Below are 139,316 nucleotides of genomic sequence, written 5' to 3' on the forward strand. Positions count from 1 at the left end.
ATAAATGAATAAAGTAGGTAGGTATGATATTCTCAAGGTTTATAAATACTTGGTAAAAAATCTAAAATCATCTATAAACCTTGTGATGTTCTAACAACAATAATTGTTTCATATTATTAAAAATTTTAATAATTTTGGACTGTATATACTATGTAGGTAGGACAGGTACTACTGTACTGTCTGTACTAGCACAGTAGTACAGAATATTTATTTATTCTGTACTACTAGCGAGGTTTTTACTGATTAGTAGTTAGGTACCTACTACCTAGCTATTAATTTCTACACAAGGGATAACACTGATAATAGTATAAAATAGGCAATAGGCGATAAATAACAAACGGAAATTTAATAATTTTAACTTAAAAAAATAGCCACACTTTTAGACAGGAAAATAATATTGTTTTTTTTTTCAAATATTATCGTTCCTTTATCAAATTCGTAATTATATATTTATATATATTTGGATTGATATCAATCCACCTTGGTGATAACACAGAATAGATTAAAGATAACGTTAATATCGATAGACTGATAAGAGAAAATATTTTTTTTTCAAATTTCAAATTCGTAATTCACTTCTTTAAACACTTGTTACTTATTATTATATTTTTACGTTATTGCTTAGTTTAATGATTTTACATCATGTCATTATTTCCAGCATATCTAGATAGCACAACAAAATCTAGTTCAACTGCAAATTTGGAAGGTAAGGTTTATTTTACTGATTTATAAATTAATGCACCCATTTATTTTCAAATCATTTGCAATATTAGTGTAGGTGTCTAACATGAAAAATGGACTTTTTGACCCCATCATAAAATTAAATTTACAGACGTTTCATCCCCTTCAAATTTTAAAGTAGGACATTTGGTTCCCGGTGTACTTTTACTAAAGACCAGGATGGAACAATTAGTTCCTAACTGTTATTAATCGATCCGATTTCTTTTGGATAATTCAAGTTGATTAAAAAATTATACATTTATTTTAATAATGAATTTAATGTTTACATTATAATACATATTACATATATATAATTTAAAAAATGTTATAACATTGATTTTATGTTTAAATAGTGAGTATAAAATATTTTATCGATTCAATTTACCTGAATATCTTTTGATGTACCATATTATAGTTATTTGAAAACTTCAACACTTAACATATTAGTATAAATTAATAATTGAAATTCAGTTCACTTATGTGTATGGCTATTTAGCTATTACACATCAAATCTTTATTATCAACCTACCTATGTATTAGTTAATTTTTAAATACTTTTTTCTTAATTGTGTAATTATATTATTTTCATTTAAACATTTAATTGCCCATTAAAAATTAATATATTAATTGTTAATGAAATAATGAACTTATGAATTTAATAAAATTGATTCAAATAATGATTTAAAAACACGAGATAGAACTAATTATTATTGTTCTACAGTAATATACAAGAAATCAAACATCCTATCTTAATATCTATCGGGATGAAACCTTCTAAAATAATTTAAATTTTGTTTTATATTAACTTATAAGTAGATGATGTAATCAATTTTATATTGATTGCTTTTAGTAGTTTAAAAAACATTGTAATTCATTCCTTTTAAGATAGTTTGTTTGCATTAGCCATCAAGTTTATTTTAGTTTTAAATTTATTTAAGTTAATTTTTAGTTTAAGTTGAATATTTTAATAATGTAATTAATAATTCAAGAAGTTCCATCGCTGGATGGATTCTTCGCTCAAGTCATCAGTCCTTTTTATTTTATTTTATTTTATTTTATTTTTGTTCTATTTCTATCTTATCAACACTTATGCTCATTGTAAAAATAATATATTTACAGATTGTATAATAAAACAAATTAAAAACAAAAAAAAAAAAAAAATTAATAATTATAATCATTTATTATTATAATTTAATTAATTAATCTATTACTAAACTTATGTTTTTATAGCAAATGAAGAACAAAAGGTACAATCAGAATGGCTTAAAAATTCTAGTTTTGAGCCTGAAGCTTCAAAACTTATTAATGATATTATCAAAGAAGATAAAAAACAAGAGCATGTAATAAATGTTAAAAATTCTTATAAGTTGTATAAAAAATTACATGGGAAAAAGAAGAAGAAAAAGGATAAAAAACATGTTAAAAAAATTAAACGACCAAAGTAAATTATAATTTAGTACCTAAGTCTTTTTGTTTTAAATCATTTTTATTAAATATCTAAGTTATTTATTGCTTATTAAACTTATCCAGATTACATGTTGACCAAATTTTAAAAGATTGCGATTTTGTTACAATCGATTGTAAAAGAGAATTGGGAAATTTAAAAGTTGAAAAACTATATAGACCTGCTGCTCCTATGTAAGTTAAATATTAACATAATATCTGTATATCTAGTTATATTTTATTGAGATACTAAAATATTATTTTGTTTTTTTTTTTGTTCTGTTTTATCTTAAGGTTTCGTGTTAGTAATAAGTACCGTGTTCTAGATAAACAAGGATGGATTTATAATTCTTTTAAGCAAAAACAAATTAAACGTTATTATACTTTAAAAGAAAAAGATTGTGGTGATAGAAGTATTGATATAAATATAGAAGAAGATTGTTTAACTCAAAATAAATTGTTAATAAATATTCCTAAAAAAGTTAAAGATGATGATGATGATATTGAAAAAGTTGAGTTGAATTCAATAAAATGTGAGAACTATTTAACTGAGTTGACTGCTGAGTTTAATAAACATTTAACAGAGCAGCCAAATGATATTGATTTATGGATTAAATTTGTAAATCATCAAGTAAGATTTTATTTTAAATGTATTATAATTTTGAAAAGTATTTCATTTTCTTCTTTTTACTTTCCTTCAGCCTCAACTATTTGAGGTCAGTTATCTTGTTCTTCACTCCTGTAAGTCTTGGCTCCCGAGTTTCCTCTTATAGTATGAATAAACAATTTCAACCAATTTTATTTTATTTTATCTACAATTAATGCCACTCCTAAGCTATTCTTAATATATTAATTTCTTATTAATATTCTATTATAATAACTTTAGATTCATCTAAGAATTCTCATCTTTGCTGTACTTAACCTTTGTTCTATTTTATTATCCTCAATATTCTAATCTATACATATCTGGCTTTAAACTGCTTAGTGGAAAATATTTTAAATTAACTTTGAAAAACTATTATTAAACAGGAAGCCTTATATTCTTTAAACCGTGGATATGGTTATAAATGTAAATTAAATAAAAAGGTTATCTTAGAGAAGCAAATTTCTATATTAGACAAAGCACTATCGTTCAATTTTGAAAATGATCAACTTCTTGATAAAAAATGGACACTTGCTGAAGAATATTTTACACCAGAAGAAGTAATGTCTCATAACTTATTTAAAAATAGTTTTTAACAATTTAAATTTTGTATATTAGCTTAATAAAGAGTTGCTGAAAGAATTGGAAAAATATAGTTCATCCAAATCCCCTCAAGCTTTATTGTGGTGTCACTATATAAATGTAAATCAAAACTCTTTATCTGATTGTACAACCTCTAGTGTTCTTAAAAGGTATTCAGATGCTATGTTCGCCTTAAGTAAAATTAAACGAGGATTACCATTGAATGAACAATTAGATATACAACAAAATATTATAGGTTTGTAAAATATATTAATTCTAATTCAAACTCATTAATAACAAATTTATTTTGTTATACTTCCTCTAATTATTATATATGATATTAATTAAATGATTTAAATGTATTTTATATGTATACACATGTTATAGAGCTATTTGTGAAGTGTGGTTTATTTCTAAGGCAGGCTGGACATTATGAACAGTTGTTAACATTAATAAACATGTATTTTTCAATCAGCATTACCCATTTTGATAATGATCTAATTGAAAAGTTTTATATTGAATCATCTGATGACATAAGTAAAATAAATTAGTAATAATATTAATCCATATCCATACATTATATTTTTTATGGTATAAATTTAATGATCATGTAATATATTACAGTTTTTGATAATGAATTAAAAACTATGCCTCTGAACAAAGCATGGTATCAAGTAGAATCATTACGATCACGCGATCGTTGGTTACCTCTTCCTAAACATATGGCAGATGATGCAGAAGATCCTCAAAGAGTTGTTTTACCTGAAGAAATGGCAGAATTAGTTCAACCATTAGCCATTCATAAGTCGGTGATAGAAAATCTAGTGACTGCCTGCTTTATTTTACTAAAAATGCCCATTTTGCCTTTTCGTCATTTTGTCGCACACCAATTAGGCATTCATAAATGTCATTACTACTTAGATAGTCTTGAAATTGTTCTCAGCAGCCTCTTTATGGCTCATCATTTTGAAGATTGTAAGTTAATGTTTACATTATATGTGTTCAATCACTATAATCATTATATAATAATATAATATTTCCATTTTTTGCAGCAAACTTTGGTGAAAAGAAAGCAAGTAATGCATTGTTGGTAATGCTCAATACAGCAATGCCACCTAACTATTATGATGAATCAATTTCCAGCCAAACATATTCTCGTTTTTTAACTTCTATTTTAAGACATATAACTGATTGCTTGTATGCTATGGATTATATTGATGAGGCTAATATGTTTTTAGTGTGGTGGTTAAGATTTGAACGATACTGTATGATTGTAAATTTAAGCTCTGATAACAGTCGTTTGGTATCTGAAGTTAAGTCGTTACTTGGAAAACCTCATTACAGGTAATATGTCATTCAAATAAAGTAACTTTATGTTGTAAAAAGTTATTTTTATGTTACAGAAATAATATTCCTCTGTTCATTGAATTTGCATTACTCAAAAATCAAGTAGGCAAAAAAGATGACGCTTTAAAAATTTTACAGAAACTAATAGATGGTCAGTCTGTTTTGTTGGATAATAAACCAGTTTATTTAAACAATACTTATCGAGCACCATACACAGCTATTTATAAGAATATTGTTGAAATATTGATTCAATCTGAATGCAAGTAAGTAATATCTTTTCTAGATCTTTATAAATCAAAATAAATTTATGTCATTAATTTGTTTTGGATTTAGTGAAAAAGCTTTACAAACACTTATAGCTCTTGCAACTGGTGCATTACCAAAACACGCGAGCTTAAATTTAACAGAAGAAGCAATGCTTGTATTTGATAATGTCACAGAGAGCATTCTAAATGATAAAGAACAATTTTCATACTGTGATCTAAAGTATAATTATTTACCACAATTTCTTATTGAATGGGTTATTTGCCGTGCTTGGTTTTTGTATTTGACTCAGAATGTACAAACTTCTGTGTCTATGCTAAAAGATGTAATTGGAAAAATTAAAAATATTATAACTGCAGAAAACTATAAAAAAAACCAGTAAGACAATTTTAATATATTATATTTAAGTTTACATGTTTAGTAATACATTTAAAATTGTTACAGTGCTGCTGAAGAAATCTTAACTGAAACCATGATTGTCATATTAAATTATCATTGTAATAAATCAAAAACTTATCATAAAGAATTAAAAATATGTTTACGAAGTGCTATATCAAAGTACTCTCATAATATGCAATTTTTATTTTCAATGGTCTGGAATGAGGTAAAAAAAAGTATTTATATTATAAAATTGTAAAAAAATATATTCTTTGTTCATTGTTAAATGAATGCTGTAGATTTAAGATTTTTATAATCATTTGTGTGATAAATAATAATGACTCCCCTCGTAGTATTAAAAATTAAGTAATACTTAATACTAAGTATTAAGATCAATATGAAAATGTGTTAAAAAGTATAATACTAAATTATTTATTGTATTATTGTTAAAAAAATTTCATTTCAATTTGTATGACACCCTTAAGTTTTAAAAATTCTATATTTATTTTATTCTACATTGACAGTAAAATTTATTTATTTATGTTTTATAGACTAAATATGGAGGTTTTGGAACACCACTATGGCAAATTGAAAATGTTTACGTTGATAATATTGTTGCTGAAAACATGGAAACTGTTAGATTAATGTTGATTCTTGTAGGCAGAGAACGATTGAGAATAGCAAGTGACGAAGCAAGAAAACATTTGAAAGATAATAAAAGTTCCATGAGTATATATGGTAAAATGTTTTAATTTACTTTATGTCTAACTGATGTTTTTCCCTTTATGTACTTGAGGTTCATTGGTTTTTAATTCAATGTTATATGATTATTAATTTTATCTGTAATGTGCGAGTTTTGTGGTTATTATAGCTTTTTTCATAGTGCCATTAGTTTCATTTTTTAAAAACTGAAATAAATGAAACCTAGACCTAACCTATAAAATATAGATCAAGAACAATTCTTTTGGTATATTGACTAATATTAGATCGCATATTGGACTGTTACCTAATATCCTATGAACTGAAATTAAATGATCATTTATTTATGATACTTATAGCAAAGTATTTTTATGTTTTAAAAAAGTAACAAGAGCTCACAATATTTTTATAAAAAATAAAAATAGGTACTATGAATGTATTCATAATTTTTAAATGTTTTTGTATATTTTCAATTGAAAGATTCATTAAATTACAATATTTTACTATTTACTATATTTTAATATTCATATTTTAAAAACCAGCCGAAATATAATTATACTAATTGTTATATTTTAATTGCTATTTAAAACTATTTTTATAGGAGGTGGAAATATTTTAGATGTATGTAAAAACATGCGTAATTTGTTTGACTATTTTATAAGAAATCTTAGCAATATCACAGGAATGAAAAAATGCCCAATGTTTTGGCGACTTTATTTACACTATATTTCTGAAACCTCACCATCGGATTATAAAAAATGTTATTACGAAGCTGTTGAAAACTGTCCATGGCACAAGGTATATTACATTTTAAATTTTAAATTATATTAAATTTTAAAAGTGTATACTGTATATTGTTAAATGTCAATTAATAAATGTGTGTTAACAGTTTTTATATATGGAGGCTGCATTTTACCTTCTAGAAGAGCTGCCTAACATCTGTGATATATTAGTCGAAAAAGAGTTACGAATACACATAACACATGAAGAGTTGTTAGTGTTGAGAGAAGACTAAATTAAAATAATTTAATTTAATACCAAGTGAAAATAATTTATTAATACTAAGAAAAATCATTAAAATGTATTATATAATTATTTATTAATTGGAGAATTCAATAATTCTTTTCTGTAAATAATATGTTAATGTATCTTATAATATATTCAAAACTTATTTTTGGAATGTATAAAATATGATATTTTTTTTTTTAATGAGACTGAACTTTTTGTATAACATTAGTTTATAAATAAATATTTCAATTGCAGAATTATTTAAGATGCTCATATTTCCATGAAAAATTTGGTATTTAAAATAATAAATCATATATTGTTTAATGAACAGAATTTTTAGTACACATTTAACTGTAAAATTAGTAAACATATTTTAAACATTGTGGATTTTTTGTAGCAGTAAATTAAGTCTAATTAGTACTTTGAGGGGATTAATAGTAAAAAAATCATGGTACTTTCAAAATAATTCGAAAAATAAAAATTTTATATAGCAACAGTTATTGATGAAACCAGCTACATTTTTTATTGTAATTCAAAAATTAATAACTAAAAATTTGAACATTTTACCAAATATTCTATTATCTATTCTGTGGTAATAGGTATTCATTCCAGGCAGAATTACATCCTTCATAAACATGAGTATTGACATAATATGTCTAATTATGTCTTTCATGAAGCAGTATAATATATTTATATAATATGTAGGTAGGTATATGAAGTCTGTGAGCAAACAGATAATATTTTTCTTCCATGATAGTGATTTAAATCGATTTTTTACATGGGCCATGTATAAAAGATAAACCTTATACAGTAAAAGGCTATGGATTTTTTATGTTTTTATCACATTTACATTGTTTTGTTATCCATGAAGTCAGTGTTCGTAGTTCATGGTTTTATCATTTTGAATATAACGGAAAGTAAACAACATTATTATATTGAAAATTTAAAAAATATCGTAGTGATTAGAAAATAGAGATTGAAATGATTGAATAATAAACACAAATTTAAACATTAATTATTATTTAATATTTAATTATTCCATAAATCAAGAAGTAATTAAGCAATAATAAGTATTCATTCAATCATTTATTTTACAAAAAGTATTAATTCTCGAACAATTCGTTCTTTTGACATTTAAACAAATATCTATATTTTTTATAACTTAAATATTCTATTGTTATCACTAATATTCATTAATTTTAGCTAATTTGAATTTAAATGTATCTAAAGTTACTAGAAAATTATAACGGACTATAATCTATTACAATTTTGAATTTTTTTCAAATTACTCATGAAGTAAGAATTTGTTATTTGTATGTTTCTTTGATTATTTTCATTAATATTTTGTGGTAAAATAAATCATGGTTTTTGTTTTAGATCTAAATTACATATTTTTTAGGTAAAAAGTTAATATCTTTCAAGTATGGACCATTTAATATCACCATCATTTCATAACCATTTGAAGAATTTTATTATAGCTTCTAAACAATATTTATATTGCCACGATGAATCATCTTTAAATGGAGTTCTATGTTCTTTACAAGTATGTATTTAAAATTAAATCTATATACAGAGTAACATGAACAAAAGTTTTGTTTATGTGCCTATATTTTGTATGCTAATTGTTAAGATTTAACTAGCATATAATTTAAATGTATGATAATTTAAAAAAAAATGTACTCATATATTTTATAATTGTTATTAGTATGATTTACTTTTTATCATCTATTATCGATTCATTAAACTATTGTTAGTTAAAATAATGTCTACATCTTATAATGTTTCTAAGTATTTCCAAAACAAATACAGTAAATTGTGTTGTTCTAACAATAGCTATTACTAAACTTAAATATTAGTAGTATATAGGTACTATTTAATTGATAATTATTAAATGTATTAATATAATTTATTATTTACTATAATATGTTTAAGTTAAATATTAATTATTAATTATTGTTTGCATATTATTTTTTAGATCCTTGGACAATTATCTAACGAATGTATTTTTAATTCTCAAGACACATTAAGGCATGAGTTTTATATCAACTTATATGAACTGATGAGAAATACTAATGATGATTCTGAGATTATGTGGGCAGCTGTTAATTTTTTGCAGTCTATTGTAAAACAAGGACTTTTTCATAACACAATACTAAATAATGATGAATTAACACTAATTTTAACAAAATTACTAAAAGATGAATTAACATTAGATAAAAAAATCAAAATACTCAAGCTTCTTCTGGTAAATTATAGTTGATTAAATTAAATATTTTAACTTATAAGCAGAGCTCAGGAGTATATTGCATATTCTTTTTATAATTTTAAAACATTCCTAAGTATAATATTTTTTTCATTTTTCCTAAAAGCCTTATACAAATGTTTGTATATTTATGGTTTTTTGTTTTGCTTTTTTAGAATTGTACATACTATTTTTGGAAATATTTTTATACATAAATGAATCAAATTGAGTTCAGTTTTCTTTCATTCACTCATCAAGAAAGTTTGACATTAGCATTGAAATTATTGAAAAATTTAGAATTAAGATGCTTATTTATTGAAATGATATTCAATAATTATTCTCTACATCTATCAAAGTAAAGATAAATTTAAAAAAAATTGAAATATTCTTGTTTACATATTTTGCTTATTTAATAAATTTGTTATGTGTTACAAAAGTACATTTAAATTACTAAACTATAACTTTTAATACTATAACTACTGAGCCCTACTTATAAGTATAATAAACTTGTGCAAAAATAAAATTATTATGAATTTAATTTATAGGAATTGACATATAGAAAGAAACTACAATGGCAGGAAAGCCATTCATTTGAACTAATTAGCCTATTGATAAAATGGATATCAACTGAAGACAAAGATCTTATATCATTCAGCCTTGGAGTTTTAGTAAATGTGTGTTCTAAAAACAAATTTGCCATGTTTACTCTTGTGAAATGTACAAATTCTAAATCCTTCATGCGTCTTCTTTTAAAACTACAATCTAATGATGTATTTATCAAAGTTCAAGTGTATAAATTATTGTTAATATTAGAACATGCATCTGGTCAGATACCGCATGTTGATGTTAACAATTTAATTGATGTAACATTTGTTGTTTTGGAAGAAGGACTTAAACAAAAAAATGTGTTTGTTTTACGTCATGCAGTTGATTTTTTTATTGATATTAGTGAACATTCATGTTGGAAAAATTCTGTTTTAGAATATGAGGGGTATGTTTATTTTATATTATAATGTATATTCAATTTTCTAACTTAAATGTATTAATTTTTAGATATAAAAAAAATTTGATTAAAATATTAGAATCCGTGAATAACTTTAAAAATATTGAGAAAACTCATGACAATTATCACATAATATTACAAAATGTGGACTTAGTTTTACAATTTGTCCATCATATTATTCAATTCAAAAATGAAGATTTAATCATATTGTATCCTAAAATAATTATATACATTCTACATTGGACTCAATTTTCAAATCTTCATGAACAATCAATGTCAATCTTACAAACAATAATTATTAATGTACGAAGTTATAGTGCTTATATGGATCAAACCCTTCAATGTGATATTTATGAAAATCTAGAAAAGAGTTTATATGTAAGTTAATTGTTTATATATGTAATAAAAACATTTAATTTTAATTTCAACAAAAAACTATTAAAAATAAATTATAACTTATTATATTTCTATCTAACTAATGTTATGTAAATTAAAAGTTGCAAACATTTTTATTGAATTATTGTAGTTAAATTAATAAGACTGATTAAAACAGTAGATTAACTATTGAATTGACTTTTAATTTAATTTTATTATTATATCTTTCAGGTGTTGCTAATGATTTTATTTGAACCTAATAAAAATGTAGAAAATGATGATTTTAATTTGTGTACATGGAATAAATATGCAATATGCTTAAGACTTCTTCAAGAAATGTTAAAGATGCAAAATCTATATGAAATAATTGAAGAAAAACTTAATATTTCTGTAAGAAATATTTTTATAACATTTTATTGAATAACTTATTACTAACTTTTATTTTACAGTCTCTTCAGTCTTTATTTCATTCTTTGATATTGATTGATATTAACAATTTAAATAACCTACAAAATATCACATTTGTATATATTGAAGCACTGTGTTTTTTATCTGAATTAGTAGCTAAGAATCCTACTTGGATGTCTTTGTATTCTGAAATATTGAATCAGAAACATGTTTATCGTGTACTTGCATTCATAATTTATAAAGGTTCAAAAATTATGAAACAAAAAGTATTAGATCTCATTACTAAATTTTCACAACAGAGGTAACATGATTCAACATGAACCCAACATAATATTTATTTTAATTTAATTTATATTTATATTTAGTACTTTGATGTTATCTGATTGTTTGGAAGAAATTGAACAATTATCTTTAACTAAAGTGAAAAATATAAAAACTACAAATTCAGAAGAGACTGAAATAAAGCCTATATGTACATTTGCTCAAGAAGAACAAATACAAGCATTTATTGATAAATTAGAAAATATATTCAATTCTAATGAAGTAAACAAAATAATTATTATTTTTATTTTATCATTATTTTGTGGTTCTATTATTTTCAGTATTAATCAAATTAAATCAATTTTTTTAGATACCTAGTATAAAAACAAGTAATGTTATTTCATTATATCAGCACAAAATGAATACATTAAAACAAACTGAAGTGTGGTTAAAACAAAGTCTTGATAATGCCTCTGAGGAAGTAACACGGTTAAATTATAGAATAGTTTGTTTAAATAGTGAATCAATGCAACTAAATCAAATGTTATTAAATAATCATAAAGAAATTGAAGAATTAACAATAGAAAATGAAAATTTAAAAAAAAAATTAAATGATACTACAGAACAATTTACTACAACTAGTAATAACTTTGCAAAGGTAACTAACTCATTTTGTCTAAATTAAAATAATTAATAAGTATATTTAATAATAAGATTGTATTGTATTATATTAGCTATCTCGAAATTATGAATCAAAACGTCAAATTATTCAAGAGCAGAGTTCTTCAATTAAGAACCTTGAAAAACAATTAGAAGAGCTACGTTTAGAAAGCGATGAAATTAAAGCTAATTTATTAGACCAACTAAAAAATGAAAAAGCTGGTAAAAATTAAATTTATACTATAAATATATAAATCCATAAATTTTGGTATTTGTTTATGTTTAAGCTTTAAATGTTTAATAGTATATTTTTAATTATTTTAAACTTTTTTTCTAGAAAATAAAATTCAAGTTTCAAAATTGGAACAACAATTAACGGAAAAACAAAGTATCATCAATGAAAAAACAGAGGTACGTTTTAATAAACCGTGGTATCTACTAATTAGTTATTCATTAAAATATTAAAATAAAATCAATATTTTAGCTTACATATTTAATATTTTTATTGATTGACCATATTTTATATTGTAATATACCTAATAGGAAATCAACAACAAAATATCCTTCATTAAAAATCTAGAAAATATTGGTTTAGAAAAAGATAAAGATATTACTGATTTACGTAAACAACTACAAGAACAACATAGAGTTCGTGAAATGATTAGTCAAATGTTAGCTGCTACATCCAGTAAACCCTAATTATCTGATATATAATGTTGACTTGCTCAATTTGTGTTCCTAAGTTAATTCTGATATCTAAATACTTAGAAAAAATGTTGTTATAACCATTATAAGTTAATTAATTTTTACTAAGTTAATGTAACAATATGTTTTAAATCATAGTTTTTACTTATTTTGTAAGTATAATGTTCTTATGACTAAAATTTTATCTTAAATTCTCATGTAATTATGTATTGATTATTTAAAGAAATGCATTACTTTAAAGATTTTATATATAAAAAATAGATTTTAATATTGAATTTATTCGAAATATATTTTTTAAACCAAAAACATTAAAAAAAGTATGTTTTACTTAATCATTATTTAACATTATATAATATATATTAAATATAGTAAATACTTTTTATAATTATATCAATAGTTTACTATTAATAATATATATCACCAACCACTAATAAAAACCCATATTATAGATAATAATATTTATATAACTACACAAATTATTACAAATCATAGTTTATATTATTATAGAACATAATATCACAAACAATCTGGTCTTTGTTCATAATGTATTGTTTAACTAACAGTTTTTGGTATAGTAAATTATAATAAACTAGAAAAATGTGTTTAAATTTATCTTCATTGAATTTAAAAACAGTAAAGTAATTTTAAGTAAATTTAAAAATATATTAGTTGTTTAACCTGTTTATAAATTTTTGTTTAATTTTATTTATAAATTATAAGTTGGTAAGTTACTATAAATGTCAATGTACATTTTTTTCATTGACTTATTGTATTATTGAAGTGATTTATTTTTAGTTATATTTATTATTGTATACTTTTAAAGTTTAATCTTTATTATTTACTATATTATTTACATTTTTCATCTCTATTTAGTAACATAATTATACATTAATTTTATTTTATGACAATGACGTCAGTGATTATACTATTTTTGCCATATTATTTTTTGTATTTTTTCACTTGTTGGTTGTTGACACATGTTACACTGTTATAATTATTCTTATTTACATACCTATTTATACAGTATTTAAAACAGATAGAAAATTATAAAAGAAAAAAGAAAAATAAATAACACAGGGCATCTAGTTATTAATAAAATTAAAAACTTGGAAGTCTCATTTTTCTTTTTTCTATAAATACTTCAATTTGATACCCTGAATAAAAAGGAAAAATATCCAATACGGAATTTTTCTATGCCCTAATGGTTCCGACATATTCCTATAGTTTTATAAAAAGTATACACGCTGAACCTCAACAAAACGGAACCTTCATAACGCTGAAACGGAGCGATTTTGTAAGTCCCGTGCCAGTAAAAACCTTGCATAACCCGGAAAAATGACTCGCGCGTAAAAATAAGGTTTAAAATATAGATAAGCATACCTATGTACAATGTAGTTATGTCGTTAAATAATGATAGATAAAGAAGATAAAATTGTTCTATACATATTCGTACAATGTTTGTACATACAACGCATATTATCGCATAAACAATACGAACTTTCTAAAAACTCTTGATCATTTTTGGAAATTCTAAATGTTTATACGTCATATTTAATTGGCTTAGTATGTAATATGTAATAAAAAACCAATATTTTAGTGTAAATGTAATTAATTATAAAACCTATAATATTATAGCACAGAATAGAACAATTATAGTTTAATTTTAATGAATTATATTATTTAAAAATAATTTGAAAAATATTCTTTGGTATTTATTTTTTATTTGAATTGAATAATTTGGAATTTTTCCGTTTTATTGAATAAAGCGGAAAACTGCTAAAGCAGAATTTTTTGTTAGTCCCAACAGTCCCATGCGGTTCCGCTTTAGACAGTTTTTACTGTACTTACTATATAAGATATTACGCATCAGTTTCGAACTTACGAACCACTAATGGTTAAAAATAACACTGTTCGATATTTTTAGACATTTATATCAAAAGGATAAGACAGTAAAAATTAAAAGTAATTATAGAAATTATCTACGTTCATGAATGATGCGTGTCGACTGTCGATAATTAATGACATAATTGTTAAACAGTCAACCAATTGATTAACCGATTGACACTAATATGAGCTCTTTTTTTATTAACGTATTTTTGTGATTCAGGATCGGGGATAATAATAATGTAGGTACAATTGTACAAACTACAAGCATAATAATTAATAATAAATAATATTTATACAAAATATAAAATTAAATTATATCAAATTTTCCGAGTTCTTTCAAACATTCATAATAATAAATAATAATACAAATTTGAATTAGTTTCCGTGCTTTCGTGTGTTTTTCCACGTACCATCATGTGGTTTTTCGCGGAGTACCACCAGTGATGTGCCATATGCGTACCATAGTTTGGGAACGTTTGATTTAAAGCATAATGCAAATATACAATTATCTTATTCTATATCTTAATGTTTAAAACATAATTATTAGATATTTAAATGTTAGAAAACGGGATTTACTATTTAGTTTTTAACTTGTATGACTTATGTAAGATATAAATATAACTTCTAGATACAAGTCAAAAAAAGTATTAAAATACACTACACAAAATATTTAATATACCTATTGTATGTTGTACCTCAGATCGTCTGATATTATGTAAAGAACTTTTATTATTTTGTTTATAAATTCCGTCGGATACTCCGCACATGCCTTTCTGTAACTGCAGTATAGTTGCACTACAATAATCAGAGTTGGTACCTATGTGTTTTAAACATTTAAACAAGTGATATATATTAACGTTAAAAAAAAAAAAAAATGAAATTGTATTGCATTATTTTATTAAGTATAACAACATTTTGTTTGTACCTAAATTATAAAATCACGATAATTTTGATTTAACCTAGTTTTTTCGTTTAATATGCGGGATATAGGTAGTATAGGTACCTACCCACTACAAGGGCGTCTCTGGCCCTATTTTCAAGGGGGGGCGACTTATTGATACAATTTAAAAAAAAAAACCGTAAAAGGCCGTATTATAATGTATATGTTAACCTATTTAAACAACTAGGAGTGCTATTCTAAAATGTTTAATTATTTTACTTTATTCGGTGTACACTTTTTGTATCATAATTACATATAATTACGAAAATATTAAAGTAGGTACTATTAAATAGAAATAAAAACAGAGGCTCTGGGGGGGGCGATCGCCCCATCGCCCCCCCCAGAAATACGCCCTTGACCCACTATGGTTTATGATGTAAATAATATGAGAATGATGTAACTTTATTATGTACCGGTGTAATACACATTTACACTTGAAACAAAGAATTGTTATAATTTTATATATATATATAAATTACTTAAACATAAAAAAAAAACAAAAAACGTTTTAAACAAATAAAATGTTTGTTTTTTATTATTTAAAAATACTTTATTTAACACCTTGGCACGCATACTGCTTGGCACTATGAATGTGTGTTACCCTTAGTCCTTAAATCAGTTATTGGCTGTTCATACAGTAGTAGGTATAGGTATATAATACCTGTGATAATACATGCAGTTTAGTGTACGATCATTGACGTTTATTCATGTCATTAAAAAAAACAGGCAATTATAGTTATAAAATAAGGACGATTTGAAATGTGTCAATTAGGGGACGATTTGGAGAGTACAGCGGACTAAAAAAAGAGTCAGTTCGGAAATATTAATATTATTGACCCGCACTCATAGGTTCGTTGTTTCATCCTGGATAGTCCACAACTGTCTAAATAAATTACATATATACTTATATCCGAAGTCTGTAGCGTAAATATCAGCATTGCTAATTATAGTAAGATTAACTAATTATTTGTGTAAATGCAATTTTTTTTTATTGACTCAATAATCGTTTTTAAAACGTTCAACGTTGATTTACCAGCGGGCTGCGGATTACTAAAAAATAAAAATAAAATAAGTTGCAACGTATTATTCTCTGTGGTGGTGTTGTGGCTAGGTATATAACAAACTGCGCAATTTTTCCTCATTGCCAAATCACATATTCGGCGGCAACACTGTCAGCATCTGTTTATTATTTGCAACGCCATTATCAATGCGTTGTAATCAATTAACCCCGAGTCCATACTACAACAGTACAACTTGCAATATTAGATCAAATAATATATTCTGTAGTTTGTACTCTAGTATTACTAGTATTAAAGTATTGTAACTTCTATAGTTGTAAATTTTTGTATTTCTATGGCTACTAGCAAAGTGCTTAGTAGTTCTTAAAAAGCAATTTTAATGTTTTACACGTTTTAATTAGTTTTTATATGTATCAATAATGTACATAATATAATATTATGTTTTACAATGTTGAATACCTATGTGTCATCAATGGCTATTATACTCGTATAAATTTTAATTAGATTTTCTTTAATTGTTATTTGGACTTAAATTATTTGACAATATTCACACTAAATGGCTCAAGAAGTAGTGTACGGGACTCAAGACGACACCCATGTCGTTATGTCTGAAAAAGTACAATCACTAGCTGGTAGTATTTATCAGGAATTTGAAAAAATGATATCCAAATATGACGAAGAAGTTGTGAAAAACCTGATGCCATTGGTTGTTAACGTGCTGGAATGCTTAGATCTTTCTCATACAGAAAATCAAGAACATGAGGTAGAAGTTGAGCTATTACGAGAAGACAATGAACAATTAGTTACTCAGTATGAAAGAGAAAAACAATTACGGAAATCTGCAGAACAGGTATGGGTTCAATTATTTTTAGAATATTATTTAAATTCCTAAATATGATTATATTTCATTCGATTTTTATTTAGGGTTAAGATGATTTGAGAGTAAAACTTCACTCTTATAATTTATTTTATTAATTAATTATATAATGCAAATATAGTTTAGCTCAAGTTTGAATTCATCTTTAGCTACAGAGTTAAATTAACATTGTTTAAGATAATGGTAATATAATATGACCTTTTTGAAGGATAGCGAAGTATTTACCTTTTAGTCTACAAATAAATAGGCTATTTGACATTGACAAGTGTAAAGTTGCCATTTTTTTTTTTATACATATTTATATATAGACACTTATATATATAAAATATAGTCAAATATAGATATTCCTAAATTATTAATATTGGTTCTTTATTATATACTTGTTATTAAGTTTTTTTGTATGATAATTTTCATTTGTTTTAGCTTGCTTTGTCTATTATTAACGAGATTATTAATATAATTTATGTTTTTCTTGAAAAATTCCTACTAGGTATCTTAAATTAAAACAGTTATTAAAATTTTTTAAATTCCTCTTAAACTTGATGCTTTCTATCTCATCTAAAGTTCTTCATGTATTCATGGTTTTTATGACTCAGTTGAGTCTTATATATCTAAATATTTGTACATCCCTTCTTTTCTATTATAATTTTGAATAAGTAACATCTTAAGTGTGTAACTAACTTTGCACACATTGAAATTTTTAAAACTGATTTTGGTATAATAAATATAGTGTAACAACAAAAAATGGGTTAGTTGGGATTAATATAAATCTTTTACCCTCTAAACAGTCTAAACTAATATTTTTAGATACACCTGGTATCTGTAAAGTAAATTATTAATTGTTATCCCTTTTTTTAGAAACTTCTGGAAATGGAAGATTATATTGAAGATGAGAAAAAAGATTATCAAAGTAAAATAGAGAGTTTAGAATCAATTGTTAGGATGTTAGAATTAAAATCAAAAAATTCTTCAGATCATGGTAAGTATTTAACATAAATAATTTATTTCATTTTTAATTAGTGATAATTAATAAATATACATTAACATTTAAACCGTTATCTACAATTTGTAATTGGAGTTATAGACTGTGTTTCTATAATAATATGCAAGACTAATAAAGCTTCATAAGTTTACCTAAGTTTAAAAGTTAAACTATTTTATTTTTCATGGCTTTACACATAAGCAAAATATTGTACTCAACTTTAGGAGGCGAGAGAATGTATTTGATAGTATTGGTTATATTTATCTTTATAATTTGTGTATATTTGTTATGCACTATAGGTCTATAGATTTGAATGATTTTATAGTAAAATATCTGATATCTTGGTATTAACATATTTTATCAGATATTAATGAAAACTACCAAATTATCAGGCTACTGTCATAAACCTCCTAATACAAGAATACATTTTTTAAATTAAAATATTCTATTGTTTACAATAACCATCAGTAAATAACACAAATTTCATAGTTTACTGAACCGACACAAGATAATTCATAAATTACTTGATATTTTTGTTTTAATTGTGAGAAACAGATTTATATTGAAAAATAAGTGCTTTTTATAATTAAAATGACTGTGGTGGTTAGTAAATGTTGACAAAGTGGAACTAGTATTTTATGTTACTTTTAAGTTATAGATGAAATACTGAAAGTAATATAATTAATTTTATATTTTAATATTAGTATATAGACTTGAAGAAAAAGAACAAGATATGAAACAAGAATACACAAAATTGCATGAGCGATATACAGAATTATTTAAAACTCATATGGATCACATTGAACGTACAAAAATTTTAATGGGTTCTGGTGATAGAATGGATAATCCTAGAAGTATGCGTATGCCTTTTATGAGCATGGCCCATATGAATCGGTAAAAAAAACCTTTATAAATAATATTTAATTTACAATACCTAATGTTATTATTTTGTTATTTAGATCTTCTGGACCAGTTTCATTTGGGTTTAGTTCCCTTGAAAGTCCATCTACAATGAAGTCTATTGATGGATCCAATGACTATCCATTAGTTATATCTAATTCTCCTCCAGGCAGTATGCATTCCAATTCTAGTCTGAAAAATGAATTACAAACTCAAGTAAATAATAATACATACTTTTTGTAATTATTTTTTCAATTAGTTTCAACTAATATAGTTTATAAGTTGAATGATAAATACATTTTGGTTATAAATATTAAATATATTGTATTGTAGTCAATGAAAATTATAATTTTTTTCAGCTGTCACAAAATTTATTTTACTGTTAACGCCTAAGATATAGACCAGATAATAGGGTGCATATATGTTATAGAGACTGTTAGTTGTTCTAGTTAGTATTTATTACCATATTGTTACTATACATATTATTCCATACTGTTAATTGCCTTAAGTGATTGTACAACTGATTTAGAACCATATATCAATAAATAGCTGAGAGTTAGTACACTAGGTTAATGTATGCCATTGGTTGGTGGTGCATAGATAATCAATGCCATAGAAGCTTTAGCTTATACTTTGCAGTAACTTATATTATATGTCAGACAGTATAATATTTAAAGTAGGGACAATGTTCCTCTATATTTAAATTAGCTGTAGGATTAGTGAAAAGGAAAGCTTATACTTAAATTGGTTCAAGGGAATTAATATTTGTTTGAACTATTGTAATTAACTAAATCACAAAATTTTTAATAATTTACAACTTCACTTTTCAGGATCTTGAAACTTCTGAGGCAGAATCACGTTTACGTGTTGATCAAGTATCTGAACGAGGCTGGTCTGAAACATTAAATTCTATTAGCAAAGCTGATGACAGTAGCCCAGATGAAGTCCCAGAAATAGTAGAAGAAATAGAAGCAACTCCTAAGAATTCTGTCATGTCACTTAGTGGACGTAGTCATACTCAAAGGTAAAATAAAGTAACATTAAATAAAAATATTTTACCAATAATTAAACATTTATTTTGTAGAGAACAAAGACCTGCTACTAATGTTTTATATCAAGAATTCAGTTTTCAAGACAATGAAGTGCAAATAGAATTAGAAGAAGGACCAGAAATTACTGGTAATTATTATATTATTTTAGTTTTTAGTCTTTAGTTTAGTTTAATTTTTTCATTGTAATCTATTAATTTTTTTATTTTCAGTACATTTTATAATTTTTTATATTTAAGTTTACTATGTGTTTCAGGTAATTGGGTACATCCTGGAGATTATGCTTCATCTGGTATGAAATATTATGATTATTGTTCTATGCTTTAATTAAATGAAAAATCTTATTTTTATAGCCTTTTTAGTTCTGCTTTTTTTAAATTATATTTTGTTTAAAACGCACAGCATTTATTGTTCTTGTTTTTTTGCATGTTCTTTTTTACATATTTTTTCATCGACAGTTAGCAGTGAGAATGAACCAGAAACTCCACTCTCGATAGGTATGGCATCTCTTCTAGTTTCTTTTTACTTAACTTTTATATCGCCTACTAAATATTCTTGCATATGTCAAAAACTAAAAAAAATTAAAAATAGTTGATTTAAAAAAATTAATCAATTTTGGTCAACTCAAACTACTGTATCAAACAATTTCTATCATTTTACAATAGAAAATTTGATGGGTCCTACTATATATAATATATATAACCTATTATGTTTTTTATATTTGGTTAATTTAGTCATACAGGTACCATGACATTATTCCATTCTTATTTGTAGTATGAAAATATGAAAGTATAAAAAAATTATTGTTCAATGTTATATTTGATTTGATAGGAAAAAACTTTATTTAATTCCTTATGATATTTTTCTTATGATCATTGATCAAAATGAAATAATTCAGAATTCAGTATTTTTTTATACAAAAATGATTAAACTTAAAATGCAAATAAATTTAATAAGCTAAGTATGTATGTTCTATTTCATTTATTTCTATGCATTTTGTAAAAATAATTTAGAAACTTTTAATTTGAATAGTAATGAGTAACCTCTATGTTTTTTTTTTTTAATTCAAATTTATTAAATAAAAATCATATTTTGTTTCAGAAATAAATATACAAATTATTGATGTTTAGTTACTTAATAAAATATTTTAAAACTAATAGACATAATGTATATTTTTATAAATTGCAATATTGATACCCTATCTTTATGTGTATTAAAACTTTTGAATGCTTATAATTATTGAAAAATATAAAAATATTCAATAGTGTTATATGAAAAATTTAGAACATATTATTTAAGTTTTAAAAACAAAAATTTGGGATACTGGTACATACTATTATTATTTTTTTAAAGCACCTATTTTATAATAAATTTATTAAAATGTCTAGCTTTGGAATACAGCTTAAAAATCGTCTTATTTGCACAATTGTTTTACTTCAGATAATTGCACTTTATTATTAAGCTTTCTTGCATGTATTAAATTAAACATTTTATACTTATTAAGGGACAAAAAAATAAACTAATGCATTAAAAGCTGTTCCTTAATAATTAAACTGCAATATAAGCATTTTTATTATGTGCAATAAATATTTTAAAAGTTCTTTGTACAACTTTTATTTAAAATAACAAATTATATTTAACTAAATATAACTTGTTTCGTATGTTTTTGCTGCTGTAACTCAAACAATATGCTCTTGTGTCCGTCTGAAACCATAAAACAGTTAATGATAACTTTTTCGGTAAGACTAACATCTAACTAACAATTTTTTAAAGTTATATTTTAATATGTATTAACTATTTTTTTTTTACTTTAACAATTCAAAGGTATGGGAAAGGAAGTTGAAAATCTCATTAAAGAAAATACTGAACTATTGGCTACAAAAAATGCTCTCAACATTGTTAAAGATGATTTAATTATTAAAGTTGATGAACTTACAAGGTATTTATTTTTATTTAACATTATTTGAAAAGTAATTCACACTGTTATTCACAATTTTGAGGTTACATAAATATTTTCATCTGAGGAACGTAAATAAATAAAACATTAAGAAACTGTATTTTCCTTTTATTTATTAAATGTATTTTCTAGTTTGACCTTTATCTAATAGCGCATTATTTTTAAAAATAGATATGGACTATACATTTTTTATATCTTTGTTTTTCATTTTTATTCAGAGAAATTGTCCCATCTATATACATTTTAGCACAATAAGCTTAAGAGATTATAAATATACAGTTGGTTATTGATGTGGGGGAAGAACCATCCAGTGATGGTACTTCAATATGGGTTTGTTTTTACTTCAATTTATTAAGTCACAAGGCCATTATCACTTAAGCCTCCTGCAAAGATTTCCTGTTTAGGAAATAAATGGTAAATTTTGAACCTGGGAATTAGGATGATTTTGCAGGTAATTTCTAAATTTAGAATAATGAAATTTGACTATTTCCGGAACCGATGAAGTATAGAGGTTAGTGTGGATGAAGGCGAATTGATATGTATGGAGCTATATTAATAATAAATTTTAAGATATTTGATTGACAGAATATAGCCCATTCAGCTCCTATTTTACAAAAAGGTCAATTTCCAAACGACTCCCATTAATAAAGGTTTTACGGACCAGTACATTTCCAAATAGCTCCGGTTTTGTACAACACAAATTCATTTTCATTTCATACAAACTTAAAAGTGTCTCAAAAGAGGCGTGGTTAAAAATGTGTTGGTGTAAATTAATTAATTTATAAAAATTATATAGAATAATCATATATTATTGTAAATTTTTTTATTCAAATAAATTTCATTTTGGTGTTAAAAAATGAAAAATAAATGCATATACAATAGAAATATAAAAAAAAATCATACATTGGGTAATTTTTTTATACAATAGGTGTTTTTATGAATTTAGGTGTATTGGTATGACTGAGCTTTAATTTATTTTAAAATTTTTTCTATGAAAACCGTTTTGCAATTTACCTGTTTTGACGGGAGCCGTTTGGGATCTGCCAGATTGGAAGATATCTTTTTTTCTTGTATGTTGGTTTTTTTTGTAGAACCCCAGAGCTGAGTACCATAAGAAAAACTTATATTAAGCTCAAATTTTGAATAATTTACATTGTATTTGTGAAAAATTACACTGTCTATTAAAGAAATAAGAACTATACGTCTATACAGGACCAAAAATCAAAATTTTAAATATACAATATACATGTCCTTCAAATTGTACTTGACCAATGGCTCATAGTAATCATTATTTAGTTAAATATAAATTAAAATATCTATTTGTGGATAAATATATTTATTGTACAATGTTTTATAATCATCAATATAAAATATAATAAATATATAATTTATATTTAATCAGTTTTAGATTTGATTTTTGTTAGTTTATATGATTTAGTTGGACCCTGTAACGGCTGTAACCAATATTCAATAATTTATAGTTAATTTGATTCAATTGTTATATAATTAGCTATTAATGTCTACCGATTTCCATTTTTTAAAAAAAAACAGTGTTAGATACTTTTTGGATAACTCTTGTAATAATATTATCATATAAATTGATGTTAATATATTTAAATTTTCACAATTGTTGTTTTATTTAACTTGAATTCAATTAGTGAGCAACACATTTTACGTGAGGAGTTAAAAGCTTTACAAACACTAAATGTTCGTTTGGCTCAGAAATCATCTGAAGTCGAAGAAGAATTAAAAAAAACAAAGCAAGAATTAGAACAGCTCAAATTGAACAAATCTGATTCTGATGTAACTATTACATTTTATTAATCATTCATTAATTATATTACAAATTAATTTTTGTAATTAATAATAAAAACATAAATTAATATTTATTGATTTATTATTAAATAATAATATTGATAAATATTATTTTGTAATAAGATATTTGAATAAAATTTCAGGAAGAAAAGTCATATGCAGAACGTAAAAGATTTACCCGTGTTGAAATGGCTAGAGTTATTTTAGAACGAAATAAATTTAAAGAACAACTAATGGATTTAGAAGAATCACTTCGTTGGCAAGAAACTGTACGGGCCATTCGATTGGAGCCAAATGAGAAAAAAAAACAGGGTGTGTGGAGACTGTAAGTGATTAATTATTTGGTTTCTGAATGGTGTAAAGAAAGTGCTTCATTATCTATCGCACAAAAACCAAATCAATCGAAATATGAATATGCACAAATAACTTTTGATTTTGGTATAATCCAGTAGCTTTGTATATTATATTATTTAATTTTTATTTTATCACTTTATCAAAATATGATATCTCTTATAGTTTTAGCAACTTATTTGGAAGCAGTGTCAAACCAAACGACACTGGACTTGGAAGTGGAGATAGCGGAGGAGGCGTAGTTGCGCGTCCAAGATCAATTCATTATGATCCATCATCTCATCAAGTTGGCCCCTCTAGCATAATGAAAAGACGTAGTATGATAGAAGGAGGAAGATATAGTAGATATGAAGATGACATGTGAGTATTTTGTTATTTATTTTATATTTCTCCAGGACTAATCTTTTGCATGGCTAATGGGTTTACTAACAAAACATAAAATATATTATTATATCGAGCTAAAAATAATGTTGCTCATTGCTGAGAATTAAAACACTTTTAAATTATTTATGTATTTATTTTCCTTTAAAATTTTCGGGATAGTTATTTTAATTTTATTTATTCAATAATATTGGTTAATATTCGGTTACAGATTGGAATATTATTTTTATAATTCTAGTCAAACGATATCTCGGCATAAACATTTGAACTTTATCATATAATATTTGTAAAAATATCCACACATTCAAAAAGAAATTTGATTAGGTTAGTCCTAGAGAAATTTTATGTATAACTTTCTATTATTTTAATGAACTTTGTTTAATTAAATTTAGCTTTAGTGACAAATCTAAGCGTTCTGATCGACGCGTGCATTTTGGCAGAATACGGACTCATATTCCTAGAGAAGAAAGCTGGTTACAAGCTTATGGTTGGAGTATGCCAGCTGATCCTTCAAATGGAAGACCTCTTTTAAGTATGCCACATCAATCTAATAGTCCAAGTACAAATTATCCAGTACCAGTTCTAGTAAATTGTTGCTCACCGCTTGCTGACACTGAACCTGGAATGAAAGTAAATATTATTTAATCTATACTTCAAATTTTATTTTCTGAATAAAATTTTTATTATTATTATTTATTGTACTAATATTTTTATCTTATTTTTTTAAACAAACCCTAGCCATGTCCGTCCTAGTTTCTGAATTTTACAACACTTTATAATTAGTATTATTATTATTCTAACTTTTATTAACGTGTTTACTTTTATAAATAATTAAAGTATGAATTGTATTTTTATTTTGAACATTTAATTGTATATTTTTGTTTATTTCAGATGTGGTGCGCTACAGGAGTTAATCTTAGTGGAGGTGTTACCAAAGATGGTGGTGAAATTGTTGGGGCCAGTGTATTTTACAATAATAATAATAATGATATGGAAGAATCCATTAGTAAAAACTCAGAACTTCAAACTTCAATTGATGAAAGCTTAGAAATGAAAAAATTAGATGAAGAATTAAAAGTAATATTTTGTTTCATTTTTTTATAACTAATATGTATTTATAATAACTTATTAATTTAATTCTTATAGGAAAATAGTAGATCAAATGTTGAATCAGAATTAGTGCTATCGTCACTTATTTGGATATGTACTACAACTAATAATAATACTAAAGTAGTCATTATTGATGCCAACAAACCTGATATTGTGTTAGAGACATTTCATATTTCCTGTCAAGCTCATATTGGTTGTATTGCTTCAGTACCAGGTAAATATAATCTATACTCTGTCCAGCAAGAAACACATTGTGACCTAATAAAAATCAGTACTTCTATGCATCTCCACATGACATCCTGCCATCAAAACCAGTTTAATTACAGTGGGTTGTCACATGGAGATGCATAGAATTGCTAGACAGGGTATATATTGTATATGTTTTAAAAGTTTAAAAAAAGTTTTATTTTATATTTATCCTGTATGAGTATATAACTGACTATATTCCTGTCTAAACCTTGTGAACACAACTTAATATGATTATAAAATTCACTCTAAATGTGTTTTACAATTTTTTATAGGGGCTTTAGAAAATGATTATACAGACAATGATGTTATAAATTGTGAGCCTGAGCAAACAGAAGAAGTTACTGAAGAAGACAAGCAATTACCAAAAGATAAAAAATCAGATGTTGAAATCGGCAAAATTGTGTTTGTTAGTTGTGCAGCTGGCAGTGAAGAAACTTATTTAGATGATAGTCATAAAGCAGATGAACAATCAAGTGATATAAACTCTGATAAAGTTGATGATGGTAATTATCTAATAGTTTTAAAGACGGCTTTTATTTTTTAATGTCTGAATTTGCTGCTTGTTGTGTTTGTGCTATTGTTCGTATTTTGCTCTTAGAAGATAGCATATCAGATTCTGTTCAAGCAGATAATTCTAGCTGTGAAATACCAAGAAGACCTAGTCTATTGAAAGAAGGTATCATAAAGGATGGAATATCTGACCCTCTGAATGGTAATTGATTTCTAAACAAAATTTTGCATTTATATTATTAATAAAAAATATACTTTATTTTTGTCTTATGAATGATATTTTATGATTAAAGTAATTTAAATTATGACTAAATAGCTCCTTGGTTTTCTGAAACAAAAGTAATTATAACAAAATTATATTCAATGGAAAAATAATATAAAAAAAAGTAGTTAAAAACATAAAATTTAAAACGACGTTTGCACAATTTTTAATTAAAAATTATAGCTTTTTCACTAATTTATATAACACCTATGACTCTTAAAGTATATTAAAATGTTAATGTATTTTGTTATTGTAACTGATTATCAATGTATTTCAAATTTACATTCAATTATTCCTATTTAATAGTAAAACGATTTTAAGAATTCTATTGAGAAAATGTTTTTCAATACAATGTTCTATATGTTTGTATTGTTTAAATTTATATACTCTTGTATATAGACATATATATCTATGCTCTTGTAAGTTGGCAGTTTTATTAGCATATTATTTAAATTTCACCTAAACATTGATCATTTATAGGAGTTGAAGTTATAATATTCTGTTTACTTATAAACAATAAATAAATATTATCGTGAAAAATGTATTTAAGTGTATCTTGTCCATAAGGTTAAGGCTTTGCAAGCTTTATACTAATCAGTGTTTGTGAAAGTTAATAGTAGATTTAATATAATTTAAGCACTGGTGTGGTTTATTTCAATTTTTTTTTGTTTAGATGTCTTAATTAATAGTATTAACTGTTTATTGATTTTTAGTTCTTAGTTGTAATTTATTTGAGTATATTCATGTTTAGGTAATATTAAGTAATATTATCTTGTGTTAATATTTTTATTTTTTATTTCTTACTATTTTACTATTTTAATTATTTATATTATTTATCTATTTTAGAAAATGAAATTGCGAAAGAAGATCTAGATAATATGTCAAGTGTCTTACCTACTATCTGGTTAGGATTTGAAAATGGTTGTATATTTGTTCACTCTGCTAAGTCACAGTGGAGACGATGTTTACACTCAGTAAAATTAAAAGACGCCGTGTTGAGTATTATGTGAGGATATCTTAGCTATATTATAATTAGAATATTCGGTTTAATGATATTTTATTTTTAGTTATGTCGATGGTCGTGTTTTGTGTGCTTTGGCTAATGGAACAGTAGTTGTATTTCGGCGTGACAATGAAGGTCGATGGGATTTAAGCAAATATCATAGTGTAACATTAGGGCCACCTCAAAATGCAGCCCGATGCCTAGTATCTGTAAATAGCAAACGAGTATGGTGTGGTTATAAGAACAAAGTACACATTATTCATCCACGTTCATTAGTTGTTATTGTATGTATAGTAAATAATAATGGTTTATGATATGAAATGTTCAAAATAAAATATATAATTATCAAATTTTGTATAAATATTTTAGCATACATTAGAAGCACATCCTCATAAAGAAAGTAAAGTACGCACTATGGTTTGGGTAGGAGACGGTGTTTGGGTATCAATAAGACTTGACTCAACAATAAGACTTTATCATGCATATAATTATAATCATTTACAAGATGTTGATGTTCAACCATTTATTATCAAAATGCTAGGTAAAACTTTTGTTTTATAATTAATTAATAAACAAAATATTTTTTTATTTAAAAATTTAATAAAAAAAATTTTATCAACAGGATCTGATAAACCACAACTATCGTGTATTAGGATAACATCAATGCTAATTGCTTCTAACAGGCTATGGATTGGAACTGGAATTGGTGTAGTTATATCCGTCCCTCTTTTAGATAGTATGATATATTTATTTACTTAACATTGAATTAAATAATTCATTTTTTCTCTTAATTTTTTTTTTTTTTTGTTTAGAAGGTCTTTTAGGATTTCCAATTAATAAAGAAGTGAAAGTATATTCTGAACCAAAAACTCAAGAGATAACACCAAGTAGTTTTGTACCATATTGCTCAATGGCCCATGCTCAACTATCAGTACATGGATTTAGAGATTCAGTAAAGTTTTTTGTATCTGTACCAGGTAAATTATTTATATAGACAAATTTATGCAATTCAAAAATACATGGCATTTATTTATAAAATATTTAATATAAATCATTCAAAAAAAAAAACTTATGGTATCAATATTTATAATCATGGACATCCTATTATAGATTGCTGGGAATTTGGATTTTTTAATAAATGTATTCTATGCTATATAACTTGTGTTAATTAAAGTCCCACAATATTAGTGTTATAATTAATTAAAAATATTTTTAGGTTCAAACTTGCCACTTAGTATGTAGTTATTACTTATTATACATGGAAAAATAAAAATAAATAAATACTATCTGTTTAGTTTGTTTATTACACAATACACATTTATATCATGTTCTTCTGATTTTCATTTAAGCTCTGTCATAACTTCTTTCAAAAAAATTATGTAAAATTATAATTAAATGTATAATAACCAAATGTATTTGTATTATAGGATCTGGAGGTTTTTCAGCTGCATCTGCCATTCAACAAGATGAACCTATTGTTGAAAGTGTACCTGATGCTGAACATTTAACATCCACATTAATTATAGCTGGTGGTGAAGGTTATATAGACTTCAGATCTGGTAAATATATTATTTATAATAATTTTCTATTTAAAATGAAAAGATTTGTAGGAAAAAAGAATTTAAAATGTTTTGTCTGTAGCCGATGGGGAAGAAACGAATGATGCAACTTGCCATTTGCTCGCTTGGTCCATGTTGTCTAGAATTATTCAACAGGACACTTGCTAAAAAGTTATAAAAATTTCCCTCAAATATTAAAATGGTATTTATAATTATTGGTCCATAATTTTAGCTTTGTTTTTCTCTTTTGATACTGATGTGGTTCAACTTCTTGACTTCTGTCTTAAAATATTATCGTTTTAATTAGCACTAATAGTTTTAAATAGCATAAAAAATTAATCTGTTATGTCTTATTTAAACACGCCAATACACCATTGTTTGTTTAATAATAGGTGATAAATCAAACATAGTTGAAAATACATTTATCTTAGTGTTTTAATATTTTTATTATAAATTATAAAAATAACTTCTAAAATACCATGGACATCAATTTCCAACATATAATAGAATTCATTTATAATTAAGCAGTTTGGTTATCCTGGAAATAAATATATCCCCATTATTCTATTAATATCAACTTTGTACAGATTTACAGTTATACAAAATAAATAAAAAGTTAAATTTAATAGCTGATGATGTGGTTACATGGCCATTTAGGAATGAGTTTAAGCTATGAAAAACAATACCCATACTATGATTAAACTATTTAATTATAAGCAGCATAAAAACACCCACAAAACTTAAAATTAAACAATTATTACTGTTCCAAAAAGTGATTGATGATAGACAAAACGATATCATTATTGTAAAGCAAATATATTCATTACTCTACTCAGAATGTAAAAGAAATGTAGAGTTGAGGCATTTATATTCAGTTGCGCAATTTTAATGAAAAAAACTAGGATTATTGAAGCCCTTTATTTTTCAGGTAGTCCACAAGTGCATTAAATTATGGTGTCCTTAAGCTCTCTCTAGATTGTGCTAACTTTTATCACACAATTATATATTTATAATAGTATGCAAATACTTTATTGAATATTATTTTATATTTAAAAAAATATATACAGTTTTACTTTAATTATAACTTTTATATCTTGTACAGGAATTATGAAGTGTAAATATACGGATCACAATTTTTTCATTTAACTAATACTTATCTGATGGCATGTAAAATTGTTTTAAAAGCTTAATAACCAAATGTTGGCACTAGAGACAAAAAAAAAGCACTTCTACTATACACTGTATAATATACAGGTTGATTCTAGAATACCCACCATATTATAATAAAATGTTTAAAAATAAATACCCATTACTCTCCTCAGGTATGGTTTCCCTGCAACATCTGACGTTAGGTCTGAGGTCGAGATTCTAGTGTATAACTGTGGTTTCACTACTAGCATTTGACGCAGTGCATCTATTCGTTTGACACAGTGTCCAGACCAGTATTGCTTGACGATGCCCAGAGTCTACATATTAAAATACAATGAAAACAAACTTTTAAAAGGTTTTCTTTTTTTTTGAATTTAAGTTCATAAGTAGGTAATTCATTTTAAATTTCTTCATTACAAGGCAACAAATTTAGAATAATTTTAAAATCAGATCTTATGTGTGGAAGAGACAATGGCCGCTGTGGTTATGATTTAATTTTGTAAAATCAAACTTAAAGAGTAGAATAAAATAATAAAATCTGCGGCATCTGACACTACAGGGAAAACACAGCCTCTGGACGCCGCAGGGAAACCGTACTTTTTACAGCACAAGAAGCATGTTAAATGAATCATCTAGTAAACGTATACAGTGTATTGAAATGTATATTAATTCAATACTATAATTTGTTTATGGTTACATGATTGTAATATTGGTAATATTGTATGAAAATAACTTTTATTCCTTCAAAAATGTTTAGTACATATAAATCATGAACCATAATACATTTAAACATGAGAGTATACAAAGTAAACAATCAATGAAATGATACATTTCATGATAATTATTGATTAAAATGTGTTTTCTAACAACTATAATTACAATTGAAAATCTATTTTCAGTTGACAGTAGTAATATATTATAAGGTTTTTTAGATGAACAAGGAGATGGTGACTACTTTGACAGAACAGAAAAAAATCAATTATTTCTCTGGGGAGTTCATTCAGAAGCTAAAAGTAAAGCAAGATTGAATATTGATTCATTAAATAATACAATTTAGTAAGATAGGATTTTCTTAATTGTTCATATAAAGTGCCATTTCCCAATTTTATATTTGATGTTTTAATTGAATTGAATCTAACCCTATAACCGATTCTTCCTCATAATCTCTATCATTTTATTACTATCTATTGCTTTTGTTACCTTATTTATTATTCTCGTCTGTTATATTATTATTTACATTATGTTATATTGTGCTGTGATTTATAAAACTCATTTAGTACATCTTATTATAACTAACTGTTGTTTGTTGATTTTTTTTTATTGGACAATATAATTAATTATTTTTAAGATATTTTAATCAATTATTTATTTATACAAAACATTTTTTACATTATTGTATAAAACATTTAGTCAAATCAAGCATATATATATATTAAATATAATTATATGTATCTTAAACAATATTATTTTAACCAAACTTATTATTTTAGTAGATTATTATATAATATAAATATAACATATTATATAATTATAAAAATAAACTGTATTATTTGTAAATTATTTTAAATTTGTACGTACATTTTTTAATATTTGCTATATTGTGTATTTATTGTTTGAAATACTTAGTGGTTTATTGTTCATTTAAGTAAAAATAAATTTTTTGAACTTTTTAATTTTTTTTTTTTTTTTGTTATTAAATTTTTAATTTGTTATTTTTATTTAAAATATGTGTTTTGGATAATATTATGTAATTAAACCTATAAGATAACCAGCTTTTTAGTTTTTACCATTTATTGTATTGTTCTAATCTGCTGTAATTAGTGTTTTAGATCAACACTGATCTTTTTGTATTAGTTGAAAACACGATAAACATATTATTTCAAATTTTGAAAAATTACTGTATATTATATTATAATTTATAGTAAAATACTAACATCATAATACTGTATGATACTACGGTTCTATACTGAATAAAAATATGTCATTAGGTCAACATAAATACAAATATAATATTTGAATCCTATTAATATTCAAAAATATTAAGACTGATTTTAATATATGTATCTTACATATAAATCAAACTTATCATACCCTCCGATATTGTCATCAATTTAATAGGACAGAACAGGATCATAAATCTAGAAAGTAAATTACCAACGTTTTTTATGTATGGTAACGTCATCTAACACAAAATAAAAGTGACATAAATCATGACATATTTGTATGAAGCTTATCAAATCTTATTTTACAATCACTATTTCATGATAATATATAATGAAAATTATTATAGAGAATAGTTTTATAATTTAAAGTTAAAAGTTCACTAAATTAAATAGTTCAAATAAACTATTCTTTAATTCACCAATATAAATAATTCTTCTGTTCATGTAGTTTGTATGAATTATTATCTATCAGGTAGGTAGTTCAAATTCGAAATACATAATATTAATAATTAAACATTATCTTATAAATACCACCCAAGTATAAACCCCGATAATTCTAAAACAAAATCAAAGGAATGCAATTTTAGATGGTAAGTATAGAAAAAATAATAATTAAACCAACGTCACGTAGTTATCCCAAGCGGTCACCCCCATCCAAGTACAAACTACCTCCGATTTTACTTAACTTCAGTAATCGGAAGAGAATTGGTATATTATTAAATGTGGTATGGTCATTGGTGACGCTCTTAAAAATTTGTTGTTATTTAAGCTTTGAAATTTAGTTATTAAAGAGTCGTGTAAAAAAGATCCTCGTTCTTGACGAAAGCCAAATATTATTGTACATTCCCTATTCCCAACGCCGCTCTGCCCATTAAAGCTACAACTACTTCATTCGAGCCAGCAGCGTGTGCAAAATTAAATAAAATACTTGGACAGTGTTTCGGACCTGATAAAGGAAATAATCTTTCTAACAAATCACATCATATTCCATAGGCTCCAAAAGTTGTTGCTGTAAGATTTTATACAACTACTGTAATTATATGATATAATTTATAAAAATTGTCTTATTTGGGTAAAAAATATTGTTTAACCTGTTTTAACTCCAACCAATGCTATAGAGCAGCAGTTCTCAAACTGTGGTACGCAAAAGAATACATGGTGGTAGAATGGAAAATTTAAAATAAATATTCTATTATAATTTCATTGAAAATTTATTATTTAATTCATATCTTATTTTAAAAAAACTAATGAATAAAAACTATTATATTGTAGTATTTACTGCCATATTATTTAAAATAAATGTATTTAACTAAAAAGTAAAGTATTTAATTGTACAATTTGGATCGTTCTATTTTTAGTCATTAGTGGTACGTGACTGATTAATAATACACCTAAGTAGTACGCAAAAAAAAAGTTTAAGAACCACTGCTATAGAGCCTTTGGATTATCAGTATGTTTCTACTGCTGTTGAAACTCCAGCATTAACACCTTATGTAAATGAGAATATTAAATTAATTGTTCAATTGGTCATTAAACTAAAGGTAATAATTAATGTTTAATGTTCTAGGCACGTGGCAGTTATTCTTTGTTGTCATTCAAAACTGGACAGTTTACTGGTCAAACTGGTGGTAAAGTACTAACACCTGCAGAACTTTCTGCTGGATTTCAAACTTGACTGAAAAAGGTAAATGTATAGGAACTTTATACTGCAGTTTTTATTTTTTAATATGTCGTGGGTATAAATAATTTTGGCACTTTATAATATTATTTTCTTCAAATTCAATATGGGCAACTTTCATTGGGCTTACAAACACTTAGAATTATAACCTCAACTTTAAGGTAATATAAGACTAGAATTATTATTGAAAAAGCCAAATAAGACATTTGTATAAAACTTAAAACATTATTTTACATTTTAATCATTTATTAAATAGTGTATTGATGTTGGTTACTAATAACCTACTAAATTTAATTAAAATACATTTTATTGTGCATTTAATAATAAATTTAATTATTTAACTTGTACGGAAGTCAGGATGTAATAATTCAATATATAATTGAATAATTTAAAATTAATATTATACATATTTTATTGTATCAAGACAATTTATTTTTAACTGTATATTTATCCGTTTATCCAACAATTGCTGCATTGCTAAATAAACATTCATATTAAGTGCATGTAAGCTAAATGGAAATCTGTTACAGGCAGTATTACTTGTGTTGAAACATATTCAAGCACTGTATCAAGTATCAACTACACTACAATTTATCTGCTGAACACCCATGGGATATCTGGTGCACCCCCCCCCCTCTGGTTATTTTAATAGATACTTGAATGTATACATTTAACAGTGTGCAAGTTTATAGTATTTAATTTAAACTTATTTTAAGGCAGTAACAAATACTTGAAAATACTTAACAAGTATTTTTGTAAGTAATTAAAATTAATAAAAAAAAAGAAATCATAATAAGGATTTCAGTGATCATCCAGATCAACACAAGATATTTTTTTACTGAAAATATCATGGCTGTAAAATAATGATTATTTATACAATAACATATTACACAAATACTTTATTGTTGATTATTTTAAATTATACACAATGTAATAAATTTATAATTGCAGGATCAGCTTAAAAATGCTGCTTTAAGAAACCGTGGTATTAGAATTCATTTGTTACAAAAAATGGGATGGAACCAAGTGAAGGTCTAGATAAGAATCAATATAAATCTCTAGAACCACTTTTACTATATGCCAAAATGAATAAGAGGTGTAAACAAATTTTACAAAGAAAAGGAAATCGCACAAAGTTTTCAAAAAAAACATTACCCATGTTGTCACTAGATGATAAATTGTCCAAATAGGACAAGCAAACAATAAAATAGCTAGGTACTTTATTTAATGGTAGTAATATATTATTGAAAGAAAACATCCAGTTTCATTATAAAATGAATTTTGTGCTAAATGTTGAGACATACCCACCCAAGTTTAAACAAAGAACCTGGTCCTAGTCATAGAAAAACATTAAATATACCTGTAAGTTTTCATGTACATAAAAATATTTTTATTTTATATAGGTAGTTGTCAATGGAGTGTAGTATTGTTCATCAAGGTGTGGAACCAAAAAAAATGACTAAAATGGAAGCTACCAAAGAATGTTTAAAATAAATTGGTTATTAAATTGAATTTATATTTTAATAAGATAAATGATATTTTTAAATATTGAAATAACAAAATACTGTATTATTATAATCACAATATAAAAGATCTATTTTTATAAATTATGTATTTAAACATTACACTTTTTTTTAGATAAATATTACAAAACATACATTTTTTTTTTACAATATAATTTTTTCACTCTTAATTTCAAAAATTAAATTGTGGCTGTCTAAACAGTTATAAAGCATATTAAAAACATAATGTCCCTTAAGAATATTTTATAAAAACCAACTGAGTTATGTATTACTTAAAATAATGAAATCATTGTATTTACATTTAAATACTCGTAAAACAATTTTACTTATCAATAAATAACAAATAATAGGTAATTCTTTTCTATAAACTGTATTCATATAAAAATATAACTGTAAAAAAATTAATTTGAATTCAAACCATTTTTAAGTGAGACTTCATATACAGGTTATAGATTTTCTTAAACTGACGTTTTGTATATGGCGGCGGAATTTTATTTTTAATATAATTTTCAGAATATGTTTTATACATGTACCCCATACAAATACTGGTTTCAAATAATTGTTTCTTTACATCTCCAGGGAATTTGGGTACACATAAAATTCTAGGAATACTTTTTATATACATTAACACTTTTTCTTGTTCTTGGGATGGTACATTTTCCAGATCTATTTCTGTATCACTCTCAGGGACATATAAATTGTAATCCTTATCTAACAATTTTAAAGATTCTTTCACAAAATTTGTGATTATAATTTGCTCATTTATTGTGGTTGCTTCTTTTGGAACATTGGCTTTTAATGCAGCATCACTATTTATATACCAATTGTAATTGACGGGTTTCAAAATGGCATCAAGACGGTGTTCAGAAATACCCAATGTATTAATAAAAAACAATTGGCAAACCTTTACAGATTCCTTATTCATAGTTAAATGGTATGTCACAAACCTTTCAAAATTACTTTCTATATTTTCAACCATAACCAATTGTACTAATTGAGCAATTTTACAGTTCTGTTCAATCACATTTTGCAATTTATTGAATTCATTAAAAATTTCTCTTCGTTGGGGACCAGGTACAGAATAATAACATTTTAGCTGGCAATTTTGGTCACAATAAGGTGGAAGCATTTCTCCATAACATTCTGATAAAACTTGATCATAAATGATAGAATCAGGAATTTCTAGAACAAAAATAGATATTATAAATGTATCAAACAATGTATATTTAAATAATACATCAAGGAAAGAAAAAAATGAAATCATTAGTATCAAAAAAATGTTACTACCTTCAGCAATTTTAAGCACTGGTGATTCTACAATTGTATTTTTTGAATTATTTTTATTTGTTTCAAATACTGTTTCAGTTACATTACTTTCATCTAAAAATAAATAAATTATTAACTATAAGTTATTAAGAGCCGTTCATACAATGTATGGTAATTTATATAAGCCAGTTACCTTTTATACTAAGGTTAGTATCATATATAGGTTGTACTCCCATCATACTTTCATCATTTAACATACCCATATAAACATATTCCAAATCAATATCATTATTATTTGAAATTTTATTCATCTCTTCTTTTTCTGAAAAAATCAAAATATTTTTTTCAAGTTTATTAACGATAATACCATCAACCAATAAAAAGTTGAAGAATATATTTGATTTTATTGTCAGACAAAAAGTTCAAGTACAATATATATCTAAGTCAATTTCCAAAATTTTATTTTGACCTTTTTGGGAGAAAATTTAATATATATACATGTTAGTATTTTTTTACTTTTATTATTTCAAATTTAAATTTTCTAAATTAAAGGAATTCATATTTTCTTTTTGTCAGACAAAATAGGAAACAAATATATTTTTCTCTTTTTTATAGACATATTTTTAATATATTTAGTCTATTAAATATGTAAGTCAATTAATAATTACCTTCAAACAATATATTTTCCTTCATTGATTCTACAGACATACTATTCAAACCATTTTTACTCGTTTCAAATTCCAATTCATCTGTATTATTTTTAACTGTTAACAGAAGTAATTTTATATAAAAATAGAAATTCAACTATTAAGATATAAATATAATTGTGAGATAAAGGTTTCCATTATTATCAAGGTATCAGAATTAAACACATGTTAGGATAAAAGTAAATTATAACAGATTCATAAAAGTAAATCATTTATTATAAAACTGAATACTGATTAGTTATATATTTTATTTAAATATATTAATATTAACCAGTGGAAATTTGTGAGGTTCACTTACAGAGGGTGCATAAATTTATTTTATTTTATAAAATATATTATAGACTGCTGAAAAAAAATTGATATAAGTACATAAATAAAGTACTAAAATAGCTAATATCACAAATTATCACATATAATAAATCATAAAATTGTTAATAGAAAATACTTGTTAACATGAAAAGCTTTACAACCTTTTTTTTTTTTTTTTTGAATAAACTACTTTTAAATTACAGTTTATATGCATAATGATCAATTATAATTTATAATAAAAATTTAATAATTTATTTTAACTAATTTTTTTGGATAGTTCATGTATGATAAATACATTATAGCATGAGCTGCCACAGATATTTCTAAAAAATTTTAATTATAATTAACAAGTTACCATTTAAGCTATTGTTTGTATCACATGTAGGTTGAACTTCCATCACACCACTTGCATTCATATTAACATCATTTAATATATCCAAATAGACATATTCTAAATCAATGTCATTACTATTTAAATTTCCATTTATGTTTTCTCTTTCTGAAATTATCAAAATATTAAAATTTAATTTTAATTTTTAATTTATTAAAATTTACATTTTAAGGCAGTGGTTCCCAAACTGTGCGCCGCGGCGCCCTGGTGCGCCGCAATGTCTTTTCAGGGGCGCCGCGTCGCCGTAGAAATTGACCTGGTCTAAAAATAAATTTTAACTCGATGACGGCGGCGAGGGTAATACGACAAAACCAATTACTATAATATCGGTAGAGAAAGTTTTTAATTCATTTTTTATGATTAGTTATGCTATGTCTTGGGAAGGGCGCCTTGAGAAAAGTTTAGTTCAAAAAGGGCGCCGTGAGCTAAAAAAGTTTGGGAACCGCTGCTTTAAGGGATAAAGCTAAGGAAAAGTTTATTAAAACAATTGAATTTTTCATCAATCATCTTAGAATTTTATGAACTGTCAGACAATTTCAAGTATTTTTTTGTATGTTTAGGTTTTTAGACATTATTAAATTATTTAAATTTATTATAAAAAAAAAACTTAAAATTATATGACAGTCCATAAAATTCTAGGATGATTGTTGAAAAATGCAATTGTTTTAATCAAAACTTTACTGCATTGTCTTTAGTCAATTTTGGCTTTAGAGCTACGGTAAAAAGCACCAAATTGACTCAAAAAAACTAGTTCTATCTGAATTTGGTATTAAGAACATCTGTTGTCATTAAAAAAAATGCAAGTTGTATTGCGCATTCACACGGAAAGATCTAAAAATGTAAAAATCATCAAGAAATGTGTATTTTGGAATTTCTTATCTTCTCTCAAAAATTGCATATCAATCAGATGTCACTAGACAGAATAATTTAATGTTATCTTTTAGAGGAATCACTTTGTATAGTAATTCCTTTGAAATACTAAAAAATTCAACTATTAAATGTTTTAAACAATTTAAAAATTGTCTCGATTGCAAGGATTTGGAAAATTAATGTGTTAATTAATACTATATTGTATTATTGTACAACTCATTTTTTATCTTAATAGATTGACAGTGGTAGATACAATTATAGATCCTGTTGAAACACACAACATACAAATACTTTACATGACATGTAAATGTAATACTTATATCTATAATTCTATACTTCTTATTGTAGGAAAAATATTATTTACAATTCATTAACATTAACATTGGTGTCGCTATGAGCAATTAGCTCACACAATTACCATTTTTAGAACCACTGGTTTATATTTCATTCGATTTTGACAATACTATAAAATATTCTTAATTGAGTTATTTACAAAAATGAATACAAAAAAACATTAAGCGTAAAAAATAAACTAATAAAGTTATTGAAGTCCAATGTTGCCGTATACGTAATAATAACATATATTTTGGCATTGTGTTCGCCGCAGTGGCGCACCATCATTTATCGCCTTATTTACTTTACCATATTATTATCTTGATATTTTATTTATTTTTAGAATATACGGGCTAGGCCCTTTTTTACATAGACAACAGGTTAACATATGGTTTACAAAGATAGAAAACAAAAGTAAATAAGAAGAGAAAAAAAAAAGGGGGAGAAAATAATTTAATTATATAATATTTTAATAATTTTATTATTATCTTATTTTATTATTTTACTATTATACTTTAGCAGTACAATAATGATATTTTTCAGTACCTTGGTATATTAATTTGTATACTCACGCATGTATTTTAATAGGTGAGCAAAATACTAACACGACACCAACGGTGTAAAAAAATTATGGGTTATGATGGGTTAAGATAAAATCGTTAAAAAATGTATGAATACATCAATGTATGATACGGACTAAAAATTTATAATAATACATTACCTTTTGCAATTTCTTTCTCAAATGATTCTAGATATTGTTTTGTTAAACTTAAATTAGTCTTCTTAGTAGATTGTAATTCTTTAAAATTATTGACATCATCCAATGTTTCCTCAACATTTGTTTTATTGCATTTTGTTAAGAAATGTTCTTCTGTTGATAGTTTATAGAATATTATAATATAAATATATAATATACTTATTTATTAAAATATTATGATAGAACTACATATGATTATAAATAGATCATTTTCACCTTACCTTTATCACTATCTTGCAATACTGGAGAATTTGTAAGTGATGTAGCTTCAAGTATTTTATCATATTTCTTTAGTTGTTGATTTATCTTACGTTCTAATGAAGTTAGTAAATTAGTTTTTCTAATATTACCATTTTTTCTTTTTTTTTCTTCGACTACTAAAGTATTTTTATCTACCATATTAAATTCTAGCCTATTAAAATCAGATGGACTAATGGGATCATTAACAGATGTTTTGAACTTCCCATTATTGTTATTTGTGTGGTTCATGACAAACAAGTTCTACAAAATAAATTTTGATGGTATAATGTTTTCAACTAATCACTAAAAATGTACTATATATATATACTTTTGCTTTTATTGATGGAACTGCATACTTTTTAAGTTGATAAACACCATCAATCTTCACAATGTAATAACTTTCAAAATGATCAGAGCATATTCGATTAGTTTTTAATGGCTTCCAATAAGGCAATCCGATATTATTTAACCATTTTTTAAGCAGAAATTTATTTTCAAGTGGAAATCTAAAAGTTAAATACAAGAAACATTTTAGAATATATTCCATTTAAATAATTTGGATGCAGTTTTATAAACTTGGAGTAACAAAATCTACTCAGTTTTAAAATCTCAAAAATGTGAAAAATATAATAACACTAAATATATAAATATTATGTACATAATATGTATTGCATATTTCATGGGTTACATGTTTACTCCGGCACTTAGTACTCAGTAAGTAGCACAACCAAATGGATCATCAATTGATAATTACAAATGTAGTATTCTAATACTAGTAATACTACATTAATGGTACAATAGTCATTCACAATGTTGCATACAACTTAAAATATATTGTTTTGGTTACAATAATAGTATTATTTTTTTTTCTGTAAACCTTAACTATTAATCTTAGATATGTCACTAATTATAAAATATTTGTGGTTTTTTTTTAGTTAAATTTTTAATATGTATTTAATTTTTATTAGTGTTCTATAAGAGAATGTCAACGCACTATTTGTTTTCTTTCTCTGGCCCACGCTCAACATAGACAAAACGCTATTACACAGAATCATTTTTTCTATGATTTTAAATTATCTTAAGAGTAAAACACCCATTACAAAAAAATATAGAGCAAAATATTTTTGAGGGAATGACATGTCGATTCGACTAAATATGGTCTCAAAACAATTTAAACATCATTTAAATTTACAACATTATTTTGAAAGTCAAATAACAATAAAATATAAAATGGATAATTCATTCCCTTAAAAACATTATTATCAATATTATTGGTAATGGGTGAGTTTACTTAAGATAACTAAACAACATAGAAAAAATGATTCTGCGTAAATGCGTTATATCTGTGTTGAGCGTGGACCAGAAAGAGAAAACAAATAGTATGCTGACATCCTCTAAATCATACTAAATATAATTTAAAAACAACTTACTTGAAAAATAATGTAGTTTTCCCATTTTTAAAAGAAGTTTTCTTACAGCCTTGAATTACACATACATCAATTGATTTTGATTTCTTGTGTTCTATTATTAAATTATATTTTTTATAAATACTTACAATAATTAAAATGGAAAAATTTAGATATCAAAGTAATAAGCGTTAACTATACTCACTGCTAATACCATTAACACGTTTTTTCCGTTTTCTAGTAAACTTTGCATACTCATATGGTTGTAGATAAAGAGTTGGTACAATATAATTATTTTTCAAAATAGTTTGTCTATAGAGTTTTCCATCTCTTCTTACCATATTAGAAGTAAAATCGTCTGCTTTAAAGTGAATAGAGCATATCTTTGACGAAGGATTAAACAAACCATGGTGTCCACATAATCTCCACCAAATTTCACAAAGACTTTTATTATCCCTAGGAAAATTGATGAAAAATAATTTATCAAACTGATTTCTTGCATTTGAATTACACAATATAACAGCACATTTAGTATCATACTGGCTGGTCTGAAAACAAGAACAAAATCATTATATTATATTTGTTACAAATATATAATAATAATAATAAAATAATTAAACAAACATTTCCATAACTCGTTACATATGAAGATAACGACACAGCGTCTAATTCATTTTCTGAAAACGATGACGGCGAATCCTGGTCCAATGATCTCACACCTAGTTTTTTTTTCTAAATAAAACATACATTATATAAATACAACCACTGAACCACTATATTATATAATTGACACACACGACGAGGTACAAAATTCGAATAAATAAAAGTTTTTACTTTTTCAAATGAAATATTCCCAACAGAACTTTCATCACATGGGTAGTCACTGACGTCACTGAACTTCATGTCCGTTGTATTCGGTGTATCGAAGTCGATGTCCGAATAATTTACATCGCTTGTGGAAGAAATTTCACTCAAATCGGAATCCGTCATGGTGACCGTTAATATAGACTTCAATAGGAACGTGTAAATGACAAACAACACGACCCAGTCTCCGTGAGTCGACTCAATATAATGAAAATCAGAAAATGAAACTATTGAAATAAGAACATTAATTCTAATAATAATAAATAATATTAATTCGAATCGAATCAGTGTAACCAACATTTCAAACCAATTCACAAACGACGAATCAACTATTGAATTATTTTAATCCTATCATTACTTCAAAAACATATAAATTATAAATCATTTAATATAATATAATATGTTACAACTAATAATTTAAAACATAATTTCTTCTTATAACTTAGGATAATATTATATTCAATATAGATGCCTAAGGTCTGACTTGGCTTGTTTTCATAAACAAATTATTATTAAGTACCTTGTACCTACTAAAACATTTAACACTAAACAGTCATGGAAGAGCCCTATGTCGATGGATAGTTTCTACCTGCAAGCCAAATTTTCGAAAGAATAAAATAAGAACTCACAGCTTTAGAACATGCGAAAGCAATAATATAATTTGTAGCCAAGCCAGACCTTGGGCTTCAATATATTATCCAAAGTCATTCTATTCTGTGGTTATAAGAAGAAATTATATTTTAAGTTGTTGTAAATATTAAATATATTTCAGGATTGACCATTGAATTTAGATCTCACTTTTGTAGTTGAAGTCAACAACCAAGGCATATATTAAACGCATACGCATCGTAATATTGAATTTGGCTCTCAATTCAGTATTCACGTAAGTGTTTTTGATGGGATATCATTACTTTTTGTACAGAAATTATTGGTGGGTACAAGTAACAAGTGGTGCAACACAGTTCAAAGCTTAAATCTCATGTTCTTATAGGCGAAGTTGTCACTGTTAGTGTCTATATAGTGAGATATCGAGAATCGAGATTTGACACAGCAAGACGGCGCCCGGTGCTCGCTCGGGCACGTTCGCAAGATTTTATCGCACAGCTCCCACCCCATTGCACCACGACCACATGCACCGTGGTCCCAATTATCTATTATTTTAGTATTTATTAGTAATGATCTTACACTATCAATTTGTGCTAAACATTAAAATAATAATTAATACTAAATCCCAGTTATTAACACGTTCAACATCACAAACATTGCCCCCCAGTCACCAGTGTTGACTAGTGACTACCCGTCGACAAATAAACTAAATAATAAATATTAAATATAGTGTTTGTTTTGACCATGACAATTATAATTATTAAAATATTTTGTCATGGTTTTGACAATTCATTATTTTGACCGACAAAAGGCGAAATAATGTTTTGAAAAAAATTCTAGCGATCGATCAGGATCAGGTAACGTTTAGATCTAGAATTCTAGAATCTAGCAATATAATTGGTTTTTATTTTTAGTACTGGTTATTATTTTCCCCCAAAACGACTTCGTCGTCGATCGTCGATAACAACAAAGAACAATAATAGTGTAATACCTATACCGTGTATTCTATAAATAAATTTTACTATTTACCGTAACAATAACATTTATTATAAAATATTTTCTATTGTATACAGCGTATTCTTACAAAATACAGGGTGAGTAGAAAAATATAAAATTATTTTATCGCTTTTTGAATATATTTTTTATTATTTTATTCACAAATTACAATTATTTATCTTGTAGGTTGGGTAATTCATAATCGTAAGATTAACTATTTAATTGTAATTTTATTTTTTTAATTAATATTAATTACATAGGTACATAGAATAAAGTATCAAGTATGTCGCTGGCTGCTGCACATAAGTGGCCGATGATGTCGACACGTCATATTCTACCGAATGTATTTTTGGCGCGGCGATTGCCATCGCGAAATCGTGAAAGATTCTGATAATACTGACTCAACGTGTAATTATTAACGTAATAAATTAAATAAATACTAAAATACAATAAATACGAAAGTCGATTATTTATTATAGGGACACCGGCCGGCAAAATCTCTTGTAGTCTTATACTCTTATGCGTTCGGTGAAAAAGTCGAACGAGGAATTTAATAGAATTGTCAATCTAAAAGTTGGTGAATTGACTCATTTAACTGAGCTTCAACTTAACTCAGGACTGAATTCAACTTATTCAGTCAGTTCATCAAATTGAGTTGAATTTCCCATCCCTGTGTATTATAATATCCGTCAACCCTTATGCACATGAACCTGAACTTGAAATCACGAAAAAGCAGAAATTCCAACACTTATTGAACAGTGCACACAGGTCACAGAGGTATCTGAATCCTATTTAATGAATGCGGAAAAGCACGATGCCCGGGGGAGCATTAGGAAACCCTGAACGTCACAGAGACTGAGAGGCAACTTGGGTATACCCAGTGACGATTCGTGATATATGGTGCATACTGCATAGGATCGCACTTGGTACCATCAAAAAAAAATTATTTAATTCCTATAGTAGTATAGTAGGTATATAGATAATAGTTTTTATGTTGAGAAGTGTTTATAAACGATTAAATGATTCGCACAAATTGTGCTCCGATATTATTATACTTTTTGTACACCACCCACAGATGTATAATAGGCACCACATTATGTGAATCGCATGAGTCGCCACTGGGTATGCTACGTTCTCATAGTCCATTTCAAATTGCGAGCTTTTTTTTCATTATTTATTAATTATTATTCATTATATGTTGTATAATTTAAACAAATACAAAGAATGAAAGAACTATTATCACCATAGCATATTATCATAATTATAGAATCAGTATAAACTTCAGGATCATAACTCCTAATATAAGTTTGTTTAGTAATAATAAATAAAGCTTAATGGCTTAAAAAATTCAACTAAAGAAATAGTTCTCCAGATTATTGTGTACAGTACACATTTTGTAGTGCGTTTAAATTTAAATACCTTCAGTTTCGATTTTCACCTCAAAAATGTGTATTATTGAAATTTGAGTATAGGAAATAATCAGATTAATATACTAGACAAAATTATAAATTTTATGAAATTAGTAATTTTCTAGTATGATGTTATTACCTTATTTTTCATTATTAGCACTATATAATTTAAATAAAATTTAACAAACTTAAAAAAAAAAACAATGAAATACTCATGGTATATTGTATAGAAACATTAATTATACATATAAAAAATATTTTCATAAATGTTAACAAAACTTATCTGAGAATCATAATTGAAAATTTTTTTGACACTGTAAATTAGTTAACTTTGTTTTTTAAGTTACTGCGTAAACGTATAAAAAAAGCGTGTTTAGACATTTCTGAATCGGCAGGAATATAATTTTCATAAAAATTTTGTACAAATTCTTCAATTTTGAATCCAAACTTTTGATATAATATCATAGCTGGATTATTTACGGCGACATGTAATGTGATATCTCTGGTCATGCAAGTCTAATAAAATATAAATTTAAATATATTATACAATCATACTTTGTTAATACATTTTTAATATAATACCTGAATTAAATGATAAATCATAAATTTAGCAATACCACAATTAGTCCAATGGGGACGAGTGAACAAAAATGTTATATAATTTTCATTTGTACTTATGTCTGGAACCATGAAACCAAAACCAATTACTAAGTTTTTGTATAACGCAATGACACTGAAGTCTGGATACAATAAACTTTCAGTTACTAAAAAAAATAAAAACAAAATTTATAATTTTTATAAAATACAAATTATTTATCAAATCAATATAATTGCTTACAGTCGATTCCAGGCCAGAAAAATTGTCTCGCCAATGTATTCACTGAGTTTATGTGTTTTGCACGAACATAACTGTAGTCAATTGATTGAATTTCTGTAGTTTTGGGTAATCCTTTTTTTTTTCTAAAATGTTCTTTTAATTCATTCAACATTTGTAACCACAGCGGTTTAGTCACTAAATCTCTGAATATATATGGTTTTAAATGCCTAGATAAAATAAAACAATATTAATGTTACCTTTTTGTGTAATTGTATTACCCTCTTCAGTATAAAAAAATTATGTTTAAGTTCATGAAATCGTAAATAATATATTTATGATGTTTCTATTTGTCAAGAGAACATCATACTAGCATCTGTTCTCTTTATTTTGTAAGTGTGTAATAACACAATTTTACAATTAGCCAATCACATTAATGTTAATAGTTTTAAATTTTAATATTAAAGTTAATTAGCTTAAAGTTTTTGGTATTGTAATTTTAAAATCTTAAACCAAATAATAAATAAATGTGTTAAATTGATTATTGGTCAATAATTCAACATTGAAGTAAAAATATAATTTTATCAAGTAATAGATGTAAAATTTGATAAGTATTACCTATGAGTGTAAGGACTAATAATAGTTTTGGGTTTTGAACCACAAAGAAGATCTCTCAATAATAAAGGACCTGGATTTTCAACCTGTTCAATAAATTGTTCTTCTGACTTGCTCTACATCAATGATAATTAGAAAATAATTATTAGTATCCGCACGATGATTAAAAATTATTATTGCATGAAATACCTTATATCGATTAAATATACTTATATATTGTTCAGATGCTAATTGATGGTCTATTATTATATTAGCCAGATTGCCAGCTGATAATTTCTGTAAATTGTTAGGTAATTTAGATTTAACTTTACTATCACTTTCTATTGGTAAAGATTGAGAAACAGTATCAACAATTGATTTATTAACCAAAACTGGCTTCACACTTATAGTTTCTTCTGGGTTTTCAGTTAAAATGGTAGTTTTTGTTTCAATATTAATTTCATTATAATTGGATTCTTGTTTTCTAGAAAAACTAAATGAAAAAAACAATAAGTAATTTATAAACATTTAAAAATAAATATATTATTACTCGTTTAAATTATGTTCTGTGGAATAATCTAAAGTTGGGAACAGTTTAATCATGTCACTGTCGATGTCCATGGGTGAAAATTTTGGCGGTGTACATTCTCTTGAAACACACAATTTTTCTTTTTTATTATCACTTGGTTGTATAATGTTTTTATCATTCAATCTTATTTAGAATAAAAACTTCATTAATGCAATTTAAACATATTGATATTCAATATGTTTCAAACCAATAGTAAACGAAAATCTTCAGAGTAAGATTTTATTTAAAAGACAAAAATTCAATTCAATGTTTCTCTAGAAATTTAGAACAATAATTCTGAAAGACCTCCATAAATTGTTGATTTGCTACCTCTCCCTAAATTATCATTGTTCAAAAGAATAGTCCTGTTATTCCTACTTTGTGCACCTTTTAATGCAGCATTACTAAATTGTTAATATAAATGTTAAATATTAATTATTATCATAATGATTTAAATTACCTTGGAGTAATATCACTTTGGTTACAACTATTTAAAATATTAGATACATAATCATCAGAAGAATGAATACTGTCTTTTGATATTTTTGTCGACTGTATATAATTTATTTGATTTTTTTGATTTTCTAGTAATGCATCTTTTAATAATCTAATGAAAAATATATTAATTAAATATTATTATTCATAAAATACATTATGTAAATAAAACTCACTCTGTTGTTACATCAATAGCATATAAGCTACAACTAGATAACTCATTATTCACATTTATTTTCTCTAGATTTGTTGTTTTTGAAACATCTGATGATAAAGAATCTAATTTTAATGATTTATTAATTGCATCAAAATCTTCATTATCTAATTTGGAGGTATTACACTTCAGATCATACTTTAAAAACAAATAAATTATTTCTCGGATTATTTCAAGGTACTTTTTTATAACAGCATTTATATTTTAAACTTACTTCACTTCTTTTTTTGATCGGCAAACAATAATCATGTTCTTTTTCAAACCATTCATTGAATGCTAAAAATGTGTTTTTACTTTTAGCTCTCAAACGTTTCGTTATTGAACCACGGTTTCTATTTGATTTCTTATGCATATGCAGGTAATCGGTAAAACTACTTGTATTAATGGTCAATTCCATACTAATGTTGGTGACAAAAACAATAGAAAAATAATATTTAATCTCCACATAAGCCTAGTACCGGAAGCTTCACATTAAATAATCACTAAGCACTAGCCAACAATAAAATAGAACAATATTAATAACTAAAAATCAAATAACTCGTTTCAAATATTAAAGAAACACTTAAAACATCGATAAAATGTTTTGTTGTTTAGTTTTTTACGTTGGGTGTTCGACTTGTCGTTTAAAATAAGTGCTGATTTTAGTATTTTACTCTTTAAAACTTTTGTATTATTGTTGATTGTAAAAGCACATGGGTTATGGAAATATACGTGAAATACTTATCATTAGTAATCACGATATACCTGATAATAGATTATCTCAATCAGGTATGTGGTTCAGTGGTTCGGTTACTGACACGGATAAGGAGTTCCTCCATTTTTTTATTTCATCTTTTTCGCGTCCACGATTCTGTGGTTCGGCTGTTGTCGTTGTAACTCGCCAACCGGTATCAGCCGTATATCATTATTCACGAATAGTATCAGATAAAAAATTATTTTGAGTGATGTGTTTAATTCGAATTCGTTGATTGTACCATTTTGGTTTCGGAGTAACTAAATAGAGTTTACTTAGGAGTTAAGTAGTTTATTGATTCATTGTACAGTATTAAAAAAAATAATTTTTAATTTTAATTGTAAATCATATATTTTATATTATATATAGAAGTGTCTAATACATATTTTTTTTTTAACTGTATTGTACAAACTACAAATTAGGGATATGTTGGACATATCTTTTAGCAAAGCATATTTACTGTGCTGCGCAACATTAATACTCATTCGATGGACTGAAAGTAAGTGACGCTCAACCCGAACGTCTGCAATTACTATTTTTTTAATTGTATCAAACAAACAGGTAAAAGTGTGGAGTATGTGACTTGTGGAACTGTCGCAAAATTATACAATATCGATCTCAAAGTAAGGTTGCATTCGCACGATGTCAAATATGGTGCAGGCAGTGGTCAGCAGTCTGTAACCGGCACCGATTTGTCTGAAGATATTAATTCACATTGGGAAATTAAAGCTCAAACAGGCAAACATTGTAAAAGAGGGTAATACTATTATTAATCAATAATCATAGTTATTTTTTAAGAATATTTATTATATTTAAAATTTTAGCGAGCCTATTAAATGTGGAAGTATAGTTAGATTTACACATCTCACTACCAAAAAGAACCTTCATTCACATCTATTCAGTTCTCCTCTATCTGGCAATCAAGAAGTGTCTGCGTATGGTAATGACGGCGTAGGAGATACTGGTGACCATTGGTATGCAGATTGCAGTGGAGACTATTGGGAAAGAGATGATGATATTCGATTAAAACATGTAGATACAGGAGCGTGAGTTTAATACAATTTTAAATTTATTACATAATATTTTTAATTTACATTTTATAGTTACATAACTATTGTAAAAAAGTGTATATTTTTTTACCTTTGAATGAATGGTTTAGTCAATATTATAAATGGTTTAACAATATATTTGCAGGTACTTAATGGCTTCAAGTTTATCATATGGCCGGCCAATTAATGGACAAAAAGAAATTGCTGCTGTAAAAAATCCAGGACCATTTTCGACTCATTGGCGTGTAAAAGAAGGCATATTTATCCACAAAGACGAACCTAATGATTTTCATTCTGATTACCTCCATACAGAACTATAATATTGTCCCATTTAAGTATTGATAATCAATTATTTTATAATTTTGTAAATTTATTAAGAACTATATACTGTTTATAGTAGAAAATATAAAAAAAAAAAATAACTTCCTTAAAAATTAATTAAAATAATTTATTAAAACAAGGTTTATTGTGGTATATATTATGTTTATTGTTTTGATTTTAAAAGTTATGTAAAAAAAAATGACGATACATAAATACTAAAACAATTTTTATTTAAAAAATACTTTCATACTAAATTTGTGTTGTACATATATTTGTGTATAAAAATTTAAAAGGTGGATACTAATAATTATTTTTATCTATTAGTAATTATTATATATTGTGTTTGTTTGTTGTAAAATAAATTTACTAAAATTAGATGTTTGAGTAAATTTAACTAGCAATTTCAATAACTTGATAAAAAAATAATAAAAACATAAACTTAACATAAGAAATAAGTTAAAAAATAAATAAACTAAAATCTTATTCTTAATACTCCACCTTCAGTTAAAAATATTTATACAGAATATTTATTTATCTGCATATTTATTACTAGTAACTTACATTATATTTTATCTTAAATTATTGACAGTTAACATGATATAAAATATAAGTTTAACTTGGTTATTTAGTCAATTTTGAAACTAACAATTTGGTATAAATTTTAATGAACATTTTCATAAAAAAGTAAATTTTGATTATAAAATGTATTAATGGCAGCTAATAAACTTGTACATTTTGATTCTTTTTTATATAATGAAAATAAAATTAAAATAACAAAATATTTTTTACAATACTGGAATATAAATATAAAGCTATTCATCGTGATTCTTGATTAAATCATTTATAATTGACCAATTTTAATTTCATTCCGTTTCTTCATCAGTAATCTGGAAAAATAAAATCAATTTTCTCTATTAAATTAAAAATATTGTACATAGTTCACTCGTTATAAGTAAAATGTTAAATGCATATTAAAATTTACTTTTATTAAAGAGTGTTGTTAAATTAATTTGAACTTCACTTAATTTGCAACTATTACAAATTAAATATTATTAATGGTTATTTATTTATATCATCGCTTAAGTAAATATATATTAAATAAAATTGTTATAGGTTATAACTTATAAGTATAACTACCTTTAATAAATAAAATAAATTGTAAAGAACTTAATAAAGAAATAAATGTTTGAAAGAGGAATAATAAAAACATTAAGTCAGATATCCAAACACCAATTATGTTTGGGGAAAGAGTACTCAGCAAGATGGAAATCAATATATTTAAAGAGGAGAATAGGTACTATTCTTGAATCTATACTATGTAGTCATTTTTTGTTTGGACGCGCTAATTTTTTAAACTACCAGTCTGCTTTGCATAACTCATTTTGCCTTTGCTAATCCAATTCTCATGAAAGTTTATAAGATATTCAACATCACGCTACAACCTTTAGGAACACTAAGTAAAAATAAATAAACCATAAAGAACACTAAGTAAAAACAAAAAAATGCATGGACGAGCATCACAACACAGTGAACCGGGCGCTAATAATGTCCACAGACAACAATGTCAGTTTATGACGAAATAAGTCTTAAAAAATTAGTGAAGTTTTAGAGAAAATAAGACTAAAAATAATGTCTATACCTAAGTACTCTTACTTATTTATAAATAATCAAATTTCTTTTATATTGTTATATTTTTTTCACAGGTATTTTCTAAAATAAATAAATAATAACATTTAATGTAAATTAAATGCGATAAATGTGATGAAATATGCAAAATATAATTATATGTTAAAAATAACAGAAAAATCAAAGTTAAACTTAAATCTTTTACTTAATCTCTCTTACTTATTTTTTAGTTAAGTTAAACTTTTGTTTGGTTAAACATCTTTACACCAAGTATTGAATAACAAATAAAACAAAATTTTAAACATATAAGAGGTAACATTTTTTTATCTGCAACAAAGTGCCACGAAGATAACTAGTCTTTTGTATTTTGAAATTTAAATACCATGTTATTTATCTTGGTCCTTAATTATTTTTAGGATACTTATTTTGGTACTAATCTTTAAGTCTTGATAATCACTATTTACTTACTCTATTGTATAAGGAATATATTCTTTGGTAGTTGAGAAAAAAAATTCCCAGAATAAAATTTAAGGAAATAAGTAAACAGACACTACATTTAATTAAACAAATTATTTATAAGAATAATTTTTTAAATTATATAATGATAATATCACCTACATTGAATATGAAAATAATAATAAAAAAATAAAATTAATTGTGTTAAAACTGTTTAAGAAATTATACATATATTAAGCCAAGTCCAATTTTTCGTTTTGCATTATTATTAGTTCAATAATTAAATGTTAAAAATTCTGAAAGTTATTTATAGTTTTCTTCTCACTTATGTGTCTATCAAAAAGATATAGGTCATTTTTTTAAGCATATTTGGTTGTTAATTAGAGTATTCTCTATGATAGCTAGTAGGGAATTTGAATCCGGACTGTAATTATTAAATAAATATACAAAGTGAATAATTATTTTATACTAGGGATTTTTTATGATTTTTTGGTAACTCATATTTCTTATACCTACTATGACTTTCTCTTAGTATTTAATATTGTAATAATCCTACAAACATAAGCTAATAACATAGAAAATAACATGTAGATAGTAGTTATTTATATATTATAAATTTTACGCTAATAAATTGATTTACCAAACAAAATAGGTATAGTTAAAAAAGTATTGTGAATAAACAGTAACAGATTTATTATCAGTATATTCTTAGAATCCATTGTTGTATTTTTAGTATTATGTAAACCCTCCAACCTCCATAATGTCAATGACACTCAGTGCCGGATTTAGAACAGGTGCCACCCTAGGCCCTTTTAAATATGTTGCTCCCTACCTCAAGAAAAAAAATGTAGTAAATATTTATAAGATTTTTTTTTTCCATTTCTTACAAAATTTTCCGGCTTAGGCGTAAATATAGCCCTAATGACACTCCTTAACGCTTGAACAAATGCAAATAAGGTTTCAACTTAATATTCTATTGTTACCAGGAAGATCTGACAAATTTATATCGAAGATTGTTATTGTATTTGAATTAGTCAAATGTACATACTATATTTAGGCAATTTTAGTAACAAAGTACAGTGTACTCTCGATTATCTGTGGAATATGGTGGCTTGGCATCCACAGATAAGCGAATTCCACAGATAATCTGAAAAATTAAAATTTAATGAAAATGTTATAATAGGTACCTAAACGTATTATCAAAAAAATTAAATCATGTTATTTTATATAGTTTTCAAGGAAAATTAAATGGGAGCATGTTTTATTTTTATTTAAACATTCATATAATATGAAAATATTTTAAATTTTATAAATCTTTTTATAATTTTTGTACATACATAGTATGTACATCATTCAGTGGAAGATTGCAGATAATCCAACCCCCAGATAATCGAGAGTACACTATAGTTACTTATTTTAGACATTATAAATTAAATATCATATTTATTGGTTGTAACTTAATTAGTTATTTTCTATTTTAAATACTTAACTTTAATCCTAAAGATTAGTATTGAGCATTGGCTCTAAATTATTTTAACTATAAAGCCTCTAGACTAATAAAAATTATACTTTAATGATCATAAAACACAATTATCTTTTAAAAAGACTAAACTGTAGTAATTAAAAAATATTTAATTATTAAAACACTAAACATAATATTTTAATTATATAAAATAAAAAACTGTAGAAATCCATCAAAAATTGTTTCTAATAAAACTCATTAAATATTCTTAAATTATAATTTTGAGTAAGAAAATATGATTAATATGACTTAAAATAATCACTATACATGATACATTTTAAAATAACCACAATATTAAATTGAATAATAGAATCTAATGAAAATAGAAATTCCAACTAGTTTTTTTAAATTACATTTTTTATTTCTTCATTATTTTTACACAAAAACCATAGACCAACCAAAACCAATGATTATATAGATTAGTAGTTAAAAAAAAAAAATGTCAATAAAAAATGTACTCAGAAAAATTCCTCCAGAACATCATTGAAAAATTGCATTAATTATTGATTTTGTATATTATAATATTGATTTGTTAAAAATAAAATAAAAAATAATAACTTTAAATAAAATTGGGAATTAGATAATGTGTATTAACTGATTTGCTTTTAATTATATGTGGATATAAGATGTTCAATCAAATTTCCATTTTTCTACAAGTTTTTTTGTGATGAATCTAATGTTGTAACTAGTTTTTGAATAATGCCATTCTTGTTTTGAGAATCTGTCAGTTTCTCAGTTTCTAACACAACATGAATCAATATTCATCATATATACAGATACAATTTCTAATCTCAATTATTTTAAAAATAAAATAATTAACACAGAGAAATAAATTGTATTGTTTTTACAATTTTGCTAAGGATTATTTTCTGATTACCTTAGAAATTTTAGTAAATGAATTTTCTGTTCATAAAAAGTACAGTATAGTCAAACAATAAAAAAGCTGAAATTATGATAAATCTTTTCTAATTTTATAATTTGTCTTCAAAATATATGTGACAATTTTACTAGAATTGTAAGGCTAAGAATTAGACTAAAGTAGTAAAGAAATATTTAAAATAAAAAAAAAATGGGTAAATAAGTTATATAAAAAAAATATATATTTATAAAATAAGTTATTTTAATATTAACTATAAATTTTTATAGTTAAAATAAATAATATAAACTAATGAAATTATAAAAATACTATTATTTCTGTAAAAAAAAAAAAACATAAAAGATTACGGCAAAGCATAAGTTCTTAAGAAAATATAAAAATATGTATAGACTTCAGGTGGTATATTTTTTAAAAATGTGCAATATGTTAAGTTTTATTATTTTGGTAACATCTCTTATAAAGGTGATAAATAAGGTTATGTTATAATATGATTAATGAACTTAAAAATATGATTCGTTTAAAAACGAAAATTAGACCTTGAATGTACCTTATTTAAATACTTGAATGCAAAGGTAGCACAAACCCCAAGACCAAATACAAACACATATGGCAGAAATTTGAAATTAATGTTTGGTTTCTTCTTCATCAAGAAAGATACCATGCTTAGTTTCTTGTCAGAATATGGCGGATATTTTGCACTATATTATAAACATTTGTTTAGATTAATAACATTGAAGAAGTAAAACAATAATATTATGCACTACTAACGAAGAAAATGATTCTCCAATGATGTTAAAATCTTTGATCAAACAGCTTTTCCGATGAGTGAATGTATCAAAAGTATGTTTTCCATGGTAGGCTCCCATTCCACTAAGACCAACTCCTCCAAATGGTAGATTTTCAACTAAACAAATTTTTAACACATTAATGCTAATTATTTTATCAATAACATATTTTTAAATGGGTTAGTATAATATAAGAAAATAATAATTTTTAATAGGCAATCATTGTATACAGCAGCGGTCCTCACTAGAATTTTAGAAAGGGCCAACAGTAATTTTTGAAAATTATTTGCGGACTTCATACATTTTTAATGATAATAATTAAAAATATAAAAAATATAAATATTACATATATTTTTAGGAAAGGGTATTGTAGTTCGGTTAATATTATGGGACTCATTGAATCTGTTAAAGGGCCGCATGCGCCCATGTGCCACATAGTGGGGACCGCTGGTATACAGTGTCAGCCTGGCATATAAAAGGCCTTGGTCGCAATTTTTCTCTGGAGCCTCAATTTTTTTTTCATTTACTATGAACAAGGTTATTCATATTGTGGTGAATTAGTGTACATCCTTCTACCCCTGCCATGATTAAAAACTAAAAAAAAAAGCTCAGGACCTCGGCCGCGTTCACGGCTTCACGGCCCTGGCCAGGCCGACACTGATTGTTAAATATAAATAAAATAAAAATTTCAATAAGAAAAGGTTATTGCAAAACTTAAAAGCCATTTGATGTTAAACAGAACTAGAATACTTGCTTTGTATAAAAAATAACATATATTTCTTACTTAAAAAGCTTGTTAGTTTTTATGTAATTATGCGAGTATTACACTATTATGTTTAGTAAGCGTATGTTACCCAAATACAATAAACACCTAACCATTTTTATATATTAACTAAAAATAAATTATTTTATGGTGATTGACAAGCTAAATACAAAACCTGAAAATAAAGAATACACCTAACATACAATTATTTTAAGTTTACTAATAATGTTAAAGATCACAGAAGTAGATTAATTTTTATCTCTATCACACATCGAACTCAACCAAATAGTATGCACACCCAAAACTATAATTATTTATTTTTTTAGGATACCTATATTAAATTTGATAAAAAAAATATAAAACCTATCTTTGATTAAATTCAAAATTTAAGATGTTAAAATAAAAATATACATATTTTAAAGAAATATATTTTTAAAATTTAAACAACTATTTAGTACCTAACTGAATAAAAAATATTTTTGTTGATAAAATAGATATATAACTATAACTGTTTTGTAAATTAAATTAAATAATGATAATAATTTAATTATTAGAATGTGAATTGTTTATAAATAAAATAGTTATGAATTCATATTATTTTTAATAAATTCAAAACACATACATATTTGCTCACGCTAAGAGCAACTTTAAAAAAAATCATACTACTGCACACATGAAAAATAAATTACTTACCAGTCACATGTACTATAGTATCATTGACACAAACTCCACCAGCTTTCACGTTTTCCAACATGTTGTCAATGGTTGCTTTACTTTGAGTAAATACATATAAAGCCAATGGACTATGATTTCTGTACAAATTTAGTAAATACCGTCACCATAAAAGTAATTTAGTTAATGTCAGAGCTTAAAAAATGTTATTCCAAAAACCAATTCATAATTTTAAGACAAAGTGTTACTCTCAAACTATCAAAATTCTATTGTATTTATTGTAATACAGTAACATACGCCACAAGATGCAAATAAAATATCATTAATTATTTACATTGTACTATATAGTATGTAAAATGACAAGTTTTAGTAGTTAATTATATTAATAATGCACGGTTAAATAATTATGATTAATTTGTAAATTCGTTAAAGATTATATTATAATTATTCGTATACATGATGACCAGAATTATACAATTATTCTATGTACACAAGCAATTATATGTAAAAAAAACAATCTATAAAGAAATTGTAAGAACTAAGAAGAAATTGTTAAAAGAAAGAAAAGAAACTTTCTGAAATATCTATTATTGATTACCGGCATAATGACTAACGGTGTCATTTACACAAAATGATCCACTAGAAGTTTGTCTCATAAATAAATTCTGCATTTCTTGGTCGGAAGAGAATACATATAATGTTAATGGTTTACTCCTGAAGGATAAAACATAAATATTTATAAATTAAGTAATTTGTTATCACTCAACAGTATTCTATGCAAACTAAATTTGGTACTTGTTTGTTACATCTCTAGTAGAATGCAATATAAAATTTATCGCCCCGCCATACTAATACGTATAGTATTGCTATGCCGTTAGTATTCCTACAATTATTATGCTTAACTCGTAATAGATGATCTATTTTAGAAAATAAGAAAACTAAATTTTATATCATAATATATTAGAACATTGCTGGATTTGATTGTTTTATTACACAGAGACAACCATTCAAAATATTGAGAGATTGTGAGGTTCAGCTAAATGGAGAAATATAGAGTTGTAGAAATAAAAGATATTTTCTAAAATCGTATTTGGCAGAATTCATGTAAAGAACACGACTCAAGAACAAGTTACATTTGAAACTATCTTAAACAATTAATTATTTATTAATTATATTGTTTATTTTATTTATGGCCAGGTGATAAATTATAAGCAACTGTATGGTGGAGCAATAACTAACAAGTACCCTAAATTAAAATACATTCAAATTTAATAATTTATAAAAATAAAAGCTATTAAATACCTGATTTATGTTTTGATTTTAGTTTTATACTAATTATAGGATAAAAATAAAACTAAATTAAAAAAATTGAATTTACTTATTTAATATTAATTTTATAAATTTCTTTTTAAACTGATTAAAAAAAACATCAATTTTTGGATGCATACTTTTTAAGTTTATAATAAATCGCAGGGTTTAATTTCTTGTAAAAGATCATATCAACAATAAATAATATTTGATATTAAGTTGCAATAAAATATATTCATAAGAATTAATAGAGTTAAATAGTAATTTATTTTATATTTTTTTAAACAACTCCAAACAATGGTAGTTTAATATTGTTTGATAATATGCCTAATTATTAAAATCTAAAAGTTGAATATTAAAATCCAAATTAAAATAATATTATTACTATTTACCTGCCGTTAATAAAATTGATAGCATCATAAGCATTATCAACAATTACAATTGGTAAAATTGGACCAAAAATTTCTTCTTTCATTATAGGATCTGTAGGTTTCACATCAGTCAATATTGTTGGTTCAATATAGAGATCTTTTTTGTCATGTCTGCCACCAACTGCAATTGATCCGCTATTAGTCATCAAGTCTAATAACCTCCTATAAAATAATAATATATACATATAATATTTCTAAAAATATTTTAATTACCTAGTGTAATTTAGATATACTTACACAAAATGTTTTTCAGAAACTATTCTACAAAAATCTGGAGAATTTTTTGGATCATCAGTGTACCAGGTTTTTATCAGTTGTTTCGCTTTCTCTACAAATGTATTTTGAATTTGACGAGTACACAAAATATAGTCTGGTGCAATACATGTTTGTCCAGCATTAATACATTTTCCCCAAATTATACGCTTAACGGCAATATCCATATTAACAGTACCATCTATATATAAGGGGCTACAACAAGATATTATATATCATTACTAATACACTACACTCTCATATAATAAATATAATTTAATAAAATAAAATTACCTTTTACCACCTAATTCCAATGTGACAGGTGTTAAGTATTCATTTGCAGCAGCTCTAACTATTTTCCCTACAGATGTTGATCCTGTATAGAAAATATAATCAAATCTTTGTTTAAGTAACTGAGTTGTTTCTTCTACGCCTCCTAAAATAACTGGAAAAGCATCCTGTAAAATATTAAAATGGAAGTAAAAACAAATAGATAAGGATGAAATTAATGTTCTTTACTCTGTTGAGATATTTTGGCACTAGTTCAGCAATAAGTTTAGCAGTAGCTGGAGCTATTTCAGAAGGCTTTATAACAACACTATTCCCAGCAGCTATTGCACCAACAACAGGTAACAGAGTTAGCTGTAATGGGTAATTCCAAGCTCCCATTACCAATACAACTCCATATGGATCCTTATGTATTAATACATCATCCATTATATTAATCAATGGTTTATCAGGCTAAACAAAATATATTACACATGTCAACATTTAAAAAAAAAAAAAATAGTTACTGTGTACATTTTACTATTTTAGCATTGTACACACCCTTTCTGTTTTCATCCAGGATTCTACTGAACCTAGAGCGTTGACAATATCATTTTTTAAATATTCAATTTCAAATAATACTGCTTCTTGTTTGCTCTGTATGAAAAAAATCCAAGTTAAGAAGGTTTTTTAATAACATAATATTAATAAACAATAATTTTAATAACCTTTCTTAAATCAGAAGCTAAGGCTAATTGCAAATCTGAAGAATTTTCATTTAAGAGTTTGAGAAGTTGCCTAAGGTGATGTTTTCTGAGATGTAACGATTTTGTTTGATTACTATTGAAAGCTGTTCTAGCTTTCTCTACAACCTAGATAAAAAGGAGATATTTTTGTTAATTTGACCATTGAATGCAGTATACTTAAAATAAATAAATAAATAAAGAATACATACATCTGCATAGTTAGCCATTATTTCGTTAGTTGTTGTACCTGTAAAAATCCATAAAATTATAATAGAATTAGCATTTAAAATTATGAACACAAGGACAATATGATTTAACAATAGTGATTTCCATTTTAAATAAGTACATAATAGTATAATACATATTCTAGCTAACACTGTCACTATCTATGTAGTTTATCAGCTCATGAACTAAGTTATTTTTTTTTATCTTAGTTCACTATAATACATGATTACATATCAATAGGTAAATAATCTATTGAATATATTTTAACTTCCTAGCTAGTAAGTGTAGTGAGCTATTCAGAACATGGAAAAAAATTATTATTTTAACGCCTTTAGTTATTATTTTAAATGAATTTCAAACCTACATTCATTCTCCCTATACGATTGAGATTATAGATCTAAAACAATCATGTTATGTATTATAATGGGTCATATCATCATGAATCAACGAAATAGAAAGTGTTTTTCGTTTTTGTTTATTACGTTATTACGTGTATTGTTATTTGTCGAGTAGTTACTACACCGTTTCATGTTGAGTTCGATGTATCAAATACACGTGTAACGTATTGTTGGTAACATGTTACCTAAAGGCTAAATTTGAAATAAATACTAAATTAAATTCATTGAACTCTTAGACACGTCACGGTAGGTTATCTGTTTTCTATGGTCTACACTCTACATTGTATTATATAGACTATTCTACTTAACTATGGTAGTAAAGTCAAATCTTTCAGGAATATTTGGACTTAGAATTAGAAAGGAACAACCAATCATTCATCGATGTTATCACAGATGAATTTCAGAACACGGGAAAATAATTCTACTATAATTGAAAAATAGGAATTTGGAAATTTGAAATTTCAAAGTAGGTTTAAATTTAAAAACGATATAATTTATAATATTGAAATATTATATACTTACAGATTACAATCTCTGTTTACGGTATCAATGTAAATGATGATGTTAATAGTACTATCGGATTCGAATATCAGCGATGTCACACGAGTCGAAAAGCACTGAGTAGTGAGTAGGTGCCCAGTTGAGCAGTAGCTATGTAGCGAGTTCTGAGCACGCGAAATTGCGAAAACCAAATAGTTTGAAAATACAAGATGTTTTGAATGCTAAGAAATAAGTCGTCCGATAACTAGCTTATAATAATAACATTACACTGAATATTTAGTAAATAGTAAATATTATTTATAGTATGTTGCTCAAGACGTGTATGCCTATATTTTTAGACAAAAAGTACCTAGGTACCTAAAATAAATATTAAAGAGAAAGAGTAATGAAATTAATGAACGAAATTAGCAATGAAATATTATAGTATTAAATCATAAATCATAATATACAGCGAAGTGCCACGACGAAATGGTAACCGGAATGATTTGGAACCGTCAGACGTCAGTACAGCGAATGTAAAACAAAATGTAAATAAAAAATATATACCTATACTCGTATGTATAAATTTATGTCAAACGTATGTGTGTAATACCTATCTATATATCAGCTGCGACCTGCGAGCAGTCAGTGTCGTGTTTGATACAGCTCACGACTCAATGCCGGCTGGTTGTATAATGTATGTAGTATATTACTATATATTTTTTTAATCCAATTATCTCAATTATTATAAGCAATCCGCCAGTATACAGGGTGATTCTGATTCACCAAGTATGCTCACTCTCAATTTTTTTTCATTAATTATAAATTCAATCGAATTCTGATTTTTGAAATTTTTATGTTTACCTATCTACTTTTAGGGCCACATTTTTATAAACTTGAAATGTTTAATACTATTTACATTTAAGTAGTATCTCGTGATGATACCATTTTTTTTTTTTATTCTAATTTTATTACAATCACCTACTTTTTTTTTGATGTGAGGAAATTATTTCAAATTATATACATTATATTATGTATAAAATTATACGTAAATAACGACTATACTAGTATTCTAAATAATACTATTTCTTTTTTCTACACTTTCATAATCATTAATTATTATACATGTCTTATTTATCATCAGCATGCATATGCATCATACTATATACTAGCGTATTGCAGTATAAGACCAACCAGCGTGGTGCCAGCATTGCAGTAATACAGTATTCGGTGTCGGCCGTCGGGTGCGTACTGCGTATGCTGTTACACAGCGTGCGTATTAACAATAATAATAATTATATTAGGTACCTATGTATTAGGCATCAGTTATCATAATATTATATGAGCAATGAGCATTAGATATATTATATGACTTAATTCCATTTCACAATAATTTCTTGAACAGTTAACACAATTTAATGCATTTTTACAAGTAGGTACCTACCCACCTAAGGGCCAATAACAGTAACATCTTATTCAATATAACATAGGTACCTAATACAATTTTTTGTTTTTCCCGATAATTTCTTAATAATATTTAAAATTACAATTAGGTATTGTACTAGAATACAATTATACTGTACAACATTTTTATTTTTTCGCCTTTACATTTAATTTCTTTACCTTCTATTGATTTTCAAATGGAAACTAATAATTAATATTAATAATTGCATAAATTAATAAAACTATTTATTCATGAATTTTCATGTAATTTTTTTTTAACTTTTGTTAATTCGTTGGTGAGTTATAGTAGCTCAGTGTTGGGTAGGTAGATAGTTTTAGAAGGTTTTTAGATTTTATATAAATAAACAAGTACCAATTAGCACCGTCGGAACTAGGATTTTTACTGGTAATAATTAATTGTTTTAAGCTGCACTTTATACTCGTACACAGTGCGCATGCGCTATGCAGGTCTCAAATTGTAATAGCCAATAGGTACAATTGTACAAAGTACTTACAATGATTATCAATCGTGGATTCAACGATATCAAATTCATTATTATTATAGCTATTGGTCTTTGCAAATAAAAATCCTAGTTCTGACGATGCTGATAAGTATGTATGCTGTAATATATATAATACCTAAAAACTATTTAAATCACCAAACTTTGAGCAGCTATAGAACTTGCCAACAGTTAAAAATGTTTAATGAAAATTCATGACAAAATAACTATATTAATTTATGCAATATTATTAATATAGGTTGTCATTTGAAAATCAAAAGTTGATAGTTTTTTACTATTAAATATAAGGAAGACAAAAAAAAAAAAAATTTACAGTTATTAATTATTATAAACAAACATGTATCTAAACATTTGAAAAAAAGTATACTTTTTAAAATAATGAGTGTTCAATAATAACAAAATCACCCTGTACCTATATATATTTTATTAATATTATTATTTTTTAATTTGGTACCTATAAAGTATTTATAATACGTATATATAAAGACCTAGGTATTACAGACAGTCCTAAGTTAGTGTAAAATGAAAAGGAAATTTTTATTGGTTAAATAATATATCATAATAATTTGAAAAGTTAACTGAATACAGCTGTATTATTATTATGAAAGCAGAAAGCTCATTAATGACCAATTCGTAAGTTACTCGTAGAAAACCCGAAAACCAATACGAAAATTAGAAACCAACTCGTAGTCGTCAGTTGAGTCTTATTTTTTTTGTTAGTAGTTCGGGTCCACTGTATATTTTACATATTTTTTAACTATTGTATTTAAACTTCGTAATTCGTAGGTAAATAAGATATATATATATATAATATTATAAATGTATATTTATCTATTATATATTTTTATTATAGTTGTCCCCTTGCATTTCGTTGATCGATGCAAAACTGCAAAAGTTCTAACGTATTAAATTTGGTTGCCTAATGCAATAACCAGTAATGCTAACATTTAACGTAATTTGAGCGAATTAACTAAATTTTTTTTCTGATTTGGTGAGTATAGATATACAGAGTTTTTGAAGTTTCAACTCTAAAGCATGCAATATATGGATAGTTATTAGTTATCAGTTGACCATGTGAACAAATGTTTGATTTTTTCGTGGTATTTCAAATAATTTCCAGTACTTAATATTTGTTAAAAAATGATAGTCAAAGATAGTTAAGTTGTGTGACACAAATTTCCTACATATCAACTTTACTTTTCTCTTATAAAATACTAATTTCTTATAATAATTAATAACTCTTTTTTTTTCCAAACGTGTTACCTTGGTAACCCACAAATCAACAATAAAAAATTGTATTTCATAAAAATAAAATGTATATTTTTTCGTGAATCAGCAAAAAGGGGAAATGTAGGTAGTTTATATACGTATTGTATGGTTTTGACGGAAACCGGCTATACTCAAACAGGTTTCACTGTGTATCAACATCTCGTTTAATATTAGGTACTATGTATCTACTAATTATTAATTAACTCTGTAATTAAATTAATTATATAATACGAATGAATTAAAAACTGACTATAGTCTTTAAATTAAAATATCTAGATATATATTTCCTAAAAAATAATTTTAAGTTGTATCGATGAGTACGATGTTCTAAATTTGATAAAGTTTGTATTCATTTATACATTTAATAGTTAATCAGATTTATCAAATCAAAAACATTTTATCTATTATAGACTATAAATTGATGAAAAATTTACAAAAATAATTTTTAATGACAATTATAAACAACTTAAAAAAGTCTGAAAAGTTATACTGTATCTTTATTGTATATTTTGTATATACCTAAAACCACTAGCCAGTCATAGTTTACATGCAAATTTATTTTATTTTTATTTTTTCATAATATGGTAGGTGGACCATTTTACAATATTATATGTTATGCTAACAAATAAGTAAAAATCTGTAATTAATCTTTAATTATTTTAAATTTTTATAATTTGTGTTATTTTATAATAGACTGTAAGCAGTAAAATTAACTTTACTAAAATTGCATAAAATTTTGTTAAATTAAAAAACATTATTCAAAAAAATTTATTTTACAAGCGCTATATTAATTTATTAGCATGTATTAGTGTCTGATGTATTGTTACTGTGTGTCTGTATATACATAATTAATTCAAGTATGAATTATGTATAATTTATCATGGACTATATTATGTATTATAATGAGTTTGAACTTGGAAGTTAAAAAACAAATGATTTATAATTTGTTTAGGTTATATTTATAACCGTCAGAGTCAAACACCCTAATATCCTTTTTAAGCTAAAAATTATTCCACTTTTTCTATACTCTTCTTTTTAAAAGTGATACCTTGAAAACACGTTATTGTCACGAAAGTTGGCTCCGAAATTTCAAATTTGTTCCCTATCCTAGCCAGTGTTCCCCAAAGAGCTATTTCTTCTCTTATATTGTTTTTGTTTAATATACATACAAATAATTAATCAACCACTTCTCATAGTAATCATACTTCAGTAAACGTACTGATTTACTTGTTACTTCTCTAACAATATAATCTTATACACTTCGGATAAATATCCACTTCTTGTCTGTCGACAGCCAATACTTACAAAACTATTTAAATCTGTTAGCTGAATGGTATTCTAAATGTAGATTACAAATTAAAAATTAAAAATCTTCTCATATTACTTTTAAGACATTTCATTTACTTGTAATGTCACATAATTGGGTCTGACTCTAGATTAAAGGTTTACATAAGCTGAACATAATAAACAAAAACGACTCATACTAAACTTGAAACGAAGAGTACATCATATATGTTTCAATAGCTATAAATGTAATAATATTGATAAAATGTTTGTAAGCTTTTATTAGTTTTCGTTTTTAGGTTAAAAAATTGTTAATTTAGTCTGTTATAACTTATACCGCGAATGCCGCAAACTTTGGATATGAAATATCGATCATAATACATCAATAAAAAAAAGTAATAAATCAATAAATAATACATCATCATCCGAGTATCTCATTGTTTTCAAATTAAAAATATAATGTCACCCCGGCGAGCAATCATCACTTTATGCCTGTACTTTATCTGATTTTTATTTTAAATAAAACATTTTTTTGGAATCATTACAATTTTTTTTTTGATTTCATATTTTGTAAAAGAGTATTTTTCGAGATATAAATACATGAATTTATCAAATATACAAATTGCAATAGTTTAGTTTTTATTTAAAATAATGTTACAGTTATAAATATTGAGTTAAAAAATGAAGTAATGTTGCAATAAAGATTATTAAACACACGTAATGTTAATACTTAATACATACCTACAAAATAAATACAATATTCTAACTAACGTTATTATACATATAGTATTAAGTGGGATGCGATACTGGCAATACTACCTGCATACATATATTAATGCACTATTAAAATACTTCGATTATTTAACTTGTATAATGTATACTTTTTCGTATATAACTATCTCATTATTACTAGTTTTCCTTCCGCGATCAAAACGAAGGCCATCATGATTTAAAATTTGTTTAAAATTTTAAATGAAAAAAAAAAGGAGAAATCATTGACATGGTTATCTAGGTGACTTGGTATAATTTTTGTATAGTATGTACATATTTCAAAAGGTGCTTTTTTATAAATCAAATCAAGGGATTTTCAGAAGTATAAGGTATAATATAGTTAATTAAATAAAAATATATCCATATATTATAAGAACTATAGCACATTATTGTAAAAGATGTATATTCTTTAAGTTATAAGATTCATAACCATAGTCCAAAAAAGTAGATTATATTTTTACATTTAAGTTTGATAGTAAAAAAAATTACTCTAACAACATAAAATTGATTCTATACTGAACTCAAATTTGGCATTTTGTACGTTAGTAAGACAGAGATGATATACTTTAAATAACTGACCAATATATTATATATAATATAAGACGTATTCTAACAAATTATAATAGTAACAAAATAGTTGCTTAAGAGGAAAACTATGCTGAGATTATTTATAAATATATAATTGTAGTTGGTTTCAATACCTGAATATCTATATAATTACTAATTAGATGTTTAAGGTGATAACATTTTCAGTTGTCATAAAACTATAAAAATACTATAGGTCAGCGGTTCTTAAACTGTGGTACGCGTACCAATAGTGGTACGTGAAAGACTACATGGTGGTACGCGTAAGGCCAAATGGTGGTAGAACGAAAAATTAAAAATAAATATTCGATTTTGATCTCATTGAAAATTTGTTATTTAATTTATATTTTATTTAAAAAAACTAATGAATAAAAGTAGTTATGTTGTAATATTTTACTGCCATATTATTTAAAATAAATGTATTTAACTAAAAAGTAAAGAATTTAACTATTCAATTTGGATTGTTCTATTTTTAGTCATTAGTGGTACGTGACTGATTATTGATTAATAATACACCTAAATGGTACGCAAAAAAAATATTTGAGAACCACTGCTATAGGTAGCTTATTTTCTATTATAAACAGTAAATATATACATACCAAGTATGGAATTATTCGCCGATGGAGTAATAGGATATTCGTGAGTGAATTTATTAAACACAATACCTAAAAAAAATAATTAGTATAAAACACTATATAGATACACGAATGCTTTCAATTGTATATTATGATTCATATGTATATAAGGTACGTAAGAAATCTGTCGTTAAACTGAACAATTGTAAATGTTTAGAGGTAGTTGATTGAAGTTTTACTCAAATAATAAACAGGATACTGTAGTAAAGTGCAAGGAATGAAAACCGGCTGATCCCACTATTCACTAACAGGTCACTGTTTACCTTGGAGCATGCGCAAATGATTTTATAGAATCCTATGTTTACGTAAAGATTCAAGGGCAATTTTTACCATTTAATAAGACATCATATACACATTTAGTGGCTTACAAACTACAACGACTTAAATATTATATATAAAACATTATAAATAATTATAATCTTACATTATTTTCAATTCAAGGTCAATTGTATTTAAAAATTTAAATTAATATTTACTATTTTTAAGTAAAATGTATACAACTACCTATATGACACTGATGTAATATCACACATGAATATTTAAGGATAAATTGGAGGAATATCTATATTATATTTGAATTATTTATTAATGTTATCTTTTCAATCAATCATAAATTATAACATATATTATAATGTGTAAGTAAGTATATACAAAAATACAAAACAACAAACAACTGTGATATTGCAGATTGTACCGATCGTCATAACCGTACATTTTCAAAAAAAGATTGTAGTTTGAATCCGCACATTTTTTTACATAAATTCCGCACAATTTTCCCAAAATCAAACCGTTCAATACCACACACACACTAATATAGTAACATGTATCAATAATGCATACATTTATCTTAAATCACAATATCGTTAAGAACTACACACCAGTTAATTATAATTAATTAAAATCATAAAATCGTTAGCAATGAAATTAATTTAATATACATATATTTATCATACATACTTTGTTTTATCTTATAATAATTTGAATGATTTTTTAACACAATTATACTATTTTTAATTAATATTAAAATAAATTATAAAATCTCATATATTGAATTATTTTTATGACAATTTGTTTAATAATTAATAATAAATATTTAATTTGTAACTATTAATCAAATGTATGAGATTATGAATAGAAATTACATAGTTTTAAACGACACCTACGGATTAAAATAAATAAGAACAGTACTCGGGGGATTTAATATAGGCAATATTCCATCTTACATTACCGGTTATATTATAATAAATAATATTATTATATTACGTGTGGTAGAATTCCCCGTATTATTCCGTGATATGCTTCCACACATACACATAACATTATTTATTTAACCAACAACGCAAAACCAAAAAAATAAAGCATAGATTTTATGTAATTGATGATCATAATATGAAGAGTATAGTTCATAATGAAAAAGTTTTTTTATAAAATAAATAAATAATTGTTATAGAAAATAACGAATTAATATAGGCCTTTAAATTTCTATTCTTAAAATGGTGCTATCAAACACTATAAAATATGATAATAATAATAATATGATATGTTAAAAAGAGTCGAAAAAATGACAATGTTAAATTGATTTGATGCCATTGATGCCACACAAAACTCTAGAGCTTTATTGCTATCTAAAATAAGTGCTTCATGCTTGATTTTAGCGCTATTACATTTTAAATTATCATCAAAGAAAAATTATGTAGGTAGCAATTAAAAAAATAACAACGAATAGAATATAGACATAGAGGCGTAGGTTTCATAATAATAATAATAAAAAGAAACGATAAAAAACGATAATAATTGTTAAAATTGTAAAAATAACAAATATTTATCGTTATTCATGGTTTAAGTATAAATAATTTCATTTAATTTAAAATTTTTATTTATTTACATAATTTTAAATGGACTAGTCCCAATTACACAAATAGTTTACAAAAACTATCATTCAATGTTTAAAGACAATAGTAAATTTGTAAGTTAAGTAAGTTTTTAAATTTAATATAGCTATAAAAAATTTGTGGTATATATATTTCTTAATTTTTTTAGTTTCAATATGAACTACTCACGAGGATTTTTCTATTAAATTTTTATTGTAATTATGGTTATTGAACATTTAATAAGTTTTTAACTACAAAATAACTTGCAAATTTTATGAATTTTGTCAATGTTTGTTATGTTTATCCGAAAGATGATGATGATGACAGACAAAAAAAACACTTCCAGTAAAATCAATACATTCATAGTTTCACTCAAAATCTAAAAATATCGAAAATGTATAACCTCAATTGTATTTATAAATTCAAATTGTTACAAAGTTATAAATATCATGTAATACATTTTTTAATATTTATAAGGTTTGACGATTTAATACGAGGTTTTTCATAAGTTATTTTTACTGGAATCAAAAAAAAATGTTTAGTGTAGTCTTTAAATTTTTTATGAGCTATTGAAGTTCAAATTTTAACATTAAATATTTAAACAAAAAATAACTACAAAAATCAAAACTACATACCTACTTTAAAAATTCACGAATCATATTTTTTCATCGCGTTTCAGTTACACACATACACTCAATATGATTATATAAATTGTTCAATTGTTACATATCAATACATTCTTTGAATGATTAAAATATTCATTTCTTAAAATAATTTATAAAATATTATACATCGGTATAATATGAAATATATTATCATTATCATAGATTCATAGAACAAACCATACATTATTTTTATATTCATTATATCGTTATATATAAATTACTACTACCTCAGTCTTTAATAAATCGAAGTATTAGAGATGGCCAAAGCTGGTATGCCCGAATGTGCCCCTGAAACTTATTCAGGTTGTGTAATACAAAAATAAATATTATTTTCTTAATTAGGTAGTTATTTGTAAGACTGCAGTGGCGTAATTATGGGGGGGATTTGGGTGTCGTATCCCCCCCTGTTACTTTTTTTTTTAAAGAGACTGGCTAACTACGTTTATATACTGATTTAACAATAAATATTATATATACCTAGTCTATACTTTATAAAAATAAAACAAAAAAACAAGAAACCTAGTTGAACCTAAATACGTTGTATCTAGTAAACGCAGATGCATAGGTAACACTATTGCAATGTTGCACAAATATACCTATATAATATTATATTGTGCCTATTTACTGTGGTAGTTGTACAGAAATAAATCACCGAACAATCAAGTATTATTTTATCGCAGATCGACGAATAGGTAAAATATAAAAATATTTTATACCCCCACCACAAAATGACCAAATTAAACCAGTGTAAGACTATAACTATAATAATAATAAGTGTAAAAGAATAGTAAGAACTTAATATGACCTCTTAAAAGAAAAGAATTCGTCTACTTTAATGAATGCTCATTATTTCAAATAACTATACACATTACGTCTCTATAATTCTCAAGGAAATTAAATTATTTGGTTTATTATTCATGGTCAATAATTTTCCATACACAATGTTATACCTAATGTGTACATCATAATGTTTATTTTTTTAGATAATCGTTACTACATATTATTAGCTTAACAATAATATATAATTAATATATTTATAGACTCTCTAATTAATTTAATAGATAAAAGATACAATAAAATACATTTTGGTTGAATTTCCATAGTAATTAAAATGTTGATAAATTTAAAAAATATGTAATTTATATCAACCACTAGATTTTTTTTAATAATAAAAAAGGTTCTCTGATAGTCTATATTTCAAAAATAAACTAATATTATTTATTCTAAAGCTAGCTATTATAGTTTATAAATAAATGAGAATTAGTAACTGTGTAATACTGTAATTAATAAGTATCTATAGCCTTGCCTAAATTATATAGCATTATAAATCATTAATTAATGAATTGGTTTAGTATAATATTTATAAAAAGTCAACTTTAAAAGAAGTAACACGCAAAAATCATTTTATTCAACAATAATTAAAAATAGCATATATATAAAGATTTCGACGTTTGACCTATAAATCTAATAGCTCCTGGCTTAAGTCATATGTATAATTAATGTTATTACTACTGTTATTCAGTAATAAATTGCAAAAAATCAGAGGTTTTCAATAAAGATGCTACAAAATTTAAAAGAACAAGATATATTTTTCGAATAAAACTTAACTAATTATGGCAATATCAAATATTTTTTTTAAGCTATTGATACTTCATTTTTATATTTAACTCCCAACTTAAATAAAATACTTCTTTACTATTTTTTTTTGTGCAGTATTTTTAAACTTTTTATTTAAAATAGTTAAATAGGTACCTAGTTAATTGGAATAAATTATATTTAAAATATTTTATTCTCGTATTTTTTAATTTTTTTTCAGTCATTTAGTTCTACTGATTTTTACAGGTCATAAACTTAGATTTATTAACTTATTAACATATAACTTATTTATTATAACTATATTATATACAATTTTTCTATTGTTTATTTTGAATCTCTTCAATTCCCTTGTGAGTTTTGAATATTATATAGTGGGTTATCATATATTATTATTACACAATATTTTTTTCTTTCTTTATTAGTTATAATTTATAAATTAAAATGTACAATCTATACTTAGGAGGTTTAATGAAAATTTATAGTCAAGGAATATATCTGTATTTATTTAAAAAATATGTTACTTAATTAATAATAAACACATAATATTTACCTACACGGAAGCTTGGATATGAGAAGTCATCCATTTATGACACTAACGGTTGACTATATTTTTATTTATATTAGTGTTTTTAAATTTTTAGAATGAAGGAAAGCCAAGATGTTCACGACACGCGACATTACCAACGTTTAAAAGGACGTCGTACCCGCATGTGTTGTCTCCGTTTTACCACGCATGACAGCAAATTTTCATTCACCAGTTTCAAAAGTATCTATGCTGTTAGTTTTGATATTAGAGTAAATTGACCTATTATATAATTTAAAGGTAAGGTTATTATCTAGGGCCCCACGTAGCCTTTTATTTATATTATTATTTTTTTAAATAAGTTATGATCATTTTACAATTTAGAAATTCAAAAATGTTATAACTTTAAACTTACTTAAAAAAAAATAATATCTATAAAAGGCTACGTGGGGCCTAAGTAATAACCTTACTATTAAATTATATAATAGGTCAATTCACTCTAATATCAAAACTAACAGCATACTTTTGAAAATGGTGAATAAAAATTTGCAATGTCGTACGGGTGTAAGACAGAGACAACACATGCGGGTACGACGTCCTCTTAAGTCGTCTGGACGGGTTATTAGAAATGGAAAGTACTGCAAGATTATTACGTCTTTATGGATTATTGTTAGAGCCTTAAAACAGTTAGAGCCTAGAGGTTCTGACGGTATAGAGCGTTGATAATGAATTTTAACTTCTTAATGAATTAATTTTATTTTTAGGTTGGAATGGTTTTATTGGATACATAAGTTGGGACATTTACTAGTTTTAGAAACGTTTGAATTTTATTTTTTATCATTTCTACAATCCCATATAGTTGGATTACCGTAATTGTAAGCTAGTTTAGTGAATAATTCATAAATTATAAATGAGTAGTTAATAATTGTTGATGTTAGTATGTTTATTACTATTAATAAATATTTTTTTAGGTATATGCATCGCAAAATTATAAATAGATTTTAGCTATTATACCTAATATTAGCATGGAAATGTATAATGAACTATATGAAGGTGTCGATATGATAAAAACTCGTTTTTACAAAGTAACGTGTTTCACTTTCACAATAAATTATTTATAGGTAGTCATATTAAAAGAAAATAATATGTATTATGACTATGAGTTTAATACCTGCAGCTACCTGTAGTGTTTATAACCACTAACAAAAAATAGTCGATGAAATCAATTATATAATATGTTTTGAATAGATACCTACTGTCAAGTCATACGAGATGATGTAACACGCTGATTTTTTTTAAGGTAAGACACATAATTTTTCTGTTTTAATATTTTGTCTGATTTACAATTGAATTTAGTTAATACTTTGAAGATAGGGATCCTTGTAAAATTCAAATTTATCAGGAAAAACAAAATTACAGAAAATAGAAATAAGTACGTAAAACCTGCATTTACGATTTTGTTTTTTGATGTTAATGAAAAAATAATATACGTAGAAACTTGAACTGGTCTATTATTATTTATTTAGAAATTATCATTTTCTATGTATATACAATGAAATTTAAAAAATATTCAGACAAATTTTTAATTAATACTTAATATACCTATAGGCATTTAAAATTTTCGATTTTTGTAGTTCAACATTTATAAAAATTTAATTTAAGGTTTTTTCTAGGTGGATCTATAATATTCTTAAAATAAATATAAAAACTATAAATATGCACGATTTTTTATAGAAATTTAATTTTTCTTAGGTTGTTAGTGAACAATTTCGTCTGCAAACTATTTATGTGCTGTAAAATCTATAACCTTGTAAATTGTAATGTTGTAACCTATTTACTTATTGTTTTAAAATAACGGATTGGAAATATATTTTAACAAAAAAAAGAAGAAGATATTTGATGTAAAGATTTAGACAAAATTGGATATTCAATACATAAAAACATTGTGTATATACTGTATAATAAATAATAATATATGTTTCTATAGTGGAAAATTATTTTAAGTTTTTTCCAATAATATTTTTTTAAATACTTCTGGAATATAACAAAATTTATTTGTCAAAAATCGGTGGTGCGTAAAATATTCCTATTTTTGTATTATTTTAAAAGTACCTACTTAACCTATCAGAAATTAATTAATTTTAATCCCTACCCTCTTCCATAAAAAAAAACTAAATACTAGCTCAATTTGCTTCCAAAACTACCATCAAAGTTACAGATTGAAGCGCCATCTGTTCCATTATGAAAAGTTCAAACAAAATAATAAAATAAAAATATTTTACTATATTATAATAATAATAAAAATATATAAAAATGCAATATAATTCAATCATATTTCAATGATAATCAATTTTATAAAATTTATAAATGTCCGACTTTTTATTTTTTATTTTATTAGAAAATATAGGTACAATCTATATCTACGTCTACGTGCATAAAAAGAAAATATGATGACTACTATATGGATTTTTTTTTTGCTTATAAAATAATATGAGAAGAGAGACGATCCAATTTGGAACCCAGCGGGATTTTATTTTTATTGTTTACCTACGTATTTGAGTAAGTCTCTGCACCATTAACGTTTTAAACAGCACTTTGGATTACCAAGGAGTGATTTACATGAGAGTAGGGAAATTATAGGGTTTGGATGTGATTATAATTTTGAGTGGAATCTGGAGTAATATTTGTATGCTAGTTGTCGTAGTGTTTCGATTAGGTATGGAACATGTCGCTAGATCAAGGAATTATGAATTACGAGACTAAGGGATATTGTCTGGAACGCCTATATAGTACTGATTTGTGATGGTTTAGCACAAATCAAAATCTGAATTTGCATAAATCCACGTGGGACTTAGGAGTGACTTGGAATGTCCTATTCAAAAATGTTTTTGTGCTTTTTCTCCGTTTTTATAACTATAGTGCTTATTATTTTATTGTGTTTTTAAGGACATATTTTAGTATTCTATAAGTCCTCTGGTAATAATTATAAAGTTGTAAGTACTTACTTAGAGGTTCAAGGTTACTATCGGAAATCACGACCTCGGTCAAACTATCATCATCTGAACCGCGAACACCGTTCGCAGATTCGACGTTCAGCGGCTGCAATTCGTCTTCGGCCGCGGTCACTTGCAACAGCACCGGAATCGTTGTCTTTGTTGCATCAGACATTTATAACAAAGGTCTCTTTACAGTGTTAAAATAATGAATAAATAAAAATAATAATCGATCAAATGCGCGACGGTTTAACGGTATTGTTATTATACATTTATATATTATTATTATTATTATTATTATTATTATTACAAACTATATTAATCTTATTATATTATGTTGATTTTACATACACATGCGTTCGAGATTCGGTCTTGGCGAAGTATAATAATCTAACATCTTACGCATAAAACGGCTAATGGAGACGAAACTAAACGAAACGCGCTACCAGACGGCTGAAGAGGAGTAAAAAAACAGTTGAGATAAATAAATAAATACGCACCGCTCGGTCGGTGTCGTGACGCAGTGGACCGGTTCGGCTGTATCGCCGCGAAAATCCGATGGAACGGGCGCTGTATACTGCAAGATTAATAAGATTTAGGTCTTACTTTCAAGTCAGAATACATTATTATTAGGTATTTATTATTACTGTTATTATAATGGTTTGCGGACGGTTCGGCTGTGGTAAAGTTGTAGCCTTGTCGATTATAATATGGGTACCTAACTTAAAATTAGCCGTTGGTTAGCGTGCGCGCTTCAGTGCAACGTTGTTATTATAATATGATGTACATTTAGGTGATAGGTAGGCGAGTCGGCTGCAACCGCACACGTTAAATTATCAATAGCGAATGAAAACGGCGTCGTCGTCGTTGCCGCTCAACGCGAATGCCGAATACGACTCGCAGCTAAAATACTTTGTAGGTACCTACATTATGTTAAACTAAAATAGGTAAAGCGCGATCTACGATTCTAGGCATGGGCATTACAAGGACGAGGGAATCATTAAAAACAAAAAACGTGGCGATATAATAATATAAAATTACGGTCTAATGTCTAAGTATATAAATAATGATCCAGCGTGAGTTCTCAAATCATATATTCATATATAATATATATATATGTTTAAGTAGACACCTATATACAATTGTTTAGCCGTATAGGTAAACAGTATGACGTAGGAACGTATTATATGCGATGCGCCCTTCCAGATCCACTGCAACTTCCCCACCACGACAACGGGACGTACCTACATAATATTATTTTATAAAAGCTACGTACTTAACAGTTAACCTACTCCTACTTAGACCACTTTGCAGAAAACTATTTTGCAGTATACCGTTAACTGCTGTACGCGAGTTTATCGTTTTGAATAAAATATTATTATTAATTCAGCTCGCATACCTACAGGTGCCAATAAATTGAGCTGATTTTGTAGAGATCGCAAACATGATTTTAAAAAACTTACCAAAGCTGTATTAATTTTTATTATTAACAAATATAAAATACCATAAAATCTAATATGTTTATGCATTTTGAGAATTTGAATTTATAACAAGTTCTTTTAGTACCAATAATACCATAAACTGCTAGGATTGCAAAACTACATAAATATACATAAACTATATATTACTTACAGTTTTGCGATGCCAGAAGTAATATAATATATGAATACAGTAGAACCTCGATAGCGCAAATTGGTCGAAGACAAAAAAGAATTCAAGTGATCGCAGAAAATATTTTTTTATACAATACTAATTTATTATTACTACTATTATAGTTTTTACTTTCTACTATTTTATAATTTAATTTATTTATTCCATGGATAACATATTAGAGATTAAGTAAAGATTGATAAAATTAATCGGTTTTCAATTTCAATTATCGTTATATATAGGTATACATACACTAATTATACGTACCTAGTTATTATATATATATTGTATTTCAGTAATTTTCGGTAATGTATGTCGAAGAATTTAAGTTATAAAACAAATTCCAACTCCAATGACTTCGACTAATCGAGAAATTCGAACAATTAAGGTTTGAGTTATCGTGGTTTCACTGTATATTGTTCTGTGTTATTATTAAGTAGGTATATATAGATATATTTTTTAAGGTCGCGAGAGAGGAGGAAATACGCACTTAACACCACTTGCCCGGGTTTATACAAATATAAATATAATAGCTATAACAAAAAATAACAACACATCATGTCTTTTTTTTTATTTAGAAGTATAATATAACGATGCATAATTTATATATTGACTAAAATATTAAATATACTGTATATTATATACATTATCATGTGTATTTAATCAATGCTCTATAATAGGTACTTCGGTACTTGTATATAATATATATTATATATACCAGATACCCATATATGAACATAACACTGTTATATCATGCCAAGTATTGGATTATAATAAGGGTATAGGTAACAGGTGACTTTGTTAGTCCTAACATAATATAATTTATTGATTAAGCTCAAATTTTTATACGATGTATGAATACACGCGGTATATCGGATACATTATTTAAAGTTGAAATCACATTCTCGTTATAGGTTTAAGTAACATAATATTATTAACTTAAAAAACTTTACTATGAAATAAAACTTCGCTGATTTATTGATTTATATATATAATTTATAAATTACAATGTGATCGCTGGCTATTTATGCACAATACACTAGACTACTAGAGCCTTAAAGTGATACATTTATTATTTAAGAATAATATGCAGTTTTAGATCATGATTTTTAAATATCATAGGTAGTCTTATTTTACATTTACAATATATTTGAAAAAAATATAAAAGTTGTTAGTGCATTATATAGGTAATACCTAGTTTAAAAAATTATTATAATTATTTATACCAAGTTGCAATGGCCGATGGTTGCATAGTCACTAAACATTATTTTAATGAATCAATAGTGAGTTCATAGTTCCTTAAATTTTGGTATACTATTAATTTAATCAATTTTTTATGTAAACTGGCATTAGACTATTTTTAGTTAAAAATTATTATTCCAATGTAAATTTACTGTATTTTTGTAAATTATTTTATTATACAATCTTTATATTTTGTAGTAAATTTGACCATTTAATATTTCTGCCTAATATATCCATAAAATTCAACAAGTCCTAAAAGGAATCCAAGAACAATAAAAAAAATATGAAAAATATTTTAATTTATGTCAATTTATTGAGTTTTTCAAACTTGGTTTAATTTATAAATAAATATGAATAAACAATACAACTTAAAATAAAATAACAGGAATAAAATAATATTTTAAATACATTTATATAAATAATATTCAAATCATACTTATAAGAAAACAATTGTTTTAATCTTTAACTATAGGTACATTTACAATTTACAACCAAAAGAGTATGACAAAATTAGTAAATACCAAGTAATAATATACACATCTATTTTCTATTATTACAGAAATAAATAACAGATGAATATAGTATTTATTATTTTAAATTATGAGAACATATTTAATATGAAATAACATTTCTTAATTATAGATAAAGCTATATTAATATTATTGATATTAAAACTATAATTTGTAAACATTTAATACATAAGTAAATAGTAGTATAACTAAGATATGATTCATTACATAATTAAAAATGTATTACAATTAATTTGTTACTATCTTTTATTTTCTAAATAGTAAGAAGGAAAATAAAATATTTATTGAATAAGTTTGCACACTTTTACTACAGTAAAAATATATGGTGCATATGGTGTCATAAGAAAATGTAAGCTTACAATTTAAATATTAAAATGTGATAATATGTGAAAATATACAAAAATTGTAAGAACAAGTCAAATATTTTAGTTTAAGAGTCTAACTTTACTTTTTAAACAATAATTAATATTATAATCTTAACATCATTCATCAATATTCCCTGTACACAAAATACACTTAGAAATCATTTGACTTATTTTTGCATGCTTCAGGTATAAAGTTCAAATAATATATGATTAATTTGACTAAACAATTATTACAATTTATTTATTAATTATTTATGTAATATATTATAATATATGATAAATTATATACTATGGAAAGCTCTCAAAAGTATCTAAAATAATTGTAAAGGAAATATTTAAGTAATCACAGATCAAGAAATAATTCTAATATCACAAATTATACGCAACTCTTTAAAACTTATTTAAATTATTATAACTGAACAATTTATTTTGAGCTATTTATATTCTTTAGGAATACCAAATAATTGATACTATTGCTTTTATGTATTTTTGAATAATCAATACCTAAATAAAAGTAAATTAAACCAATTGGCTAATAGATACATGACAAGATACATATATGCCAGGTTGCATAAAAAATTGATTAATTTAATGGTCTAATCATCGGCCACTAAATCACGTTTAAAGAATTGTAAACTCGTTTATTAAATATAAAGTGGATTGTAATGTAACCTGGTATGGCTAACAATACTATTAAATATGCTTCTATTTTCAGATAGTTTAGTAGATATTTATAATAGATTAATACTTCAAAAATTCAATTAAATAATTTAAAAACTTCAAATTCAACTAAATAGGCCTTAAAATAGGCCAGCGAAAAATTACAAATAATTATTAATAAAATTATTTAACAAGAGTCCAATCTTATAAATAATATTGAAAATACTAAAAATAAATACTATTATTACTATTATTATTAATATATAATTGTGCGAATAATTTAAATAATAAAAATAAGATACATCTTATCATTGAGTAGGTGACTGTCTATAGTAGATGTGTTAAATTTGAAATCAATGAGTATGATAAATCATTGAATAAGATCAATGATTCTGAATGGAGAAGTTGGATCCACCTCATGGCTCCAAGGATATTTTGTTTATTGTTTATTTATATAACTTTAAGTAAATCAGAAGTTGAACTATTTTTTCCAAAAACATTAATTAATTTTTAAAATTTTATATCATAATATGATATAAAATAATAATAAAAATTTAATATAATATATTATATTATTTTTTTATTGTTTTAAATGAACACAAATGTACCATAGAATAATATAAATAAGTTTGTAGTGTTAATATATTAATATTAGACAAAATGTTTTGAAATTTTAATTGTGTAATAGGTACCATTTTAAAATAACATTTATTATTATTATTTATTTTGAAAAGTTTGTGGTAATTTTAAACTTTTGACTATCTCAAAGCATCAGCTAAATCTAATTTACTATCAAATATTATGAAATAAAAGGCACATAACTACTTTTTTATTGAGTGCAAGTATTGCTAATTATGATTAACTGTCAGACTTAAAAAAAAATATTTTGGTAAACTTACATTAAGAAATGTATAAAATTAGACTATAATATTATATTAATATTTAATATGAATGCATATGCCTTACGGCCTCTAATACAACATTTTCATAATATTTATTGAGATGTGTAAATTAAGTTAAGTATGTTAATGTTAACTGTTAAGTAAGTAGTCTTAAAAGTACTTTTGATTTTGTTCTTATAATGCTTTAGCCTAAGATCTTGTAGACAGCTCAATCTAAACAATATTAAACTAAAAATAAATACAAACAGAAAAACTAAACAGTATTGACTCATTTAACTTTAAAATATATGTAATTATTTCTTTTATTTCAGATTAATATTAATTTACTCTTTTTATTTAAAATGTATATGATAGTGACAATTTACAAGTATAAGAATAAAATTTAATCTAGAATAGACTTTGATAGTTGATAAGTTGATTTAATTGATTAATCATTATGTAGGCAATTTAAGTAATAAATAAAAGTTGTAGAATAATATAGTTATTAATATCTATAAAAATATTTAAAAAACAATTTTATAATCCTTTCGTGTATGTTTCAGGTTATTACATTTGTTAAATCTAAAAGGTGTATTTTTATGAATCATTAGTGTTTCTATTGTAAAACTATGTATCATTAACATTTATTTAAATTATTTTTACATCCTTACATGGTTGGAGCTCATTTTCCAAACCTTAAATACCTATAAATACCTTTATAAGTTAACACTTTAATAGTAGAACTGTGGCATCACAACAATATGATATTTAATGACTTATACACTCACATACAAAAATTCTTTTAAGTAGGTAACCAACTAAAAAATAAAAATAAAAAATGTGTTAAGAATAAAAAATAAGATTTACTAATAGTAATTTTATCATAAATAAGCTAAAAATAAGTAGTATAGTACATTGATTATTTAATAAATACCTATTTAATGATACCTTTACTGCCTAAATTCCTTTTTGTTTTTTAATATTCATAACCATATAAATATTTTTATAGATACTTTATATTTTAGACGTATGTGGTAGCTGTGGAGTACACAGGACCTTCTTGGGAGCGATCTGTAATCTGTACCATAGTTACACCCGCTCCCTTTTTTTGCTAGGATGATTTTGGAGCTGGAGCTGCTTCTGGAGGATCTGAAGGATGTGCTCTCATCCAATTATATAAAGGTAGTTCACAACAACAAAGCATTTTAATAAAACCAGGCACTTCAATATAAAGAGATGGCGGTATAGGTATTAATGGTGAAGTGGATCGTTTGTATAGCTGATAATGAGTATTGCTAGAATTTAAAAAGCGACATAATTAATAAATATTGTATTTTTATAATTATTTATTTTATGAAAAACAGAATAGGTCTAATACACATTTTGGACAATACTAATCTTTAAATTAATTTACATAAAATCAGTATAATATTAAAAACAATAACAAATAGCATGAATTAAAAAAAATAATTTATTTATTTGGTTAACATACTTTCTAAATCTATGATCCGAAACTCGTTCTAAATGTGGAATACCAGAGAGAAAAAGTATAATGAATGTCGTGAAAATTGGAGATACAACCACAATATACTCTGGGCCTTCAATCACATTTAATGACACAATAAAAACACCCCACCATAATACTATTTCTCCAAAATAATTTGGATGTCTAGACATACTCCATAAACCTATAAAAAGATAAACATATTATAAAATAAAAATATATAACATTTAATATATTAGTCTTTTTGGCTGCTTAAAGTGTAATAATATTTTAAAAAGAATTATTTTATTATTTATAGCAAAGGAATTTCTTATTGTACATAGTTATATCAGTATAATTTTTGGATACAGTTTTAACATATTCACTGACATTTCTATTTTAATACATTTTCAAAAAATTTTAGTCAGTTTTAATATTATTTTAAATAGTTAATAAAAGTAGTATAATCTTTTATACTAAAAAATACTAATTATGTTCTAATGATAAATGAATACAATTTATATATCTTTTTTTTGCTATTGGTATAATTCTCAGCATTTATTATAAAATCAATACGGCTGCAACAACTAATGCCATTGACTAGACACAAATGTGTAATTAATAAACTTCAAAAATATATTAGAATACACATTTTTAAATTAGGATTATTTCTTGTATTTCTAAATACATTGTGTCATTGGTAATTGGAAAAATTTAATATCTCACCATAGAGATGTTCAAATTTAACTAAGGTTTTATGTTTATCAAAATATTAAAGTATACTTATTATTATGCTATTTATGTAGTTTTATTCACAATTCATGCACTTCCTTTTTTTCTTTGAATATTTGTAATTTAACTAACTGCTTTGATTTAAAAATGGCTACAAATTAGTATTTTGAAGATTAAAATTATTTGTATTAGTAAAATATGAAATTATTTCACAATAACAATATATTAATATACATTTAACTCGTCACACAATATAAATTTAAAATATAAATGATTTTATGTAGGTAATTTATAACAGTGAATTTTAGTAATACAAATTAATATTTAAGATCATATTATTATGTACAACTAAACTATTTGAAAAAAGTAATCAAATGATAATTTAAGATAGTCAAATTTTAAAAACTCGATTATTGATTATTGATCAGTCACACATTGGTTGGTATAACTGAAATATAATAGGTAATGGCTAATGACCTGATTACAAGGCGTGTAAGTCTAAATAATAGGTAACTAAAGAAGTATTTTTGACTTACCATCATCACACCACTTTCCTTTATTTGTTTCTTCACTTCTAAATGCATACTTTTGTAAATCAGCAAAAGTTTCAATAATAAAACCAAAAATGAATACACAACAGCCAACAGTATCCAATGTTGTCATTGTTTTAGGTGCTCCAGCTTTTATGGAGTTATGGGGCGCATTGATAACAATAACAGGCAAGCTAACAACAAGCACCCAAATAGCCTAGAATATAATTATAAAAGAAAAAATTTGAAATTAGTATAACATCAAATAATTAAATAGAATCAGCTAAATAATACTTATATCGTACTTGAAATGTCCAAAACACAGCAAAGCGAATCATATTGCTGCGTCTGTCTGGAAAAGTAGCATCTCTTCCAATTTTTATTATACGATAAAACAAATAAGAACTTAACCGGGCACCCCAAATACATACAAATAATGTTACCATAAATTGTCGATTATCATGCGTCTGTATGAAAATTAAAAAAGTAATTAATACTTATATTATATTAAATTATAAACATCTAAACAAAATTATAAAAATATTCTTTGTTAGTTCTTCATTACAAATTATTACAAAAGTATATTATTATTTTTTATACTAACCTTATAATATTTACTAGTTACTACAAAATTACTTTATTTAAACTTTTATTTTTTTTCGATTTAAAGTATTCGAATATTAATGTAAAAGATACTCCAAAGGTAAAATTAATTAAAATATAATAATTTTTAAAAGTAATAAATCTATATTTTATGTACCAAGTATATCTAGGTATTGTTATTTTATTATTTTAAAAAATGTGTTATAATCCAGGGACTTTATATATGCAATATTAATACAATATGTTTAGTTGCCTATACTATTTTCCTAATACTTTCATATAAAATATAAATTTATAAAATTACAAGTACTATATTGAACTTTTTAACATAAGTTTAAATAATTAAAAACTATATAATCAAATATGTTTAAATTGTAATAGGTACTTAAAAATTTAAAAATTATTTTTATATTACTACATGAATTATATATTGGGAATAAAATATAATCACATTTAATTTTATTATTATGAAACATTGAACTAAAATAAACATGGCAAACATACCATTTAATTATTTGTTTTAAACAGTTTTATTTACTTTTATTATAAGGAATATTGTGTCATTTATTAGATACTCAAATGTAATTAATATACTGTAAAGTAATAATTCAGTATATTTTACCTGAGCTAATCCATATGTTAGCACAGCCACTAAAATGAAACTTATACCACCAGCAAAGTCAGCCACTTTATCATACTGAAATGTGACAGCAATAGTGAAAAATAAAAGTTGCATAGCCACAACAACAATGGCACTAATGCCCAAATGATATTTATCCAATACCGCGACTGTCATTTTGACGGCTCATCTACAAGTATGCAATGTTACATAGTGCTCTCATATAACAATCTGTAAAATCATATGAAAAGTAATGCTTGCTAAAAATTAAAAGGTTAACTTAATTTAAATTAAATTAACCAAACATTTTTGTCCTAACAGCCTTAATAGTTAAAATAAAACTAATACAAGTAATTAATTAAAATTTTTTTTTTTCAAAACATATTAAGACAACATTTAACAATTGTTCATTTTATCAATTTAAACAATAAAACAAAACTGAAAAATCAGACAATTTATGTTTTAGAAGCTTACTATTAAGTGTTTATAATTGTTCTCTTAGAAAGAACATATGCGTATACTAAGGACCTAATTGAAAGTAATCTATAATATGGCTTTTTAAAAAGTAAAGGAACTACTGATCACATATTCGTAGTAAAGAATTTATGTAAAAATACTAAAAGTTAAGGACCTACATTTAACATTTATAGATTACAAATAGACATATAATAGCTGAGAAAATATATTAATTTAGTAAAGGTATGTAATGCATAATAAGTAGATAATTCGTAAAAAAATGTTTTCCGGTATTTATAAAAAGTGTAAGAAATATGAATAAGTAATTAAAAATGAAAATAAGTGGAAAATTAATAATGTTGGCATACTATCTTGACAACATTAATGATGATGGAGGCTAAAGAAGAGGTAACAGTTCAATTAACTCTGAAATTATTAAAGCTCACATGTCTATGGGGCTATTTATAAATGAAAAAATGAAATAAAATAGGTACATGGTTATTTCAAAGAACAAACTAAAAGTGACCTAACTAATTAGACAATCATTAACAAAACGTGATGACAGGTGACATTTGAACCATAACTACCTATTTTATAATATACTACATGGATCAAACTTCAACTAAGAAATAAAATTGTTTGATAAGAAAAATGAGAAACTACATAAATTATAAAAGGTAGTTGTTAAATTGTTTATCTAGAATACATGATTGGAATGAACATTACAACCGAATCAAACTGGTCATATCAAGTAGAAAAATAAATAGGACATGGTGGATTAACAAAGTTGCCAAAAACTTGAGAAATGTGGACCACAACATAATACTTGTAGCTACATATAATGTGGTGACAATTAATTATAGCAGGAGCGGCTCTAAATATACTGGTAAACTGAAGAAAAAATCCGAATGAATAATTTTTTTATATCAAAATATAAGTTTAATTAAATAGGTATTAACTATTATTGATTTTAGTGTGACATTGCAGTTGAAATTAATTTATAATAAACACCAAATAATCTAATTAGGTACTTCAATTACTACTAGATTTTTCATCAATGTACATTGTTACATGTACACAACAATAAATTGTACTACAGTTCAGGACAAAATATTAGTAATTTTACCATTTAATTGGTATTAGACAATACTGAAGTCTTGTCAATCACTAAAACATTTAGTTTCATGTAGAAAAATGATAATAGGAAAAAGGTTGGGTAGATCACCTTAAGAAGTACTTACGAGTTGTGAGTACCCGATTAGGTAAGACGGTATCGCCACTCAATTTCATCGTAATGCAATAATGACATAGATATTTAAAAATAAGCAGGAATAAAAATTAACAACTAATAACCAATAATCGACAATTTTGGAAATCGGTCATTCAGATTTCAGATATTCAATTTTTGAGATCAAAATATTTAATATTATCAGTTTTATTGTTTGAACTTTACTATCAGCGAATGTATACATAATAAATAAATTGTGTATAAATCATAATATCAGCTGTTGTACACCGCATGCGCATTGATACATATGACTACGAGTATCTACCAGGCTACAAATTATTTTGCACTTTTGCAGAAGCAGAACGAAAATACGAAATTACGAAAGTGAAACTACGAAAGACGAAAGTAGCAGCTGACAATGTTTAATGCAAATTAATGTAAAATAATAAATAATAAATAGGGTTCGGATTTGAACGTTTTTTTTTTAAATAAAAATAGAAAAATAATGTTTACATAAAAATGTGTTTCATTTGATATCTAAGACGATGCATGTTTTTTTTGTGTTTAATTTTCAATTGATCTGATAGTTTTATAGGTACACGGCAACGGTATATTATGTATTATCGGTACTAATCAATACAAGCTTGAGAAGACGGTGCATTGTCAATATTGTGTTTAAAATTATTTTGAATGGGTTTTATTATCGGCAATATTTTATATTTTATCGATATCGTTAAATACTTAATCAAGAATTTAGTATGGTCAGTTAATACTTAATTTAACGTTTACAAAAGTAGATTAAAATAATATGTTCATAATGCATAGATTCAAGATTGTTCATCAATTTGTTGATAAAATTGTCCACAATAATTCCACATTTTGTCGACTGCAATTATTGTCGTTTAATCATTTTTCCACGTTTATTTTATTTTGTCTTTTAATATACCGAAAATTAAATAAAATAATTCTAAGTTGAAAAAGTATATTAAAGAACTCGGTGAAAACTATTTTTTTCAACTAATGGATTATTTTATACTGTACAATTTGTCATGTCAAATTATCAAGTGAAAAACAATTCCATATATAGCAAAAAATTAATTAGTACATTATATATAGGTAATTGCTTTTTATATAAATTAAATAATTTTCTTTTATTGATTATATTGTCCTTATATTCGAAACCGATTTATTTAGTACCTACCTAGATATTACAATCTAGATTTTAGAGCCTATTACTATTTATTGCTACTAATTTTGCCATGTACTTAGCATACATCAGTGCCCAGTGGTATGATTTGGTCATGTTTGTAGGGGGGTTAATGACATTTTTATATTTTACCTATAACTGCCTCCCGCAACAAAAAAAATTGCATTTATTTAGTTTAATATTTATTAGTAGGGGATCAGCCAAAAAAACTAATATAAATAAAATCCAGACCTTCCAGAACATCACCCTACGTAGAATAGCAAATGCCCCACCGTATATATCCAATCTAACCCTCCATAATGACATGCACATCAAAACAGTCGAAGAAGAATCGGTAATTTTTTACAAACGTTTCTTCTCACGCCTAGCTAACCACAAAAATCCACTAATTAGGAATCTAAATACATTAACTTTGCCTGAAACACCTCGCCGTCGCCTGAAAAGGAGATGGTGCAGGGACCTCCTATTCTTATAACCTCCAACGATCTAATCCTCGCTATTCATTTCACTCTTATTCCCCACTAAGTCATGGATTAACATAATCCATGCTCATGCCAAGTGTTGCCAATGGGTGACTTCTTACCCCCGTATTATCCAGTGTTTTTTTTTTCTCTCTGCAAATACGCTTATTGTGCTTCTAGTATAGATTGTGTAACTTCTTATAAAAATTAAAAAAAAAAAATATTTATTAGTTAACCAGTCTTTTTTTTTTAAAAAAATCAATGGGGAGGGGATATGACACCCAAAGCCCCCTCGTAATTATTTCACTGGTATACATGGTACATCATATTAAGTAAAGTTGGGAAACGACCCGGCGCCATCAGCGTCGACATTGTCAGAGCCTTGCACTATAGGCCTGTAATCAACAGACAAGCACTAATTTTTTTACGAACTTTACCAAATCGAATTAACTGATTGATATTTTGAGATAATGACAGGTGTGGGTATAGATCGTCATCCTATAAGACCATAGGAATAGGATTATAGCACGTACGCGAGAATGAGAATCCAAAAACGCAAACGCATAAATTACGTAAAACTTTGAGAACACGATGATACGCATATAGGCTGACCAGAAGGAACACACTGTCACACCGATAATAGTGGAGACAAGACCTAGGAGTCCGAGATATAAGAGTTTTCCTAACGTGATTTACAAGAGTTAGTATAAGCTCTTTCACGCCAGTTAAGATCAGATTTCAGTCTCGGAGACTTAGTTTATTTTTTGAATTGAAAACACTTAAATATTTCGCAACAAAAATACACTTTGAAAATATTTTCATCACTTATTTCATTTCAACGTACTTAAACATCTGTCAACGGTTTACGGTTGCTCATATTATAGGTACCTTTAAATGTTTTTTGATGTGTAAACATCTATGCTATCGGTTTGTAGTACGACCTTCTTGGGGAATCGAGCGTCAGGCGTAAGTCATGTAGATGTGACTGCTTGAGTGTGTGTGTGTGTGAGGTCTTCGCGCAGGCTACCCAACATACGCGGCGGCGGTTCATTATTATCATTTATTATTCTCGTTTACGTATACTCGCGAAACCGTGTTTGATCGTATAATAATATTATTATACACTATTCGTTTTGTGCGTCGTCGTCGTGTCTGGACGAGATATTACTATATTACGAGGTATTGAGTAACTCAAACATTACTGTGGTTCATCGATTGAAAAGATAATTACTTTAAATTTAATTTAATTAATAATTTCAATTTTTAAAACAACGTTAATGCTAATAAAATCAAAATGTTATTATTTCTTTTATCCATAAAATTGCAGCTGTATAATACACAGGGACTGAGACCGGACAGAAAAAAACCGGTTACAGAACCTAAAACCTTGTATAAATTAAAGAACCGAAAATAACCGTAATTTTTATTTTACATTTTTAAAAGACCCTAATCAAAACCGAAACCCTTATATAAAATCGAAAAAAAACCATGTGAGTGCCTTTGTACTTACGAATGATGTGTAAACATCTTAGCTGTAGTACGACTTTAATTGGGTAATATAATGTCATGGTTTGAGTGGGAATTGTATAATAAGGTAACAATAATCATACAAGATCGCGCTCTCTTTAAAATTTATATTTCTTCGATATCTCTTATACATGTAATTATTGGTTTATGGTAGCTGAAATAAGATACATAAATTTCTGGTTTTCTAACATTTAAAAATCGCGAGAATACACCGTCTAGTGTAGTTTTGTAGTTGGTACTCGGAATATTTCGAGCGGTATTCATCTTTAAATTTAATTTATTTTCTAAAAACGAAATCAGCGTTTGTGCCTCATCTGATGAAAAGTTAATGTTGAAGTCGCCTCCCAGTATCATTGGCATTTTGTCATAATCTTCTCCAAGTTCTGCAGCTCCTCCCGGAGTGTATGGAAGTAGAACTAAGTGTAAGTATTTTACGATATCGTTTATATGTTGGTTGGGCGATATATAGACGACGACAGAAAGAACTGTCTGCCCGTTCGGTAATATACATTCGGCTGCACACAAGTCTCCAATCGGTCTTGAAGACACTGTTACACCTGTTGTTTGACGATATTCAATGTCCATGTTTGGTGTCGTTATATGAGAAGTATTTTGCTTTTGATAAATTGCGACACCACCAGCTCGTTCACCTTCACGTTTGAATTGAACACGACAATCAAAATTTGGAATTGAAATATGTACGTCGTCAACTACAAAACTACACTAGACGTTGTATTCTCGCGATTTTTAAATGTTAGAAAACCAGAAATTTATGTATCTTATTTCAGATACCATAAACCAATAATTACATGTATAAGAGATATTGAAGAAATATAAATTTTAAAGAGAACGCAATCTTGTATGATTATTGTTACCTTATTATACAAATTCCCACTTAAACCATGACATTATATTACCCAATCAAAGTCGTACTACAGCTAAGATGTTTACACATCATTCGTGAGTACATAGGCACTCACATGGTTTTTTTTTTTAATCTATCTTCACTTTTATCCAATATAAAAAAGTAAGTATGATTAATGAATTAAGTCTTAAAAATAGTAATTTTTTCATGGGGACCTCTAAAATTAGTAATTCCACCTCGGCCTCTTGAGACTATATTAGTTCCGCGCCTACGATTTATAGAATTTCTTTACGGATTAAACAAGCACTAATTATGGAAATCTAATATAGGTATCATACAGACGACGAAATAACAGGCATATGAGTAGTAACGACGAGACTTGAAAATAGGTAAACAAACTTGAACATTATTTTATTAATAATCAAACAAAACGAACAAGATACGATGCTATATTATTATAATAACGATTAAATAAAATTAAAAATTAATAAACCAATATAAAATATCAATAACAATAACACGACGTGACAACAATATATTATAGTATATTATAATGACGGCAGCAACAGTGGGTCGCGGGCGAATTCGTCAACCGAACATTTTGGCGAAATCGTGACGTCTCAGCGCGGTTCTCAGGACGCGGGTGACGCACTTGCGTCCTACGGCGGTCTGAGCGCTCCTGATCTGACGCACGGCGGACGCGACTCGGTGATCGTCCTGCGAGAAATGGGCGCGGAACATGGTGGCGTACACCTCGTACACGATCCACTTGCACTGCATTGGCGTGACGGCCGAGTACCGGACGGAGGCGCGCGCGTCGGCGTACACGATGCGGGCGACCGCGCGCACCGTGTTGACCAGGAACAAGGGATTCAGGTGGAAGAAATACTGCTTGACGGCCGCGACCACGGCGAACGCCTTGTACGCGACCACGGACGCCACGTTCCGGGCCACCGTGGCCGCCGAGTTGAACGACTTGCTGACCAGCACGGCGGGCATGTGATGCCAGTTGGGCCGGCCGACCTTGGCGTACAGCGCCCTGCCCGGCCGGCCGCGGCCCAGCCCGTAGTCGAAGAAGTGCAGCGGCCGGCGGTTCCGGTACGCCGAGCCGTCCTTGGTCACCTCGCCCGTGGCCGCGTTCAACCGGAAACCCAAGAATTTGACCGTCCTTCCGCCGCCTCCGACGACGTCCAGGTTCGTCTCGGTCTTGGACCGGTTCAACCGGAGCCCGTACTCGTCGAACCCGGCGCGCATCGCGGCCAGGTACCGACGAGCCGAGTCGCGGTCGGGCGACACGAACAGATAGTCGTCGACGAACCGGTACAGCCGGCAGCCCGACTCGCCGTCCACCAGGTCCGTCAGCCGGTCGGCGTGCAGTTCCGCCAGCAACAGGTCGCACAGGGCCACGGACAATCGGTCGCCTTGCACCACGCCCCTGGTCATCACCCACCGGAGGCCGCCCCGTTCCACGGCGTTGCACCCGATGCACCGGCGCACCGTGTCCCAGATCCGGAACAACGGCACCGCGTCCGTCTTGTCGTGGAACACCAGCGACCCGCCCTGGAACTCGGGCGTCGGCAGTCCGCCCGCGTACCGGCGCTTCTTGCAGTACACGGTACCGCCGCCGCCGATTTTCACCACGTCCACCGTGTGCACGGCCACCGTCGTCCGCTTTTTGCCGAAACATTCCTTGATCCGGTCCCGGACGACCGTCCGCAGTTTGTCGTGCACGAAGCTGGTGAACGCGTCCCGGAAATCCGTACGCACGTAGTACAGGGTGCCGGCGGAGCCGCGACGGGTCTCTTGGAGCGCCTTCCACTCGCGGAAGAATTGTGTCTTGGTCACGGACCGGTATTCGACGGGTCGGGAGCGCGACAAGCACCGCAAGAACGTCAGACAATCGTCCGTCAATCGCTTCTCGACGACGCCTTCCTTCCGTCGCAATTTGAATATCAAACGCACCCCGTTGGGTTTAGCGTACGGACACACTTTCCAGTTCCTGTACGACGACGGCTCCGAGTCGTCGGGCTGGATCCGCCGGAAAAACTCGCTGTCGTCGGCCATCATCGGCGATATCTTTTCGCGACACATGTTCGCCCACTTGGCCTTGACCACGTACACGACCCCGTTGCTGGGCGTGGTGGTCGTCACGATCCGGAAGCAGTGCACGATCCTGCCGAAGACGAACGCGTTGATCAGCCACACCAGCGTTTTGGCCGCCATCTCTGTCCGCCGGTCCTCGGACACGCCGTCCAGCCATTTGATCTTTTTAACCTTGATCCTGTGCACGACGTGCTGCACCGCGTAATCGTGTAACTTGCCGCCGTTCAGCACCTGGCACAGGTTGTCGCAGAACTGGTCGCGGTTACCGGCCGTCCCGAACAACTCTCGCGGTACGATCTTGCGCACCACTGTCCTGGCGAACGACTTTACCCTGCACAACGGCACTTCGGCAGACGCGCAATCGCCCACCACGTCCCGGTAAATGTCCCAGTACGCGCGTGAAGTGTCCTTGTCGGCCATCACTTTGAGCTTGCGAGCAAGCCGGTCGAGACACGTCGCGCTGACGTCCGGAGGACGACCGGCCGTCGTGCCGGTGACTTCGGTTTGCAATATGCCGCGTAACATCTCGGACGAGTCTTGCTGTCCAATCGGTTGCACGTCTCGTAACAGCCCGCCGATGTTAAAGTATTTCCGTGGCGTCGGCGGCGGTAGCTTCGGCGTCCACCGCGAATTGGCCCGGGACCGGAACGCCTGCAACACTTCGTACCGGCCAGCGAGTTGTGACGGAGATCGAACGCAATAGTATACGTGCCGGCCCAGTGGCACGAACAGCAGACAGTCGAACAGCAAGCGACGCATGACGCGAGTACCGACGACGCCGTAAAGCCGAGCCCACGGTTCGGTCCGGATCAGGTCGCTGACGGTCATCAAACATCGGTAACCTCGGTCAGGAGGGCCTTCGCGGTCGTCGTCGATCAGCTGCGGCTGGATCTTGCTGTCGCAGTACAACACAAACTCGTCTAGGCCGACGGTGGGCCCGTCCACGCCGCCCCGGTTTCGGTAGAAAACTTGCGCGTCGTAACATACGATCACCTCGTGGAGGTCCCGCAACAGCATTGCGTCCATGGTAAACACGGTTTCCGGCGGTTGTGAGACGAGCAACAGGAACTCCGGTAAGCTGTTCGTGACGAACTTGTTTGAGTCTGCAGCCGGCATCACGGCCAGGAGTCGTTATTCATCAATGTCGTATTCAAGCCTCTTGCATTTTTGATACAACTATACACTGCTAATTTTTAGATAATATATATTTTTTTTAATATTTACCGACAAAAATACAAAATCAAAAACAAAACCGTTACACCGTTTAACGTAGTCGTTTTCATATTAATCGATGTGTAGATATCACACTATCACTCCCGGTTCTTCCACCGAGATAACAACTAAAGATAATATCATGGAGGAATTCGCCTCCTGATTCTTTAGTTGTTATGTTGTTTGCACTGTAACCAGGTAAGTTGGATCGCTGTAGTTATCATAAAGTTTATCGTTTTTTTTTTTAAAATCACAATTTCACAAACATAACGTATTTCTGAAGTCTATGGTACATCGTATATAATATTATAGTGACTAGTGAGTGGTATAGTGCGCCTACTGCGGTGTAAAAAGTATTTAACTATTTAATATTTACATTGATTTTCCATTTGGTTCTTTAATTTTACTAGTGATAAATTATTCGAAATGCAGTCATTGATATCACCATCGATCTATTAAACTCGTGTCTGGTTATAATCATTTTCGGAGCGACTTCAAATAGTCTGAATGAGAATGAAAATAAACAAAACGGCGTTAACATAATTTGATACATACAAATCACCGCATTATAGATAGGTAAGGACTTACATACAAATCTTATAAATTTATAATAGTGATATGGTTTTTCTACAGTTGGTCCGTGAGTACAGGTGGTGAGCTAATCTAAGATTTGTTTCCTATTTTTGAGCTTTATAGTTGGTAATTCCAGTTTGACTGTTTAATATTTTTTCGAACAATAATTGTTGTCATATTATACTGCTAAATTTGATAAGAATATAAACTTTAAAAAATGAATGCAATGGTTTGTATAGAAATATTCATTAGAATTTTCTTAACGAGAGTACCATAAGTTGAGGAATTTAGAAATTTATTTATTTTAAAACTAACAAAAACTAATAAGAAAATCAATTTGTATTTCTATAATTTTAGCACAATTCTATAATGGTACTTAACCGTAGAAGCTTAGAAAATTTGAAAAAACTTGTACCTGGTCGGGGACGAAATGTTGCTCAGGAAGAACAAATGCGAGTATTTGTCCGTATTAAACCATTACCAGAAGAAGATGATTTACTTAAACCGTAAGACTTACTATTTAATATTAATAGCATATTTATAAGATACAATATTATATAATTTATATTTAGCATTAAATTTTAATATATTTACCGATCTATATAAAGTTTTAGCAATTCAATTAATACATTTAGATGAGATTTCAGTACTAAATCTATAAAGTTACAAAATAAACTGTTACCTATATTATTGTTGAAAAATTTAAATGTTTTTTGCTTACTATTTTACCTTATTAATTTATCATTAAAAAGTTATTATCATAAAACATAAAACAAATAGGTACTAAAGAACATAAATATTATTCTCCATCACCTTCAATAAGTATGTAGGTATTATGTCTATTAATTTTATTACCATATAATAAATTACAGTTATACATTTTATTTTCATTTTGTATTAACTATAGGTACAATAGATTCACTATTCATTGACTAAGTTAAATATATATACTAAGTCATAATAAATATTTCTAAACAAGGATTAGTGTTGTTCAACAGTCAATTATCATATTAAGTTTTTATTTGGTATAGTTTTAGGTAATTTTTTTATAGGAATATTATAAAAGGAAGGTTCCTACTTCAATTACTAGAATAATTAAAGGCACAGTTTTTAATTAAAATATGTTTATTTGTATGCATATCTAAATTTTTTTGCATGAAATATTCATGCATCAATACTGTACAAATTACTAAATTTAACTAATCTCATTAGGTAATAATTTTTCTCATTTATAACACAATTAATTACAACTTAGTAAATAAATAAAAGTTATACATTTTTTTGGTTAATAAGAAAGTTATGTTTCAATTTTTCCTAAATTTTTGACAATCTTATCAAGTTCTCCTATATCTTTAATTGAAATTTGTCCTGAGCCTCTAGATAATGGTTTTGGTTGTGACGGATCTGGCTTCCACCCTATCATGTACAAAACTTGAAATGTTGCTGGAATACCTTTAGTATCGCTGTTATCATCTTGATTACCATAAAGTTTATCATATATAGCAGCTGCAGAAAACATAGTATTCTTATTTAGTCGCAAAGGCCGATGTAAAACAGCATTATTTTCTCCCATGCCTTTTAGGTCCCACATTAGTTCAAACATTGATGGGTAACGAATAATTAGTTCATCTGTATCCAATGTTAGCATAGAAAATCCTGCATTTTGCATTAATGCTCCTACATCCCTAAGACGGACAAAAGGTGATATTCTAGGCGCTACACCTCCATCACGTTCAATGCCTGCTAATTGTAATGATGACCGTAATTCATATAAAGTATCGCCTGCTAACATTGCTCCTAGAAAAACTCCATCATTTTTCAAACAATTTTTAATTTGTAGAAAAGTTGAAGGTAAATTATTTACCCAATGGAGATTTAAACAACTAATTATTAAATCAATACTATCATTTTCAAAAGGTAATTTCTCTTCATCTACTACTATTTTACTGACCTTTACTCCAGGCTCAGGATTTTTGGATTTATTTAAAATTTCTTGGCATATATCACACATAATCAACTCTTTTACATTGTCTATGGAAATGTGTTTTGATACATGTCCATATCCACAACCTAGATCAACTACTAAGTTAAATTGACGTTTTATATCAAAGAGGCGATCTGATAAACGATATCCAATTTCTTCTTTGATATATTCATAAACTGAACTGTCTTCTGCTATTGCTGCTCGTTGTTTTTGAATAACTTTAGCTTTTCTGTCAAAAACAGTCATTGGTGTAGGTTCATTTGCATTTTTCAATGTTGCTAATTGTCTAATAAATAGTTTTAGTTTTTCATTTATTATTGATCTTTTTAAAATGTTCATTTTGTATGACATTAGTTAATCGTTCAGTACAATTAAATTTTTTTGTTCGATAAGTTTATTTTATTTTAAAATAATTTACCATTGAATAATTATAAAATAAAATATTAATACATAATAGTAAATTATAAATATTTATAATAATTGTCTTACTAAACTTGCAGCACTTATTTACTCTATATAACAGAAAACAATGACTAATGAACTATTCAATTTATTAATCAATAATCACGAAATACGAATTCAAAGTATGGACGATAGGTCATTGGTATTTGTTACATATTAATAATTTACACATAAAACAGTTAATACTATAACTACAACTATAACTCCTGTAAGAACTGAATGAACTGATAAAATAATTTTGATTCAAATTATACATACTATATTATTATACTCTTAATTTACGCTTAACTCAAATTCAACAGGAATATGACTAGATTGATAATTCACAGTGTTACCAAGTTAAATAATATGAAATGTAGAAAATTTAAATATTAATTTTGTTATAAAAGTACCTACATAATACAAATTACAGAATACAGACGCATAAATTGGCTTACAAAAAATAATATAGTTTGCTAGTACACATTTTTGTTAGGAATAAAGGACCATGGTTACTAGTTAGCGATTTCAAATTATTTTAGTAACGACGCCGTGTAATATTTACACTGTATTTATTAGTTTTGGCCGGTATTTTTTAAAAAACCTCACTCAATTTTCATTTTAGATTAATTGAAGCGATAAATGTATTAATTTTACAATATGTTTTTCCGTCTATAATCTTATAGGGCAGGCTTAGATATTCAAAAATGGATGAAAATTGAATTTAGCTGGTATTTTTTTTAAATAGAAAAAAAACAAAATAATAATAATAAAGAAAAATGGGACAAATAAACGTAGGTAGTTGATACTTGAAATTTTTATCAAATTTTTTTATTTCAAGATAAAATAAATCGAAAATATTTTTACTATTTTCAAGTTATTTATAGGCATACGAAATTTATAATTTTTATTTCTATAAATGTTAAAAATAAATTATTTTCTATGTCAAAATTCTTGATAATTTAATAAAAGTTGTTTTTATATCTGTTTATAAATGTGAAAGCTACATAGACATAATTTTTTTTTATACTCATTCACTTGAAAATTACAAATTATTTCATAGTTAGAAATTAATAAAATAAATTATTTTTATAGGTATCTCAGGTTTCTAGGTTCTAGTTTCAAGATTACTCATATATAATTTATACGTTGTAATATATTTTAAAATCATAACCATTTACCATTTAAAAGAATCTATAATTTTTGATTTTACAATGATTTTATAAAAATAAAAAAATTAAAAATTACACTTAATTTCACTGTCTGACATTTGTCACACTGACTTAATATGTAGGTACTTAGTTGTACATTTTTATCATATTATTTGTGATTTTTCTATTCCAAACTAATATTGTTTTCTTCACTTAAATGCAAAACTCTCTTTTTACAATACTACAACAGGTATAGGCATAATTTTGTTAAGTTTTATGCGAATAAATAGCATTAATATAAAACCAAACACATTAAACTTTAAATTAAGCCATTATATTGTTATTATTATTTTTTTGTATTTTAAATACTTTATTTCATGATTTACAGTAAAACAATAAGAATCAGAAACGATAATGCTTTGATATTTGATCCAAAACAAGATGAGACACCATTTTTTTTCCATGGTGTTAAACAAAACCCCAGAGATATTTCAAAAAGACAACATAAATCAATAAAATATGATTTTCATCGTGTTTTTGGACCTCAAAGTTCTAATGAAGACATTTACAATGAAAGCACTAAAGATTTACTTAACAAACTTTTGTGTGGATATAATTGTTCTGGTATGTACCAATTTTTTATGATAAACTATTCTACTAAGTAAAATTTTATGACGATACAAATAGTTTTTAGCCCTCATGTTGTATCTAGTATACTGTTAAAATAATGGTTACTTATCTAACCTTAACAAATTTAAAAATCTAGTGATAAATTTCTCTATAACATTTTGAAGTGTACCATTTAAAAAAATTATGAACTTGTTTCTATAGAGTAATATGAATCTACATTGCTTCTATACAAAGCTAATAGCATGTTGCATTACATCTAATTAATGTATAATATAATATTATGTTATTCAAATTTATTTCAAAATTGATATCATTATTTAATTGGATGATTATTATTCTATAGTACCTAAATCACTTTTTATATGAATGCCTCAATATTCCACTTTTTATTAAAAATTATTTAATTCTTTTATTATAGTTTTTGTTTACGGAGCAACAGGTGCTGGAAAAACATTTACCATGCTCGGTAATGAAACAAACTATGGTATTACATATTTAACTATGAAAGATTTGTATGAAAAAGTTAATGAACAACAAAATTCTAAAAAATTTGAAATATATGTTTCCTATCTTGAAGTAATGTATTAAAATACTATTTAAAAAAATGTGATGAATTAAAATTATTTTGTAATTATTTTTATTTTAGGTGTACAATGAAATGGTATATGACTTATTAGTAAGCGATAAAAAACCTTTATTTTTACGAGAATGTGGAAATACAACGTCAGTTGCTGGTATTACAATTAAAATGGTAAATAATGTTGACGAACTTATTGAAATGCTACGGAGAGGTAATGACAATCGTACACAACACCCTACCGATGCCAATGCTGAGTCATCCAGATCACATGCATTGTTTCAAGTATATATACAGATGACATTTAAACATACTGATCAAGTGAAAATGGCCAAACTGTCCATGGTTGATCTTGCTGGTTCAGAAAGAGCATCTTCTAATAAAGGAATGAGGTTTAAGGAAGGATCTAACATCAATAAATCACTACTTGCTCTTGGTATGTTTCTGTTTTATTAATATTATATTTAAGAAGATGTGACGCCCACATGTGTTTTCTCTGTCTTATACACTTACAACATGTATATTTTCGTTCACTAGTTTCAATAGTATGCTTCTAGTTTTGATATTAGAGTGAATTGACCCAATATCAAACTTTTAGCTAAGAACATTATCTGTATTCTCTTGTTGGTTTTTTTTCGATATTTTAATTTTTAATTGAGTTATGAGTATGAAAAATATTAAATGTTTGAAAATGTTTATAATTCACTTTGACGGAGACAACATGCATGTGTTATGTCCTCTTATGAATTAGAATTATTAAAAGTACATAGTAATATAGTAATATATATAATATACTTGTAAATATTTAAAACAAATATTACGAATATTTTTGTGTACAAATTAGGTTATACTTATGTAGGTTTATATTTTGTGTACCTTCATTAGGTATCATATTTATTATTATAAATTAAAAGTTATTAAGTTAAATTTATTATTTATGATAGGTAATTGTATCAACAACTTGTCAGATGGATTGAGGCACATACCTTACAGAGATTCAAAACTAACTAGATTATTAAAAGATTCTCTTGGTGGAAACTGTAAGACTTTAATGATTTCATGTGTGTCACCGGCTTTGTCATCATATGAAGATACTCATAACACATTAAAATATGCTTCTCGGGCTATGAAAATCAAATCTAATGTAAGTATTAATATTGTGGTATTTTTAAATAATTCCTTGTATTATAATACCAATTTTATTATTGAAGTTGAAAGAAAATGTTATGTCAATCAATCATCCTCCATCACATTACACAAAATTAATATCAGGCCTAGAAGATGAAATTCAGCATCTGAAGAAAAAACACGAAGAACTAATGAAGTCTAAATCACCATTACCACCAGACAATTTGGAAGATCTTAAATCAACTTTGGAGTCTTTATTTGTTGGTAAAATTAAAAAACACAATGAAATTCTTCGTTTGGAATCAACACAAAAAAAAACTGAATTAAGAATATTTTTAAAGAAAAATTTACTTGAAAGATTTTCTTCGTTTAATGTTCCAAATTTAGATGAAATGGTTTGTAGCAATTATTATCACATGTTTTATTTCTAATTGATATCAAAGTATATTATTTATTTATTTTTGTAGACTAGTGAATTGAATCGAATAAACATGGCTATTCAACAATTCCAAGGACGTATGGCTAGTTTAAATGCTCAATTAAATATATTATGGGATGAAGTAATTGCATCTAATAATGAATTAAACTTATTTATAAAAAAACTTGAAGAAAATAATGTTAAACAATTTTTAGATACTGATATTGTTCGTTTAAATGCTGAGGTATGTATTTAAATATTTATTTTTAAAACAAATAACAATATTCATCCAAATATTTAGGTTATCATAGAAGAGCAGGCTACCCTTCTTGAGCATAGAAATGAAATTGGTATGATATTGGACAGTAACCTCAATATTAGTAATGAATTAATAACTATGCTTGCGGAAAAATCCAATCAATATTATACATTATTAAATGCACATAATAAAAATACAGAAGATATGAAAAAAAATCATATTGTAAGTAATCATTATGTTCTAACATAGAAATAATTATAATAAATAAATATTTTTTATATAATTAATTTGTTCTTTATTTCCTGGTGTTTGATTATTCTAGAATGTAACAAAATCATTTTTGGGTGGTTTGAAAGCAGTTAGCTGGGATTTTTCACCAGGTAACCAATGTAAAATCAAGAGGGACGCATTTTTTAATTTAAATGAGCTTAGCATTGAAAATTTGAGAACCTGTACAAAACCTGAATGTTCAAAACCTATAAAATTAGAAGAGTGCATGGTAAGTTAGTGAACTATTTATAAAATTAAACCTTTTATAAATAATTGTTAATATTTTTTAGAGTCCATTGCAAATTGTTGAAGATAAATTGGAACAAATCACATTACAGCCTGAAATCAATAAAATGGACACATCACCAGACTCAAATGCTGATGAAACTGTAGTAATTTCAACGCAAGCAGAAAGTTTAAATAATACTTTTGTATTGAAACAAAATTTAGATTTAGCAACTGTTAAACGTTTGGCTACAACTACTCCTCATCGTAGTAAACCCCCTATTGATACACGATGCCTAACTAAATCAATTACTAAACCTACCATTCAAAGAAAAAGGTTGGTACTCAACAATCACAAAACTGGACTTGCTAATAGGAAAGTTAACCAAGAAAATATGCCACTTATTATGGCTGCAACTAGGACACTGGCTGATCCCACTCTTGCCAAAGCTGTTACTAAAGCACGAAATAATACTAATAATATATTAACTACAAAATCTGGTAAGTTGTATTTATGACATGAAATAAATAAAAATAGGATATTTGTTAAATGTTATTTTATGTCTTTATATGTTAATTGTTAACTTTTTTAAAGTTATTTATATGTAATAATTATTGCGTGTACTTAAAATAGTTGATTATAAATAAGAAATAAAATATGTTCTAATTATAAATCCAATAGTTTTAGTTAATGTAATTTTTTAACAACATTTTAATATTAACTATTAAGTCTAAGTGTTTGTTTTGGTAACATTAACAAAGGATTTATATAGATGATGATGATTTAAACAATGATACTGAATAATCTGTAGACCATACTGTATTTATGAGACTTAAACATTAATTCAGATCGGACATGCATGCAGTTTTCAAATAAATTTACAAACAATAGTAAAATTCCCATATTCTTTATCACAATAAACAACTGTATTGTATATTTTTTGATTTTACAGTAAGCACAAGGATAACTTCACAAGACACATGTAAGACAATAAATGTTAAAAACCAAAAACCTACATTGACTATGAGGTACCTAATTAAATTGTAGTGTTAACACTATTATTTTCATTTACTTTATTTTAGCTTTATATATTTTTGTTTACTTTGCGAGGCTTTGCATTTAAATATTTTAGTTTATTAAGATTTAATTATGCTTGAAGTAGTATACTAGAAATATATAAATACCCATATGTTATTACATGTTTTATCGCATCATTTTAGAAATTTTAAATTTGTAGAGGATACCCACATTTGATAATATGCAACAATTTATCTAAAATTAATTTACCATTTGATAATCATTATTAGTTATTGATAAATTTAAACAATTGTACATTATGATTTATCTATTCAATTATAGTATGATATAAATAATCTAAAACCTTGAGATAAACTAATTTAAAATATTTTGCATATAATAATTTATAATGTTGATGTTATCAAATCTACAATATCCTACAACCTTTAAATAGTTTTTAGGTTAGTACTAATTGATTATCTTGGCTTCCTATGATTTCTGGTAATTTTAATTCCATTATTGTAATTACTGTATGCTAGTACTGCATTATATTATTTTGAGATAATTTGGGAATATATAAGATGAAATAATGTAAGTAGGACTGTCCATAAAATTTTGAAATTTATAAAATTGAAATTGATGTACAAACATCGCTATTAAACTAATTTTCTTTAATTTTATCTTTTAAAATCTGTAATTCACCATAAAATAAGTTAAATTTTCTGTAATTTTTCCTTAGAACATTAGCTATTACATATTGAAAAGAAAAGTATTTAAGTTATGAATCTAAATTGTATTAAAGAAATAAATATTTTTTAAATATTATGGAAACTTCTATAAATATAAGTATAAAATAGGTTACCTATACTTATTGCAAGTAATTGGTCTGTTAGACAAACTTCTTTATATTATTTTCCCTGCAAATCACAAAATTGTTTAAAATAATGTAATCCAGTATTAATATGTAGTTGAAACAGTATATTTTTATACAAGGATATTTTAAGTGCCACAATAGTCTAATAGAAACTTAGTCATTCATAAAACATAAATTTAACATGGTGTTAATACTGTATTCTATGATATTGTCTTGTAAATACTATTTATCTGCTTAATCATTTTTATAAGTTCTATTTCTAAATCATTCAATTACAACTAACATAAATCTATATGTTTAACTCTTGAGTTACAGATGATTTAATCCTAAAAGAGTCTCCACTCACATATGTTGACTCCGTCCTACTTATATATGACTTTTAGGTAAGAACATAATCTGTGTTTTCTTGTTGGTTTTTTTTTTATATTTTAATTTTTAAGTGAATTATGAGTATGAAACATATTAAAAGATTTTAAAATGCTCATAATTTACTTATAAAATTATTATCAAAGCTAATAATACATAATGAATTCTATTGAATCTAAATTTTCTATGTTATATGTTTGTAAGACGGATATTTTTCAAATATTAGTGTAGTGCCCTTGTAAGTAAAACAAATAATAAGAAATTTTCAATTTAGAATTTTTATTTTAGGACCTTTCATCCAAATAACCTTTTTTGCTCAAATCACTTAAATAAATAAAAAATAAATAAAAATAATAATAATAATTAAATATTAGCATTACCTATGTATTGTAAATTTATAACCTATAACTTTATTTTTGTCTTAAAAGTGTCATTTATTGTCATTTTTTATAGCTAATTAAAATTTTTAGTTAATATTTTAATACTTATTATTTTAGACAAAATTTAATGTTTTAAATAAGTTAAAATATTTTATTTTGTAATTATTATAAATATAACGAAATAATCTTTTGTGGAATTAAATAATGTACTTACACATTTTAATTAATAGAATACTTAATTTTCAAATTTATTTTTCCTAGATTTCTTAACACCTGTATAAGTTTATACTAACCCACTAATAATAGTTATGAAAACCTAAATATTTGTTTAAATTTTTTGTTTCTTTATAAAATATGTAAATAACCTGAATAAATGATTTGAGTGCAAAGATCCGATTAATTTAATGTATTAACTGACTATGATTAATATTAATGCTTTTATCTATCCATCTATCTTTTAGTCTTTTATCTAATTAATTATGTATGTTATTTTTATTTAACAAATTAAATATGTGTAAAGTAAATACATATATGCCAAGACTAACAATCATTAAGGTTAAATTAAAAAAAAAAACTGTAGTTGTCAATATAGTTTACAAATATTGTATTATTTGGTTTTGCCTTTCAACTGCTCTTCTTCATTAATTATTTTCTCCTTTTTTTTGATATCTACATATTTTATGCTTAACATTTTCTGAAATTTTTGAGATGATATTTTTTCTTGATAATGTTTTTTCCTGGTGTGATTATTTCAAGAACTTATTTTACTGGGTTAACCTGACCTAACCATTATTATTTTTCTTGATTTTATGATATTGACTTTTGTACATTGATTTTTACAAACCTACTTGTTTATTGGATACTCTATCTAACCAACTTATCTTTTTCATATTTCATGCCTCTATTATATTACATTTTAAAAGCATAATGTAATTTCTTTATAAAATAGAATCTGTATAAATAAAATTATATTAATATATTTTAACATAGAATAATTTATTATTACTATACACTATTTAAAATTTAAATAATATATAATTATGTATTTTATGTTTAGTTCTTATTACATTATTATATTAATTATTTCATTATATTATGATTACATAGTTAATCTTATATACATGATTCTTGTATCTGCACTGCAGCAGCATTAATATTGTTTCATCTCGTTTTATTGTACATGCAGAATATGATGTATAATATATACTGTTATATTTAATAGATATAAATAACAATTTTATTAAATAATTTAAAAACATTAAATTCCATTTCAAATGATTTCTTTTTTCAAGTAATTATGAAAAATTTTTATGGAACAGTGTTGACAACAAATAACTACAATATTAATTATTGTAAATACTCTTGCAGTTACACATAAAACAAAATTATATTTAGAAACTTACTGTCAATAAAATCATATAAATAAAATAAAAAAAAAATTAAAAACATATGTTATATGTATAAAATATAAAAATTATATTATATTTTTATTCTTATAGTTAAAAAAAAAAGATAGGTTTATTATAGCTTCATCTAAAACATCATCTTTTATGGCTTATTTTTTCTTACAATTTCTTTATTTCATTTAACTCAAATATATTATACTTCTCTATTTATAATTTCAAGTTTTAAAAAATGTATTCTATTTTCAGGCAACGAAATTGGCTGTAATAAGTTGAAGAAGTATTAAGTGTTTAAGGACATATTCCTACTTTTATAATTATAATGTGTTAAGTGTTTTTCAATTATTAAAAACTTTTTATATTTGTGTAATTATCATATTAATAATATGTTTTATTTTAGTTTTACTTTTATTTAGTGAGAAAATTTTTTTAACAACAATAATAATAATCATTAAGACCATAATTGGTATTGTATTATTATTTTTTATTATTATTATTATTAATTATAGAAATACAAATTTCAATCATAAATTGTCGCTCATAATTGTATTATAAAACTAAATTACTTGTTACTTAAATGTATTTATTTTTATTTCTTTTATCTGAATACAATTTATATTTTATTTGAGATTACTAAAATTGTTTTTATATAATTCTTTAAATAATTTTATTTACAGAAACTGATGCCGAACAAGTGTATAATTATAATTCCTTGATCCTACCCAGTGGCTTAATTTTTAAGTTAGCTGATTATTAATGATTGAAAAATTGATTAACTTCTAATACCCCTATTTCATTAATAGATCATACATTTTCGCGGTCTATTTAAATGAGCATTCACTATTCAATATGCATTTTAGCAGTTCAGATAAAATACACATCCTAAAAAAAAAAACAAATTACAATTTTTTAATTTTAAATATAGAATTTTCAAATGAATGTTATAAATATTATATAGTTATAATTATTTATGAATAAATTGAACTTAAATGGATTTATTTGTAATCAAAATCTTTTGACATTTTTACTATAGAATATATTTAGTCTATAGTTTATATCATAATTATGTTGATGTAATTATCCAATGTAGTAAATTAAGTTTATTAAACAAAAAAGCAATACTTAAATACTGCTTATACTTGTATTATAAGTTGGTTGTCATTATCACTACAAATGTTTAGCTTTGTCTAAATATCTTGTATCATTTGTGCATTAACATACCAAGTAAAAAAAAGGACTTAACAAATAATTAAAATAACTTAATATCTAATTTCGATTGAAAATTCAATATTTATCATAATTTAAATCCCAAATTTTAATTATATAAATGTATAATAACTAGGGCTCAAAAATTGTAAGAGCTGAAAAAGGCAAAATATGCATGAAGAAATGTTAAATATATAAACAAAATTAACCAATTTGATCAAGTCTTTGACAGAACACGGGACTGGCATTGTGTAATCGCCGATAAGCCACCTGAATATCTGATCAGTGTCTAGTCTTTTACCAGCACTGTAGTAAGACCCAACCTGGGCAGAATTGTGCAGTGTAGGTCAACAGAGACATCCCTAGCTGAAACGAATAAGTGATGCAATAGTCAGAGTATTCCAGCATTGCACTGATTGTCAAATCATTCGACCTAGGCTTCCCCTAGTTTCCGACAGTGTGTTTGCTGCAAGTCATTTTATTAGAATTTAGAAGAAAACATCAATTTTTTTTAGAGAATATTAAACCAAGTATAGAAATACCATGAAAATTGAGAAATATGTACTTTTTTTTCTAAAATTGACAAAATTTGCAAAAAAAAATGTATTGTTTAATTTTGTATTTAATCTTATCAATGTATAGAGCAAATTTCTAGTTTGGTCTGCTATAAATTGAAAGCATACAGAACAATATGCAACTCCTACAAGTTCCAAGCCCTAATAATAACATAACAAAATCATGATATATATATTTAATTAGTGAAACCTCTAAATAGTGGACTTTCTCATTCATTAAAATTTTGTTCATTACTTAGAGGGAATAAACTTATGAAGTTTATGATAGGGTAAATGTATAAAAGAAAAAAAAAGCGCTAGATTACATTCAATTATAATATTTAATGTTTCAATTATTTAATAATACATTTTTAAATAAATTAAAAAAAATAAATGCATACATACATAAATACAAAATTTGGCTTTGAAAGAAGTGTGTTATTGTTATAATAATGTAAGTATTTTTTCTTTTGAGGTTATTTTTAAATTGAGATTAAAATATGTGTTGTTATTTGAAGGTTTTACCATTGTAAAGCAGTAAAAAAAAAATTGATATTACTAAAAAAATATCTATTAGAGGAAGTTGAGTGATGCACATAGTGATAGCATATATTAAAGTTGGAATTAATATTAAATTATTATAAATAAAAATTATTTAGGTTACTGTTAATAATAGGGTAAGCAACTCATACTTTTGGGTTCTCCTAATCTCACCCAGTTGTAATGTTAAATAATATGCTAATGTTCAAATAATGTACAATAATTAATGTAGAGTAAACAAGTGAAGCACACATTATGCAAGATCAAAAAATTAAATGATGTGCACCTGTCTTATAAAAAAGGTCAACATTATCAATAGTGATGCGTAAATGATATATTGCTAGTTTAAAGTAGGTACTGTCCATAGACATATAGAACAACTAGATAGTGGACTGCACGATAAAATTGAAATCAGCGACCATATTCTACAGGGCAATGTTTACAAAATTTTATACTATGAAAATAAATTCGTTATTTTGTAAACATTGCCTTGTTGGCATATGGCTGCACGACTTCAACTTTCCTAAGGGAATGTAATACGCAGTCTGGTATCTAGTTGTTTTATATGTCTATGGTACTATCTTATTATAAATAATCTATTAGTTAATTATAAATGCTTATGTACTATGTAGTGATTGTAGTGTAATTGTAATGACTCAGCCCATTTATTCTTAATAAATTAAATGTGTGCTGTTAATAACAAATATATTTAAATATATACTTATTTATTTTAAATTAATATATTATTGGTAATAATAAGGAATAGCAACTATATAAATTCTAATAAATGCTTAATAAATAAATAATAATCATATAAAAAATAAATTAACACAGGTTATAATACATTGCACATAATAATATAAATAAAACATTAAAACACAAAAACATTGTAATAAGAGTATAAAAAATAATAATATATATATATATATATATATATAGAGTATTATTGTATAGTTACTTAGAGAATGGTTTATAACTTTCGAGATCCACCTCTGCTTTTTATCACTCCGAATGTAGCCAATTTTACTTCATTTAAAAAACTGGAGGAATTATGTACCGTACTACCACCCAATATAATCCTAACCTGTGGGTTAGATATGTTCATATTGTATATTGCCATTGATTCTTCATATGTAACACCACCAATTACAAAAACAATTATATCTTGCACCCTATAAAATAAAAATATTACAATTTTAATATAACAAAAAAATAAAAATTTCTTCTAACATAGTGAATACATTTTACGTAAAAATATAAATGTCAACCCAATTTACAAATGTTTCTAAGTAATAATTATACTGAATAGTAAAAACAATTTAATGAAAAATTAAAATTGTACTTCATACCTTTTTGTTGGTTGATTTATATCACTTAAGAATGGGTATTGCTCTTCTTTTAATCTTGATTTTATTAAATCTTCAACTAATTCCTTCATCAGTGGAACATGTTGAGTAAATATATTGTCAACGCCCTTCAAGTCCTAAAATACAAATAAAAAATAGATTTCTTAACTCATAAAACAATTATATTTTATACTTATAAATAAAAAAAATTTGGATTTTTTTAATGAAGAAACCTAATTTAAATTGTCAATAATTTAAACTTAATGTTTGTTATCATGGATTATAATTTATAATAAGGAAAAATAATTTGTTTACCTTATAGAATCGTTTTGTTATTTGTTTTGCATTTTTTAATGTATTTTCATTATCTAAAATTATTTTACTTTGGTATTTCATAACATCATGTACAAGCTGAAATCAATCAAATAATCATAAACAAAAATAATTTGAAATGTTACTTTTATAGAAATACCTCTATCCAATGTTCAGCAACTTTTTTTGATTTTAATATTTGTATTAAACTAGTTAATTCTCTATTACTATCTTTGCTGAAAGATTTTAAAGCATATAACATAACAAGTTTACTCGCCTCTTCGTCTGGAATACCTTTTTCAATAAGCTCTTTAATTTTCTGTAAAAAAATTTATTCAAACTAAAATACTATTTTTAATTAATTATAAGTATATGAATGATTAATTATGAAAACAACAAACAGATTGGATAAATTAATAGAGAGTAGAGGAAATATAAAAATTAATAAATTATTAAGGATAGACCACATATGAAAAAGAATAAGTCCACAGAGTAAATGGCAGATATATAAGTATGCAGTAATTATAACTAGTGTAATAGAATATTAAAATATCTTATACACACAATAAAATATAATAATTATAGGTATTCTAATTTATTACATATATATTTATCTCCTTATTTATTTATATAAGGTAAAACTAAAAATAAAACGTGAAGTAGTACTAACCTGAGTATGTTGAGAAGATTGAATATCACAAGCAATTTGTTGCTGCAATTCAGATACTTCTAAGAGATTTTTTTTTGTGACATAATTTGATAGTTGTTCCATAATTATTACATGTTTAGCAACTGTACCGGACATTTTCTGAAAGAAATATGTTAATAATTGAATATTATTATTATTTTTTTAAATCTACTTAATTATTGTCTAATACCTTAAATTGTGGATAATTTTCAACAAAAGCTTTCATATCTGATATAGTATCAAGTTTTTGATGATTTTTTGCTTTTGACTTAAAATCATCAATTAAAGATTTCATTATCTCACCGATTTCACCAAAATTTTTATAAATATTCTAAAAATATTTATAAATTTATATTAATAAAAAAATTTAAGTGTATTCGTTGTTAATGTTAAAATTTACTTGTTTGTATAAATCATCTTGCTCAGCACACAATAATACTTTTTTTAGATCTGGTTTAATGTCTTCAATATGACTTAAATCCACTTGATTATTATTTATAGTAAGCAATTCATGAACCATAGCTTGGTAAGACCACTGATGACAATTCCATGAATATTAAAAAGTTGGTATACAATTCAAAAATTATTATTAGTATTTGATACACACCTGTTATCGCGATTACTGTTTACTGTTAAAACTACTAAAATCATCTCTTTAGACAGTTTTCCTGAGGCAATACACAATTTTTATGAAAAAATCTATAGCACCTTCTCTAGAATTTAGCAAGTATGGTTTATTATTTAAGTTAAATCAAGATTAATATAATAAGTTCAGTAAACTAATAGTTTCCAAAATGTATAAATATGCAGAATATGAATAGCAATGTAAAACATGTTATATACAACCAGAAAACAATAGTTAACTTCAATATTACATTTTTTAAATTAAGATTAAATCTATCTTGACATTGTTCGTTAAATAAATATTAATATATTAGTGTTAATTATCAATTTTATTAAAAATAACAATACTATAGAATAACATTAAGATTATTTAGATTAGAGTATAGATTGAGTTATTGAGAATAAAAATGATATAATAAGTAGTGCGATAACAGGAAAATACATTGTTTTTCAACTTATAAGTTATTCAAATTACCGGCATTAATAGCGGAGTAACTGGATCCTCTCTTCGGTCTAATATTAATAATTGTGGTTGTATGTCGCCTTGTTTTAAATTGAAAAGATTTTCTTCTTTTGAAAATATTACCTTAAAATAATATATATATATATATTGAATTTATAGTTGGTAATGTTACAATAAAAAAATAATAGTTATTTTATTACTTTAGGTTATTCAAAATAATAATCTTTATAAAAAAACTTTAAAATAAATAAATTAGGAAGAAAAAGCTGAAGTTTTTAGGTTTTTATAAAGTATATAAGAGAATTACTGCACAATTCTATTACAGTAGTAGTAGGTTTAAACTAACTTTAAAGGAATTAGTTTATTAGATTTTGCATTCTATTTTAAATAGTTATAACTTACAAACCAATTCCAATCAACAATAATTGTTGAAATATTATTTTATACATTTGTAATAATTACAACTTAAAAAATTGTCAAGAAAATATTTTTCTAAAATAAATATTAAATTAGAAAAAAAATTTGTCTCAGTAATCAATACATCCAATAAAAAATGTTGTTTTTATTAAAAATTTACTTTGACTTTTTCAGCAAGTTGTTTACTCATTTTTGAAGAAGCTTGGAATCGTATTAGTGGATTTTTTTTCAATGATAATAAAACGGAAATAATTCCTTGAGTACATCTTGTTAGCTGAAGTGGATCCCAAGACAGACCTTATAAGAAAAAATTAAGAATATTGAAGAGGAATAATTAATATAAATATTATAAATTATGATTATTAATTACATTGTCCACAAGATGGAATATTAAGTGAAAATAGATGAGGTGCTACTGCTAAGTAATCAGCATAATATTCTTGCACTTCTCGTACAACTTCTTGGATATCACTTTCAGCAATTGTCTTGATATCAGTTTTAGAAATTATATTACTAAAATCTAAAAAATAATAATACCAAGTACTGATTACTTATAATTCATATACCTACTTGAAAAATTGTGATTTGATTAAAATTCTAGAATGGTGAATCTATTTGTAAATATAAATAATAATAAACATTTTATCTACTTACATATATAGTAATAGCCATATCTAGGATTACGTAACTCTTTGCATAACAAAGATATATTTTCACTAGTTGGCCGTAAGAATGTGATACATTTCATATGATACATGCTGTCTGAACTACTAGTTGATGTTAGTTGCTCAAATAAATATACTTCTCTCTGAAGTATTTCTGACTGACTAAAAACTGCGCTCACAATACTTGTCTGTAAAAATTATGCAGATTAGAAAAAATTTAACTTTTATAAATATAATTCAGTTTAAATATAGTTAATTACTTAAATAAATGGTAAATCTGGTAAAAAATATGAAATTTAACTATTAATGTATAATTTATGGTTAGTTATATTATATTATATTTTCCTCCAAAATGTATTAACTTATGATTTTTACTAATTTAATATATTATTTATTTATTGAAAAAAAAGAATTATACATATATATATACAATGTGCTTACAGTTGCTTTGTCCATAAGTAGTACTTTCATTCCAGGACCACAGTCTTCAGTCATCTTTATTATGTATAATTTTATAGCTTGAATTAAATCCATAGTGATCAGCAATTTTTGAGTAACTTAATCGAATTAAATATTTAATACTACAATTAAGGGTAGTTTTGCAAAAAATATTATTAATGTACTAGTGTACAGCTGTCAACTGTACAAGTACAACCTGTACAAGTACTTAGTACGAGACAAGTGTATAACTTGGATGAATATTGAATTATGATTACTGTGTTTTGTATTAGATGCAGATGCACCTAAATGAATACAATATAATGATAAGAAATAATACACTGTGATAGTATAATCATAGATAATCGTATTATTGTTATCTTAACAAAAACTTCAATTTTTACCTCCTGGCTCCTACACCTTCTCTGTTAAAAGAGTTAATAATATCACAACATAGAATAGTTAGATAATTAGTTGGTATTTTTAATAGAATATTAAAAAAAATATTTTGATTGAGCCTAAAGAAAATTAATGCGTTATGGGTAAATCTACCAATGATATTATATCTTTAAAATGTTAACATTTTAGACTTATACAAAAAAATTCTAAAGTGAATAAGATACCTATTGGCTATTTAGAGCGAAACGAACAATTCAAGAATGCATTGATTTTAGAGCGACGTTTTTCTTTTTTTGGATCTATATTCTATCATTAGTTTATCACTTTTCTGAACAATATAACTTACATTTTGAACTTTGATACATTTTCTAGTAGAAAAATGTATCTAAGTATCTGTTCTATGATTAGGCAGAGTAGGCTCCTAGCCCCTAGAGGCTCCACTTGGTTTAGGTGCCTAGTGAAAAGTGAAATATTTTTTTTTGTATATTATATTTAATATTTTAATTTAAGGATTTAGAGAACAAAAATAAATATGAATTAATATTATAGTAAGATTACTGTATTATAAGTATCAGGGGCGGACGCAGGAAAAAATGTTGGGTGGGGGGTCTGAAAAAATTAGAACTTTTTGAAAGTTCATAAGTGAGAATGACTACGTTTTAAATTAATCATCCATTTATTTCGGAGGGGGTTTGAACGCCCCCCCCTTTCGTCCGCCATTAATATATATACATGTTACATATAGCACACACTCTAAAAAGTCAAAAATATTTTTAGATTATTTGTCAAAATTATTTACAAATTATTGAATGTTATCTGAAGACGTCATAGCGATGCGCGATGACAAAATATATCGTCGTGCATAGTGCATAGTATTATAAAAAAAATAGTACACTTTCATCTACCGAACCGAACAAATGATAGGTTAAGTAAAATTAGCTTAATGATTTCCCTGTAATTATTGTTTCTATGAATATGATTATATGAATGAATAATATAAATTGTAATGGCCCTCATATATAAATTTTTATTAAATTGCTTTTTGAAAATATGGTCGACTTAACTCCGAGATATTATGACAGAGACACTGCAGCATTAAAAATGTATAAATGTTTCTAGTTTCTAGTGTTTTTATATCTCATACTCTCATGATCCACTTCCTACATTTCACCTGTATAATGTGCCAAGGATAGGTATATAAATTAGTCACCGGAAACTACCTCTGAAGTTTTAAATTGAAACATTATTTTGACAAGTTATTTAGTTATGGTGTAAACAGACCAAAAAATAAAAATAAACAATAACACACATTATTGAAAAATCAATATCGGTACATTAATTACTCCATTCAGATTTCAGAATTTAAAAATGACGAGAGATAACAAATAACGTTAATAGGTAACGTTTTTATTTTCTAATAAATGGTCAATTCATTCTAATATTAAAGCAAATAACATAAAATAGTACTGAACGCGAGTTTGTTATTATGTTACATCAAATGTAAGATGAAGACTTCACATTCGTATAAAGCGACCTCTTAAAATTTTTACTTTCAACATGTTTCAAATATTTTTAATTGTTTTTTGAAATATTTCGATTTATAAAAATCGAAATTATAGTATGAATAGTTTATGGGTACCTATTTAATGTTTAAAATTTAAATTATGGCCTATGGGAGTAGTAGACAATAGACAACATTTTGTAGAATGTTCCCGTGATATTTTACTCCATACACCTAAACTTTAAATACTAGTAGCTTATAAACTTTTTTGTCTAAATTTCGATTTTTATGAATCGAAATATTCAAAAAATTATTCTGCTTTGGAATATAGAATTAAAAATATATGTTGTCATGGAATAAAGTAAAAAACTTAAAAAACCAGAACGATAAAAATATATTTTTTAAAATTTTTTTATTTTATATCGAATGTAAATTACCTATGTAAGAATAATATTTTTAAATAGTTAATAGATTTTGAAATAATGAATGATAATGATTAATAAATCAAGTGGTATGTCCGTGTTACCTGGCTACTGCGTATACTGTATAGGGTTTGGTTTAGTTTACTAGTTTATATTATAGACCTTTTACTCATAGACGAAGCATCACAGGTTGGCGAATGGGGGCGGGGGCTCCGTTTATGAGTCAAAGGCACGATTAAAGATTATTATAAGATGTATATCTATTATCTTTAATCGTGGTAAAACTAAACAAGGTCTATGGGTCTATGGATTGTATAGTCGTATAGAAGTTTTTTCTATATTATATTATTCTGTGATCTGTACAGTGGCGGATCTAGGATTTTGTTTTGGGCGGAGCTCAATATTTTTTACATTAGTACAAAATCAGAAACCTGAATTTTTCGTAATTATAAGTTTTATGTCACAATTACGTTTTAACACATCTTGTGGGCCATGGGGGAGTCCAGGCCCCTCTGGCCTTCTCCTTAAATCCGTCACTGGCTTTGTATAGCTCAGGAGTGATCACAATAGTATCTTTAATCGTCGTGGCTCTGAAAGTCAATTGACAATTTTGAAATATTGAATAGATTCTATTTTACCGCGGTTGTATACCACAACACTGTTAAAAGCTTGCATTATCACTACGACATTATTATTACTCTGAGCTACGACAGTAACTATCATGTTGGTCATCATGGTTTGACATTACAGTGTTGTAAGTTATTCCGTAATCTGTATTTTGCAGGTATGTTCATGATTGTGATTCGTTGGCCACGCCACCACGGTCCACGGACACGGTGACGGTAAGCGGTAAGAAAGGAGGAAAACGACGATGGTCGACTACGGCGTATTCTACATCGTACATTTCTACTTCTACGTCGCTATTTGACTCTCTCACAACGCTTGATATAATGATATATTAGGTCATTCGCCATTTTGTCGTTTGTACTCACGACTTTGTTGGTCGTCGTTTGACTGTTTCGTTTTTAACTTGCGTATACAACACGGAATAATTGTTGTACACTTTTGTCCTTAACCTTAATAAATTGAATTTTTCGCGAACATACGTATACCTATATCTGTTTAAACCATGTTTGTACGCGTCTTACGTGACTTCTGCCGACAAACGGCCGCCGTCTCGGGCAGAGAAAATGTCAATCGTTTGATACATATAGCTGTGCCATTGGAAAAGAACAGAGACCGTCGAAGTTTCTTGGCCTCGGTTCCTCGTAAAGACGAAGGTACCGAAGGCGAGAAATTCGTTTTCATTGATTCCGCAATTACCAAGTGAGTTTTTCAATCGATTCGTCTATTCGACGTTGAACGATACGCATATTTTTCCGTATTTCATTATGCGTGGACGCCATTTTTGTTGGTCTATTTCGTCGTGTGCGAACAACAAAGATGAACATTTTTTTATTGTACAATGAATCTTTACTAACTTTGAAATTTTATTTTTTTGAGGAAAGAAGATATGTTCCCTGACATAAATACGCCTAATATGCATTTTGGGGGAGTTAAATTCTCAGATGTACCTGTTTGTCACATTAAATCATCTAGGAACAATACAATACTTCATGTCACTAAGCCTAATGGTAAGTCATAAAGTTTTTGTAATATTTTCTTTGCTTTTTCCACTTAGAATGAATACTAAACAGAGTACCTACCTATACCTAATAAATATTATTTAATGTATTTCGTGAAAAATGCTTATGAAAAAATCTATGGTTTCCAAATTTATGTAAAATAAATCTGATTTTGTTACTTATATTATAGTATTTTACATTTTTATTTAAAATCATTTCTCATTTGACTAAATTTATGTTTTCTTGGATATTTATGCAATTTGAAATATAGGGAATTAAGACTAACATTTAATTTGGTATTAATGTGAAAATTAATTTTTCTATCCCTTTCATTTTGCCATTGATAAATCGACAATTTTCCTGGAATTAATTATATTGGATAGGTATAACAATTTAAAAATAATGTGAGACAGTTGCTGTGCTCTATAGTAGATGTCGATTCTACTTTGTCATTCAGTAGGTCATTGTTGTGGATGAGCTATAATATAATTCAATGATAATGATTCTGATTGAGACTATTTACTAAGGTATTTTATTATATACCTAAATATATCGTTAATAGTAATATATTTTTTTTATGAGCAATAGGTACAATTGGTTTATCTGGTTTATACTATAATATTTAATATTACTAGCTTTTATTAACTAGGGTCAATATTGATGTACTGTTTAACATAATTAGGTTCATAATATAAATAGCTTTAAATGAGTTACTATTTTGAAAAAATAAACTAAGGACTTAATACTTAAAATATGATATATGGTTTTAAAAATAGCATCAAAAATAGTAAATTAATTAAATTTTTACTACAGTTTTTGTATACAACAATACTATATATGCTATTTAAATATCTAATACTCGATAGCTTAGATTTAGATTATTGTTATCTGTAATATTTGAAAGCCTATCAATACTAGCATTCAATAGCTACCCAATTTCATTTTGACAACCTTATTTCATTATTTCGGGTCTTAAACCTTAACCTCAACAGAGGTGTTTTCAAAATTGGCATAAAAGTATAAAATATTGTAAACTCGGTACATAAATTGTTCCTTTTAGAACCCAATAAATGAACTAAGTTTTACAAAATAGAAGTTACTTAATTTAAAAATATATAGATAATTAACATTATTGAATATTAGTGATACAAGTCTCTTTAATTTATTCCCATTTTTGTTTCAATAAATAAATTATTAATTTACAATAGGTACTTTACATTTCCATCCAAAAAGATAATACCTTATGCCTATAATTGTAGGATTGTCCAAGTTGCTCTCTAATTTGTTGGATCACTAATATTAGATTGTTTCGTACACTTATGTACTATTGATAGATAGACAGTATAAAAAACAATTTCAAACTGGTTAAAAAATTAGTATTAAACTTATCCAATTAAATATACTATATCCATACCTTCTTATTTGGAATTTCTTGAAATAAAAGTTGAAAATACTTTTAATTAATTAGGTGTATGTTAAATAAAAATTGATGTTTTTTTTTTAGGTGAAAGGATAATGATCAGGTCTTGTGGTATGGAAGGATTTAAAAATACTAGAAAAGGAACTAATATAGCAGCTCAAGCTACAGCAATTGGTTTAGCTACAGTAAATGTTTATCATTTTCTTAAAAGATGTAACAAATATTTTTTTTGTCTTTAACAAATTTCTGTTCAATGGAATAAACAAAATTTTATTAAAATTACTTAACCTAGTAATTTAACCATTTAAATTTAAAGAAAAGCTTATTTTTTTAACTATTTATTCTTAATAATCAATACTAATACATTTAATTGTACCTTTTAGATATTAGATTATATATTATATCATAAAGTGCTAGAGTAATAGTATTTTGTAGTCTAATTAAATAAAATAACAATAATAAAAAAAAAAATTACTGAATTAGAATACTAAACATTTTAGTTTAAAATGAATTGGAGTATATATTGGAAAAGATAGATCATACAATTTGTTTTGCCGCAGCATTTAAATGTAAATTTATCCATTTATGATATAATAATGATCATACATTCATACATATCTGTTTTGAAATAGATGATACACCTAAATTGTATCCATAGAACATATTTATAATTATATTAAATTTACATTAAAATTACTTAACTACTAAGAGACGCAAAAATAAAATAAAAATATATTTTAAGGCATTGTGCTTTAAATAAAGTTAATTTTTTTATTTAGTTTTATAACATTTATTTTCAAACCATGTTTTTATAATTTAATGATTAAGTTATTAATTCTTATAATTTTTTACTATTAATTTGAATTGCAATAATTATTTTTTTTTCAGAGAGCATTAGATTTTGGAATTCATACAGTTCGTGTAACAATTAATGGATTAGGACCTGGGAGAATGGTAAACATACTTTTAATATTTGTACACTGTTGTATTTTTTTATTTAATTAGTAAATATTATACTTATAATAAATTGATTTTGTTTTAGTCCTCAATAAAAGGTTTAACTATGGGTGGCCTCAAAATTATATCTGTGACAGATGATACTCCAATTTCATGGAATCCATTGAGATCAAGAAAACAACGAAAGTTGTAATTATGATATGTTGTAAGTAAGTCTGAAAATAGTTAATTATAATTTATTGTGATCATAAGATTAATGTAAAAAATCTATCGATATTAAATAAAAATTATCAACTTTTAAAATTATTTTATATAATTGTTTTTTATTGACCATTCTAAAAAATTTTCTTGTGATTTTAATAATTTTTTTTTAGTTATGAGTATAATACTCAGTAGCTTAGTGTTATTCAACAAAAATATTTTTTTACAAACAGTTGTATTTTAAAGTGAAATAATTTTACTTTTTATTTTTTTAACAATTCTTAAATTTCATCTAAACTAGTTTAATTATTGTTGACCGCATATAAAAGTTGTATGCTTTTTTACACTATTACATTTAAAATTGAATGTTCCTTATTACCAATTTTTTTTATTTTTTTTTTATTTGTTAATATGATAGAATAAACAAATGTTTATTATATACAATTAATTATGTTTTAATGTGATGTTTTTTCTTATTGGATATTTTCTAATATTGATAACATATTAAAATTCATTATTATTTTAAAATTTTTGTTTGTTTCTATTAAATTCTCACTTAATCGTCACATATAAAAAAACATGATTTTTAATTATATTTCCCTTTCAATTGCTTTGTTATAAGTGTTAAAACTTTTTAAGAGGGGAAAAACCGTATAGTTGTATTGTGTGCTGCGCAAAAATATAAATCATATTAATCGTAACCGTACTACTAAACCGAATTTCATGGCATAAAAACACTATTTATAAATTACAGTGGTAGACGACCCCATGGTATTAAATTTGCTCATCCTTAATAATATTTGATTTGCTCGTTAAACATTTAAATATTTTGAATGTAGATATGTATTATACAATAGCCTACGTTATTTTCAATTAAGAAAATATTACAACTATTTTGTTATTAAGTAAATTTTCATTTCCAAGCATTCGGTGTTGTCGACGTCATCCTTGATTCTTTCGACAGTGCGGTGTAGTTGTTCGTGTGGGAATGGTAGGCGGCGTGCGGGGGTACCACTACCACTCGGTCTAATCTCACTGCACACAAAATGGCCGCTTATTGTTTGTCTCGTACCGTTTTCCGCACACTCGTACACGTTCGTATCTAAACATATCGGTGTCTTATATTTTCGTTGATCGGAATTGTATTTAAATGTCTGCTTGATTACCGAATGTTGTCGATTTTCGCGTTAAAAACTCTTTATAATCGTGCCCTTACGCAAAACGCACACGATACTGGCCGTGCCACTTCACCTCCTCACCTTGACTGCCTAGCGCTGGCCGTATTTAGGTGAAGCGAAAATTTTTTTCTCGTAATTTTTCCTTATTCAAACGATCGGTTTTTCGGTTTTTTTTTATTGTATTGCAACCCTTACATGGTTGGTCCTTTCCGTTTTTACACTCTGAACTAGCCTTAAAATTCACAAGATTGTTTTAGCCACCCAAAATGCATCAGGTAAGAACAGTCCCTTCTATTTTCACTCTCTACTTCAATCTTTTTTAAATAATAATCTTACTATCAAATACTATCCTTTAGCTTAATATTGTTAGTTTTTAACAACCAAGTTCATCATTGTTCAAATCAATAGTGTCGATTGTCTTGTAATAAATGTATAACTTATGGTATTTCTTCTACTGCTCAACTACCCTTTAATTAACTATATTTTATGTAAAATATTTTTAGTTTTTAAAATAACTATTTTATTGTTACAGTATGGTTTTGAGAGACTAGCATTAAGTGTCTAAACCATATAATCATTTAAACGTGTTTTCATAAAAACAACTTAATTTATTGTTGATATTAAGCAAAGCACCCTTCAATACATAAATGTGTCATGAGGGTAGTCATACTGGTTGGACAGCTTAATTCTATTTAATTATGGATTGTCCACGAGTTAACCAATTCTAAGACGTATAAAACATTGAAATTTTAATCGGACCCATTTTAAAAATTTTAAGTTAAAGTTGAGATGTGCACATAGAAAATGGTTAGCATTATAATATCATATGATTAATACTATATTTCACAATGGGTATACTCTATTTTAGTCATGGAGTTGTCTTTTAAATATGTTTAAAGTGAGTATGTGGGTTATTTTTTTTAAATTCACCTTTTTTGATTCTTATGCCAACTTAAAAAGTGTATAATATATTTGGTGGTTATTTTGAGCCAATGTTTAATGGTATACCTAGCAAGTAACAGATTTTAGTATGTTCTACAATTATCCTCATATCTACAATAATTTATGTTCAATTATTTAGTATTTTATAATAAATTATTAATTTTAATACTTCCTAATTATATATATATATTATATATTTTATAAAACTTAACAGCTTAACAATATTTATTTTTGATATTTTACATAAGGAATATGTATATTTTTTAATATAATATTAAGTTAATTTCTCTTACAGAAGTAAATTAAAATTTTGTACGATAGTTTATTCAAATTATTTTTTAATAATAATTATTTAATGGCTAATGTATGTTTTGACTGCTGTTTAAGATACTTCTAATTGAGAATACTGTGGTCTTTGAATACATTTTTATTGTCATGTATCCATGATAATTATTAGTTATTTGTTTTTTAATCAACCAGTATAATATAAACAGTTAACAAATATATTATTATTCTAATTGGTTATAATCGTTAGACTTCACTTCTACTTTTTTTCAACTAGTGAATGTAGTTGAGTTAATTATTTTTAATGCATATTATTATGTATTCCAATTCTTCAAAAAGGTGAGTGTTCTATTTTTTGAATATTTATTTATAAATTAAGGGCATATTAGCTCATTATTAATTTATTCAATGTTAAGTGGTTGTTTATTATAACCCGCCATATAAATATTAAATAATAATAATTGATTCCAATAAAGTAAACAAATAAACATAAAAACTATTACTGCTTATTTTGGTCAGGTTTGATTCAATATTTAAAATGCTTCAATGTGGATGAATTGAAATATAATATTTGTAGGTATGTAGAATTTTGATATTGATAAAAAAAAAAATCACATGTTTAGAATAATATCTTAAATTTTTAACTATTCATAATATGAACAATGATGAACAGTCGGTTGGTTTGATCACTTGGTAACCCGGGTACCATGTTACCATCTGTGTATAGTAAGGGATTTAAATTGCAGAATGTATCAGAAGAAGAATCATCTGACTCGGATCATAATAATGAACTTAACTCTGGTGGGTCATCATCGTCATCAAGTTCTGAAAGGTAAGTTAATTTCATTATATAAGTGTATATTAAACTAAACATTATATGTATACCTAATTCTGGGTATTGATGTATTATGTTTTTAAAGTTGTTTTAAATAATTTTAAAATAATGGTGCTAATTAATATAGCTATTTATGATTTTGCATCTTCCTTGTAATTCTTATATCAAAAATATTGAAATGCTGATTTAAAAATTTATTTTTATTTATAATTTTTTATTGAATAAAAAAAATCCTTAAAATAATAATTTATCTATACATATAAAATAGAGTTCAAAAAAATGTTAGACCATTTATAATTCAAGAATGGCTGGACCGATTTCAAAAATTCTTTCATTATTAGAATGCTACACTATCCCTGAGTGCTGTATGCTTATTTAAATAGGAGATATTTTAACCTGGAGGGTGCTCAATCAGGGATTTGAGATTTACGATGGAAATTGTTGTTTATAAATGGTTACTATGGTTGCTATTATAGTAATAATTATTAGTTGCCATTGGTTAATGTTAACACATTATCTGTGTTTTATTGTTTCTACATTTTTTGATGATAGTTTTAAAATATCAATATTTTATTTACTCATACAGTATGAGTGCTCTGAGTGTGTTTTGTATTCTAATATCTGAACAGACAAAATGATATCTATATTTATATAAATCATGCATTTTATTTTATATGTGTCTAGATTTTATCACAAAATTGAAAGCTATTGTACTTTATTTGTTGTATTTTAATATATTTTGCTTTTTTAAATTGTTAATATTGTAAATTGGCCCTTTTAAACTATAATGAGTTATGTACTGTGCGCACTGACAAAAAAATGTTATAGGATTTTTGAAAGCCAACTTTTTTAGTCATACACTTAGTGTCAAAATTAATTTAAACTTGGTCAATAAAATGTTTAAGTAGTTGGTTACTTAAGTTACTAAAGCGAAAAACAAATTGTAAAATAATTGAAAAACATTAGGTAAGGGAACTTGGTTTTACAGTTTCAGATTACAGTGTTTATACATTGTTAAGTTTGTTTGTTAGTTCCCTAATCTAGGGTTTTTAAATTTGTATTAGCACTATACCCCTTTTTACCAATAAACTTTTTTAGGTACCCCTTCTTGGTTAGTAAATTAAAATATATATAAAAAATTTAGCTTCTGAACTTTTCATTAAGTTATTAAAAACTAACATACAAAAAATTTTAAAAACTAAAAGCGTTGATTTTCAAAGAAATTAGTGAAAAGGGTTAGTGAGCTTGTTTCTGTTGGTACAGTAGAATTAAAAGGTTTGTTGGCCAGACTTGTTCCACTTAGACATTTTGTATCCTACCATAGTTTAAAAACCACTGCTCTAATCAATACAAAGGCAGGAATGGCGAATCTATGGTATGCTAAAAATTAAAATATTTTTTCTGTATATATTATGTAATAGGTAAAAGTTTTTTGAGTATATGGCTTTTATCGGTTAATATTGAATATAATATATATATTTTTCATGGCAAGTTTGAAAAAAAAGTTTATTTTTGGTAAGTAGTGTTAAAAGGTTTGCCACCCCTGGTATAAAGTATGATAATCTCATAGGGATAATAGTAGTGCTATGCAGTGGTGTATCCAAGGGGTGGCCACAGGGGCCATGCCCCCCCACCCATTGGTCGTATCATAAAACAAAATATGTAAATAATTTATTTTGGCTATGTACTGGTTTGGAGTTTAAATTAAAGAAAAGATTATAAATATTCTACAGACACTTATAAATTATAATATTATAACCTTTATAAGCCAACTGCGGTAAAGTTGCAGATAATAGTAAAATAGAGAGAGGTATAGTATAGAGATACTAAGAAGATAATGATGGACGTTGGAATGTTGGATTTGTATACCATTAAATTAAACGTTTAAAAGTTAAAAGTTACTTATTATTATTTATTCGTTTTTTTGTAAAATATTATACCTATCATTTATTGATATTTCATGTAAATGATTAATAACTAGATATACTGTTAAATCGTTACGACTAAACTCTTAAAGTATTAGGAATTGCTGATTCAAAACAAATTGTTTTCAATTAATTGTTCTAACTCTAAAAAGCAGAAATTAAATAATGTGAGTTCAAATGATTTAGTTCCAACTTTGGTATGTGCATAAATGTGTTCACCTTATGCACATATTTGAAAAATTAAAAATACTGTTATTTGAATGTTAATTTAATTTTTTTTTTTGTTCCTCCCTTGTAGAAATCCTGGCTACGCCGGTGATTCTATGTGGTTCTAGATTTTGGCTACCATAGTTTGATAATAGAAAATTACAGTTTAAATATTATGTAATATATAATATTATCAAAATGAAAAAAATTTCTATGTAACAAATAACTAATAAGTATTATATTTTAATGGAATAAGTAATTTATGTTTGGAAATAGAGATATGGCAGATACAATAGAGCCTATATTATATGCAAATTAAGGGTTGATATGTTGAAAACCTATTTATTTTATATTGAGTAATGTCAATTTGTATTGAATATAATATAATTTCTTTTTTTTTGCATAAAAATGAACCTCAGCATTTGGTCTTTTGATTTTAAATATTATGATTATCTTAAATGAATTAAGATTATGAGCTAAAATATGTTAAAAAAATATATATAAAACTTAAAATTTAAATATAAAATGATTGTGATTCAAATTATTACAAAATTATAATACAACATAGTACAGTACATAGAATAATAAGTCACTGGTATTTGGTTTTTGATTCAAAATATTTTTTACAATTTTTTTAAATAATCTTTAATTATCAATATCATTTAAAATTTCCTAAATAAAGCAAGATTCTTTGTTTGTATTATTAGAAATAAATAAATCCATAGGTTACATTCATATGAATAAACAATCTAATGTTACTTTCCACTGAAATAGTTACATAATATTTTGTGATATTGGACAAGCTTATTAATTTTCTATACTCATACACAAAATATTTGGAAATATTTGTTTTTATGTATATGTATTACCTAAAGAATGGATGTTTTGTGATGAGACACTGATTTACTTTTATTTTTAAAAAATCTATAAAAGGCTGTTCAACATTGATACTATTTAAATTTATTTATTTACTAATTTGAATATTATATATATGTTCAAGTAATAGTAAATTTTATATTTTGTCACTTCATTTAAAAACAGATATTAAAACCGCTACTGATGTATATCATAAATTACAAATGCATCATCACAGCTTAATAGTAATATTGGTTAAGTAGGTAGGTAATATTTATATCTCCTGGATATGATGGAATGAAGTAAACAAAACTGGGTAATGACAAAAAAACTATATTTGATTATTCATTTCTATGTAGTTTTGGGGTAATTTTTTAATTTATTTACTAATACAGATACATAGTGGTACTTAAGTAATAATGACATTTGTCGGTAATTTGTTGTATAATCTAACATGTGTTTTTGGTACTATTTATTTATGGTAGCTAAAGAATACTACATTAGTAAAATATAAATTAACAATGATAATATTTCTTAAAAACTCAAAAATTTACCAAAAATATGTATAAGAAAATTAATTGTATGTTTGTGTTGCGTTTTTATTAGCCAATCTGACCATAGTGTAAATGCATCTCAAGAAGGTAACAGCTCTGAACAATCAACTGATGAATATAGTCCTTCTGAGCGACCCAAACGTGTAACTAAACCATCATTAAAACTTAGTGAGAGCGATGATTCAAGTGATTACAGTTCTCGAGTCACTAAAAATACGTAAGATTTCTGATCATAAAATTGTTTTTTACTATAAAATATATTTTTTTTCAAATTTCACGAATATTTAAAATTTCTATGTATAATTTTTTTATAATTAGAAAGTGGAAAAGTGATAGCTCAGATTATGATTCTGAAACTGACAAAGAAGAAATACCTCGTAGTAAATCATTAGCTGCATTACGACGTCAAAAACAACCTACAAGACGTCCTACTACAACCAAACTAAATCCTCGTTTTAATAAAAAAAAAAGTAATAGCTTTAGTGCCAACAGCGATGATGAAGATGCTAGTAAATCTAGGTCGGTAATGGATGTTTAGTTTTTACTGAGGTTTTAAATTAAAATATATTTTATTTTTAAAGAAATGCACGTCGAAGACCACAAACAGTTAGTTATAAAGAAGAAAGTGAAAAGAGTGATAGTGATGATTATTTGGAAAGAGAGGAGGTTGAAGAAAAAGAAGAACCACCTGATACTTCTGAAACAATTGAAAAAGTTTTGGCTCGAAGGCAAGGCAAAATAGGTGTTGTAGGAAATATAACAACTATGTATGCAATTGAGGAGAAAGGAGATCCTAATACTGACTGTGATCCTAATGAAAAAGAGACTCAGTTTCTGATCAAATGGAAGGGTTGGTCACATATCCATAACACTTGGGAGTCTATGAATTCCCTTTTGGCTCAAAAAGTTAAAGGGCTTAAGAAAATTGATAATTTTGTAAAACGTGAAGACTCTGTTGGTGCATGGCGTAATCAAATGACACCTGAAGATTCTGAATATTATGAATGTCAACTTGAACTTCAACAAGATTTATTAAAAAGCTACAATATTGTTGAAAGAATAATAGGTATTAATTTTATTACTATATAGTATGTTACAGATATAATGACTTATAATATATACCTATATTAGAGAGTTATTAAAAATACTTATTGAATATTATAAAACTTTTTTTTGGCTAATTCGAAATTATTGAAATTAAACAAATTCATGTATATTCATGTATATTTTGTTGACAAACACAATTTTAATTTAAGAGAGTAAGTTAGTATTTTTTTAGTATTCTATAATATATAGTATGGGTTTTATAGTTTACTTTCTTATAATATTAATTAAAAGAATTTTATTAATATATATGAATTTATAGGAGAATCTAAAAATCCAGTACAAAAAGAATATTATGTAAAATGGCAATCTTTGCCTTATAGTGATGCAACATGGGAAGTAGCTTCCTTGATAGAGCGTAAGTGGCCTCAAAAAATAAAAGAATTCAGAGATCGCGAGGGCTCAAAAAGAACACCATCTAAAGCATGTAGAGCTTTAAAATATCGTCCAAAATTTGTTCAAATTTCTGAAGAACCTGAGTATTTTGGTGGTTATGATGAGGTTTGTATACTGATAAAAAATATTAAAGTCAATATTTGTGTACAATCATTTGTAAATTAATTATTGTTTAGAAACTGAAACTTCGAGATTACCAATTACATGGTGTGAATTGGCTTATCCATTCATGGTGCAAAGACAATTCTGTAATTCTTGCTGATGAAATGGGTCTTGGAAAAACTATTCAAACCATATGTTTTCTTTATTATTTATTTCACAACTACCAAATGCATGGTCCATTCCTAGTTGTTGTTCCTCTATCAACTATGCCTTCGTGGCAACGAGAGTTCAGTTTATGGGCTCCTGATATTAACATTGTAACATATATTGGAGATGTTGAATCTCGTAACATAGTGAGTAATTTATTAATTTATTTTCAATATTAGTGTTATATTTCATGAAAAATTGATTAATTTATGGTTCAATAAGATGTAATAAACCAATCACTAGCCACTAAAACATGGGACCTATTAGATTATTATTAATTCATTTAATGTTGAGTGATTGTAGTTATACCTATATGTTGTTATACAAAAAATGTTAAAAAAAAAATTAGATATCCAAATATAAGTTTTTATCCACACATTTATGTTGATTTGTCTTTTTTACTTATCATATTATGTATTATGTTTTACTTTAATTTTTCTTTTATAGATACGTGAAACAGAATGGTGTTTTGAGAGCTCTAAAAGATTAAAATTTAATGCTATTCTTACTACATATGAAATTGTTCTTAAAGATAGTGCACTTTTAAATAGTCTTAGTTGGGCTGTTTTAATGGTTGATGAAGCACATCGTTTAAAAAATGATGATTCCCTTTTATACAAAGCTCTTCAAAGTTTTGACACTAATCAGAGGTTACTTATAACAGGAACCCCTTTACAAAACAGTTTAAAAGAACTGTGGGCATTGTTGCATTTTATTATGCCTGCAAAGTAAGTAGTTTTCATATTTTATTTTATTTTTATATATTTTATGCATTCTTTTGTAAAATAGATTTGATAACTGGGAGGAGTTTGAGCATATGCATGACAATGCAGCAAGTAAAGGTTATACAAAACTTCATAGACAACTTGAACCATATATATTACGCCGCGTTAAAAAAGATGTAGAAAAGTCATTACCAGCCAAAGTAATATTATAAAATGTTTTTGGTTTTTTGTAAATGAGAATGATTAACTATTTTAACCAAAATTTCATGTATTTTTATATTATATAAAGATACTTGATATTATATTAATCGTTTTTTGTTTAATAGGTTGAACAAATATTAAGGGTAGAAATGACTCCAGTACAAAGAAAATATTATAAATGGATATTAACTAAAAATTATAATGCTTTAAGAAAAGGTTCTAAAGGATCGTCAACAACGTTTCTAAACATTATGATAGAATTAAAAAAATGTTGTAATCATGCTCTTTTGACTAAACCTCAAGAGAATGAAAACACAGCTGATGACAATCTTCAGGTGATAATAATTTACTAAAAATAAATTAGAAATAAAGTTTAAATATTTGTATTTCTTTTTAGAGTTTATTACGAGGATCTGGAAAACTTATGCTACTTGATAAGTTATTAGTACGTCTGAAAGAAACTGGCCACAGAGTATTGATTTTCTCTCAGATGGTTCGTATGTTAGATATTCTTGCTGAATATTTAAGTTATCGTCATTTGCCATTTCAAAGACTTGATGGTAGCATTAAAGGTGATATAAGAAGACAAGCATTAGAACATTTTAATGCTGAGGGATCTCAAGATTTTTGTTTTCTATTATCAACTCGAGCTGGTGGACTTGGTATTAATTTAGCTACTGCAGATACAGTTATTATATTTGATTCAGACTGGAATCCTCAAAATGATTTACAAGCCCAAGCACGTGCTCATAGGATTGGACAGAAAAATCAAGTTAATATTTATCGACTAGTTACAAAAGGATCAGTTGAAGAAGACATTGTAGAAAGAGCAAAGCAAAAAATGGTTTTGGATCATTTGGTTATTCAAAGAATGGATACTACTGGTCGTACTGTTTTAGACAAAAAAGCAAAAAACGCATCAATTCCTTTTAACAAAGATGAGCTTACAGCTATATTAAAATTTGGCGCAGAAGAACTATTTAAAGATGATCCTGGTGCTGACGAAGAACCTTTAGTAAGATTTAAATACAAATATGAAATATACTAAAAATGTGTTAATAAATACTTATGTATAATTAATACTTTTTTATTTATTTATTTTAGTGTGATATTGATGAAATTTTGAGAAGAGCTGAAACACGAGACGAAGCACCAACAACTGTGGGCGATGAACTTCTATCTGCCTTTAAAGTAGCTAGTTTTACTTTTGATGAAGAAAAAGATATTGCTGACAAGTCACCTAGTGCTCAAAATGAACAAGACAATAAAGAATGGGTAAAACAAAAAACAAAATATAGATTATAATTTAATAGTCTTAAAGTTAATTATTTGATTATTTTAGGAAGAAATAATACCTGAATCATTAAGAAAAAAAGTCGAGGAAGAAGAAAAGGCTAAAGAAATGGAAGATCTTTATTTACCTCCAAGAAGTAGAAAAACATTACAAAAAGTGAATCAAGAAGGGAAAAAAAAGAAAGATGAATCTGATGATTCTAGCTATGATGGCAGTGATGATGATCAACCAAGAAAACGTGGAAGACCACGTGTTGGAACAAAAGAAGTAGTTAAAGGTTTTACTGACGCAGAAGTATGTAAAATATTGTACTATATCATTTATTATCTAAATTTTTGAATAATTTGTTATTTATTTTAAATATTTTCAGATTCGAAAATTAATTAAAAGTTGTAAACGTTTTCCTAACCCTATAAAGCGCATTGATGCTGTAGCTGGTGATGCTGATCTTCAAGAAAAACCTAAATCAGAACTAAAAAAAATAGTTCAAATGTTATATGACCGTTGTAATGAAGCATGTAATAGTGAGCATACAGAAAAAGAATCTGATGCTGCTAATGATGATGGTATTAAAAAAAGAAATAGGGGACCTTCAATAAAACTTGGTGGTGTGGCAGTAAATGCTAAAAGTGTGTTAGCTTGTAGTGAAGAATTGGATATTTTAGATGATATAATACCATCAGATGAAGAAGAAAGATCAAAGTTCACTTTAGATTTGAAACGTGTCAAATCAGCTAATTTTGATTTTGACTGGGATATAACTGATGATTCTAAATTATTAATAGGAATTTATCTTTATGGCTTAGGTTCGTGGGAAGCTATTAAAATTGATTCTGCATTAGGTCTTAGTGACAAAATCTTATCCAATGAAGATAAGAAACCACAAGCTAAACATTTATTAACTCGTTCTGAATATCTACTGAAGATGTTGAAAAAAACTCAAGTAGTAATTAAAGGTGAACCAAAACCTAAGAAGGCACGTAAGGTAAAAGAAGGAAAATCAAGAGAAATAATTGATGACGATAGTACTGATAATGAAAACAAAAAGAAAATTGATAGTGCTACTAATCACGATGAAAAACTGAAATCAAAAAAAGATTTAATCAATGCAAAATCTGGATTGACAGGTTCCCCCAAAAAAGAAAAAAAACGTAAAGTAGCCACTAAAACAGGTCCAATGCATTTCACTGCTAATAGTGAACCAAAGGCTGTAAATGTAGATGATATTGTTGAGTTACCAAAAGAAAAATTTTTAGAGGTGAGTTTATTTTTTATTTATTTATATTAGAATCTAAGCAAAGGAATGTGTAAATTTTATATATATGTTTTGTTTCTTATCTTCCATAATCTTATGGAGTGGTAAAACAATCTTTGGTTTTTAACTGTGGAGATAGTTCCTGGTATATTTGTTCTTTGTTCTTGGAACATTTTTTTACTTTGGTGGGTTAAAAGTAAAAATTATTAATGTTTTTCTTGATTAAAATTTAAAAAAATGACAGTATTTCACAACATTTAATAAGTTTTTGAACTTTTTATAGATATTATTATTATTGTTATAGACCTTATTTTTAGATTTTTTAAATATAGATAAAAAATTTATTTTTCAACTTGAAAATGTACAACTTATTAGAAATTTTGCTTAAATATTTCAAGCTTATGGGTAAAACCCATTTGTATTTTAACCTATCTATAAATTGCAAAGTAGTAAAAAATGTTCTTTTAATCTAAAATTTAAAAATTTTACACAAGATTCTTCATTAGTTTTGGTATTTATAATTTTAAAAACTTACTGAAATTAATTTTTAACTCTAGAGTTCAAATTTTATTGACATTTTATTTTCATCTGTAAAATAACAATTTATTCTCAAACAATTCTTGGTAATTGTAATTCAATTAACATAAATATTGAAATTTAACATTTTCATCAGATGCTTTCATTATTATTTTGACTATTTTTTTTTTAATCACTATTATTATACTGAAAAGAATATTGTTTTCATGAATTATTTTTTTTCTCCTCTTCAAAGACATTTGTTATATAAATAATATTTTATCAGTATGCAAAAAAAAAGTTGTTATCAATATTTAATGAGTTATTATGAAGTACCTATTTTTTAACAGTGTAAAGAAAAAATGAGACCAGTGAAGAAAGTATTAAAAGCTTTAGATGATCCAGAAGAAAAGAAAAATGAATTACGTTATGTAAATCATATGCAAGAATGTTTAATAGAAATAGGTTCACATATTGGTAAATGCTTAGAAGAGTATAAGGACCCGGATAAAATAAGAGAATGGAGAAGGTTTAGTATATTTAACTTATTAATTACTAATAGTTTGGATTAATACTAAAGGTAATAATTTAATTTTAACAGCAATTTGTGGTTTTTCGTTTCAAAATTTACCGAATTTGATTCTAAAAAACTTTTAAAAATTTATCGACGAGGATTACATACAACTGAAAAACTTGAAAAAGATAACAAAGTAAAAGATAGAAATAAAAACAAAGATAAAATTAGAGATAAATCTAAAGAAGATAAAAAACTCCAAAAAAATGTAAGTTTTAATATAATTGTATTAATTATTAATTACTTTTTTTTTTATTGATTAAATTAAAAATTATTGTTAAATGTAAATATTTAAATTTAATAGATAGAAACTGAAGATTCATTAGCACCATTAAAACGAAAATCACGCGATAATGATGATTTTGAAAAAACAAGTAAAAAACAAAAAACTTCAAATAGTAATTCAGGCGCTTTGTTAACTACCCCAAATTCTATTCCAACTACGCCTCCAAGTTCTAGTAATTCTTCGAATGCTACTAGATCATACGATCAAAGCAGTAATCGATATGATGCAAATTATAATCATCATAGAAATAGAAGTACACCTTATTCTAGGAGTGATAATCGAAGTGATACTCGAAATGATAATAGAAGGTTTATTAATTTTTATTAATTAATAGTACATTTTTGTCATTTATTTTTTACATGTGATTATGTACTTTACTGTTAAGGTTTTCATCAAGTAGAGACTCTAGTGCTAGACGTGAAAGGTATGATAGTAGTTATCGTAGTCGTCCTGCATTCCGGGAAAGAGAAAGGGAAATTGATTCTGATATGCGAATGTATGACAAAATTAGGTTTGTATAGCTGATAATACAAATAGATATGATATTATAAATTATCATCAATTAAATTTTTTTTTTTTTTTTTGCAGATATCAACAACAAGCCTACGCTGCATACGGACAAGCTGCTGCAGCTAGTTTCTATGCTCCCGAATTGTATAGTCGCTCAAGTTCTGCATCATATTTGGGCTTACCTCAATATAGTGTTTCTGCTGATTGGCACCCTCCTGTATCAGAATACAGGAGAGACTATGAACGTAGACCTCGAAACAATTCCTAGCCATTTTTTGTTTTTTGTATGAGTATTAAAATAATTGATACTATTCTTATTACCTTAAACTTTAAGAAATTCATTTATGTAATGGTTATTGTTAAAATGTTTTTTGACCATTATATTAATTTTTTAATTTGTCTTGTACCAAAATATGTTATTAATTCTTATTAGGACTTGATTACTGAACATTGATTGTAAATACTTTATTTTTATACATAACATTATATAAATATTTTTAGTACAATTCTGATGTAATATCATGTAAATAGATTTGACTGTTTCTTGAATGTTCATTTTTAATATGTATATTTTCTTAGAGTTTCTCTTCTATGCTGTATTTTTGTACACATAAAAAATGTAAAATATTGTTGTTTATTTTAGTAAGTGGTTATTGTCGTTTCCATGTAAAAAAAAAAAATTATAATTTTTATATTTACATTTCCCTCCTATTTCTTTATTATTATTTGTTTTTGTGTGTAGAACTTAAATGATAATATTATAATAACTATGTGATATTAAAAAAAAATATTCATGTTGATATTTAATTCATATATTATGGTTATTTTAATTTTCAAAAATTAAATCATTTTTAATAAAATGTGAACTATTAGTTAATAGAAAATTAATGTGACAATAAGTGGGAATATGCAATATTATATATTTATTGAAAGAACATTCAACTAGTAAAATTTTAATTAAGAAAAAAACTAAAAAACCTACAGAACAAACTTCCCTCAAATAAAATGTCATAAGAACGGTCATACAAATAGATGGACACGTACTATGTTGTGGTTGCATTCATTTTTATTTTAAGCAGTGTATCGAATTAGTACCTAGTACATAAAAATATAATATTATACAGGAAAGTAATTCTCTATTTTTTTTATTTCTTAGTTATTTTAGTTTCAATAATACCTATTTAACTCGAGAGAAGTAAATTTTATTTATTTTATGTCATATGTTTTTTTTTTTATGAAATAGGTATTACGTTGTATAATATATAATTAAAATTACATAAATTATATATTGATGTTTCCTAGAAAAATGTCTAAAAAATAAAAATTATATTTTGACTTAAATCTTGTTTTTCCTAAATTATTTTTAATATTTAACTATTAAATGAGTTAAAATAGTAAATATTGTTGGCTGTTAGGATTTGTCAAAATTATAAATAGTATAATTATAATAATGTGTTCTGGAGACCATCGAGTCATTTACAAAATATTGTATCCAGATTCCAGTGTATATAAAATTGATCGAAAAAAAAAAGTACAAGTCAGAATCTCAAACACGAGTCTCGCACTTATCACTGCGGATTCATCGTGACGCCGTAAGTCAACATGGCAACAACAGCAGCTCAACCAACAACCAATATCTCCGATATAATATCTAGTTTCCTGATTAAAATAAAAACTTAACTAAACTATAGGCTTCATTTGGGGGAGGGGGTGCAAGGTTAGCATTTGGCATTTGCTCCTGTGTGGTTTTAAAAGCAGTCCGATAGGCCGGTGCTGGATTGTTGCCTTTTAATTATTTTATTAACGCAAAAACATGCTTATTTTTGTAGTATTTTCAGAAAATATTATACCGTGTACTAAGAAATTATTGTCACAATGAAACATTTTTAATTAATAACTAATAGTTGGAATTTATTTATAGTCAGAACCTTTGGGACGTACATGTAGGTTAATGTTTGTGTGTGTGTGTTTTGTGAAGGAAAAAGAATAGAATATTGTATGCATAACAACAATAATACCAATGTCATGATAATAATTAATTATGAATTATTCCGTATAGTTGTACGTCTAAAATCTAAAATTAATACAAATTCTAAAAACAACAATCGATTGGGGCACTTTTATTCTCATTTCTCAGACTTCAGTTGACCTTGCGACAGCCGACTGTCGTGTATGGTCATAGTCTATGTGTACCTATGGTAAACTCGTAAACTATTCTGTACTTATTCGTTAAAATAGAAGTTAAGTTGAGTTCCTAATGTTCCTATATTTAAAATTAATTTTTTGTGACGTGTTCACATTAATATTTTAACATGGAAAAAATGGCGGTGGCGTGGCTAAGAAAATAAGATTACTATAAATCGCTCATGAATCGAAAACAATATCTGTGTTCATTAAACAGATGAAACTCGAACCTGTAAGTAAACAATAAAAAAAAATGGTAGTCATGTATTTCTGGTATTTGAAGTTTTGTGCAGGTTAATATTTCATATGAACCAAGGCCCTTAGTGTAAGGGGCATCTGCGATTATTCGGAGGACTTAGTTTAAAATATACTCGTATAGTGTTACCTACCTACATAATATTATTTTATTACCAATATTATATATATATTACTAGTTGTAACCGTGCTCTTCGTTGCAAGTAAAAATCGGTGTACGGGTTAAATTGTTCTGTTTTAAATATATATATATTTGTTAATTTTAGACATTTTTTTTTAAACAACAGCAATCCCGTTACGTAATAATAATCTACTTCGTGTGTCTTTAGTGCATGTAATATATTCTATAGATTGAAATATCGATTCAGATCAGTAGGTACTTGCAGTGGCGTATTTAGGATTTTGTCCAGGGGAGGATATAAGTTGGAAAACATAATTTCCTTGACAGTGGGGGAGTACACTTACCAACGTTATTAAACTTACTGGTAAAAAAAATACCAAGGGGGGATCTATCCCCCACATCCCCCCCCGTAAATACGTCACCGGTTACTTGATACATTTTTTCTTGTGCGTCGAAAATTATCTAGTTGTCGATCTCTGAGGTTAGCTCGACGATTTTGCATTTCCAACCGAGTCGTCGCTCTTGTGATAGAGAAGTACGAAGTGGAGCCATATACTTACGCATATAATAAACGCATATGTATTTAAAATATATTACAATCATATATTGTTATTATGTCTTTCATAAAAGTACTATTATAAGTTGTAAGTTATAAGTATGGACTAAGATATTCCGTAGTTATAACTTATAAGTATTAAACTATCGATAAAAGAGTAAAATATTATTCGGTAATTATTAATATACCACATTACGAGTTATGTATATGTTTATGAAAGTGTTCGTTAGAGGGCGTTACAGTATTCAATAGCGACTTGTAAATTCAACTTTGATGATGTTTATTACTGTTTCTACTGTCTTAGTTAAATTGATTCAAGTCGATATTTTGGAAAGTCAAAAGTTATAAAATCCTATTAATTTTCAAAATAATCGAGGGAAAAATCATTTTACAGTGTACTCTCGGTAATTCAAAGTTCACGGGGGGGGGGGGAATTTGGTTTACTAAAAATGTCGAGTTATCAAAAAATTTGTTAAAAAAAAAATTGTTAAAATTAATTTATTAGTTAATATTAAAAATACAAAAAAATATACATACCTACATATTATTTTTAAAGAATTGGTCCAAAGGTTATTGTTTATTTTTATATAAAACATTGTTCTTTATTCTATTTTCTAAATAATCGAGTAGTTTAAAGAAATCTTCAATACCTTCATTGGTTGGTTTCAATATACTTATTTACGAATTTTTTTTAAAGCAAGTGTTGCTTTTTTACTTGTGATGGTACAGGGTTCTATTTGCGGGCCTTCTACTTCTTCTTTATCATTGTCCAAAATATCGGGACGATATCGTCTTGTAATGAATTCGACTCGTACAACTTGTATTTGTATAGTAGACTTTATTTTATAACAAATTATACAAAGAGTTTCATTATCTTACAATTTAAAATAATAATAATCTTTTTATACTCAGAGAGTGTACAGATAAAATAATATATTGGGCTGAACATAAAAAGATGGGAATCGCGTAACATGTAACTCACGGATTTGCAGTTGATATTGATGATGCTGGCGATCTTCGGGATGAACACGGACGACGTGGTTGCTCGCGTATTGACAGCGTAGTTTCTCGCGTATTGACGGCGTAGTGACTCGCGTACTGGCGGCGTAGTTGCTCGCGTATTGACAGCGTAGTTTCTCGCGTATTGGCGGCGTAGTGGCTCGCGTACTGGCGGCGTAGTCGCTCGCGTATTGATGGCGTAGTGGCTCGCGTACTGGCGGCGTAGTTGCTCGCGTATTGACAGCGTAGTTTCCCGCGTATTGGCGGCGTAGTGGCTCGCGTACTGGCGGCGTAGTCGCTCGCGTATTGACGGCGTATGAACGTCTAGCGTGAAAAGGTAGTGACGGAGGGACGACTCAGGGCAGCCGTATATAGCCTGTTGCACCTCCGTGTATGCCGGTGTTTTGAATACCGGCCGGTTTGTGCAGGCTATGCGAAGAGAGCTGATAAGTGTGCAGCAATTTGAGTCCGTGTATAACGGTGCGTTACTACCGTCCGGCTCTCAAATGTACTGCACTCAGCAGGGAGCAAGGTCGTTTTTACCGTGGCTGCTGGCTCATACTTATCTTGTTGTCAGTCCGGATGTCATTATCAGGATGGTGGTTTTGATTTTTTTCAGTTCGAACTTTCCAGTTATGTGTATATATATTTGCCTCTCAGGAACTTATAGTTTTGATCTTGCTGAGTTCAAATATGTTAATAGTTGGGTTCTATTTCCCCGGGTTTCGTGGGGAAATTGGTTATTATGTCGGGCGGCGGAGGTGCCCAAAACCAGGTGCTCCTTCGCGCCATCTGTGTTGCGATGATGTACTAGATTACCGTCGAGCGCCTATAATCTAGTACATAATCACGTTCGGGTGTGCGCGAGAGTGCGCGGCGGCGTCATATTGCAGTAGTGTGGTAACGAGACCCGAGAGTGCACCACTAGCACTTGGCACTCCGTTTTGTCTCGTTACATAGTCCCCTTTTTTATTGTGACGAGATATCGGGACGATGGATCGAGGAATAATAAAAACTCAATGAATTGGGAGAATGTCTTGGTCTATGGAAGATTAGCCAATTATAGTCTGTGTTGTTCCTTCAGGGCTTTGATGTGTCTGGTCTTCTCCTTGTAGGCTTGCTTTTTCATTTGTGTTTTGGACATCCCCTCAAATGATTTAAGGAAGGTTTGTGCGGTGGAGAGGTTCCTTTTAAGGTTAACATACGATCCTTGATTTGTTGTTAACAATTTGCTTACTAGTTCTCCAACTAAATCTGGTTCTTTATCACTGTTAGTTTCGCTCTCCCTGTCGGTTCCGGGTAGTGGAGACGTTGATACCTCAAGTTCGTCGGTATTATCAGTTTCGGGTTCTTCGATGTGGATTACAGTACCGTCGGAGATATTTGGGGATGGTGACTCCTTCGTAGTTGGAAGTTTTTTCTCATCTTCATGGGTACCCTTGAGACCATCATCCTGGGTTGATTGAATTTTAACAGCTTTAACTGAGTCTGGTAGAGTCCATATTGGTTCAACGTTGTACTTTGTCCTCTTTGCAGCCTCTTCACGAAAGAATCGAGCGATTCTTTTCTTCTGCTTCGTTGTAAGGTGCGAGTCAATGTGGGTCAGTTCGATCTTGTTGATAGGATTGCTTCG

General features: G+C 26.4%; 14 protein-coding genes and 2 long non-coding RNA genes across 37 annotated transcripts; 9 read left to right on the forward strand and 7 right to left on the reverse strand.

Annotated features, from left to right (window-relative positions):
• The first annotated feature begins 538 nt into the window (after positions 1-538).
• LOC114125897 (nuclear exosome regulator NRDE2) lies at positions 539-7,265 on the forward strand. The gene is made up of 15 exons (XM_027989714.2): positions 539-706; positions 1,951-2,161; positions 2,251-2,358; positions 2,458-2,794; positions 3,193-3,366; positions 3,425-3,644; positions 3,776-3,925; positions 4,013-4,363; positions 4,441-4,732; positions 4,792-4,998; positions 5,069-5,377; positions 5,444-5,603; positions 5,929-6,115; positions 6,678-6,874; positions 6,966-7,265. Exons 1-15 carry the CDS (start codon positions 643-645, stop codon positions 7,089-7,091), a joined length of 3,093 nt encoding a protein of 1,030 aa, XP_027845515.2. The 5' UTR covers positions 539-642; the 3' UTR covers positions 7,092-7,265.
• Positions 7,266-8,227: 962 nt separating this feature from the next.
• LOC114125882 (protein CIP2A-like) lies at positions 8,228-13,026 on the forward strand. Of its 2 annotated transcripts, none has more exons than XM_027989684.2 (12): positions 8,228-8,380; positions 8,462-8,627; positions 9,060-9,329; positions 9,872-10,317; positions 10,380-10,707; positions 10,936-11,094; positions 11,154-11,413; positions 11,478-11,655; positions 11,744-12,031; positions 12,108-12,255; positions 12,371-12,444; positions 12,577-13,026. In XM_027989684.2, exons 2-12 carry the CDS (start codon positions 8,508-8,510, stop codon positions 12,730-12,732), a joined length of 2,427 nt encoding a protein of 808 aa, XP_027845485.2. In that variant the 5' UTR covers positions 8,228-8,380; positions 8,462-8,507; the 3' UTR covers positions 12,733-13,026. The 2 variants fall into 2 exon arrangements, with proteins under 2 accessions (XP_027845485.2, XP_050056992.1); XM_050201035.1 differs by having other exon boundaries at positions 8,240-8,380; positions 8,484-8,627.
• A 3,789-nt stretch (positions 13,027-16,815) lies between these two features.
• On the forward strand, positions 16,816-32,225 carry LOC114125866 (JNK-interacting protein 3). Of its 7 annotated transcripts, XM_050201397.1 has the most exons (26): positions 16,816-17,434; positions 18,320-18,440; positions 19,148-19,337; positions 19,403-19,559; positions 20,174-20,367; positions 20,428-20,522; positions 20,649-20,684; positions 20,851-20,889; positions 22,114-22,131; positions 22,217-22,331; positions 24,008-24,152; positions 24,308-24,489; positions 24,681-24,875; positions 25,289-25,526; positions 25,788-25,973; positions 26,043-26,220; positions 26,528-26,758; positions 26,854-26,967; positions 27,874-28,033; positions 28,095-28,314; positions 28,400-28,571; positions 28,653-28,766; positions 28,843-29,007; positions 29,458-29,589; positions 29,672-29,791; positions 31,671-32,225. In XM_050201397.1, the coding sequence occupies exons 1-25, from the start codon at positions 17,141-17,143 to the stop codon at positions 29,755-29,757; spliced, it is 3,777 nt and encodes a 1,258-aa protein (XP_050057354.1). In that variant the 5' UTR covers positions 16,816-17,140; the 3' UTR covers positions 29,758-29,791; positions 31,671-32,225. The 7 variants fall into 7 exon arrangements, with proteins under 7 accessions (XP_050057354.1, XP_050057351.1, XP_027845458.2 ...); XM_050201394.1 differs by lacking the exon at positions 29,672-29,791 and having other exon boundaries at positions 16,818-17,434; positions 26,857-26,967; positions 31,671-32,222; XM_027989657.2 differs by lacking the exon at positions 29,672-29,791 and having other exon boundaries at positions 16,819-17,434; positions 31,671-32,222.
• Positions 30,949-43,282, reverse strand: LOC114125885 (uncharacterized). Of its 2 annotated transcripts, XM_050201400.1 has the most exons (13): positions 42,996-43,282; positions 42,786-42,893; positions 42,367-42,709; positions 42,186-42,276; positions 41,084-41,261; positions 40,737-41,016; positions 40,480-40,629; positions 38,520-38,663; positions 37,817-37,912; positions 37,342-37,470; positions 37,170-37,262; positions 36,830-37,064; positions 30,949-31,055 (listed from the first exon to the last, which is right to left on the reverse strand). In XM_050201400.1, exons 1-13 carry the CDS (start codon positions 43,149-43,151, stop codon positions 31,004-31,006), a joined length of 2,055 nt encoding a protein of 684 aa, XP_050057357.1. In that variant the 5' UTR covers positions 43,152-43,282; the 3' UTR covers positions 30,949-31,003. The 2 variants fall into 2 exon arrangements, with proteins under 2 accessions (XP_050057357.1, XP_027845488.2); XM_027989687.2 differs by lacking the exon at positions 30,949-31,055 and having other exon boundaries at positions 36,237-37,064.
• LOC114125905 (uncharacterized) lies at positions 34,074-35,855 on the forward strand. Its single transcript, XR_003592548.2, has 4 exons — positions 34,074-34,174; positions 34,249-34,365; positions 35,311-35,574; positions 35,763-35,855. It is a non-coding gene; the product is annotated as an uncharacterized LOC114125905 (long non-coding RNA).
• A 105-nt stretch (positions 43,283-43,387) lies between the features above and the next one.
• LOC126550239 (uncharacterized) lies at positions 43,388-45,296 on the forward strand. The gene is made up of 4 exons (XR_007604277.1): positions 43,388-43,908; positions 44,017-44,725; positions 44,888-45,047; positions 45,107-45,296. It is a non-coding gene; the product is annotated as an uncharacterized LOC126550239 (long non-coding RNA).
• A 928-nt stretch (positions 45,297-46,224) lies between these two features.
• LOC114125888 (uncharacterized) lies at positions 46,225-49,425 on the reverse strand. 2 transcript variants are annotated; one of them, XM_027989695.2, is made up of 9 exons: positions 48,936-49,425; positions 48,684-48,859; positions 48,473-48,619; positions 47,995-48,093; positions 47,655-47,937; positions 47,469-47,581; positions 46,875-47,080; positions 46,619-46,800; positions 46,225-46,552 (listed from the first exon to the last, which is right to left on the reverse strand). In XM_027989695.2, exons 1-9 carry the CDS (start codon positions 49,116-49,118, stop codon positions 46,358-46,360), a joined length of 1,584 nt encoding a protein of 527 aa, XP_027845496.1. In that variant the 5' UTR covers positions 49,119-49,425; the 3' UTR covers positions 46,225-46,357. The 2 variants fall into 2 exon arrangements, with proteins under 2 accessions (XP_027845496.1, XP_050057363.1); XM_050201406.1 differs by having other exon boundaries at positions 47,995-48,156.
• Positions 49,426-49,665: 240 nt separating this feature from the next.
• LOC114125889 (stromal cell-derived factor 2) lies at positions 49,666-50,979 on the forward strand. The gene is made up of 4 exons (XM_027989696.2): positions 49,666-49,953; positions 50,016-50,211; positions 50,279-50,500; positions 50,649-50,979. The coding sequence occupies exons 1-4, from the start codon at positions 49,881-49,883 to the stop codon at positions 50,821-50,823; spliced, it is 666 nt and encodes a 221-aa protein (XP_027845497.1). The 5' UTR covers positions 49,666-49,880; the 3' UTR covers positions 50,824-50,979.
• Positions 50,980-51,509: 530 nt separating this feature from the next.
• LOC114125886 (aldehyde dehydrogenase, dimeric NADP-preferring) lies at positions 51,510-76,692 on the reverse strand. Of its 8 annotated transcripts, none has more exons than XM_027989690.2 (14): positions 76,436-76,692; positions 76,289-76,365; positions 75,801-75,978; positions 68,105-68,170; positions 60,739-60,776; positions 60,512-60,655; positions 60,345-60,440; positions 60,036-60,257; positions 59,811-59,974; positions 59,502-59,732; positions 59,226-59,426; positions 57,547-57,665; positions 56,074-56,209; positions 55,507-56,003 (listed from the first exon to the last, which is right to left on the reverse strand). In XM_027989690.2, exons 3-14 carry the CDS (start codon positions 75,961-75,963, stop codon positions 55,823-55,825), a joined length of 1,761 nt encoding a protein of 586 aa, XP_027845491.2. In that variant the 5' UTR covers positions 75,964-75,978; positions 76,289-76,365; positions 76,436-76,692; the 3' UTR covers positions 55,507-55,822. The 8 variants fall into 8 exon arrangements, with proteins under 8 accessions (XP_050057359.1, XP_050057360.1, XP_027845491.2 ...); XM_027989688.2 differs by having other exon boundaries at positions 76,140-76,365; XM_050201402.1 differs by adding an exon at positions 51,510-51,711 and having other exon boundaries at positions 55,853-56,003; positions 75,801-76,690.
• Positions 76,693-79,246: 2,554 nt separating this feature from the next.
• On the reverse strand, positions 79,247-86,990 carry LOC114125904 (uncharacterized). The gene is made up of 6 exons (XM_027989721.2): positions 86,781-86,990; positions 85,087-85,314; positions 84,167-84,328; positions 83,868-84,078; positions 82,609-82,804; positions 79,247-82,411 (listed from the first exon to the last, which is right to left on the reverse strand). The coding sequence occupies exons 2-6, from the start codon at positions 85,258-85,260 to the stop codon at positions 82,228-82,230; spliced, it is 927 nt and encodes a 308-aa protein (XP_027845522.1). The 5' UTR covers positions 85,261-85,314; positions 86,781-86,990; the 3' UTR covers positions 79,247-82,227.
• Positions 86,991-91,267: 4,277 nt separating this feature from the next.
• Positions 91,268-94,268, reverse strand: LOC114125867 (telomerase reverse transcriptase-like). Its single transcript, XM_050199245.1, has one exon. It carries the CDS (start codon positions 94,044-94,046, stop codon positions 91,416-91,418), a length of 2,631 nt encoding a protein of 876 aa, XP_050055202.1. The 5' UTR covers positions 94,047-94,268; the 3' UTR covers positions 91,268-91,415.
• A 185-nt stretch (positions 94,269-94,453) lies between these two features.
• Positions 94,454-106,411, forward strand: LOC114125868 (kinesin-like protein KIF18A). 5 transcript variants are annotated; one of them, XR_007603711.1, is made up of 14 exons: positions 94,454-94,718; positions 95,073-95,221; positions 98,680-98,915; positions 99,340-99,497; positions 99,568-99,934; positions 100,443-100,642; positions 100,710-101,021; positions 101,094-101,288; positions 101,346-101,525; positions 101,626-101,802; positions 101,864-102,299; positions 102,572-102,689; positions 102,752-102,827; positions 106,089-106,104. XR_007603711.1 is itself a non-coding variant. In XM_050199246.1 (13 exons), the coding sequence occupies exons 2-13, from the start codon at positions 95,085-95,087 to the stop codon at positions 104,007-104,009; spliced, it is 2,484 nt and encodes an 827-aa protein (XP_050055203.1). In that variant the 5' UTR covers positions 94,455-94,718; positions 95,073-95,084; the 3' UTR covers positions 104,010-104,057. The 5 variants fall into 5 exon arrangements, 4 of the variants coding, with proteins under 4 accessions (XP_050055205.1, XP_050055203.1, XP_050055204.1 ...); XM_050199246.1 differs by lacking the exons at positions 102,572-102,689; positions 106,089-106,104 and adding an exon at positions 104,000-104,057 and having other exon boundaries at positions 94,455-94,718; XM_050199247.1 differs by lacking the exons at positions 102,572-102,689; positions 106,089-106,104 and adding an exon at positions 104,006-104,057 and having other exon boundaries at positions 94,455-94,718.
• Positions 95,833-97,419, reverse strand: LOC114125869 (arginine-hydroxylase NDUFAF5, mitochondrial). Its single transcript, XM_027989661.2, has one exon. The coding sequence runs from the start codon at positions 97,048-97,050 to the stop codon at positions 96,013-96,015; it is 1,038 nt and encodes a 345-aa protein (XP_027845462.2). The 5' UTR covers positions 97,051-97,419; the 3' UTR covers positions 95,833-96,012.
• A 1,510-nt stretch (positions 106,412-107,921) lies between the features above and the next one.
• On the reverse strand, positions 107,922-113,409 carry LOC114125900 (vacuolar protein sorting-associated protein 45). Its single transcript, XM_027989716.2, has 12 exons — positions 113,096-113,409; positions 112,644-112,842; positions 112,360-112,509; positions 112,150-112,286; positions 111,585-111,695; positions 110,886-111,020; positions 110,676-110,816; positions 110,468-110,605; positions 109,958-110,116; positions 109,801-109,896; positions 109,489-109,622; positions 107,922-109,311 (listed from the first exon to the last, which is right to left on the reverse strand). The coding sequence occupies exons 1-12, from the start codon at positions 113,186-113,188 to the stop codon at positions 109,110-109,112; spliced, it is 1,695 nt and encodes a 564-aa protein (XP_027845517.2). The 5' UTR covers positions 113,189-113,409; the 3' UTR covers positions 107,922-109,109.
• A 2,849-nt stretch (positions 113,410-116,258) lies between these two features.
• On the forward strand, positions 116,259-119,722 carry LOC114125899 (28S ribosomal protein S11, mitochondrial). The gene is made up of 5 exons (XM_027989715.2): positions 116,259-116,740; positions 116,918-117,048; positions 118,544-118,644; positions 119,348-119,413; positions 119,502-119,722. The coding sequence occupies exons 1-5, from the start codon at positions 116,544-116,546 to the stop codon at positions 119,607-119,609; spliced, it is 603 nt and encodes a 200-aa protein (XP_027845516.1). The 5' UTR covers positions 116,259-116,543; the 3' UTR covers positions 119,610-119,722.
• A 527-nt stretch (positions 119,723-120,249) lies between these two features.
• Positions 120,250-134,909, forward strand: LOC114125906 (chromodomain-helicase-DNA-binding protein 1). Of its 2 annotated transcripts, XM_027989723.2 has the most exons (19): positions 120,250-121,070; positions 122,769-122,854; positions 126,451-126,615; positions 126,717-126,917; positions 126,980-127,464; positions 127,765-128,003; positions 128,075-128,353; positions 128,655-128,935; positions 128,997-129,132; positions 129,259-129,468; positions 129,531-130,148; positions 130,238-130,408; positions 130,476-130,721; positions 130,798-131,685; positions 132,549-132,727; positions 132,800-132,980; positions 133,077-133,366; positions 133,444-133,569; positions 133,647-134,909. In XM_027989723.2, the coding sequence occupies exons 1-19, from the start codon at positions 121,062-121,064 to the stop codon at positions 133,834-133,836; spliced, it is 4,980 nt and encodes a 1,659-aa protein (XP_027845524.2). In that variant the 5' UTR covers positions 120,250-121,061; the 3' UTR covers positions 133,837-134,909. The 2 variants fall into 2 exon arrangements, with proteins under 2 accessions (XP_027845524.2, XP_027845523.2); XM_027989722.2 differs by lacking the exon at positions 120,250-121,070 and having other exon boundaries at positions 122,715-122,854.
• The last annotated feature ends 4,407 nt before the right edge of the window (positions 134,910-139,316 follow it).

Source organism: Aphis gossypii, chromosome 2 (genome assembly GCF_020184175.1).
Source record: "Aphis gossypii isolate Hap1 chromosome 2, ASM2018417v2, whole genome shotgun sequence".
NCBI classification, from domain to species: domain Eukaryota; kingdom Metazoa; phylum Arthropoda; class Insecta; order Hemiptera; family Aphididae; genus Aphis; species Aphis gossypii.

Coding starts and splice junctions, on each gene's coding strand:
- LOC114125897 (XM_027989714.2), top strand. CDS start 643: ATGTCATTATTTCCAGCATATCTAGATAGCACAACAAAATCTAGTTCA. Junction 2,359..2,457: donor TATAGACCTGCTGCTCCTAT/GTAAGTTAAATA, acceptor TTTTATCTTAAG/GTTTCGTGTTAGTAATAAGT. Junction 6,116..6,677: donor AAGTTCCATGAGTATATATG/GTAAAATGTTTT, acceptor CTATTTTTATAG/GAGGTGGAAATATTTTAGAT.
- LOC114125882 (XM_027989684.2), top strand. CDS start 8,508: ATGGACCATTTAATATCACCATCATTTCATAACCATTTGAAGAATTTT. Junction 10,318..10,379: donor TCTGTTTTAGAATATGAGGG/GTATGTTTATTT, acceptor ATTAATTTTTAG/ATATAAAAAAAATTTGATTA. Junction 12,256..12,370: donor ACTAAAAAATGAAAAAGCTG/GTAAAAATTAAA, acceptor CTTTTTTTCTAG/AAAATAAAATTCAAGTTTCA.
- LOC114125866 (XM_027989657.2), top strand. CDS start 17,141: ATGGCTCAAGAAGTAGTGTACGGGACTCAAGACGACACCCATGTCGTT. Junction 20,368..20,427: donor GGACGTAGTCATACTCAAAG/GTAAAATAAAGT, acceptor TTTATTTTGTAG/AGAACAAAGACCTGCTACTA. Junction 22,332..24,007: donor AAAGTTGATGAACTTACAAG/GTATTTATTTTT, acceptor GAATTCAATTAG/TGAGCAACACATTTTACGTG.
- LOC114125885 (XM_027989687.2), bottom strand. CDS start 43,151: ATGACGGATTCCGATTTGAGTGAAATTTCTTCCACAAGCGATGTAAAT. Junction 41,017..41,083: donor TTCCATCAATAAAAGCAAAA/GTATATATATAT, acceptor TTTATTTTGTAG/AACTTGTTTGTCATGAACCA. Junction 37,913..38,519: donor TACAAACAATAGCTTAAATG/GTAACTTGTTAA, acceptor TTCTGTTAACAG/TTAAAAATAATACAGATGAA.
- LOC114125888 (XM_050201406.1), bottom strand. CDS start 49,118: ATGGAATTGACCATTAATACAAGTAGTTTTACCGATTACCTGCATATG. Junction 48,620..48,683: donor GCTATTGATGTAACAACAGA/GTGAGTTTTATT, acceptor ATTTTTCATTAG/ATTATTAAAAGATGCATTAC. Junction 48,157..48,472: donor CAAAGTGATATTACTCCAAG/GTAATTTAAATC, acceptor ATTCTAAATAAG/ATTGAATGATAAAAACATTA.
- LOC114125889 (XM_027989696.2), top strand. CDS start 49,881: ATGTTGGACATATCTTTTAGCAAAGCATATTTACTGTGCTGCGCAACA. Junction 49,954..50,015: donor ACTCATTCGATGGACTGAAA/GTAAGTGACGCT, acceptor TCAAACAAACAG/GTAAAAGTGTGGAGTATGTG. Junction 50,501..50,648: donor AAACATGTAGATACAGGAGC/GTGAGTTTAATA, acceptor ATATATTTGCAG/GTACTTAATGGCTTCAAGTT.
- LOC114125886 (XM_027989690.2), bottom strand. CDS start 75,963: ATGTCTGATGCAACAAAGACAACGATTCCGGTGCTGTTGCAAGTGACC. Junction 60,777..68,104: donor GGCGAATAATTCCATACTTG/GTATGTATATAT, acceptor GGATTTTTACAG/GTACAACAACTAACGAAATA. Junction 60,258..60,344: donor CCTGGATGAAAACAGAAAGG/GTGTGTACAATG, acceptor TATTTTGTTTAG/CCTGATAAACCATTGATTAA.
- LOC114125904 (XM_027989721.2), bottom strand. CDS start 85,260: ATGACAGTCGCGGTATTGGATAAATATCATTTGGGCATTAGTGCCATT. Junction 84,329..85,086: donor TAACATATGGATTAGCTCAG/GTAAAATATACT, acceptor ATTTTCATACAG/ACGCATGATAATCGACAATT. Junction 82,412..82,608: donor TCGGATCATAGATTTAGAAA/GTATGTTAACCA, acceptor TTTAAATTCTAG/CAATACTCATTATCAGCTAT.
- LOC114125867 (XM_050199245.1), bottom strand. CDS start 94,046: ATGCCGGCTGCAGACTCAAACAAGTTCGTCACGAACAGCTTACCGGAG.
- LOC114125868 (XM_027989660.2), top strand. CDS start 95,085: ATGGTACTTAACCGTAGAAGCTTAGAAAATTTGAAAAAACTTGTACCT. Junction 100,643..100,709: donor CTATGAAAATCAAATCTAAT/GTAAGTATTAAT, acceptor TTATTATTGAAG/TTGAAAGAAAATGTTATGTC. Junction 101,526..101,625: donor ATATGAAAAAAAATCATATT/GTAAGTAATCAT, acceptor TGATTATTCTAG/AATGTAACAAAATCATTTTT.
- LOC114125869 (XM_027989661.2), bottom strand. CDS start 97,050: ATGTCATACAAAATGAACATTTTAAAAAGATCAATAATAAATGAAAAA.
- LOC114125900 (XM_027989716.2), bottom strand. CDS start 113,188: ATGGATTTAATTCAAGCTATAAAATTATACATAATAAAGATGACTGAA. Junction 112,843..113,095: donor TACTTATGGACAAAGCAACT/GTAAGCACATTG, acceptor TAATTTTTACAG/ACAAGTATTGTGAGCGCAGT. Junction 112,287..112,359: donor TATTCCATCTTGTGGACAAT/GTAATTAATAAT, acceptor TTTTCTTATAAG/GTCTGTCTTGGGATCCACTT.
- LOC114125899 (XM_027989715.2), top strand. CDS start 116,544: ATGTTTGTACGCGTCTTACGTGACTTCTGCCGACAAACGGCCGCCGTC. Junction 116,741..116,917: donor ATTGATTCCGCAATTACCAA/GTGAGTTTTTCA, acceptor TATTTTTTTGAG/GAAAGAAGATATGTTCCCTG. Junction 118,645..119,347: donor CAGCAATTGGTTTAGCTACA/GTAAATGTTTAT, acceptor TTTTTTTTTCAG/AGAGCATTAGATTTTGGAAT.
- LOC114125906 (XM_027989722.2), top strand. CDS start 122,730: ATGTTACCATCTGTGTATAGTAAGGGATTTAAATTGCAGAATGTATCA. Junction 130,409..130,475: donor AACAAGACAATAAAGAATGG/GTAAAACAAAAA, acceptor TGATTATTTTAG/GAAGAAATAATACCTGAATC. Junction 133,570..133,646: donor CGAATGTATGACAAAATTAG/GTTTGTATAGCT, acceptor TTTTTTTTGCAG/ATATCAACAACAAGCCTACG.